The following is a 144,179-nucleotide window of genomic DNA, read 5'->3' on the forward strand; positions in this document are numbered from 1 at the left end:
CATCTCCCCAGCGCCCTCCGCGGCCTCTCCCCACCGCCCTCCGCGGCCTCTCCCCACCGTCCTCCGCGGCCTCGCCCCACCGTCTCCCCAGCGCCCTCCGCGGCCTCTCCCCACCGCCCTCCGCGGCCTCTCCCCACCGCGGCCTCTCCCCACCGTCTCCCCAGCGCCCTCCGCGGCCTCTCCCCACCGTCCTCCGCAGCCTCTCCCCACCGTCTCCCCAGCGCCCTCCGCAGCCTCTCCCCACCGCCCTCCGCAGCCTCTCCCCACCGTCTCCCCAGCACCCTCCGCGGCCTCTCCCCACCGTCCTCCGCAGCCTCTCCCCACCGTCTCCCCAGCGGCCTCGCCCCCACCATCTCCCCAGCGCCCTCCGCGGCCTCTCCCCACCATCCTCCGCGGCCTCTCCCCACCGTCCTCCGCGGCCTCGCCCCACCGTCTCCCCAGCGCCCTCCGCGGCCTCTCCCCACCGCCCTCCGCGGCCTCTCCCCACCGCCCTCCGCGGCCTCTCCCCACCGTCCTCCGCGGCCTCTCCCCACCGCCCTCCGCGGCCTCTCCCCACCGCCCTCCGCGGCCTCTCCCCACCGTCTCCCCAGCGGCCTCTCCCCACCGTCCTCCGCAGCCTCTCCCCACCGTCTCCCCAGCGCCCTCCGCGGCCTCTCCCCACCGTCCTCCGCAGCCTCTCCCCACCGTCTCCCCAGCGCCCTCCGCGGCCTCTCCCCACCGCCCTCCGCGGCCTCTCCCCACCGTCCTCCGCGGCCTCTCCCCACCGTCCTCCGCGGCCTCGCCCCACCGTCTCCCCACCGCCCTCCGCGGCCTCTCCCCACCGCCCTCCGCGGCCTCTCCCCACCGTCCTCCGCAGCCTCTCCCCACCGTCTCCCCAGCGCCCTCCGCGGCCTCTCCCCACCGTCCTCCGCAGCCTCTCCCCACCGTCTCCCCACCGCCCTCCGCGGCCTCTCCCCACCGTCTCCCCAGCGGCCTCTCCCCACCGTCCTCCGCAGCCTCTCCCCAGCGCCCTCCGCGGCCTCTCCCCACCGTCCTCCGCAGCCTCTCCCCACCGTCTCCCCAGCGCCCTCCGCGGCCTCTCCCCACCGTCCTCCGCAGCCTCTCCCCACCGTCTCCCCACCGCCCTCCGCGGCCTCTCCCCACCGCCCTCCGCGGCCTCTCCCCACCGTCCTCCGCGGCCTCTCCCCACCGTCCTCCGCGGCCTCTCCCCAGCGCCCTCCGCGGCCTCTCCCCACCGTCCTCCGCAGCCTCTCCCCACCGTCTCCCCAGCGCCCTCCGCGGCCTCTCCCCACCGTCCTCCGCAGCCTCTCCCCACCGTCTCCCCAGCGCCCTCCGCGGCCTCTCCCCACCGTCCTCCGCAGCCTCTCCCCACCGTCTCCCCAGCGCCCTCCGCGGCCTCTCCCCACCGTCTCCCCAGCGGCCTCTCGCCACCGTCCTCCGCGGCCTCCCCCCACCGTCTCCCCAGCGCCCTCCGCGGCCTCTCCCCACCGCCCTCCGCGGCCTACCCCCACCGTCTCCCCAGCGGCCTCGCCCCCCATGTGAAGACTTAGGTGGCACTGGCACAATGGCTCTTTTTCTCCCCTATGAGGGGTCGGTGCATGAGGTGATGAGGGACATAAACCCCAACATGGCGCAGACGAGACCGATCATCCAGGATTAATCACAGAGATTGATCCGCGGCGGCCGTCAGCACCGGTACCGGAGCCCGGACATGGAGGCTCCGTCACCGCCGCACCGGGAAGACAGGAGCGCGCACAGTGAGCCGGGAACGGGGCGGGTCCCCGGTGACGTCGGCACCGCCGCCTTGTAGCCATAGTAACCTGCAGTCATAGAAACAGTACACGCGGCGGATCCGGAGATGTGTCCCTGACTGCTGCCTGCCCGGCATGGCGGAGTCCCCGGTGCTCGGGAGCGCGTCCTCCCCTCCTCCATTACCGGCAGAAGAGAGGAATGTGGCGGGAGATGCGCGGAGGATGCGGAGGATCATCACTGAGGACTACGGCTGGTCCCTGGCCACCATCCCTGCGCTCAGCGACCTCTGCCTGCAGCACATCGTCCACAACTTCCAGCGTGAGTCTGTGGGTGACGCCGTCCGTGGGCGACTCGTCTCGGTGCTATCCGTGGGCGACTCGTCTCGGTGCTATCCGTGGGCGACTCGTAGCGGTGCTGTCCGTGGGCGACTCGTCTCGGTGCTATCCGTGGGCGACTCGTAGCGGTGCTGTCCGTGGGCGACTCGTAGCTGTGCCGTCCGTGGGCGACTCGTAGCTGTGCCGTCCGTGGGCGACTCGTAGCTGTGCCGTCCGTGGGCGACTCGTCTCGGTGCTATCCGTGGGCGACTCGTAGCGGTGCTGTCCGTGGGCGACTCGTCTCGGTGCTGTCCGTGGGCGACTCGTAGCAGTGCTGTCCGTGGGCGACTCGTCTCGGTGCTGTCCGTGGGCGACTCGTCTCGGTGCTGTCCGTGGGCGACTCGTCTCGGTGCTGTCCGTGGGCGACTCGTAGCGGTGCTGTCCGTGGGCGACTCGTCTCGGTGCTGTCCGTGGGCGACTCGTCTCGGTGCTGTCCGTGGGCGACTCGTCTCGGTGCTATCCGTGGGCGACTCGTAGCGGTGCTATCCGTGGGCGACTCGTCTCGGTGCTGTCCGTGGGCGACTCGTAGCGGTGCTGTCCGTGGGCGACTCGTAGCGGTGCTGTCCATGGGCGACTCATAGCGGTGCTGTCCGTGGGCGACTCGTAGCTGTGCTATCTGTGGGCGACTCGTCTCGGTGCTGTCCGTGAGCGACTCGTAGCTGTGCTATCCGTGGGCGACTCGTCTCGGTGCTGTCCATGGGTGACTCGTAGCGGTGCTGTCCGTGGGCGACTCGTAGCGGTGCTGTCCATGGGCGACTCGTAGCGGTGCTGTCCGTGGGCGACTCGTAGCTGTGCTGTCCGTGGGCGACTCGTAGCGGTGCTGTCCGTGGGTGACTCGTCTCGGTGCTGTCCGTCGGCGACTCGTAGCGGTGCTGTCCGTGGGCGACTCGTCTCGGTGCTATCCGTGGGCGACTTGTAGCTGTGCTATCCGTGGGCGACTCGTCTCGGTGCTGTCCGTGGGCGACTCGTAGCGGTGCTGTCCGTGGGCGACTCGTAGCGGTGCCGTCCGTGGGCGACTCGTAGCGGTGCTGTCCGTGGGCGACTCGTAGCGGTGCTGTCCGTGGGCGACTCGTAGCTGTGCTATCCGTGGGCGACTCGTCTCGGTGCTGTCCGTGAGCGACTCGTAGCTGTGCTATCCGTGGGCGACTCGTCTCGGTGCTGTCCGTGGGCGACTCGTAGCGGTGCTGTCCGTGGGCGACTCGTAGCGGTGCTGTCCGTGGGCGACTGCTCACTGTTTCGTCCGTGGCAACTCGTCGGTTTTCCATCCGTGGGGGGCTCATAGCTGTGCCGTCCGTGGGGGGCTCATAGCTGTGCCGTCCGTGGGCGACTCATAGCTGTTCTCTGTAGGTGACTGCTCGCTGGTCCGTCCGTGGGCGACTCGTCACTTTCCATCCGTGGGCGACTCGTCACAGTGCCGTCCGCTTTCTGATTCGACGCATCATGGCGCCGTCTGCGGGTGCGCCTCACAGTTTCCTGCAGGAATTCGGTTCTGTCTTCTGGGCCTTCTCCAGCTCGGTGCTGGCATCAGATGGGTGGTGACCGGCTGCACCATGTGGTCGGTCCTCACTATATACAGACCTGGGCCTTCTCCAGCTCGGTGCTGGCATCAGATGGGTGGTGACCGGCTGCACCATGTGGTCGGTCCTCACTATATACAGACCTGGCCTTCTCCAGCTCGGTGCTGGCATCAGATGGGTGGTGACCGGCTGCACCATGTGGTCGGTCCTCACTATATACAGACCTGGCCTTCTCCAGCTCGGTGCTGGCATCAGATGGGTGGTGACCGGCTGCACCATGTGGTCAGTCCTCACTATATACAGACCTGGCCTTCTCCAGCTCGGTGCTGGCATCAGATGTGTGGTGACCGGCTGCACCATGTGGTCAGTCCTCACTATATACAGACCTGGCCTTCTCCAGCTCGGTGCTGGCATCAGATGGGTGGTGACCAGCTGCACCATGTGGTCGGTCCTCACTATATACAGACCTGGGCCTTCTCCAGCTCGGTGCTGACATCACAAGGGTGGTGACTGGCTGCACCATGTGGTCGGTCCTCACTATATACAGACCTGGCCTTCTCCAGCTCGGTGCTGGCATCAGATGGGTGGTGACCGGCTGCACCATGTGGTCGGTCCTCACTATATACAGACCTGGCCTTCTCCAGCTCGGTGCTGGCATCAGATGGGTGGTGACCGGCTGCACCATGTGGTCGGTCCTCACTATATACAGACCTGGCCTTCTCCAGCTCGGTGCTGGCATCAGATGGGTGGTGACCGGCTGCACCATGTGGTCAGTCCTCACTATATACAGACCTGGCCTTCTCCAGCTCGGTGCTGGCATCAGATGTGTGGTGACCGGCTGCACCATGTGGTCAGTCCTCACTATATACAGACCTGGCCTTCTCCAGCTCGGTGCTGGCATCAGATGGGTGGTGACCAGCTGCACCATGTGGTCGGTCCTCACTATATACAGACCTGGGCCTTCTCCAGCTCGGTGCTGACATCACAAGGGTGGTGACTGGCTGCACCATGTGGTCGGTCCTCACTATAGATGGGTGGTGACCGGCTGCACCATGTGGTCGGTCCTCACTATATACAGACCTGGCCTTCTCCAGCTCGGTGCTGGCATCAGATGTGTGGTGACTGGCTGCACCATGTGGTTGGTCCTCGTTATATACAGACCTGGGCCTTCTCCAGCTCGGTGCTGGCATCAGATGTGTGGTGACCGGCTGCACCATGTGGTTGGTCCTCGTTATATACAGACCTGAGCCTTCTTCAGCTCGGTGCTGGCATCAGATGGTTGGTGACTGGCTGCACCATGTGGTCGGTCCTCACTATATACAGACCTGGGCCTTCTCCAGCTCGGTGCTGACATCACAAGGGTGGTGACCGGCTGCACCATGTGGTCAGTCCTCACTATATACAGACCTGGGCCTTCTCCAGCTCGGTGCTGACATCAGATGTGTGGTGACCGGCTGCACCATGTGGTCAGTCCTCACTATATACAGACCTGGGCCTTCTCCAGCTCGGTGCTGGCATCAGATGGGTGGTGACTGGCTGCACCATGTGGTCGGTCCTCACTATATACAGACCTGGGCCTTCTCCAGCTCGGTGCTGGCATCAGATGGGTGGTGACCGGCTGCACCATGTGGTCGGTCCTCACTATATACAGACCTGGGCCTTCTCCAGCTCGGTGCTGGCATCACAAGGGTGGTGACCGGCTGCACCATGTGGTCAGTCCTCACTATATACAGACCTGGGCCTTCTCCAGCTCGGTGCTGACATCAGATGTGTGGTGACCGGCTGCACCATGTGGTCAGTCCTCACTATATACAGACCTGGGCCTTCTCCAGCTCGGTGCTGGCATCAGATGGGTGGTGACTGGCTGCACCATGTGGTCGGTCCTCACTATATACAGACCTGGGCCTTCTCCAGCTCGGTGCTGACATCACAAGGGTGGTGACCGGCTGCACCATGTGGTCAGTCCTCACTATATACAGACCTGGGCCTTCTCCAGCTCGGTGCTGGCATCAGATGTGTGGTGACCGGCTGCACCATGTGGTCGGTCCTCGTTATATACAGACCTGGGCCTTCTCCAGCTCGGTGCTGGCATCAGATGGGTGGTGACCAGCTGCACCATGTGGTCAGTCCTCACTATATACAGACCTGGGCCTTCTCCAGCTCGGTGCTGACATCACAAGGGTGGTGACCGGCTGCACCATGTGGTCAGTCCTCACTATATACAGACCTGGCCTTCTCCAGCTCGGTGCTGGCATCAGATGTGTGGTGACCGGCTGCACCATGTGGTTGGTCCTCGTTATATACAGACCTGGCCTTCTTCAGCTCGGTGCTGGCATCAGATGGGTGGTGACCGGCTGCACCATGTGGTCGGTCCTCACTATATACAGACCTGGGCCTTCTCCAGCTCGGTGCTGACATCAGATGTGTGGTGACCGGCTGCACCATGTGGTCGGTCCTCACTATATACAGACCTGGGCCTTCTCCAGCTCGGTGCTGGCATCAGATGTGTGGTGACTGGCTGCACCATGTGGTCAGTCCTCACTATATACAGACCTGGGCCTTCTCCAGCTCGGTGCTGGCATCAGATGTGTGGTGACTGGCTGCACCATGTGGTCAGTCCTCGTTATATACAGACCTGGGCCTTCTCCAGCTCGGTGCTGGCATCAGATGTGTGGTGACTGGCTGCACCATGTGGTCAGTCCTCACTATATACAGACCTGGGCCTTCTCCAGCTCGGTGCTGGTATCACATGGGTGGTGACCGGCTGCACCATGTGGTCGGTCCTCACTATATACAGACCTGGGCCTTCTCCAGCTCGGTGCTGGCATCAGATGTGTGGTGACCGGCTGCACCATGTAGTCGGTCCTCACTATATACAGACCTGGGCCTTCTCCAGCTCGGTGCTGGCATCAGATGTGTGGTGACCGGCTGCACCATGTGGTTGGTCCTCACTATATACAGACCTGGGCCTTCTCTAGCTCGGTGCTGGCATCAGATGTGTGGTGACCGGCTGCACCATGTGGTCAGTCCTCACTATATACAGACCTGGGCCTTCTCCAGCTCGGTGCTGACATCACAAGGGTGGTGACCGGCTGCACCATGTGGTTGGTCCTCACTATATACAGACCTGGGCCTTCTCTAGCTCGGTGCTGGCATCAGATGTGTGGTGACCGGCTGCACCATGTGGTCAGTCCTCACTATATACAGACCTGGCCTTCTCCAGCTCGGTGCTGACATCAGATGTGTGGTGACTGGCTGCACCATGTGGTCGGTCCTCACTATATACAGACCTGGGCCTTCTCTAGCTCGGTGCTGGCATCACAAGGGTGGTGACCGGCTGCACCATGTGGTCAGTCCTCACTATATACAGACCTGAGCCTTCTCCAGCTCGGTGCTGGCATCAGATGTGTGGTGACCGGCTGCACCATGTGGTCAGTCCTCACTATATACAGACCTGGGCCTTCTCCAGCTCGGTGCTGGCATCAGATGGGTGGTGACCGGCTGCACCATGTGGTCAGTCCTCACTATATACAGACCTGGCCTTCTCCAGCTCGGTGCTGACATCAGATGTGTGGTGACCGGCTGCACCATGTGGTCAGTCCTCACTATATACAGACCTGGGCCTTCTCCAGCTCGGTGCTGGCATCAGATGTGTGGTGACCGGCTGCACCATGTGGTCGGTCCTCACTATATACAGACCTGGGCCTTCTCCAGCTCGGTGCTGGCATCAGATGTGTGGTGACTGGCTGCACTATGTGGTCGGTCCTCGTTAAATACAGACCTGGGCCTTCTCCAGCTCGGTGCTGGCATCAGATGGGTGGTGACCGGCTGCACCATGTAGTCAGTCCTCACTATATACAGACCTGGGCCTTCTCCAGCTCGGTGCTGGTATCACATGGGTGGTGACCGGCTGCACCATGTGGTCGGTCCTCACTATATACAGACCTGGGCCTTCTCCAGCTCGGTGCTGGCATCAGATGTGTGGTGACCGGCTGCACCATGTGGTTGGTCCTCGTTATATACAGACCTGAGCCTTCTCCAGCTCGGTGCTGGCATCAGATGGGTGGTGACCGGCTGCACCATGTGGTCAGTCCTCACTATATACAGACCTGAGCCTTCTCCAGCTCGGTGCTGGCATCAGATGGGTGGTGACCGGCTGCACCATGTAGTCAGTCCTCACTATATACAGACCTGGGCCTTCTCCAGCTCGGTGCTGGCATCAGATGTGTGGTGACCGGCTGCACCATGTGGTCAGTCCTCACTATATACAGACCTGAGCCTTCTCCAGCTCGGTGCTGGCATCAGATGTGTGGTGACCGGCTGCACCATGTGGTCGGTCCTCACTATATACAGACCTGGGCCTTCTCCAGCTCGGTGCTGGCATCAGATGGGTGGTGACCGGCTGCACCATATGGTCAGTCCTCACTATATACAGACCTGGGCCTTCTCCAGCTCGGTGCTGGCATCAGATGGGTGGTGACTGGCTGCACCATGTGGTCGGTCCTCACTATATACAGACCTGGGCCTTCTCCAGCTCGGTGCTGGCATCACAAGGGTGGTGACCGGCTGCACCATGTGGTCAGTCCTCACTATATACAGACCTGGGCCTTCTCCAGCTCGGTGCTGGCATCAGATGGGTGGTGACCGGCTGCACCATGTGGTCAGTCCTCACTATATACAGACCTGGGCCTTCTCCAGCTCGGTGCTGGCATCAGATGGGTGGTGACTGGCTGCACCATGTGGTCGGTCCTCACTATATACAGACCTGAGCCTTCTCCAGCTCGGTGCTGGCATCAGATGTGTGGTGACCGGCTGCACCATGTGGTCGGTCCTCACTATATACAGACCTGGGCCTTCTCCAGCTCGGTGCTGGCATCAGATGGGTGGTGACCGGCTGCACCATGTGGTCAGTCCTCACTATATACAGACCTGGCCTTCTCCAGCTCGGTGCTGACATCAGATGTGTGGTGACCGGCTGCACCATGTGGTCAGTCCTCACTATATACAGACCTGGGCCTTCTCCAGCTCGGTGCTGGCATCAGATGTGTGGTGACCGGCTGCACCATGTGGTCGGTCCTCACTATATACAGACCTGGGCCTTCTCCAGCTCGGTGCTGGCATCAGATGTGTGGTGACTGGCTGCACTATGTGGTCGGTCCTCGTTAAATACAGACCTGGGCCTTCTCCAGCTCGGTGCTGGCATCAGATGGGTGGTGACCGGCTGCACCATGTAGTCAGTCCTCACTATATACAGACCTGGGCCTTCTCCAGCTCGGTGCTGGTATCACATGGGTGGTGACCGGCTGCACCATGTGGTCGGTCCTCACTATATACAGACCTGGGCCTTCTCCAGCTCGGTGCTGGCATCAGATGTGTGGTGACCGGCTGCACCATGTGGTTGGTCCTCGTTATATACAGACCTGAGCCTTCTCCAGCTCGGTGCTGGCATCAGATGGGTGGTGACCGGCTGCACCATGTGGTCAGTCCTCACTATATACAGACCTGAGCCTTCTCCAGCTCGGTGCTGGCATCAGATGGGTGGTGACCGGCTGCACCATGTAGTCAGTCCTCACTATATACAGACCTGGGCCTTCTCCAGCTCGGTGCTGGCATCAGATGTGTGGTGACCGGCTGCACCATGTGGTCAGTCCTCACTATATACAGACCTGAGCCTTCTCCAGCTCGGTGCTGGCATCAGATGTGTGGTGACCGGCTGCACCATGTGGTCGGTCCTCACTATATACAGACCTGGGCCTTCTCCAGCTCGGTGCTGGCATCAGATGGGTGGTGACCGGCTGCACCATATGGTCAGTCCTCACTATATACAGACCTGGGCCTTCTCCAGCTCGGTGCTGGCATCAGATGGGTGGTGACTGGCTGCACCATGTGGTCGGTCCTCACTATATACAGACCTGGGCCTTCTCCAGCTCGGTGCTGGCATCACAAGGGTGGTGACCGGCTGCACCATGTGGTCAGTCCTCACTATATACAGACCTGGGCCTTCTCCAGCTCGGTGCTGGCATCAGATGGGTGGTGACCGGCTGCACCATGTGGTCAGTCCTCACTATATACAGACCTGGGCCTTCTCCAGCTCGGTGCTGGCATCAGATGTGTGGTGACCGGCTGCACCATGTGGTCGGTCCTCACTATATACAGACCTGGGCCTTCTCCAGCTCGGTGCTGACATCAGATGTGTGGTGACCGGCTGCACCATGTGGTCGGTCCTCACTATATACAGACCTGGGCCTTCTCCAGCTCGGTGCTGGCATCAGATGTGTGGTGACCGGCTGCACCATGTGGTCGGTCCTCACTATATACAGACCTGGGCCTTCTCCAGCTCGGTGCTGGCATCAGATGGGTGGTGACCGGCTGCACCATGTAGTCGGTCCTCACTATATACAGACCTGGCCTTCTCCAGCTCGGTGCTGGCATCACAAGGGTGGTGACCGGCTGCACCATGTGGTCAGTCCTCACTATATACAGACCTGAGCCTTCTCCAGCTCGGTGCTGGTATCACATGGGTGGTGACCGGCTGCACCATGTGGTCAGTCCTCACTATATACAGACCTGGCCTTCTCCAGCTCGGTGCTGACATCAGATGTGTGGTGACCGGCTGCACCATGTGGTCAGTCCTCACTATATACAGACCTGGGCCTTCTCCAGCTCGGTGCTGGCATCAGATGTGTGGTGACCGGCTGCACCATGTGGTCGGTCCTCACTATATACAGACCTGGGCCTTCTCCAGCTCGGTGCTGGCATCAGATGGGTGGTGACCGGCTGCACCATGTGGTCGGTCCTCACTATATACAGACCTGGGCCTTCTCCAGCTCGGTGCTGGCATCAGATGTGTGGTGACCGGCTGCACCATGTGGTTGGTCCTCGTTATATACAGACCTGGCCTTCTCTAGCTCGGTGCTGGCATCAGATGTGTGGTGACCGGCTGCACCATGTGGTCAGTCCTCACTATATACAGACCTGGGCCTTCTCCAGCTCGGTGCTGGCATCAGATGGGTGGTGACCGGCTGCACCATGTAGTCAGTCCTCACTATATACAGACCTGGCCTTCTCCAGCTCGGTGCTGGCATCACAAGGGTGGTGACCGGCTGCACCATGTGGTCGGTCCTCACTATATACAGACCTGGGCCTTCTCCAGCTCGGTGCTGGCATCAGATGTGTGGTGACCGGCTGCACCATGTGGTTGGTCCTCGTTATATACAGACCTGAGCCTTCTCCAGCTCGGTGCTGGCATCAGATGGGTGGTGACCGGCTGCACCATGTGGTCAGTCCTCACTATATACAGACCTGGGCCTTCTCCAGCTCGGTGCTGGCATCAGATGGGTGGTGACCGGCTGCACCATGTAGTCAGTCCTCACTATATACAGACCTGGGCCTTCTCCAGCTCGGTGCTGGCATCAGATGTGTGGTGACTGGCTGCACCATGTGGTCGGTCCTCACTATATACAGACCTGAGCCTTCTCCAGCTCGGTGCTGGCATCAGATGGGTGGTGACCGGCTGCACCATGTGGTCAGTCCTCACTATATACAGACCTGGGCCTTCTCCAGCTCGGTGCTGACATCACAAGGGTGGTGACCGGCTGCACCATGTAGTTGGTCCTCACTATGTACAGACCTGGGCCTTCTCCAGCTCGGTGCTGGCATCAGATGGGTGGTGACCGGCTGCACCATGTGGTCGGTCCTCACTATATACAGACCTGGCCTTCTCCAGCTCGGTGCTGGCATCAGATGTGTGGTGACCGGCTGCACCATGTGGTCAGTCCTCACTATGTACAGACCTGGGCCTTCTCCAGCTCGGTGCTGGCATCACAAGGGTGGTGACCGGCTGCACCATGTGGTCAGTCCTCACTATATACAGACCTGGGCCTTCTCCAGCTCGGTGCTGGCATCAGATGGGTGGTGACCGGCTGCACCATGTGGTCAGTCCTCACTATATACAGACCTGGGCCTTCTCCAGCTCGGTGCTGGCATCAGATGTGTGGTGACCGGCTGCACCATGTGGTTGGTCCTCGTTATATACAGACCTGAGCCTTCTCCAGCTCGGTGCTGGCATCAGATGGGTGGTGACCGGCTGCACCATATGGTCAGTCCTCACTATATACAGACCTGGGCCTTCTCCAGCTCGGTGCTGGCATCAGATGGGTGGTGACTGGCTGCACCATGTGGTCGGTCCTCACTATATACAGACCTGGGCCTTCTCCAGCTCGGTGCTGGCATCAGATGTGTGGTGACCGGCTGCACCATGTGGTCAGTCCTCACTATATACAGACCTGAGCCTTCTCCAGCTCGGTGCTGGCATCAGATGTGTGGTGACCGGCTGCACCATGTGGTTGGTCCTCACTATATACAGACCTGGGCCTTCTCCAGCTCGGTGCTGGCATCAGATGTGTGGTGACCGGCTGCACCATGTGGTCGGTCCTCACTATATACAGACCTGGGCCTTCTCCAGCTCGGTGCTGACATCACAAGGGTGGTGACCGGCTGCACCATGTGGTCAGTCCTCACTATATACAGACCTGGGCCTTCTCCAGCTCGGTGCTGGCATCAGATGTGTGGTGACCGGCTGCACCATGTGGTCAGTCCTCACTATATACAGACCTGGGCCTTCTCCAGCTCGGTGCTGGCATCACAAGGGTGGTGACCGGCTGCACCATGTGGTCAGTCCTCACTATATACAGACCTGGGCCTTCTCCAGCTCGGTGCTGGCATCAGATGTGTGGTGACCGGCTGCACCATGTGGTCGGTCCTCACTATATACAGACCTGGGCCTTCTCCAGCTCGGTGCTGGCATCAGATGGGTGGTGACCGGCTGCACCATATGGTCAGTCCTCACTATATACAGACCTGGGCCTTCTCCAGCTCGGTGCTGGCATCAGATGGGTGGTGACTGGCTGCACCATGTGGTCGGTCCTCACTATATACAGACCTGAGCCTTCTCCAGCTCGGTGCTGGCATCAGATGTGTGGTGACCGGCTGCACCATGTGGTCGGTCCTCACTATATACAGACCTGGGCCTTCTCCAGCTCGGTGCTGGCATCAGATGGGTGGTGACCGGCTGCACCATGTGGTCGGTCCTCACTATATACAGACCTGGGCCTTCTCCAGCTCGGTGCTGGCATCAGATGGGTGGTGACTGGCTGCACCATGTGGTCGGTCCTCACTATATACAGACCTGGGCCTTCTCCAGCTCGGTGCTGGCATCACAAGGGTGGTGACCGGCTGCACCATGTGGTCAGTCCTCACTATATACAGACCTGGGCCTTCTCCAGCTCGGTGCTGGCATCAGATGGGTGGTGACCGGCTGCACCATGTGGTCAGTCCTCACTATATACAGACCTGGGCCTTCTCCAGCTCGGTGCTGGCATCAGATGGGTGGTGACTGGCTGCACCATGTGGTCGGTCCTCACTATATACAGACCTGAGCCTTCTCCAGCTCGGTGCTGGCATCAGATGTGTGGTGACCGGCTGCACCATGTGGTCGGTCCTCACTATATACAGACCTGGGCCTTCTCCAGCTCGGTGCTGGCATCAGATGTGTGGTGACCGGCTGCACCATGTGGTCGGTCCTCACTATATACAGACCTGGGCCTTCTCCAGCTCGGTGCTGGCATCAGATGGGTGGTGACCGGCTGCACCATGTAGTCGGTCCTCACTATATACAGACCTGGGCCTTCTCCAGCTCGGTGCTGACATCACAAGGGTGGTGACTGGCTGCACCATGTGGTCAGTCCTCACTATATACAGACCTGGGCCTTCTCCAGCTCGGTGCTGGCATCAGATGTGTGGTGACCGGCTGCACCATGTGGTCGGTCCTCACTATATACAGACCTGGGCCTTCTCCAGCTCGGTGCTGGCATCACAAGGGTGGTGACCGGCTGCACCATGTGGTCAGTCCTCACTATATACAGACCTGAGCCTTCTCCAGCTCGGTGCTGGTATCACATGGGTGGTGACCGGCTGCACCATGTGGTCAGTCCTCACTATATACAGACCTGGCCTTCTCCAGCTCGGTGCTGACATCAGATGTGTGGTGACCGGCTGCACCATGTGGTCGGTCCTCCCTATATACAGACCTGGGCCTTCTCCAGCTCGGTGCTGGCATCAGATGTGTGGTGACCGGCTGCACCATGTGGTTGGTCCTCACTATATTCAGACCTGGGCCTTCTCCAGCTCGGTGCTGGCATCAGATGTGTGGTGACCGGCTGCACCATGTGGTCGGTCCTCACTATATACAGACCTGGGCCTTCTCCAGCTCGGTGCTGGCATCAGATGGGTGGTGACCGGCTGCACCATGTGGTCGGTCCTCACTATATACAGACCTGGGCCTTCTCCAGCTCGGTGCTGGCATCAGATGGGTGGTGACCGGCTGCACCATGTGGTTGGTCCTCGTTATATACAGACCTGGCCTTCTCTAGCTCGGTGCTGGCATCAGATGTGTGGTGACCGGCTGCACCATGTGGTCAGTCCTCACTATATACAGACCTGGGCCTTCTCCAGCTCGGTGCTGGCATCAGATGGGTGGTGACCGGCTGCACCATGTAGTCAGTCCTCACTATATACAGACCTGGCCTTCTCCAGCTCGGTGCTGGCATCACAAGGGTGGTGACCGGCTGCACCATGTGGTCGGTCCTCACTATATACAGACCTGGCCTTCTCCAGCTCGGTGCTGGCATCAGATGTGTGGTGACCGGCTGCACCATGTGGTCGGTCCTCGTTATATACAGACCTGGGCCTTCTCCAGCTCGGTGCTGGCATCAGATGTGTGGTGACCGGCTGCACCATGTGGTCAGTCCTCACTATATACAGACCTGGCCTTCTCCAGCTCGGTGCTGGCATCACAAGGGTGGTGACCGGCTGCACCATGTGGTCGGTCCTCACTATCTACAGACCTGGGCCTTCTCCAGCTCGGTGCTGGCATCAGATGTGTGGTGACCGGCTGCACCATGTGGTTGGTCCTCGTTATATACAGACCTGAGCCTTCTCCAGCTCGGTGCTGGCATCAGATGGGTGGTGACCGGCTGCACCATGTGGTCAGTCCTCACTATATACAGACCTGGGCCTTCTCCAGCTCGGTGCTGGCATCAGATGTGTGGTGACCGGCTGCACCATGTGGTCGGTCCTCACTATATACAGACCTGAGCCTTCTCCAGCTCGGTGCTGGCATCAGATGGGTGGTGACCGGCTGCACCATGTGGTCGGTCCTCACTATATACAGACCTGGCCTTCTCCAGCTCGGTGCTGGCATCAGATGGGTGGTGACCGGCTGCACCATGTGGTCAGTCCTCACTATATACAGACCTGGGCCTTCTCCAGCTCGGTGCTGACATCAGATGGGTGGTGACTGGCTGCACCATGTGGTCAGTCCTCACTATATACTGACCTGGCCTTCTCTAGCTCGGTGCTGGCATCAGATGTGTGGTGACCGGCTGCACCATGTGGTCAGTCCTCACTATATACAGACCTGAGCCTTCTCTAGCTCGGTGCTGGCATCAGATGTGTGGTGACCGGCTGCACCATGTAGTTGGTCCTCACTATGTACAGACCTGGGCCTTCTCCAGCTCGGTGCTGGCATCAGATGGGTGGTGACCGGCTGCACCATGTAGTCAGTCCTCACTATGTACAGACCTGGGCCTTCTCCAGCTCGGTGCTGGCATCACAAGGGTGGTGACCGGCTGCACCATGTGGTCAGTCCTCACTATATACAGACCTGGGCCTTCTCCAGCTCGGTGCTGGCATCAGATGGGTGGTGACCGGCTGCACCATGTGGTCAGTCCTCACTATATACAGACCTGGGCCTTCTCCAGCTCGGTGCTGGCATCAGATGTGTGGTGACCGGCTGCACCATGTGGTTGGTCCTCGTTATATACAGACCTGAGCCTTCTCCAGCTCGGTGCTGGCATCAGATGGGTGGTGACCGGCTGCACCATATGGTCAGTCCTCACTATATACAGACCTGGGCCTTCTCCAGCTCGGTGCTGGCATCAGATGGGTGGTGACTGGCTGCACCATGTGGTCGGTCCTCACTATATACAGACCTGGGCCTTCTCCAGCTCGGTGCTGGCATCAGATGTGTGGTGACCAGCTGCACCATGTGGTCAGTCCTCACTATATACAGACCTGAGCCTTCTCCAGCTCGGTGCTGGCATCAGATGTGTGGTGACCGGCTGCACCATGTGGTCGGTCCTCACTATATACAGACCTGAGCCTTCTCCAGCTCGGTGCTGGCATCAGATGGGTGGTGACCGGCTGCACCATGTGGTTGGTCCTCACTATATACAGACCTGGGCCTTCTCCAGCTCGGTGCTGGCATCAGATGTGTGGTGACCGGCTGCACCATGTGGTTGGTCCTCACTATATACAGACCTGGGCCTTCTCCAGCTCGGTTCTGGCATCAGATGTGTGGTGACCGGCTGCACCATGTGGTCGGTCCTCACTATATACAGACCTGGGCCTTCTCCAGCTCGGTGCTGACATCACAAGGGTGGTGACCGGCTGCACCATGTGGTCAGTCCTCACTATATACAGACCTGGGCCTTCTCCAGCTCGGTGCTGGCATCAGATGTGTGGTGACCGGCTGCACCATGTGGTCAGTCCTCACTATATACAGACCTGGGCCTTCTCCAGCTCGGTGCTGGCATCACAAGGGTGGTGACCGGCTGCACCATGTGGTCAGTCCTCACTATATACAGACCTGGGCCTTCTCCAGCTCGGTGCTGACATCACAAGGGTGGTGACCGGCTGCACCATGTAGTTGGTCCTCACTATGTACAGACCTGGGCCTTCTCCAGCTCGGTGCTGGCATCAGATGGGTGGTGACCGGCTGCACCATGTGGTCGGTCCTCACTATGTACAGACCTGGGCCTTCTCCAGCTCGGTGCTGGCATCAGATGGGTGGTGACCGGCTGCACCATGTGGTCGGTCCTCACTATATACAGACCTGGGCCTTCTCCAGCTCGGTGCTGGCATCAGATGGGTGGTGACCGGCTGCACCATGTGGTCGGTCCTCACTATATACAGACCTGGGCCTTCTCCAGCTCGGTGCTGGCATCAGATGGGTGGTGACTGGCTGCACCATGTGGTCGGTGCTCACTATGTACAGACCTGGGCCTTCTCCAGCTCGGTGCTGGCATCAGATGGGTGGTGACCGGCTGCACCATGTGGTCGGTCCTCACTATATACAGACCTGGGCCTTCTCCAGCTCGGTGCTGGCATCAGATGGGTGGTGACCGGCTGCACCATGTAGTTGGTCCTCACTATGTACAGACCTGGGCCTTCTCCAGCTCGGTGCTGGCATCAGATGGGTGGTGACCGGCTGCACCATGTGGTCGGTCCTCACTATATACAGACCTGGGCCTTCTCCAGCTCGGTGCTGGCATCAGATGGGTGGTGACCGGCTGCACCATGTGGTCAGTCCTCACTATATACAGACCTGGGCCTTCTCTAGCTCGGTGCTGGCATCACAAGGGTGGTGACCGGCTGCACCATGTGGTCAGTCCTCACTATATACAGACCTGGCCTTCTCCAGCTCGGTGCTGACATCACAAGGGTGGTGACCGGCTGCACCATGTGGTTGGTCCTCACTATATACAGACCTGGGCCTTCTCCAGCTCGGTGCTGGCATCAGATGTGTGGTGACCGGCTGCACCATGTGGTTGGTCCTCACTATATACAGACCTGGGCCTTCTCTAGCTCGGTGCTGGCATCACAAGGGTGGTGACCGGCTGCACCATGTGGTCAGTCCTCACTATATACAGACCTGGCCTTCTCTAGCTCGGTGCTGGCATCAGATGTGTGGTGACCGGCTGCACCATGTGGTCAGTCCTCACTATATACAGACCTGGGCCTTCTCCAGCTCGGTGCTGGCATCAGATGGGTGGTGACCGGCTGCACCATGTGGTCAGTCCTCACTATATACAGACCTGGGCCTTCTCCAGCTCGGTGCTGACATCACAAGGGTGGTGACTGGCTGCACCATGTGGTCGGTCCTCACTATATACAGACCTGGGCCTTCTCCAGCTCGGTGCTGGCATCAGATGTGTGGTGACCGGCTGCACCATGTAGTCGGTCCTCACTATATACAGACCTGGGCCTTCTCTAGCTCGGTGCTGGCATCAGATGGGTGGTGACCGGCTGCACCATGTGGTCGGTCCTCACTATATACAGACCTGGGCCTTCTCCAGCTCGGTGCTGGCATCAGATGGGTGGTGACCGGCTGCACCATGTGGTCGGTCCTCACTATATACAGACCTGGGCCTTCTCCAGCTCGGTGCTGGCATCAGATGGGTGGTGACCGGCTGCACCATGTGGTCGGTCCTCACTATATACAGACCTGGGCCTTCTCTAGCTCGGTGCTGGCATCAGATGGGTGGTGACCGGCTGCACCATGTGGTCGGTCCTCACTATATACAGACCTGGGCCTTCTCTAGCTCGGTGCTGGCATCAGATGTGTGGTGACCGGCTGCACCATGTGGTCGGTCCTCACTATATACAGACCTGGGCCTTCTCTAGCTCGGTGCTGGCATCAGATGGGTGGTGACCGGCTGCACCATGTGGTCGGTCCTCACTATATACAGACCTGGGCCTTCTCTAGCTCGGTGCTGGCATCAGATGGGTGGTGACCGGCTGCACCATGTGGTCGGTCCTCACTATATACAGACCTGGGCCTTCTCCAGCTCGGTGCTGGCATCAGATGGGTGGTGACCGGCTGCACCATGTGGTCGGTCCTCACTATATACAGACCTGGGCCTTCTCTAGCTCGGTGCTGGCATCAGATGGGTGGTGACCGGCTGCACCATGTGGTCGGTCCTCACTATATACAGACCTGGGCCTTCTCCAGCTCGGTGCTGACATCACAAGGGTGGTGACCGGCTGCACCATGTAGTTGGTCCTCACTATGTACAGACCTGGGCCTTCTCCAGCTCGGTGCTGGCATCAGGTGGGTGGTGACCGGCTGCACCATGTGGTCAGTCCTCACTATATACAGACCTGGGCCTTCTCCAGCTCGGTGCTGGCATCAGATGGGTGGTGACCGGCTGCACCATGTGGTCGGTCCTCACTATATACAGACCTGGGCCTTCTCCAGCTCGGTGCTGGCATCAGATGGGTGGTGACCGGCTGCACCATGTGGTCGGTCCTCACTATATACAGACCTGGGCCTTCTCCAGCTCGGTGCTGACATCACAAGGGTGGTGACCGGCTGCACCATGTGGTCGGTCCTCACTATATACAGACCTGGGCCTTCTCCAGCTCGGTGCTGGCATCAGGTGGGTGGTGACCGGCTGCACCATGTAGTCGGTCCTCACTATGTACAGACCTGGGCCTTCTCCAGCTCGGTGCTGGCATCAGATGTGTGGTGACTGGCTGCACCATGTGGTTGGTCCTCGTTATATACAGACCTGGGCCTTCTCTAGCTCGGTGCTGGCATCAGATGTGTGGTGACCGGCTGCACCATGTGGTCAGTCTTCACTATATACAGACCTGAGCCTTCTCCAGCTCGGTGCTGGCATCAGATGTGTGGTGACTGGCTGCACCATGTGGTCGGTCCTCACTATATACAGACCTGGCCTTCTCCAGCTCGGTGCTGGCATCAGATGTGTGGTGACCGGCTGCACCATGTGGTCAGTCCTCACTATATACAGACCTGGCCTTCTCTAGCTTGGTGCTGGCATCAGATGTGTGGTGACCGGCTGCACCATGTGGTCAGTCCTCACTATATACAGACCTGGGCCTTCTCCAGCTCGGTGCTGGCCTCAGATGGGTGGTGACCGGCTGCACCATGTGGTCGGTCCTCACTATATACAGACCTGGGCCTTCTCCAGCTCGGTGCTGGCATCAGATGGGTGGTGACCGGCTGCACCATGTGGTCAGTCCTCACTATATACAGACCTGGGCCTTCTCTAGCTCGGTGCTGGCATCACAAGGGTGGTGACCGGCTGCACCATGTGGTCGGTCCTCCCTATATACAGACCTGACCTTCTCCAGCTCGGTGCTGGCATCAGATGGGTGGTGACCGGCTGCACCATGTGGTCGGTCCTCACTATGTACAGACCTGGGCCTTCTCTAGCTCGGTGCTGGCATCACAAGGGTGGTGATGGATCGGGCATTATGTGAGGGTGTATATCTTGTGTCCTCTCCATTCAGTCTTATGGGGAGACCTGCAATCATCTGTTGGGCTGATTACACCGGGTCGCGCGCTGCTTATGGGATCTTGTAACGTGCAGGACATACTCCTCATCCACACCTCAATTTGCTATTTTCTCGGTGATCACTTTTTACCAATGCCTCTCATTCTTCTGACTGACAGATAATCCTCTTCTGGAGAAGCTTCTTCCCAAGCACAGATCCAAGGTCTTGGAGCAACTTTCCACCTCGCTGCCCCTACCGGTGACCACCAATCTGATCAGCTGTGAGGACTACTGGAGGCGTTGCTGCTCGGAGCGGTGGCAAACCTGTGACATCTCCCACTACGGCTTCAGCTGGAAGAGACTGTTCTTTGAGAGACACCTGGAAAACCTAATTGAGCTCTTCATTCCAGACCTGACGGACACTGGGCCCATGTGTGGCACTGCAGAACTCAGCAAGAACTACATCAGAAGGCTGGAGATCCAGCAACTGCTGCCCCCGGTGAAGGTGGAGATGAGGAAGGAGGACGAGGCTGACAATGTCTCTGACTCTGGCAGTGATGTCGGTGGGGACTTGCCATCCATGGACCACTTCGACCTGAACCTGATTGCTGGTTCGCTGTGTGACCTGGAGGAGCTGCACCTTGTGTACGGGGTTACAGGTTGTGGCATGAACTTTGAGTGGAACCTTTTTAGGTTCACCGATCGGGACTGTGAGGCTCTTGCCAATTGTCTCAAGACATTCAAGAAGCTGAAGGTAACGTGTGAAGGAACAGCTCATCTCATGCCCGCTGCTTGTACTAAACACATGTTGTTGAAGAGACTGTCTGCAGCCAATCATCTGTGAGCCCCAAGTGTAGAAGACGTGTGTGCTGCCCTGATAGTCTGTTACAATGTACCAGTGCAGCGCACAGGTTGTTCAGCACACAGAGGATTGCCTGCACTGAACACCAATCCCCAGCTGTAGGAATTACTTCGGACAGGACAGGTTTTCATCCTCCACATGTAGCCATAGGTTCAGAGCTTCCCGTTATACAACCACTGCTAATCCACCACAACCCAGCAGGGCGGTGCTCCACCCTTACCCGCAGCCCAGACCCCATACAGTTTAGATTTTGGCATTCTGATGACATGAATGTTGTATTTGGAGGTCCTGTGTGAGACCCTGGGGGCTGTCAGGGCACTGAAGGCTACAAGGTTTCATAGATTTCTAACTTCATTTGTCCTCTCTTCAAAGGTCTTCCGGCTCCACAGGAGTAGGGTGGATGACGGCAAGGTTCGCGTTCTGATTAGAAGTTTACTCAACCACCCATCCCTGGTTCACCTCAACCTCTCCCACAACCAGATCTCGGACAGAGGGGCCCGCGCCATCGGGAAGCTGCTGAACCAAAGCCAACTCCAAACTCTGAACCTGTGCAACAATGACATCCGTCCACATGGGGCACAGGCCATCGCTCACGCCCTGACCAAAAACAGCATCCTGCAGATCCTGGACCTACGCCTCAACCACATCGGGGATGAAGGGGGGCAGGCGCTGTGCAACGCTCTGCTGCAGAACAACAGTCTGCACACACTTCACATTGGGAGCAATGAGCTGTCGGAGCCCACGGCCACCGTCCTTGCACAGGTCCTCTCCCAAAATTCAGCTTTAAAGAGCGTGAACATCTCCTGCAACCACATCGGCCTGGTATGCTACCGATCACCCAGCTGTCATTTCTCCGAATCACATTTGTTAGAAATTTTACCCTGAATCGTTAACCACAAGTTATTAATCTTATTGCTGAATAATTATGTATGTTTGTTATGAAGTAAAAGTGCGCCTGACTAATAGGATCAATCTCCCCGCAATGCTGAATCTAATGGCTCCTGGTCATGTGATCGTATTGTCATGTGATTCGCCTCCTCCCTGGTCATGTGTTCTTATTGTCATGTGATTCGCCTCCTCCCTGGTCATGTGTTCTTATTGTCATGTGATTCGCCTCCTCCCTGGTCATGTGTTCTTATTGTCATGTGATTCGCCTCCTCCCTGTTCATGTGATGCTTTGTGCCCACAGGGTGGCGGGAAGCAGCTCTTGGAGCGACTGTCTGAGAACGAAACGCTGGTCATGTGATGGTATTGTCATGTGATCTTATTGCCATGTGATCCCCCTCCCTGGTCATGTGATTGTATTGTCATATGATCCACCTTTTCCCTAGTCATGTGGTCGGCCTCCTCCCTGGTCATGTGGTCTTATTGTCATGTGATCTGCCTCCTCCCTGGTTATGTGATCGTATTGTCATGTGACCCGCATCCTCACTGGTCATGTGATCATATTGTCAGGTGATCTGCTTCCTATCTGATCATGTGGTCTTACTATTGTAATGTGATCTGCCTTGTCCCTGATCATGTGGTCTTATTGTCATGTGATCTGCCTCCTCCTTGATCATGTGGTTTTATTGTCATGTGATGCACCTCATCCCTGGTCATGTGGTCTTATTGTCACATGATGCATCTCCTCCCTGATCATGTGGTCTTATTGTCATGTGATCTGCCTTGTCCCTGATCATGTGGTCTTATTGTCACATGATGCCCCTCCTCCCTGGTCATGTGGTCTTATTGTCATGTGATCTGCCTCCTACCTAGTCATGTGGTCTTATTGTCACATGATGCCCCTCCTCCCCGGTCATGTGGTCTTATTGTAACGTGATGCACCTCCTCCCTGGTCATGTGGTCTTATTGTAACATGATGTGCCTCCTCCCTGGTCATATGGTGTTATTGTCACGTGATGCACCTTCTCCCTGGTTATGTTATTGTATTGCCATGTGACCCGTCTCTTTCCTGGTCATGTGATCGTATTGTCATGTGATCTTCTTCCTCACTGGTCATGTGGTCTTATTGTTGTGTGACGCAACTCCTCCCTGATCATGTGGTCTTATTGTGATGAACCACCTCCCTGGTCATGTGATCCTTTGTGTCCACAGGATGGCGGGAAGCAGCTCCTGGAGGGATTGTCTGAAAACAAGACACTGTTGTCCTTCGATCTGCGGCTGACGGACGTGAGTCAGGAGAGCGAGTTCTACATGATTCAGATTTTGCGGGATAATCAGGAGCGTGGCCGGGTTCAGGTTCAGCAGAAGCGGCTGTCCACATCGGGGCCGGATCGGTAAGATGGAGGTGACTCCGGATGCCGCTTCGTCTATTCAATAAACATTGTTTTCCTCTATTTGTCACTTTATGGTGTGATCTGCTGATCCCTGGGCCAAGGCAGGTGATGGGAGCACAGGCGGGTGATGGGAGCACATGCGGGTGATGGGGAGTACCGGTGGGTGATGGGGAGTACCGGTGGGTGATGGGGAGCACAGGCAGGTGATGGGAGCACATGCGGGTGATGGGGAGTACCGGTGGGTGATGGGGAGTACCGGTGGGTGATGGGGAGCACAGGCAGGTGATGGGAGCACATGCGGGTGATGGGGAGGACCGGCGGGTGATGGGAGCACAGGCGGGTGATGGGGAGCACAGGCGGGTGATGGGGAGCACAGGCGGGTGATGGGGAGCACAGGCGGGTGATGGGAGCACAGGCGGGTGATGGGGAGCACCGGCGGGTGATGGGTGCACAGGCGGGTGATGGGGAGCACCGGCGGGTGATGGGGAGCACCGGCGGGTGATGGGGTGCACAGGCGGGTGATGGGGAGCACAGGCGGGTGATGGGGAGCACAGGCGGGTGATGGGGAGCACAGGCGGGTGATGGGAGCACAGGCGGGTGATGGGGAGCACAGGCGGGTGATGGGTGCACAGGCGGGTGATGGGGAGTACCGGCGGGTGATGGGGAGCACCGGCGGGTGATGGGGAGCACAGGCGGGTGATGGGGAGCACAGGCGGGTGATGGGGAGCACAGGCGGGTGATGGGAGCACAGGCGGGTGATGGGGAGCACCGGCGGATGATGGGGAGTACCGGCGGGTGATGGGGAGCACCGGCGGGTGATGGGGTGCATAGGCGGGTGATGGGAGCACAGGCGGGTGATGGGGAGCACCGGCGGGTGATGGGGAGCACCGGCGGGTGATGGGAGCATCGGGCTTTCTCTATGGTGTAGATACCCACATCCACCAGTAGGTGGCAGTCTCCAGCCTTCATGGCATGTTGCTTTGTGGCAGGTGCTGTTAGTCGTGTGACCGCCATGCTGCGCTGGGGACGGATGGAAATCATGCGTCACCGGACTCAGACAGGATATCCTAATTCTTGAGTGTTAGAGATGGTCCGGAGGGCAGCGTGACGGTGACTACATTAGAGGAGCTGCCACGTCCGGGCCATAATGAATGTGACACCAGAGGCCGACATGAAAGTGTCCGTGATTCGTCTGTGACTTTATTACACAGATGTCATTTACAATCTTCAATATTGCAGCCAAAAGGCAACATTGTGATAAAAGCTATATACATATATATATATATATACCTCATAGTCATCAGATACGTAACAAAAGACATTAAAAAAATCTCCACAAAACATAGTGTAAAAGGTGATGTGCAGCCCCTGGAGTGAGCCCACGTCATAGGGCCACGTCATCCTGGGGGAGTGATAATGACATTATTGCCATGAAGGCCGGGGATGCCGTCACGCCGTACGGGGCAGGAGCACGCTGGATACGCAGCGAGGAAACACTTCTGGTCTGACTGTAACATAAAGTGTCATCACTACACAGAATGTCTGATTCTGCTGCACCCGAAAGACTTCTGATGGGGGCATCGAAGGGGAACCCAAAAACCGCAGCTAAAGCCTGAGTTAGGATTGTACCCTAATGTCTGCCCCACGGGGAGAAAGAAAAGTTGGCATGTGTGCGACTGATGGGTAACTTACTGTGCCCGGAGGTTGGGGGGCTCCTTCCCTCCCGCACATGACCGCCTGGGAACAAAACATGAATATTACCGCCTGTGACTGCCGCATGTCCTCCCCTGAATATTACCGCCTGTGACTGCCGCATGTCCACCCCTGAATATTACCGCCTGTGACTGCCGCATGTCCTCCCCTGAATATTACCGCCTGTGACTGCCGCATGTCCACCCCTGAATATTACCGCCTGTGACTGCCGCATGTCCATCCCCTGAATATTACCGCCTGTGACTGCCGCATGTCCACCCCTGAATATTACCGCCTGTGACTGCCGCATGTCCTCCCCTGAATATTACTGCCTGTGACTGCCGCATGTCCACCCCTGAATATTACCGCCTGTGACTGCCGCATGTCCACCCCTGAATATTACCGCCTGTGACTGCCGCATGTCCTCCCCTGAATATTACCGCCTGTGACTGCCGCATGTCCACCCCTGAATATTACCGCCTGTGACTGCCGCATGTCCATCCCCTGAATATTACTGCCTGTGACTGCCGCATGTCCACCCCTGAATATTACCGCCTGTGACTGCCGCATGTCCTCCCCTGAATATTACCGCCTGTGACTGCCGCATGTCCACCCCTGAATATTACCGCCTGTGACTGCCACATGTCCACCCCTGAATATTACCGCCTGTGACTGCCGCATGTCCACCCCCTAAATATTGCCGCCTGCGATTGCCAGAAGTCCCTTCCCTGAATATTACCGCCTGCAACTGCCATATGTCCACCTCCCTGAATATTACCACCTGCAACTGCCGCATGTCCATCCCCTGAATATTACCGCCTGTGACTGCCGCATGTCCATCCCCTGAATATTACCGCCTGCACATTACCTGTTCTGGGGTACAGGAGGTAATATTACAGCTTCTCATACAATCACCGGGCCGGCGCTGGGGTAGTCCGCCACGCTGATATGACTAAATCCTCCTCAAAAATTCTGTGTGGAATGAGTCTTCTGCTTTCTGCTCCTCACTACAGCCGGGTGCTCATACTGCCATTCCTGTGGTCGGTGGCAGTCTCCTGCGGCTACGCGGGCTATGGAGACTGTCCCCTGCTGTTACAGTGCCTGTCCCCTGCGGCTATGGTGGCTGTCCCCTGCGGCTACGGTGGCGGTTTCCTGCGGCTATGATGCCTGTCCTCTGCGGCTATGATGCCTGTCCTCTGCGGCTATGATGCCTGTCCCCTGCGGCTATGGTGGCGGTCTCCTGCGGCTAGGGTGGCGGTCTCCTGCGGCTACGGTGGCGGTCTCCTGCGGCTACGGTGGCGGTCTCCTGCGGCTAGGTTAGCGGTCTCCTGCGGCTATGATGCCTGTCCTCTGCGGCTATGATGCCTGTCCTCTGCGGCTATGATGCCTGTCCTCTGCGGCTACGGTGGCGGTCTCCTGCGGCTACGGTGGCGGTCTCCTGCGGCTAGGTTAGCGGTCTCCTGCGGCTATGATGCCTGTCCTCTGCGGCTATGATGCCTGTCCTCTGCGGCTATGATGCCTGTCCTCTGCGGCTATGATGCCTGTCCTCTGCGGCTATGATGCCTGTCCTCTGCGGCTACGTTAGCTGTCTCCTGCGGCTATGGTGGCTGTCCCCTGCGGCTAGGTTAGTGGTCTCCTGCGGCTATGATGCCTGTCCTCTGCGGCTATGATGCCTGTCCTCTCCGGCTATGATGCCTGTCCTCTGCGGCTATGGTGGCGGTCTCCTGCGGCTACGGTGGCGGTCTCCTGCGGCTACGGTGGCGGTCTCCTGCGGCTAGGTTAGCGGTCTCCTGCGGCTATGATGCCTGTCCTCTGTGGCTATGATGCCTGTCCTCTGCGGCTATGATGCCTGTCCTCTGCGGCTACGGTGGCGGTCTCCTGCGGCTAGGTTAGCAGTCTCCTGCGGCTATGATGCCTGTCCTCTGCGGCTATGATGCCTGTCCTCTGCGGCTATGATGCCTGTCCTCTGCGGCTATGATGCCTGTCCTCTGCGGCTATGATGCCTGTCCCCTGCGGCTATGATGCCTGTCCTCTGCGGCTATGATGCCTGTCCTCTGCGGCTATGATGCCTGTCCTCTGCGGCTATGATGCCTGTCCCCTGCGGCTATGATGCCTGTCCCCTGCAGCTACGGTGGCGGTCTCCTGCGGCTATGATGCCTGTCCTCTGCGGCTACGTTAGCGGTCTCCTGCGGCTATGATGCCTGTCCTCTGCGGCTACGTTAGCGGTCTCCTGCGGCTATGATGCCTGTCCTCTGCGGCTATGATGCCTGTCCCCTGCGGCTATGATGCCTGTCCCCTGCGGCTATGATGCCTGTCCTCTGCGGCTATGATGCCTGTCCTCTGCGGCTATGATGCCTGTCCTCTGCGGCTACGTTAGCGGTCTCCTGCGGCTATGATGCCTGTCCTCTGCGGCTACGTTAGCGGTCTCCTGCGGCTATGATGCCTGTCCTCTGCGCCTACGTTAGCGGTCTCCTGCGGCTATGATGCCTGTCCTCTGCGGCTATGATGCCTGTCCTCTGCGGCTACGTTAGCGGTCTCCTGCGGCTATGATGCCTGTCCTCTGCGGCTATGATGCCTGTCCTCTGCGGCTATGATGCCTGTCCCCTGCGGCTATGGTGGCGGTCTCCTGCGGCTACAGAGGTGGTCTTTCATTGACATTCCTGATAAATGAGGTATTATCCTCCATGTTGGAGGGTTGTGAAGAGATTGTTCTTGTAGCCTCGGAGCCAATCTGCCTATATACAAAACCCACAGACACGTATAGGAACAGAAGTGGGGAAGTGTGTGGCACATGGAGGTTCCGCCTGAACCTGACACCCTCTGTCTTCCGATATGTCCCAATTGTGTACATGACCCCTGAGACCGTCGGTCAGTAAAATGACTTCCTCAAAGGGAGTGTCAGCAGGGAACGACGGCCTGGACCCAGCACAGGCGCTCGGTGCATCAGGGCGGGGCCAGACATCTCCGTGCACCTGCTCGTTCTGTCTCTATCTCCACCTCCTCTGGCTCTATAACACCAGAGCTGTCAATCACAGAACAGGAGGGCGGAGATAGAGGGAGAACGAGCAGGTGGGAAGGTGCGTGGAGATGTCTGGCCCCGCCCCGATGCACCGGGCGCCTGTGCTGGGCTCGGGCCGACATTCCCTGCTGACACTCACACAAACCAAACTCCTGTGATGGGCGAGAGAATGTAATAATATGTACTAGTAAAAAGGTGCACTGCCATTAGTATACGTCACATCACCGAGGGCGACGTATACTGACAATAGATGGAGACATGGAGCTGTGCACATAGATCCCATAACCAATATCATTTCTATACAGCCAATAACTAAATGTAATATGTGTGTCCAAATACAACCCTGGGGGTGCACCATGTACTAAACCCGTGAGCGAGAAGAGCCCACACGTATCGCCGCTCCACAAGCTTCATCAGGGGATAACGGACACCGCTGCTGAAGCTGAATGGAAATGGTATTTGTATTATTATGGGATATATGTGATTGCTCTGAGTGACTTTCTTGCCATTTGTGATATATACGTTTGGTTTTGTTGTTCTTTATGAATTATTGATGCACGCTGATGTTTGCGGTCACTTTGGACAATCTCCTTGTTTCTATGCAGTCAGTGATGGAGGAGATTTATCATTGGTGTTACTCGTGGTTTGCTGCTTTACGAATAAACATACCGCCATGTCTTCAGCTGTGCACATGGACACGTGTATTGTCTTATTCTTCTGTTTATTGAATATCATAACACGGGACTGTTGGGGGACTGTCATAACATGGGCCTGTCAGGGGCTGTCATAACATAGGACCTTCGGAGGCTTTCACAACACGGGACTGTTGGGGACCGTAACTACACAAGACTGTCGGAGACTGTAATACACAGGACTGTCGGGGCCATCATAACACAGGACTATTGGGGGCGATCATAACATGGGACTGTCGGGGACCATAATTACATGGGACTGTTGGGGGCCGTCATAACACGGGACTGTCAGGGACCATCATTACACAGGACTGTTGGAGACCATAATTACACGGGACTGTTGGGGGCCATCATAACACGGGATTATCTGGAGCTGTCATAGCATGGGACTGTCATAACACAGGACTGTCGGGGACTGTAATACACAGGACTGTCGGGGCTGTCAACACAGGACCGTCATAACACGGGATTGTCATAACACGGGACTGTCGGGGCTGTCAACACAGGACCGTCATAACACGGGATTGTCATAACACGGGACTGTAATACACAGGGCTGTCATAACACGGGACTGTCGGGGACTGTAATACACAGGACTGTCGGGGACTGTCATAACACAGGACTGTCGGGGCTGTCAACACAGGACTGTCATAACACGGGATTGTCATAACACGGGACTGTAATACACGGGGCTGTCATAACACGGGACTGTCGGGGACTGTCAAACGTGGCACTGTCATAACACGGGAATGTCGAGTGTTGTCACAACATGGGACTTTCGGGGCCATCATAACACAAGAATCTATAAATATAGGTGGGCATCATCAAAAGGCAATACATAAACGGGATCGCCCAAGTGCATATCCAATAAATAACATTACGTACAGAAGAAAAAAAATAATCTATGCACAAAAACAGGGGATCACCAATTAATACATATTATGTGGAGAGCCAAAAAAAGGGAATTAAAAACACTGAAAAGGAATCCAAAACATTGGACTGCTCAGACTGATCCAAAATGTACCAGGTAATAAACAGAATCCTAACAGCCAAATGATAATAATATTGTGAATCGATATAATATTCAAAATTCATGTACAATAGATTCTCCACACATGATCCCCAGTCATGATATCATTCCTCAGCCTTAGCAGTGCCAACAATGCAGTTTTATCATTTCCACATAAAAATATGATTAATAAAACAGTCAGATAAGCAAATAAGTAAAACCAAATAAAGATATATGCTGATGGCACAATATAAACGGGCTGAATATCATCATTTCTATTGCTGCCATTTTCCCAGGTTCTTTTTCCTTATCATGGCTCTTTGATTTCTGTTTATATACCCTATTGTGTTAGGATTATGATTATTACCATGTATATTTTTGGATCAATCTGGGCATTCCAATGTTTTAGATGCCTTTTAAGTGTTTTGGATTTTCTTTTTTTTTTTTTTTCTAAAAATGTATTAATAATTGGTGATCCCGTTTGTGTGCATATATTCTTCTTTTCTTCCAGTATGTAGGGCCATCATAACACGGGACTGTCATAACACGGAACTGTCGGGGGCCGTCATAACACGGGACTGTCGGGGGCCGTCATAACACGGGACTGTCGGGGGCCGTTGTAACACGGGAATGGCTGTGACCTCACTATTTCTGTGACTCCTGGATGACGCTCTAGGCTCGGGCTACACATGGAATAAAAGTCATAGAACAATCAGCGGTTTTGACTTTCCTTTCTGGAGAAAAGCTTTGTCCAGTAAGTGCGGATCCCCAACGTCCTGACACTGAGGGATAGTGATCCGAGGATTCCCTGACTGCAGCTTCCCAGCGGATCACTGCCGGGCCTGGAGGCCGTGTGTGCAGGATCTCCTGATGTGGTCGGTGGAGGTCCAGGAGGGTCCTGGCTTATGAGGTATGATATTCTTATAGTATTGCACCCAGCGTCCCCCCATATGCAGAGGAGCAGTCTCCTGTCTCACCGCCGACCATCCGCACTGAGCGGGACATAATCTGCCCATATAACATACGTGTGGGCTGACGTGTACGACCCTGAGGAATCCTGCTGTGCAGCCTCGGGATCATGCCTCATACATGTCCACGTGTTCCTAGCGTGTGATATATCCAGAATTCTGGAAGTGACATGCAGTAAAGCTTAGAGATGAGAATTATACTGGTGTATATACAACCTGAAGTTCTTCATGCTGAATATACGTAGAGCCGGTGCGTCCTCCATACATCGAGGGGACAGAAATATTCAATGCATTTTATGTTTGGGGGTACTATAAAAGTAAGGAAAGTGAGAGTGACGAGTCCATGGTGATCCCCCATGGTGACCTCACCTGCGCCAGGCCTGCATGGTCCTCCAACCTTACAGTGATATGTATAGTTCACTTTTCTCTCCCTTACAAGCAGTCCTTGGCATTACAGCCCCGCAGTGTGACCAGCAAGAAACGTGACCCCAGTGGGAGATGATCTGACGATGAATGGAGAATGCACATGGGTGCATGGACTATTGCCACATGGGTGCATGGACTATTGCCTGTTTGCTACGAAATGAAATACTTGTTCTGGTCCAGTGACACCCCAGGCTGGATGAAGTTACTGGATTCTCCAGTATTTTGGTCACATCTGTGAGTTTTTGCTGCCCGGTCCTATTTGGACATTGTACAGGGCCACTATGGCTCAATCCACATTAGGTCTCGACATAAAAGTCCTCGTGCCTCAGCTTGTCCATGTCATAGTAGTAAAATCCAGGAGCTGAAGGCTGTAAATCTTGTCTACTGATTTGTCTCCGGCATGTGCTTCCTTAAAGCCCTGATGGTGTTTCTGAGGTTTCATCTGTGTCGTATTTTTGCATGGTACTGGGCCCTCCATGATCATTGTATAAAACATCACTGCCGTGGTGGCGACATAAAGTATCCAGGATGCTGGAGCATAGTAACAAGTCTATCACAGTGACGTTTCTACACAAGAGCCATTGCGGTGGAGACGTCGGTGGTCATGGTTTGTACAGCCTTCGTTACGATGGACAATGAGGATGGGGAAGTAGAGGGCATCTTGATATGGAGGAGGTTCCTCCTCTTCCTGCACTGTCACCTGGCTGGACAGCCGCGTCTGTTCTGTGGGACATCCCTGCTCATTGAGGCTTTCACTACGGCTCTGCCACAGACAACTCCGCCGGGATCCATATAAACGTCCCAGAGAGAAGCGACTGCTGCTGAAAGGGATCCTGGGACTGCCATTGCAGATGCTGAGGGCACTACGGGAAAAGATGGAGGAACTGCTCATGGTACGATGGCATCGCTCACAGTTCTGGCGATACCCACGGGTGTACCGGCAGGAAGTGTATCCTGAAGAAATGCCTACTAGATCCATCAGAACAGCCTCCGAGTAGCTGGGCACCAGTTGTTGGTTGGACCGTATATGCCACTCTAGCTCTGTACTGTCAATGGTGTTCACACGAGGCATTCTCCGGCATATGGTCCGATCATCTGCCACTGGTGTTACTGGTGTGAAGTCAAAACCAAACAGCTTCTCCACATGATAATGAACACATGAGGTGCGGTACTCATTAAGGACCCTTAATGGCCATGACAGTGTTAGGAGAGCTGCCACCCAGAAGACGTAGTGGGACACATACCATGGAAGGTTATCTGGATCGGAAAAAGCAACCATGTATTCTTTGAAATCCACATTTTTTAGGTGCATGCCTTCTCGAGCCTCCATGTAGTCATCCAGTCCCTCATTCTCTGTGAAGAACCGAGCCCTCTGCGTCAAGTACGAATTCTCAGACTCCACATTTGCAAAACTGAAGCATTTGGTAAACCTGAGCCGAGTGACTGGATAGCTGTCCAGGTCAGTCAAGTCTTTGGAAACGTCCTTCACTCCACAGTTGTTGTAGTCAAACTCTGATTCGGCCACATGAGTGTTGACGCGCTCGTGGTAGACTTGAGTAGTCGTGTACGCGTCTCCATTGCGATAACGTGTCACCTGACGGGTCCTGCGCACATAGTGATAGCTGATTGCCTTCCACCAGATACATGGTGTCGCCTGCTGCATCCTCTGCACTCGTTCCTGTACACTCTCCACATCCACCTTATACTGCAGCTCGTTGCGTGTATAACAGTGCCAGCACTCCACCAAGTAGACCACATATAGCATAACAAGGAAAGCCAAAGGGATGTAGATGTAGCCATTGGAGCAAGGACTGTCGTGATACATCATGGAGTTGCCTTTATAGGCGCTGTCGAACGTCAGGCGAGTGACCTTGGTAACGTGGCACCAGGTCATAGCACCCATGCAGCCATAAATGAGGAGAGACAACAGGAGGCATTTCCAGTGGGATTCACGACACAGGGACTTGCTGAGCGACTGCTTCACTGGTCTCTGCTGCAAAATAAGGAGACAAGAAATAATCAGAAATCATTTTGGTAAAATGTATCCAATTCCCACACCATACTGGTCAGTTATTCCTCCCGAGACTCTCGTCATCTCTAGGGGCGCCATCAATGGCCCTGCATGTCACGACAGACATGGTCTTTATCTTTTAGACTATGACTACTTGGCCAAATACAGTTGTGCTCAAAAGTTTACATACCCCAGTAGAATTTTTTCTTTCTTGGCCTTTTTTCAGAGAGAGAAAACACAGTAGTCTGACAATAAATGTCTTCACCCAACCACTAACCATGAGTGGAAAAAAAGTTTTGGTGTTATCATTCATATTCTCTGAAAAAAAGGCCAAGAAAGCAAAAATTCTACCGGGGTATGTAAACTTTTGAGCACAACTGTAATTATCACTTTACACCAACCTAGAGAATGTCAGACCCTGAAGTGACCCCATAACATTAGAGGATTGTCTAGAACTAGGGCTTTGGTCAGATTCAGCAGTAATATCATGTAAAATCTTTATGATGATATCAGAAGGTTCCCATGTGGCACTGGCACCTCAAGCCGGCAGACTTCAGTGGATAGTCCACAAGGAGGCATTTTACAATACGATCATAGTTAACCATCAGATCACGAAGCCAAATAACCATACCACGCCACTAATCGTGAGAGACACGGTCATCTCCGATTGTGTAACGTGAACTGACCATCGTTCACGGCATTAAGGAACAAGCGTTTGACATTGCACAACTATTGAGTGAGCCACCATCATTTATTTGCCGATTGTACAATGAACGAGTGCTGGAGAGATTGCTTTGTCATCCGCCCTATTTATATTACACAATTATCGTGTAGGATGAGTCCTAAGCGTTCACATCGTGGCAATCATAACCTCATCTGCATCTGATGCCCCTGACCTGATTAAGACCTGCAATCGGAAGAAATAGATGGGAGGTTTCAGCTGACGACTGCAGCCGGGTAGAATTCCTCCAACGTCCTGTCTCCAGAACTCAAGGGCATGAGGTTGTTCCAGGAGAGCGGACCGAACTCTATGTGGCTATATACTGACTGTCCCATTCATCTGCACACAATCTGCGCATGTGACTGTAACTTATGTCTGGCCGGTGACTAAATGTGTTTTATCTACATGTTGTTCTTGCTGATAGTTTACACTTCAGTTATACGTTCTCAGCACTGAAAATGCAACACCAAGACAAAATGTCTCCATCGGGGACGTCATTGGTCGGTGATTACACAGGAGCTGCTGGCAGCGGATCCTGATGATTTATACAATCAGCGGCAGAACCTTCCTCAGACGACCATTAATAACTCAGTGACAGCAGCCGAGGCCAGAAGTGTCCGAGATTTCTGCTCGAGGCTCAGACTCCAAACTGCCAAACTGGAGAAATTGGTATGTTTCCATATTTCATCATTTACAGATCAGTGACATCTCGATCTTGTGATCGCCATCATTCCACCACTTAAACCTAATTCCTCCATCCCTACAAGTCTTCCTTCATGAGTTGTATGCAGTCTACTGCACAAATAAGAAAAACTTGGAGACAACCACTGATGGCCACCATTACAGTGCAAAGAAATCAGCCAGTACAATGGAACAACACAAAGTAAGTGTGTCTGCGGCAGTGGCTAACGTACAAAGAAAAAAAGTACAAAAGATATGGTGGCACATACCAACACCAAGACATGCAGACACTGTGCATGGGGAGGACTTCACTTCTCTGTCTACGATGCGCCCAGGTCCTTATTGTGATCAGATTGTGTAAGCCCATCTACATCAGCCAGTACAGTGTCCATCAGCCGGCCCTGGTCTCCATCCCAGAAATCCTGCGTGTCACAGTATATGAGGCTCTGCCACCAGAAGCATTACCAGACATATGAATGGGAATTGCCCGGGATGTCATTCCTTAATACAAGCTCTTAGTTGTGGGGGCGGCTTTGCCCCATGTCTCCCTGTCCTTGCCTTACATACATCATGGTGAGACCTCACCAGACAGGAAGGACATGTCTAACTGACCCACGTGAAATTCCTTAATTGCGCTGCTTAACCGCAGCTTTAATCTCACAAGTAATCCCACAAATGGTTTAGGATTAACTGAGGAAGTGATCCGCTGCGATTCACACCCAGATATTTAGCTGCTGGCAGGGATCGGAGCGTTGAGGCCTGGATGATGCGGGGTTAAGGGCCGGTTTACAAACATGTTCATAATGCATCCAATGTATAACATCTGGCACCATCGTTCTCCCTTATATAACATCTGGCCCCATAACCCCCCGTGTATAACATCTGAGCCCATAACCCCCTGTGTATAACATCTGGCCCCATAACCCCCCTGTGTATAACATCTGGCCCCATAGCCCCCCTGTGTATAACATCTGGCCCCATCACCCCTGTGTATAACATCTGGCCCCATCGCCGCCCGTGTATAACATCTGACCCCATAACCCCCCTGTGTATAACATCAGGCCCCATAACCCCCTCGTGTATAACATCTGACCCAATAACCCCCATGTGTATAACATCTGGCCCCATAGCCCCCCTGTGTATAACATCTGGCCCCATAACCCCCATGTATATAACATCTGGCCCCATAACCCCCATGTATATAACATCTGGCCCCATAACCCCCTGTGTATAACATCTGGCCCCATAACCCCCCCTGTGTATAACATCTGGCCCCATCACCCTCTGTGTATAACATCTGGCCCCATAACCCCCTCGTCTATAACATCTGACCCCATAACCCCCTGTGTATAACATCTGGCCCCATAACCCCCCTGTGTATAACATCTGGCCCCATAACCCCCCGTGTATAACATCTGACCCCATAACCCCTGTGTATAACATCTGGCCCCATCACCCCTGTGTATAACACCTGGCCCCATCACCCCCTCTATAACATCTGGCCCCATCACCCCGCTGTGTATAACATCTGGCCCCATCGCCCCCCTGTGTATAACATCTGGCCCCATCACCCCCTGTGTATAACATCTGGCCCCATCACCCCCTGTGTATAACATCTGGCCCCATCACCCCCCTCTGTATAACATCTGGCCCCATCGCCCCCCTGTGTATAACATCTGTCCCCCTCTGTATAACATCTGTCCCCATCACCCCCACGTGTATAACATCTGGGCCCATCACCCCCCCCCCCCCGTGTATAACATCTGGCCCCATCACCCCCTGTGTATAACTGTATATCATCTGGCCCCATCTCCCCCCTTGTGTATAACATCTGGCCCCATCACCCCCGTGTATAACATCTGGCCCCAACGCCCCCTTGCGTATAACTTAGGGACCCATCGCCCCCTGTGTATAACACTAAGGAAATGCATGAGCACAAAACATTGTGGACAATTTTAACCTCAGCTTTGAGGAAAGAGGTTGGGGAAGACCCTTATCTGTTACCCATTACTGTGCCTCGTGCACAATGTCCATACAGACATGGAGGGGGAGAACACGAGCGGCCGCACAGAGCCCCATACAGACATGGAGGGGAGAACATGAGTGGCCGCACAGAGCCCCATACAGACATGGAGGAGAAAACATGAGCGGCCGCACAGAGCCCCATACAGACATCGAGGAGAGAACATGAGCGGCCGCACAGAGCCCCATACAGACATCGAGGAGAGGACATGAGCGGCCGCACAGAGCTCCATACAGACATGGAGGAGAGAACATGAGCGGCCGCAGAGCCCCATACAGACATGGAGGGGAGAACATGAGCGGCCGCACAGAGCCCCATACAGACATGGAGGAGAGAACATGAGCGGCCGCACAGAGCCCCATACAGACAGAGGAGAGAACATGAGCGGCCGCACAGAGCCCCATACAGACATGGAGGAGAGAACATGAGCAGCCACACAGAGCCCCATACAGACATGGAGGACAGAACATGAGCGGCCGCACAGAGCCCCATACAAACATGGAGGAGGGAGAACATGAGAGGCTGCACAGAGCCCCATACAGACATGGAGGGGAGAACATGAGCGGCCGCACAGAGCCCCATACAGACATGGAGGAGAGAACATGAGCGGTCGCACAGAGCCCCATACAGACATGGAGGGGGAGAACATGAGCGACCACACAAAGCCCCATACAGACATGGAGGGGAGAACATGAGCGGCCGCACAGAGCGCCATACAGACATGGAGGAGAGAACATGAGCGACCGCACAGAGCCCCATACAGACATGGAGGAGAGAACATGAGCGGCCGCACAGAGCCCCATACAGACATGGAGGAGAGAACATGAGCGGTCGCACAGAGCCCCATACAGACATGGAGGGGGAGAACATGAGAGACCACACAAAGCCCCATACAGACATGGAGGGGAGAACATGAGCGGCCGCACAGAGCCCCATACAGACATGGAGGAGAGAACATGAGCGACCGCACAGAGCCCCATACAGACATGGAGGAGAGAACATGAGCGGCGGCACAGAGCCCCATACAGACATGGAGGGGAGAACATGAGCGGCCGCACAGAGCCCCATACAGACATGGAGGAGAGAACATGAGCGGCCGCACAGAGCCCCATACAGACATGGAGGACAGAACATGAGCGGCCGCACAGAGCCCCATACAGACATGGAGGGGAGAACATGAGCGGCCGCACAGAGCCCCATACAGACATGGAGGAGAGAACATGAGCGGCTGCACAGAGCCCCATACAGACATAGAGGAGAGAACATGACCGGCCGCACAGAGCCCCATACAGACATGGAGGAGAGAGAACATGAGCGGCCGCACAGAGCCCCATACAGACATGGAGGAGAGAATATGAGCGGCCGCACAGAGCCCCATACAGACATGGAGGAGAGAGAACATGAGCGGCCGCACAGAGCCCCATACAGACATGGAGGAGAGAACATGAGTGGCTGCACAGAGCCCCATACAGACATAGAGGAGAGAACATGAGCGGCCGCACAGAGCCCCATACAGACATGGAGGAGAGAACATGAGCGGCTGCACAGAGCCCCATACAGACATAGAGGAGAGAACATGAGCGGCCGTACAGAGCCCCATACAGACATGGAGGAGAGAGAACATGAGCGGCCGCACAGAGCCCCATACAGACATGGAGGAGAGAATATGAGCGGCCGCACAGAGCCCCATACAGACATGGAGGGGAGAACATGAGCGGCCGCACAGAGCCCCAAACAGACATGGAGGAGAGAACATGAGCGGCCGCACAGAGCCCCATACACACATGGAGGGGAGAACATGAGCGGCTGCACAGAGCCCCATACAGACATGGAGAAGAGAACATGAGCGGCCGCACAGAGCCCCAAACAGACATGGAGGAGAGAACATGAGCGGCCGCACAGAGCCCCATACACACATGGAGGGGAGAACATGAGCGGCCGCACAGAGCCTCATACAGACATGGAGAAGAGAACATGAGCGGCCGAACAGAGCCCCATACAGACATGGAGGGGAGAACATGAGTGGCCGCACAGAGCCCCAAACAGACATGGAGGAGAGAACATGAGCGGCCGAACAGAGCCCCATACACACATGGAGGGGAGAACATGAGCGGCTGCACAGAGCCCCATACAGACATGGAGAAGAGAACATGAGCGGCCGAACAGAGCCCCATACAGACATGGAGGGGAGAACATGAGTGGCCGCACAGAGCCCCAAACAGACATGGAGGAGAGAACATGAGCGGCCGCACAGAGCCCCATACACACATGGAGGAGAGAATATGAGCGGCCGCACAGAGCCCCATACAGACATGGAGGAGGAGAACATGAGCGGCCGCACAGAGCCCCATACAGACATGGAGGAGGAGAACATGAGCGGCCGCACAGAGCCCCATACAGACATGGAGGAGGGAGAACATGAGCGGCCGCACAGAGCCCCATACAGACATGGAGGGGAGAACATGAGCGGCCGCACAGAGCCCCATACAGACATGGAGGAGAGAACATGAGCGGCCGCACAGAGCCCCATACAGACATGGAGGAGGGAGAACATGAGCGGCCGCACAGAGCCCCATACAGACATGGAGGGGAGAACATGAGCGGCCGCACAGAGCCCCATACAGACATGGAGGACAGAACATGAGCGGCCGAACAGAGCCCCATACAGACATGGAGGAGAGAACATGAGCGGCCGCACAGAGACCCATACAGACATGGAGGGGAGAACATGAGCGGCCGCACAGAGCCCCATACACACATGGAGGAGGGAGAACATGAGCGGCCGCACAGAGCCCCATACAGACATGGAGGGGAGAACATGAGCGGCCGCACAGAGCCCCATACAGACATGGAGGACAGAACATGAGCGGCCGAACAGAGCCCCATACAGACATGGAGGAGAGAACATGAGCGGCCGCACAGAGCTCCATACAGACATGGAGGGGAGAACATGAGCGGCCGCACAGAGCCCCATACAGACATGGAGGGGAGGACATGAGCGGCCGAACAGAGCTCCATACAGACATGGAGGAGGAGAACATGAGCGGCCGCACAGAGCCCCATACAGACATGGAGGAGGAGAACATGAGCGGTCGCACAGAGCCCCATACAGACATGGAGGAGGGAGAACATGAGCGGCCGCACAGAGCCCCATACAGACATGGAGGGGAGAACATGAGCGGCCGCACAGAGCCCCATACAGACATGGAGGAGAGAACATGAGCGGCCGCACAGAGCCCCATACAGACATGGAGGAGAGAACATGAGCGGCCGCACAGAGCCCCATACAGACATGGAGGAGAGAACATGAGCGGCTGCACAGAGCCCCATACAGACATGGAGGACAGAACATGAGCGGCCGCACAGAGCCCCATACAGACATGGAGGAGAGAACATGAGCGGCTGCACAGAGCCCCATACAGACATGGAGGACAGAACATGAGCGGCCGCACAGAGCCCAATACAAACATGGAGGAGGGAGAACATGAGAGGCTGCACAGAGCCCCATACAGACATGGAGGGGAGAACATGAGCGGCCGCACAGAGCCCCATATAGACATGGAGGAGAGAACATGAGCAGCCGCACAGAGCCCCATACAGACATGGAGGAGAGAACATGAGCAGCCACACAGAGCCCCATACAGACATGGAGGACAGAACATGAGCGGCCGCACAGAGCCCCATACAAACATGGAGGAGGGAGAACATGAGAGGCTGCACAGAGCCCCATACAGACATGGAGGGGAGAACATGAGCGGCCGCACAGAGCCCCATACAGACATGGAGGAGAGAACATGAGCGGTCGCACAGAGCCCCATACAGACATGGAGGGGGAGAACATGAGCGACCACACAAAGCCCCATACAGACATGGAGGGGAGAACATGAGCGGCCGCACAGAGCGCCATACAGACATGGAGGAGAGAACATGAGCGACCGCACAGAGCCCCATACAAACATGGAGGAGGGAGAACATGAGAGGCTGCACAGAGCCCCATACAGACATGGAGGGGAGAACATGAGCGGCCGCACAGAGCCCCATACAGACATGGAGGAGAGAACATGAGCGGTCGCACAGAGCCCCATACAGACATGGAGGGGGAGAACATGAGCGACCACACAAAGCCCCATACAGACATGGAGGGGAGAACATGAGCGGCCGCACAGAGCGCCATACAGACATGGAGGAGAGAACATGAGCGACCGCACAGAGCCCCATACAGACATGGAGGACAGAACATGAGCGGCCGAACAGAGCTCCATACAGACATGGAGGGGAGGACATGAGCGGCCGAACAGAGCTCCATACAGACATGGAGGAGAGAACATGAGCGGCCGCACAGAGCCCCATACAGACATGGAGGAGAGAACATGAGCGGCCGCACAGAGCCCCATACATAGAGCCCCATACAGACATGGAGGAGGAGAACATGAGCGGCCGCACAGAGCCCCATACAGACATGGAGGGGAGAACATGAGCGGCCGCACAGAGCCCCGTACAGACATGGAGGAGAGAACATGATCGGCCGCACAGAGCCCCATACAGACATGGAGGAGAGAACATGAGCGGCCGCACAGAACCCCATACAGACATGGAGGAGAGAACATGAGCGGCCGCACAGAGCCCCATACAGACATGGAGGAGAGAACATGAGCGGCCGCACAGAGCCCCATACAGACATGGAGGAGGGAGAACATGAGCGGCCGCACAGAGCCCCATACAGACATGGAGGGGAGAACATGAGCGGCCGCACAGAGCCCCATACAGACATGGAGGACAGAACATGAGCGGCCGCACAGAGCCCCATACAAACATGGAGGAGGGAGAACATGAGCGGCCGCACAGAGCCCCATACAGACATGGAGGGGGAGAACATGAGCGGCCGCACAGAGCCCCATGCAGACATGGAGGAGAGAACATGAGCGGCCACACAGAGCCCCATACAGACATGGAGTAGAGAACATGAGCAGCCACACAGAGCCCCATACAGACATAGAGGGGAGAACATGAGCATCCGCACAGAGCCCCATACAAACATGGAGGAGGGAGAACATGGGAGGCCGCACAGAGCCCCATACAGACATGGAGGAGAGAACATGAGCAGCCACACAGAGCCCCATACAGACATGGAGGAGAGAACATGAGCGGCCGCACAGAGCCCCATACAGACATGGAGGAGAGAACATGAGCGACCACACAGAGCCCCATACAGACATGGAGGAGAGAACATGAGCGGCCGCACAGAGCCCCATACAGACATGGAGGAGAGAACATGAGCAGCCGCACAGAGCTCCATACAGACAAGGAGGAGAGAACATGAGCGGCCGCACAGAGCCCCATACAGACATGGAGAAGAGAACATGAGCGGCCGCACAGAGCCCCATACAGACATGGAGGAGAGAACATGAGCGGCCACACAGAGCCCCATACAGACATGGAGGAGAGAACATGAGCGGCCGCACAGAGCTCCATACAGACATGGAGGAGAGAACATGAGCGGACGCACAGAGCCCCATACAGACATGGAGGAGAGAACATGAGTGGCCGCACAGAGCCCCATACACACATGGAGGAGAGAACATGAGTGGCCGCACAGAGCCCCATACAGACATGGAGGGGAGAACATGAGCGGCCGCACAGAGCCCCATACAGACATGGAGGGGAGAACATGAGCGGCTGCACAGAGCCCCATACAGACATGGAGGAGAGAACATGAGCGGACGCACAGAGCCCCATACAGACATGGAGGAGAGAACATGAGTGGCCGCACAGAGCCCCATACAGACATGGAGGGGAGAACATGAGCGACCGCACAGAGCCCCATACAGACATGGAGGAGAGAGAACATGAGCTGCCGCACAGAGCCCCATACAGACATGGAGGGGAGAACATGAGCGGCCGCACAGAGCCCCATACAGACATGGAGGAGAGAACATGAGCGGCCGCACAGAGCCCCATACAGACATGGAGGAGAGAACATGAGCGGCCACACAGAGCCCCATACAGACATGGAGGAGAGAACATGAGCGGCCGCACAGAGCCTCATACAGACATGGAGGAGAGAACATGAGCGGCCGCACAGAGCCCCATACAGACATGGAGGAGAGAACATGAGCGGCCACACAGAGCCCCATACACACATGGAGGAGAGAACATGAGTGGCCGCACAGAGCTCCATACAGACATGGAGGGGAGAACATGAGCGGCCGCACAGAGCCCCATACAGACATGGAGGGGAGAACATGAGCGGCCGCACAGAGCCCCATACAGACATGGAGGAGGGAGAACATGAGCGGCCGCACAGAGCCCCATACAGACATGGAGGGGAGAACATGAGCGGCCGCACAGAGCCCCATACAGACATGGAGGAGAGAACATGAGCGGCCGCACAGAGCCCCATACAGACATGGAGGAGGGAGAACATGAGCGGCCGCACAGAGCCCCATACAGACATGGAGGGGAGAACATGAGCGGCCGCACAGAGCCCCATACAGACATGGAGGACAGAACATGAGCGGCCGAACAGAGCCCCATACAGACATGGAGGAGAGAACATGAGCGGCCGCACAGAGACCCATACAGACATGGAGGGGAGAACATGAGCGGCCGCACAGAGCCCCATACACACATGGAGGAGGGAGAACATGAGCGGCCGCACAGAGCCCCATACAGACATGGAGGGGAGAACATGAGCGGCCGCACAGAGCCCCATACAGACATGGAGGACAGAACATGAGCGGCCGAACAGAGCCCCATACAGACATGGAGGAGAGAACATGAGCGGCCGCACAGAGCTCCATACAGACATGGAGGGGAGAACATGAGCGGCCGCACAGAGCCCCATACAGACATGGAGGGGAGGACATGAGCGGCCGAACAGAGCTCCATACAGACATGGAGGAGGAGAACATGAGCGGCAGCACAGAGCCCCATACAGACATGGAGGAGGAGAACATGAGCGGTCGCACAGAGCCCCATACAGACATGGAGGAGGGAGAACATGAGCGGCCGCACAGAGCCCCATACAGACATGGAGGGGAGAACATGAGCGGCCGCACAGAGCCCCATACAGACATGGAGGAGAGAACATGAGCGGCCGCACAGAGCCCCATACAGACATGGAGGAGAGAACATGAGCGGCCGCACAGAGCCCCATACAGACATGGAGGAGAGAACATGAGCGGCTGCACAGAGCCCCATACAGACATGGAGGACAGAACATGAGCGGCCGCACAGAGCCCCATACAGACATGGAGGAGAGAACATGAGCGGCTGCACAGAGCCCCATACAGACATGGAGGACAGAACATGAGCGGCCGCACAGAGCCCAATACAAACATGGAGGAGGGAGAACATGAGAGGCTGCACAGAGCCCCATACAGACATGGAGGGGAGAACATGAGCGGCCGCACAGAGCCCCATATAGACATGGAGGAGAGAACATGAGCAGCCGCACAGAGCCCCATACAGACATGGAGGAGAGAACATGAGCAGCCACACAGAGCCCCATACAGACATGGAGGACAGAACATGAGCGGCCGCACAGAGCCCCATACAAACATGGAGGAGGGAGAACATGAGAGGCTGCACAGAGCCCCATACAGACATGGAGGGGAGAACATGAGCGGCCGCACAGAGCCCCATACAGACATGGAGGAGAGAACATGAGCGGTCGCACAGAGCCCCATACAGACATGGAGGGGGAGAACATGAGCGACCACACAAAGCCCCATACAGACATGGAGGGGAGAACATGAGCGGCCGCACAGAGCGCCATACAGACATGGAGGAGAGAACATGAGCGACCGCACAGAGCCCCATACAAACATGGAGGAGGGAGAACATGAGAGGCTGCACAGAGCCCCATACAGACATGGAGGGGAGAACATGAGCGGCCGCACAGAGCCCCATACAGACATGGAGGAGAGAACATGAGCGGTCGCACAGAGCCCCATACAGACATGGAGGGGGAGAACATGAGCGACCACACAAAGCCCCATACAGACATGGAGGGGAGAACATGAGCGGCCGCACAGAGCGCCATACAGACATGGAGGAGAGAACATGAGCGACCGCACAGAGCCCCATACAGACATGGAGGACAGAACATGAGCGGCCGAATAGAGCTCCATACAGACATGGAGGGGAGGACATGAGCGGCCGAACAGAGCTCCATACAGACATGGAGGAGAGAACATGAGCGGCCGCACAGAGCCCCATACATAGAGCCCCATACAGACATGGAGGAGGAGAACATGAGCGGCCGCACAGAGCCCCATACAGACATGGAGGGGAGAACATGAGCGGCCGCACAGAGCCCCGTACAGACATGGAGGAGAGAACATGAGCGGCCGCACAGAGCCCCATACAGACATGGAGGAGAGAACATGAGCGGCCGCACAGAACCCCATACAGACATGGAGGAGAGAACATGAGCGGCCGCACAGAGCCCCATACAGACATGGAGGAGAGAACATGAGCGGCCGCACAGAGCCCCATACAGACATGGAGGGGAGAACATGAGCGGCCGCACAGAGCCCCATACAGACATGGAGGACAGAACATGAGCGGCCGCACAGAGCCCCATACAAACATGGAGGAGGGAGAACATGAGCGGCCGCACAGAGCCCCATACAGACATGGAGGGGGAGAACATGAGCGGCCGCACAGAGCCCCATGCAGACATGGAGGAGAGAACATGAGCGGCCACACAGAGCCCCATACAGACATGGAGTAGAGAACATGAGCAGCCACACAGAGCCCCATACAGACATAGAGGGGAGAACATGAGCATCCGCACAGAGCCCCATACAAACATGGAGGAGGGAGAACATGGGAGGCCGCACAGAGCCCCATACAGACATGGAGGAGAGAACATGAGCAGCCACACAGAGCCCCATACAGACATGGAGGAGAGAACATGAGCGGCCGCACAGAGCCCCATACAGACATGGAGGAGAGAACATGAGCGACCACACAGAGCCCCATACAGACATGGAGGAGAGAACATGAGCGGCCGCACAGAGCCCCATACAGACATGGAGGAGAGAACATGAGCAGCCGCACAGAGCTCCATACAGACAAGGAGGAGAGAACATGAGCGGCCGCACAGAGCCCCATACAGACATGGAGAAGAGAACATGAGCGGCCGCACAGAGCCCCATACAGACATGGAGGAGAGAACATGAGCGGCCACACAGAGCCCCATACAGACATGGAGGAGAGAACATGAGCGGCCGCACAGAGCTCCATACAGACATGGAGGAGAGAACATGAGCGGACGCACAGAGCCCCATACAGACATGGAGGAGAGAACATGAGTGGCCGCACAGAGCCCCATACACACATGGAGGAGAGAACATGAGTGGCCGCACAGAGCCCCATACAGACATGGAGGGGAGAACATGAGCGGCCGCACAGAGCCCCATACAGACATGGAGGGGAGAACATGAGCGGCTGCACAGAGCCCCATACAGACATGGAGGAGAGAACATGAGTGGCCGCACAGAGCTCCATACAGACATGGAGGGGAGAACATGAGCGGCCGCACAGAGCCCCATACAGACATGGAGGAGAGAACATGAGCGGCCGCACAGAGCTCCATACAGACATGGAGGAGAGAACATGAGCGGACGCACAGAGCCCCATACAGACATGGAGGGGAGAACATGAGCGACCGCACAGAGCCCCATACAGACATGGAGGAGAGAGAACATGAGCTGCCGCACAGAGCCCCATACAGACATGGAGGGGAGAACATGAGCGGCCGCACAGAGCCCCATACAGACATGGAGGAGAGAACATGGGAGGCCGCACAGAGCCCCATACAGACATGGAGGAGAGAACATGAGCAGCCACACAGAGCCCCATACAGACATGGAGGAGAGAACATGAGCGGCCGCACAGAGCCCCATACAGACATGGAGGAGAGAACATGAGCGACCACACAGAGCCCCATACAGACATGGAGGAGAGAACATGAGCGGCCGCACAGAGCCCCATACAGACATGGAGGAGAGAACATGAGCAGCCGCACAGAGCTCCATACAGACAAGGAGGAGAGAACATGAGCGGCCGCACAGAGCCCCATACAGACATGGAGAAGAGAACATGAGCGGCCGCACAGAGCCCCATACAGACATGGAGGAGAGAACATGAGCGGCCACACAGAGCCCCATACAGACATGGAGGAGAGAACATGAGCGGCCGCACAGAGCTCCATACAGACATGGAGGAGAGAACATGAGCGGACGCACAGAGCCCCATACAGACATGGAGGAGAGAACATGAGTGGCCGCACAGAGCCCCATACACACATGGAGGAGAGAACATGAGTGGCCGCACAGAGCCCCATACAGACATGGAGGAGAGAGAACATGAGCTGCCGCACAGAGCCCCATACAGACATGGAGGGGAGAACATGAGCGGCCGCACAGAGCCCCATACAGACATGGAGGAGAGAACATGAGCGGCCGCACAGAGCCCCATACAGACATGGAGGAGAGAACATGAGCGGCCACACAGAGCCCCATACAGACATGGAGGAGAGAACATGAGCGGCCGCACAGAGCCTCATACAGACATGGAGGAGAGAACATGAGCGGCCGCACAGAGCCCCATACAGACATGGAGGAGAGAACATGAGCGGCCACACAGAGCCCCATACACACATGGAGGAGAGAACATGAGTGGCCGCACAGAGCTCCATACAGACATGGAGGGGAGAACATGAGCGGCCGCACAGAGCCCCATACAGACATGGAGGGGAGAACATGAGCGGCCGCACAGAGCCCCATACAGACATGGAGGGGAGAACATGAGCGGCCGCACAGAGCCCCATACAGACATGGAGGAGGGGAGGACATGAGCGGCCGCACAGAGCCCCATACAGACATGGAGGGGAGAACATGAGCGGCCGCACAGAGCCCCATACAGACATGGAGGAGAGTGTTATGGAACAGCAACATAGAACTAGAATAGAAAGGGGAAAACTGACCCTGCACTGGGACTAGGCTGATACCCTACGATGGAGTGGGCGACCCATTCCTTGCGAATAGACTCACCGACGATCCTAGGTTAATCTCAGCGAAGACCTATAGATAGGGGGAAGGAGGTCCCTGAAAGATCTAAGGACTGGGTATAAAAACAGGTCACCTCCTAATAGAAAACACAGAGACACCTGCAGAAACCAACTGAAAACAGAAACTAAGGAGAGCAGAGCCAGAGATCCTAGAACGGCACAATAACAAACACAGAAGGCTATCAAAGCACCTAGCCAGAACTCTAGCGGATTAACATTGTTGTCCAGCAAGGAATGAGAGGCAGATGCTGGGTAATAAAGGGTGATACAATCACCTGACCTAAGACAACCCAGCACCAGGGGAAAAAGACCAGCAGCCAGAAAACCACAACAAGATGGCGGATGGTCAAGAAAACAAAACAGATTCTAACAGCACCTCCCCTTTTACGAGGATCCTCCGGATCCTCTTGGCCGAGTCTTATTCGGAAATCTCCTGCGAAAAACCTTAATCAGCCTTGAGGCCGAGACTTCCTCAGCTGTCACCCAGGAATTATCCTCGGGACCGAAACCCTTCCAGGACACGAGATACTGCAATCTTCCTCTGTGCCACCTGGAATCTAAAATGCGTGAAATCTCAAACTCGACGTCATCATCAACTGGAGGAACAGTCGGCATCGCCTCCTTATCTGGTGTGTCAACTATCTTCAGTAAAGATACATGAAAAACAATTAATTCTCCAGTACGAGGGGATGTCTAATCTCACCGCTACTGAGTTGACAACCTGAACCACTTTGAAGGGTCCTACAAACTTAGGCCCCAGTTTTTTAGAAGGGATCTTCAAACACAGATTCCTAGAGGACAACCAAACCATGTCCCCAACTGCAAACAATGCCTCCATTCTTTTCTTGACAAAATATTTCTTTGACCACCTATTTGCCTCTTTCAGATTATGGCGTACATTGGTCCAAACCCTGTCCAAATTTCCAGAAAAACTCTCCTCCTCAGGCACCGCTGCCCCAATCTTTGAAAATGGACCGAAAGATGGATGCCTCCCTGTACAGCAAAAAAAGGAGAACACCCAGCCGAGGAAGACGTATGATTATTAGGAGCAAAGTCAGCTAGTGGTAGATATTCCGACCACATTTCCTGATTGTCTGTTGTCTGCTACAAAACATCTCAAAAACTGCTCGACATCCTGGTTCTTCTTTTCAGTCTGTCCATTGGACTCAGGATGATAACTCTACGAAAATGACAAATGAACCTTTAATCTGTCACAAAAAGCAACAAACTGTGGTCCTCAATCGGAGACAATGTCCGTGGGAACACCATGGAGCCTGACAATCTCTTTCACAAATGCCTTAGCTAGAGTCTTGGCGCAGGGTAGTTTATTGAACGGGACCAGATGACATATCTTACTAAACCGGTCCACAACAACCCAGATGACAGAAAAACCCTCAGAGACCGGCAGATCGGTGATAAAATCCATAGCAAGATGTGACCATGGAGAACTAGGAACCTCCAAAGGGCACAGCAACCCTGCAGCCGGGGCATGTGAGGTCTTCGACCTAGCGCACACAGTACACTGACGCACCCACTTGATGATTTCTCTTTGCCACCCTGGCCACCAGAAACTTCGACCGATCGACTTTCTAGTTTCCGAAATCCCTGGAAGACCCGCTAACCGAGACTCATGACATTCAGCAAACAAAGCTCTCCGCAAGGCTCTAGGCACAAATAATTTACCATACGGAGTGTTAGTTGGTGCAGCATTCTGGGTCTCTAGGATGCTACTCTCCAACTCAGAACCCAATGCTGCCACCACCACCACTCCCTGCAAAATACATTCCTCCTTCTCAGTATTAACTGTTAGAGAGAAACTACGAGACAAAGCATCCGCTTTAACATTCTTCGTCCCAGGGATATATGTCACAGAGAAATGAAATCGGGCAAAAAACAGTGCCCACCTAGCTTGACTGGCATTCAAACGTTTAGCAGCATCCAGATATATCAGATTTTTATGATCAGTAAAAACCTTTATCAGATGTCTAACCCCCTCCAAAAAATGTCGCCAATGCTCAAACGCAAGTTTAATAGCCAGCAACCCTCTGTTCCAAACATCGTATTTGAGCTCAGTCTCCGAAAAATTTTTAGAAAAGAAAGCACAGGGATGCACCCCATCCTCTCCCTCTTGGGACAGAACTGCCCCCACCCCTACTGAAGAGACATCAACCTCTACCAGAAATGGCTTGGTCTCATCTGTCTGGATCAAAACAGCAGAGCTAAACCTCTCCTTGAGATGCTCAAAAGCCTTAACAGCCTCAGAGGACCATTGAACAGTATTAGAACCCTTCTTGGTGAGATCAGTTATAGGTTTAGCGATCACATTAAAATTCTTTATGAATTTTCTGTAATAATTAGCAAACCCTAAAAATCTCTGAAGCGACTTCAAACATTCAGGCCTAGGCCACTCCAGCACTGCCTGAACCTTCACCGGGTCCATCTCAAACCCATCACTGGAGGCAAGGTACCCAAAAAAACTAATTTTCTGTACTGCAAACTCGCACTTCTCCAGTTTAGCAAAGAGTGAGTTTTCGCTCAAAATCTGTAGAACTTCGCGGACTCTTTGCTAATACGACTCCAGATCAGGTGAATAGATCAAAATATCATCCAAATAAACAACAACACTCCTACCGATCAATGACCTCAGAATGTCAATGAAATTATGAAAAAACGTAGGCGCATTAGTAAGGCCAAAAGGCATCACCAGACAATCAAAATGACCTTCCGGGGTAATATAGGCTGTCTTCCATTCATCGCCCTCCTTCACCCACAGCAAATGATATACTCCACGAAGGTCAATCTTAGAGAACCACTTTGCTCCGGTTACTTGGTTTAACAAATCGGGAATCAGCGGCAACAGGTAAGGATTGCGCACAGTGATCTTATTAATCTCCCGAAAATTCAGACACGGCCTAAGGCCCCCATCCTTCTTTTTGACAAAAAAGAATCCTACAGCCACAGGGGACTTAGAGGGTCTTATATGACCTGCAGCTAAACTAGTCTGTAGGTATTCCTTTAAGGCCTGCCTCTCGGGAATAGTCAGATTAAATAAACGACTCTTAGGAAGTGTGGCACCTGGGAGGAACTCAATAGCACAGTTGTAATCTCTATGAGGTGGTAGAGCTTGCGACTAGTGATGAGCGAATATACTCATTACTCGAGATTTCCCGAGCACGCTCGGGTGTCCTCTGAGTATTTTTTAGTGCTTGGAGTTTTAGTTTTTTCTTGCCGCAGCTGAATGATTTACATCTGTTAGCAGCATAAGTACATGTGGGGATTCCCTAGGAACCAGGCAACCCCCACATGTACTTATGCTGGCTAACAGATGTAAATCATTCAGCTGCGGTGCTAAAGACTAACTCTCCGAGCACTAAAAAATACTCGGAGGTCACCCGAGCGTGCTCGAGAAATCTCAAGTAACGAGTATATTCGCTCATCACTACTTGCGACTCAACCTCCGAAAATACCCTCCAGAAATCCTGAATGGCTTCAGGTAGCTCCTTCATCACAACAGCAGCAATGTGAACATTACAACAATTACCATAACACTCCTGACCCCACGACCTTATAGTACTAGACGACCAGTCCAGCAAAGGATTGTGCATTGTTAACCAGGGTAAACCCAGGATGACTGGGCAAGGTAATTTAGCAAGGACAAACAAGCCTATACACTCCTGATGTTCCATATTCACAATAAGTGGGAACCCGGTAAGCTTTCGAGAAATACACCCATGTTCCAGAGGAGTGTTATCAATAGCCACAACAGAAATAGGAGATGACAATGGTTCAGAATCAAAATTATATTTGTCTAGGAATTGTTGATCAATCAAATTAAGTGCAGAACCACAATCCACCATTACCTGAAAATCAATGGAATGACCATGGTATGTGGTATTACCAGAGAAAAAAACTCCTGCGGACCATAAAAACGCAATAAGAACTGGAGTGTTACTCCTACTGACCTTTTTTTTTTCTTTCCTTATGCAAACCTCACATTGCTTAATAAAATGGTCAGCCTTACCACAATACAAGCATAGCCCTTCAGAAAACCTCTTCTCCCTCTCCTGGGAACGAGAGGACATCACCCCAAGTTGCATCGGTTCCCCGCTGTAGACGGGGCTCTCCTGAGAGACGGGGTTCAGCATTAAAAGAGCCTTCTCTTCATTAATTCTGTCTGCTCCTCAATCTTCTATCAACACGGATAGCTAACTGCATAGCAGTTTCCAAAGTATCAGGTGCAGGATATGCAATGAGCAAATCTTTAACTTTTTCACTCAAACCTGCTAAAAACTGACTCTTGAGCGCTGGGTTATTCCACCTTACCTCTGCGGACCATCGTCTGAACTGGGTGCCATACCTCTCAGCATCAACAGAACCCTGTTTAAGCCGTCTGAGCTCTGCCTCAGCTGATATGACCCGATCAGGATCATCATATAACAACCCCATAGCAGTAAAAAATGCTTCTACTGATGTCAAACAAGGATCATCAGGATGTAATGAAAATGCCCAGATTTGGGGTTCATTTCGCAATAAAGACATAATAATCCCCACACGCTGTAATTCACTCCCTGAGGATCTGGGTCTAAGCCGAAAATATAGTAAACATGCATTTTTAAACGTAAAAAAAATCCTGCCGTTTACCAGAAAAAACTCAGGTAATCCTACCTTAGGTTCTTCAGAGCGTGCTCCAGAGTAATTACTCATGTGCTGTTGCAGGTCACCTAGGGCTGGACAAACTGATACGGAACTGCAACACAGGACTCGGGTAGAAGGGGGAAAACTGACCCTGCACTGAGACTAGGCTGATACCCTACGATGGAGTGGGCGACCCATTCCTTGCGAATAGACCCACTGATGATCCTAGGTGAATCTCAGCGAAGACCTATAGATAGGCCCTTCTCATGTACAGCACCATGGAATTAATGGTGCTATATAAATAAACAATAATAATAATAATAATAATAATAATAGGGGGAAGGAGGTCCCTGAAAGATCTAAGGACTGGGTATAAAAAACAGGTCACCTCCTAATAGAAAACACAGAGACGGCTGCAGAAACCAACTGAAAATAGAAACTAGAGATAGCAGAACCAGAGATCCCAGAACTGCACAATATCAAATACAGAAAGCTATCAAAGCACCTAGCCAGAACTCTAGCGGATTAACACTGTTGTCCAGCAAGGACTGGGAGGCAGATGCTGGGTAATAAAGGGTGATACAATCACCTGACCTAAGGCAACCCAGCACCAGGGGAAAAAGACCAGCAGCCAGAAAACCACAACAAGATGGCGGATGGTCAAAAACAAAACAGATTCTAACAAGAGAGAACATGAGCGGCCGCACAGAGCCCCATACAGACATGGAGGGGAGAACATGAGCGGCAGCACAGAGCCCCATACAGACATGGAGGAGAGAACATGAGCGGCCGCACAGAGCCCCATACAGACATGGAGGAGAGAACATGAGCGGCCGCACAGAGCCCCATACAGACATGGAGGAGAGAACATGAGCGGCTGCACAGAACCCCATACAGACATGGAGGAGAGAACATGAGCGGCCGCACAGAGCCCCATACAGACATGGAGGAGAGAGAACATGAGCGGCCGCACAGAGCCCCATACAGACATGGAGGAGAGAACATGAGCGGCCGCACAGAGCCCCATACAGACATGGAGGAGAGAACATGAGCGGCAGCACAGAGCCCCATACAGACATGGAGGAGAGAACATGAGCGGCCGCACAGAGCCCCATACAGACATGGAGGAGAGAACATGAGCGGCCGCACAGAGCCCCATACAGACATGGAGGAGAGAACATGAGCGGCTGCACAGAACCCCATACAGACATGGAGGAGAGAACATGAGCGGCCGCACAGAGCCCCATACAGACATGGAGGAGAGAGAACATGAGCGGCCGCACAGAGCCCCATACAGACATGGAGGAGAGAACATGAGTGGCCGCACAGAACCCCATACAGACATGGAGGAGAGAACATGAGTGGCCGCACAGAGCCCCATACAGACATGGAGGGGAGAACATGAGCGGCAGCACAGAGCCCCATACAGACATGGAGGAGAGAACATGAGCGGCCGCACAGAGCCCCATACAGACATGGAGGAGAGAACATGAGCGGCCGCACAGAGCCCCATACAGACATGGAGGAGAGAACATGAGCGGCTGCACAGAACCCCATACAGACATGGAGGAGAGAACATGAGCGGCCGCACAGAGCCCCATACAGACATGGAGGAGAGAGAACATGAGCGGCCGCACAGAGCCCCATACAGACATGGAGGAGAGAACATGAGCGGCCGCACAGAGCCCCATACAGACATGGAGGAGAGAACATGAGCGGCCGCACAGAGCCCCATACAGACATAGAGGGGGAGAACATGATCGGCCGCACAGAGCCCCATATAGACATGGAGGAGAGAACATGAGCGGCCGCACAGAGCCCCATACAGACATGGAGGAGAGAACATGAGCGGCCGCACAGAGCCCCATACAGACATAGAGGGGGAGAACATGATCGGCCGCACAGAGCCCCATACAGACATGGAGGAGAGAACATGAGCGGCCGCACAGAGCCCCATACAGACATGGAGGGGAGAACATGAGCGGCCGCACAGAGCCCCATACAGACATGGAGGAGAGAACATGAGCGGCCGCACAGAGCCCCATACAGACATGGAGGGGAGAACATGAGCGGCCGCACAGAGCCCCATACAGACATGGAGGAGAGAACATGAGCGGCTGCACAGAGCCCCATACAGACATGGAGAAGAGAACATGAGCGGCCGCACAGAGCCCCATACAGACATGGAGGAGAGAACATGAGCGGCCGCACAGAGCCCCATACAGACATGGAGGAGAGAACATGAGCGGCCGCACAGAGCCCCATACAGGCATGGAGGAGAGAGAACATGAGCGGCCGCACAGAGCCCCATACAGACATGGAGGAGAGAACATGAGCGGCCGCACAGAGCCCCATACAGACATGTAGGAGAGAACATGAGCGGCCGCACAGAGCCCCATACAGACATAGAGGGGGAGAACATGATCGGCCGCACAGAGCCCCATATAGACATGGAGGAGAGAACATGAGCGGCCGCACAGAGCCCCATACAGACATGGAGGAGAGAACATGAGCGGCCGCACAGAGCCCCATACAGACATGGAGGGGAGAACATGAGCGGCCGCACAGAGCCCCATACAGACATGGAGGAGAGAACATGAGCGGCCGCACAGAGCCCCATACAGACATGGAGGGGAGAACATGAGCGGCCGCACAGAGCCCCATACAGACATGGAGGAGAGAACATGAGCGGCTGCACAGAGCCCCATACAGACATGGAGAAGAGAACATGAGCGGCCGCACAGAGCCCCATACAGACATGGAGGAGAGAACATGAGCGGCCGCACAGAGCCCCATACAGACATGGAGGAGAGAACATGAGCGGCCGCACAGAGCCCCATACACACATGGAGGAGAGAACATGAGTGGCCGCACAGAGCTCCATACAGACATGGAGGGGAGAACATGAGCGGCCGCACAGAGCCCCATACAGACATGGAGGGGAGAACATGAGCGGCCGCACAGAGCCCCATACAGACATGGAGGAGAGAACATGAGCGGCCGCACAGAGCCCCATACAGACATGTAGGAGAGAACATGAGTGGCCGCACAGAACCCCATACAGACATGGAGGGGAGAACATGAGCAGCCGCACAGAGCCCCATACAGACATGGAGAAGAGAACATGAGCGGCCGCACAGAGCCCCATACAGACATGGAGGGGAGAACATGAGCGGACGCACAGAGCCTCATACAGACATGGAGGAGAGAACATGAGCGGCTGCACAGAGCCCAATATAGACATGGAGGAGAGAACATGAGCGGCCGCACAGAGCCCCATACAGACATGGAGGGATAACATGAGCGGACGCACAGAGCCTCATACAGACATGGAGGAGAGAACATGAGCGGCTGCACAGAGCCCCATATAGACATGGAGGAGAGAACATGAGCGGCTGCACAGAGCCCCATATAGACATGGAGGAGAGAACATGAGCGGCCGCACAGAGCCCCATACAGACATGGAGGAGAGAACATGAGCGGCCGCACAGAGCCCCATACAGACATGGAGGGATAACATGAGCGGACGCACAGAGCCTCATACAGACATGGAGGAGAGAACATGAGCGGCCGCACAGAGCCCCATACAGACATGGAGGGGAGAACATGAGCGGCCGCACAGAGCCCCATACAGACATGGAGGAGAGAACATGAGCGGCCGCACAGAGCCCCATACAGACATGGAGGAGAGAACATGAGCGGCCGCACAGAGCCCCATACAGACATGGAGGGGAGAACATGAGCGGCCCCACAGAGCCCCATACAGACATGTAGGAGAGAACATGAGTGGCCGCACAGAACCCCATACAGACATGGAGGGGAGAGAACATGAGCAGCCGCACAGAGCCCCATACAGACATGGAGAAGAGAACATGAGCGGTCGCACAGAGCCCCATACAGACATGGAGGAGAGAACATGAGCAGCCGCACAGAGCCCCATACAGATATGTAGGAGAGAACATGAGTGGCCGCACAGAACCCCATACAGACATGGAGGAGAGAACATGAGTGGCCGCACAGAGCCCCATACAGACATGGAGGGGAGAACATGAGCAGCCGCACAGAGCCCCATACAGATATGTAGGAGAGAACATGAGTGGCCGCACAGAACCCCATACAGACATGGAGGAGAGAACATGAGTGGCCGCACAGAGCCCCATACAGACATGGAGAGGAGAATATGAGCGGCCGCACAGAGCCCCATACAGACATGGAGGAGGGAGAACATGAGCAGCCGCACAGAGCCCCATACAGACATGGAGAAGAGAACATGAGCGGCCGCACAGAGCCTCATACAGACATGGAGGAGAGAACATGAGCGGCCGCACAGAGCCCCATACAGACATGGAGGAGAGAACATGAGCGGCCGCACAGAGCCCCATACAGACAAGGAGGGGAGAACATGAGCGGCCGCACAGAGCCCCATACAGACATGGAGGAGAGAACATGAGCGGCTGCACAGAGCCCCATACAGACATAGAGGAGAGAACATGAGCAGCCGCACAGAGCCCCATACAGACATGGAGGAGGAGAACATGAGCAGCCGCACAGAGCCCCATACAGACATGGAGGGGAGAACATGAGCGGCCGCACAGAGCCCCATACAGACATGGAGAAGAGAACATGAGCGGCCACACAGAGCCCCATACAGACATGGAGGAGAGAACATGAGTGGCCGCACAGAGCCTCATACAGACATGGAGGAGAGAACATGAGCGGCCGCACAGAGCCCCATACAGACATGTAGGAGAGAACATGAGCGACCGCACAGAACCCCATACAGACATGGAGGGAGAACATGAGCGGCCACACAGAACCCCATACAGACATGGAGGGGAGAGAACATGAGCAGCCGCACAGAGCCCCATACAGACATGGAGGGGAGAACATGAGCGGCCGCACAGAGCCCCATACAGACATGGAGGACAGAACATGAGCGGCCGCACAGAGCCCCATACAGACATGGAGAAGAGAACATGAGCGGCCGCACAGAGCCCCATACAGACATGGAGGAGAGAACATGAGCGGCCGCACAGAGCCTCATACAGACATGGAGGAGAGAACATGAGCGGCCGCACAGAGCCCCATACAGACATGGAGGAGAGAACATGAGCGGCCGCACAGAGCCCCATACAGACAAGGAGGGGAGAACATGAGCGGCCGCACAGAGCCCCATACAGACATGGAGAAGAGAACATGAGCGGCCGCACAGAGCCCCATACAGACATGGAGGAGAGAACATGAGCGGCCGCACAGAGCCCCATACAGACATGGAGGAGAGAACATGAGCGGCCGCACAGAGCCCCATACAGACAAGGAGGGGAGAACATGAGCGGCCGCACAGAGCCCCATACAGACATGGAGGAGAGAACATGAGCGGCTGCACAGAGCCCCATACAGACATAGAGGAGAGAACATGAGCAGCCGCACAGAGCCCCATACAGACATGGAGGAGGAGAACATGAGCAGCCGCACAGAGCCCCATACAGACATGGAGGGGAGAACATGAGCGGCCGCACAGAGCCCCATACAGACATGGAGAAGAGAACATGAGCGGCCACACAGAGCCTCATACAGACATGGAGGAGAGAACATGAGCGGCCGCACAGAGCCCCATACAGACATGTAGGAGAGAACATGAGCGACCGCACAGAACCCCATACAGACATGGAGGGAGAACATGAGCGGCCACACAGAGCCCCATACAGACATGGAGGACAGAACATGAGCGGCCGCACAGAGCCCCATACAGACATGGAGGAGAGAACATGAGCGACCGCACAGAGCCCCATACAGACATGGAGGGGAGAGAACATGAGCGGCCACACAGAGCTCCATACAGACATGGAGGAGAGAACATGAGCGGCCGCAAAGAACCCCATACAGACATGGAGGAGAGAACATGAGCGGCCGCACAGAGCCCCATACAGACATGGAGGAGAAAACATGAGCGGCCGCACAGAGCCCCATACAGACATGGAGGGAGAACATGAGCGGCCACACAGAGCCCCATACAGACATGGAGGGGAGAGAACATGAGCGGCCACACAGAGCTCCATACAGACATGGAGGAGAGAACATGAGCGACCGCACAGAACCCCATACAGACATGGAGGACAGAACATGAGCGGCCGCACAGAGCTCCATACAGACATGGAGGGAAGAGAACATGAGCGGCCACACAGAGCTCCATACAGACATAGAGGAGAGAACATGAGCAGCCGCACAGAGCCCCATACAGACATGGAGGAGGAGAACATGAGCAGCCGCACAGAGCCCCATACAGACATGGAGGGGAGAACATGAGCGGCCGCACAGAGCCCCATACAGACATGGAGAAGAGAACATGAGCGGCCACACAGAGCCTCATACAGACATGGAGGAGAGAACATGAGCGGCCGCACAGAGCCCCATACAGACATGTAGGAGAGAACATGAGCGACCGCACAGAACCCCATACAGACATGGAGGGAGAACATGAGCGGCCACACAGAGCCCCATACAGACATGGAGGACAGAACATGAGCGGCCGCACAGAGCCCCATACAGACATGGAGGAGAGAACATGAGCGACCGCACAGAGCCCCATACAGACATGGAGGGGAGAGAACATGAGCGGCCACACAGAGCTCCATACAGACATGGAGGAGAGAACATGAGCGGCCGCAAAGAACCCCATACAGACATGGAGGAGAGAACATGAGCGGCCGCACAGAGCCCCATACAGACATGGAGGAGAAAACATGAGCGGCCGCACAGAGCCCCATACAGACATGGAGGGAGAACATGAGCGGCCACACAGAGCCCCATACAGACATGGAGGGGAGAGAACATGAGCGGCCACACAGAGCTCCATACAGACATGGAGGAGAGAACATGAGCGGCCGCAAAGAACCCCATACAGACATGGAGGAGAGAACATGAGCGGCCGCACAGAGCCCCATACAGACATGGAGGAGAAAACATGAGCGGCCGCACAGAGCCCCATACAGACATGGAGGGAGAACATGAGCGGCCACACAGAGCTCCATACAGACATGGAGGAGAGAACATGAGCGGCCGCACAGAGCCCCATACAGACATGGAGGAGGGAGAACATGAGGGGCCGCACAGAGCCCCATACAGACATGGAGGACAGAACATGAGCGGCCGCACAGAGCTCCATACAGACATGGAGGGAAGAGAACATGAGCGGCCACACAGAGCTCCATACAGACATGGAGGAGAGAACATGAGCGGCTGCACAGAACCCCTTACAGACATGGAGGGGAGAACATGAGCGGCCGCACAGAACCCCATACAGACATGGAGGAGAGAACATGAGCAGTCGCACAGAGCCCCATACAGACATGGAGGAGAGAACATGAGCGGCTGCACAGAGCCCCATACAGAGGCACAGGAGAGGTCCACCTTTATCACACCCTTCGGACTGTACGAGTCCACGGTCATGCCCTTCGGCATGAAGAATGCTCCTGCCACTTTCCAGCGGATGGTCAACCTCCTGCTTCAGGGACTGGAGAAGTACGCAGTGGCGTACTTGGATGACATTGCCATCTTCAGTCCCTCCTGGGACCTCTCGAGGAGGTGCTCAGGCGAATCCACCGAGCAGGACTGACTATCAAGCCCGGGAAGTGCCAAATGGGCATGAGGGAGGTCCACTACCTGGGGCACCGGGTAGGCGGAGGCACCCTGAAGCCAGAGCCTGAAAAAGTGGGCGCGATCGTGAACTGGCCCACTCCTGGGACCAAGAAACAGGTGATGTCCTTCCTGGGCACTGCAGGGTACTATAGGCGCTTTGTGCAGCACTATAGTAGCCTGGCAAAACCTTTGACGGACCTCACCAGGAAGAAGCTACCCCACATCGTCAACTGGACAGATGGCTGTGAGGGGGCCTTCCAGGCGTTGAAAACTGCACTGTGCAACGCCCCTATGTTGAAAGCAGTCGACAGCAGTCGACCATTCTTGGTACAGACCGACGCCAGCGAGTTTGGCCTTGGTGCTGTGCTCAGCCAGGTTGACTCGGAGGACCAAGAGCACCCCGTGTTGTACCTGAGCCGGAAACTTTTGCCAAGAGAAGTGGCCTACTCCACCATAGAGAAGGAGCCTACTCCACCATCGAGAAGGAGTGCCTGGCCATAGTCTGGGCCCTGCAGCGCTTGCAGCCCTACTTGTACGTTCGCACCTTCACTGTGGTGACCGACCACGACCCTCTGCGCTGGCTAAACGCCATGTGTGGAACCAACGGCAGGTTGCTGCGCTGGAGCCTTGCCCTTCAGCAATTTGACTTCACCATTAAACACAAAGCGGGCAAAGAGCATGGGAATGCAGATGGACTGTCCCGCCAGGGTGAACTTACTGAGGTGCGCATGGAGGCATACCGTGGGGTTCTACCTCCCTAGCACACACATAAAGGGGGAGGTGTCACGATATGGTATGAAATATCATATAAGTAGTTTCTCTTGCTAGCAAGCTGTGGGCTAAAAAAGCCCCCCTTCCCTTTCACTCAGCCAAGACCTGCCTTGCCAATGTACATGGGGGAAGAGCGTTTTATTGCCTAAAGGAATTTTTACAACCAGGTTAGAATCTTCCTCCAGCAAGAACTGGATTCTAAGTCTCTAGAACACATGGAAGTTCTTTGTTTTGTTTTTGTAAGATATTACGCAAACCGTTTACGTTAAGAACACGAGAATATATATTCTTAATCCCCCTCAATGGATCTACCCATCCCTCGAAACACGAGCGTCTAACTCCATCTAGTAAAGAAGTAGGGATTTATCTGTAAATATGTATCCCAGATAGGACATATTTGATCTCATTAGAATGCCCACGTTAATCCGAGATGAATGCTGGGTGTGATATGACGATGATATGTTTTGCAGCGGAGTTATAGAAATTAGATATAGGTTAGGGAAAAGTTAGTTAACTGAAGAAGTAGGAGGGACGAGGTGATCCAACCCCTTTCTGGGATGTTACAGGCTCCAGCTATAACTGTCTGCCCAGATCCCCAGCTCATTCTTCTTGTCTTTTCCTGGAGAGCCCTGAGCACGTCCAATGAGCTGGGACGTATGGTTGCCTGCAATGCAATGAACTGAGAATACGTGAGTGTTATCTTTTCTCCTTTAATCCCCTTTATGTTATAATTACCTTGTACATATTTGCAATTGTCTCATTTGTAACATCTTTGTAAAATATTTTGATAAAGCACTGCCTACATTTTGTGGGGTATATTATTTCATGCCAGTTCTTTCTCCATGCTCTAAAAACGTACTCTAAGTCTTCCTGAAGGGAATTTACGCTACTGTTTTGGGTTAGCTTCGGACCCGTTTAATCGGAGCTGGTGGCAGCGATACCGTGCAGGCTTTTGGGTGATGTTGTAGCGACTGCGGCGTTAATAATTATTGTTCCTGCCTGAGTGGGAGTAGTTATCGTGTCGCTGCAGCGTGCCCAATAGCCCGTACATAGCAGGCAGCCTTTCTGGCGACTATTTACCCTAGGTGCAGTACCTAATCTGACCTGCGGGTAAAGGGGGCGCCAGAGAGCTGCAAGTGTTAAGTGGAACTGTAAGCGGGATACATAAATACCTGCAGTTCATGGTATATTGAAGAGCAGTGGGATACCTAGAATAAGCCCCTGCTGTAAACTAAGAGGTCAATAGCCTTGTGTGTGTTTTTTTATCACATTGTGGCAGTGGAGGGATAACTAAGATAAGCCCCCTGCACATGTGATAGCCGTCTGTTGGCCTAAAGTCACCCCGATCTGTGACGTAGGGGTGACGGTCACGGTGTGGATCCCTGACACATTGGTGGAAGCGGCTAAGGGATCGTGACACCGGCCAGCGCGCTGCTGAGGTGAGAGCAGAAGACACGCCCACAGTGTGCAGTGTGGGCGTGTCTACAATACAGCGATGGCCGCCCAGCATTTGTACACATTAAAGTACAATGTCACACTAGCCGTCTTCTAGGCAGCAAAGGCCCGGGCGTCCCGCAACTGCTGCAGAGAGACCGGCCTGCAACTGTTCTGGGGGGACCAGTCTGGGGGCACTTTCCCCTCTGCCAAACGACCCAGCCCTCCCCTGGTCGTGACATCACTGAGTGGGCGGAGCTATGGAGTGCACTCCTACTTTCTCATAGGGACTCAGACTTATGGAACATTCATATCCACCATAGCTCCAGGATGCAACCTCGTATAGCGATGACGGAATTACCATTGATCTTGTTTTGCGACTAGCATTCTCTTAAGACCAAACATGACCTGGCTAGGCACCGCAAGTAAGCAGTAATTTGTTCCTCGGATACCAAGGGTACAGGAAATTGGAGAATGCACTGGGTGATGGCCCGGCCGATGCTCTTACCAAATATATAACTTTCATATCTCTGTCACTAATTGGGGTCAAGTTTTGCCTTACTATTAAGTCTGTAAATGAACAAAAGAGCACATGGTTTCAGATAAACGACTGGTTTTCTGCACACTCCTGCATTCGAGAGGGAGGGGGGACAGAGTCCCACACTGGAGTTTCAAGTTACAACTGTATTCAGGGGGGAGGGAGTTGCCTGGAGGCCAAGAGAGAAGAAAAGCTTTCTAGGCAGAGTGAAGAGGGGGAGGGAGGTCGGAAAAGCCCACAGTGTGTGTCTGTGCTCAGCTTTAATGGACATAGCAGAGCTCATTGTGCGTGATCATAGACAATCAAATATATCATGTTCCTGACAGACTCCTTCCATCACTTCTCCTTCTTGATACTGTAATTCCAATACTGAAAGAGTCTCCACACCCCGTGAACTTTACCACATTACAGCAACAAACATAAATGTATCTTATTGGAATTTTCTGTGACACAAAGTAATGAGAAAATGTACTAATTATTGTAAAAATATAAAGATGACAATTGTGCCATGCATTAGTATTCAGCCCCGAGTCAGTTCACTTTCTCTGCAGTCTTTTGGGGTCTGTCTCTCCTCCTTTCTCTGCTGTCTTTTGGGGTCTGTCTCTCCACCTTTCTCTGCAGTCTTTTGGGGTCTGTGTCTCCACCTTTCTCTGCTGTCTTTTGGGTTCTGTCTCTCCTCCTTTCTCTGCAGTCTTTTGGGATCTGTCTCTCCCACCTTTCTCTGCAGTCTTTTAGGGTCTGTCTCTCCCACCTTTCTCTGCAGTCTTTTGGGGTCTGTCTCTCCTCCTTTCTCTCCAGTCTTTTGGGGTCTGTCTCTCCTCCTTTCTCTGCAGTCTTTCGGGGTCTGTCTCTCCCAGCTTTCTCTGCAGTCTTTTGGGGTCTGTCTCTCCACCTTTCTGTGCAGTCTTTTGGGGTCTGTCTCTCCACCTTTCTCTCCAGTCTTTTGGGGTCTGTCTCTCCTCCTTTCTCTGCAGTCTTTTGGGGTCTGTCTCTCCACCTTTCTCTGCAGTCTTTTGGGGTCTGTCTCTCCTTTCTCTGCAGTCTTTTGGGGTCTGTCTCTCCACCTTTCTCTGCAGTCTTTGAGGTATCTCTTTAGGGTCTGTCTCTCTCCTTTCTCTGCAGTCTTTTGGGGTCTGTCTCTCCTCCTTTCCCTGCAGTCTTTTGGGGTCTGTCGCTCTCTCCTTTCTCTGCAGTCTTTTGGGGTCTGTCTCTCCTCCTTTCCCTGCAGTCTTTTGGGGTCTGTCTCTCTCTCCTTTCTCTGCAGTCTTTTGGGGTCTGTCTCTCCTCCTTTCTCTGCAGTCTTTTGGGGTCTGTCTCTCCACCTGTCTCTGCAGCCTTTTGGGGTCTGTCTCTCCACCTTTCTCTCCAGTCTTTTGGGGTTCTGCTGGAAAATGAACCTATGCCCCGGTCTCAGGTATTCTGCAACCTCTAACAGGTTTTCCTCCATTATTGTCTTGTATTTAGCTCAATCCATCTTCCCATCACCTTTGAGAAGCTTCTCTGCCTCTGCGGCAGAAAAGCCTCCCCACAGCAGGATGCTGCAACCACCATGTGTGACGGATGCTGCTCCCGTCATATGTGATGGTGGGGATGGTGTTTCCAGGGTGATGTGCAATGTTAGTTTTCCACCACATAGCGTTTTGAATTTAACACAAAATGTTCTCCTTTGGTGTCTTCTGACCAGAGCCCTGTCCTCCATATGCTTGCTGTGTCTCCTACATGTGACTTCCTATGGCTTCCACCATGTGTTTCTTCTTGCCACTGTTCCATAAAAGGCAGATTTGTGGAGTGAACAACTAGTAGTTGTCCTGTGGACAGATTCTCCCCCTGAGCTGTGCATCTCTGCAGCTCCTCCAGTGACCATCGGCCTCTCGGCTGCTTCTCTCATTAGTGCTCTCCTTGCTTGGGATGTCAGGTTAGGTAGATGGCCGTGTCTTGGAAGGTTTGCAGTTGTGCCATACTCCCTCCATTCTTGGATGATGGATTGATGCTCTGTGAGATGGTCAGATCTTGGGCTATTTTTTAAAACCTAACCCTGATTTCCTCCTCTCCTCCACTTTATCCCTGACCTTCACAGGGTGTGAAGACTTTTTCTAGGTCCTGTATATAAGAGGCTGTGCACATAAGGTTTTCTATGAGTGCTAATGTATTTATGGTGATGTATATAGGGTGTACTTAGTTGTCATCTATACAGTCACATGACGGCGTCTTACTGTGCTCAGGGCTGTGACTTTGTGGGGTCAGATCAATGTCTCGGTGGTCACCACCTGGACATGTCTCCAGGAGGGTCCCACCTAGTCATCTTATCATAGACAGTGTGAGGACGAGCCCAGTCTTGTGACCGTGCGGAACCCTGATACATGTGTGACATGGCATCAAGGACGTATCTGGTCCCGGCGGCCTACGCTGCAGGTCCTCGACCCTCCGGTGGTCTCGCTCTTACTAGAGGCCAGAAGCGTATTAGACCCGCTGGAGTGCCTTGTGGTCACAGCAGGTCACCTGTGAGTCATAAGGCAAAGTAAAAGTAAGTTTGGACCTGGTCAAGCTATGTGGCCAAGGCATTGTTCAGGAAAACCCGTTATGGGCTTTTATTTTTGAAATGGACTACAGGAAGGTAGTGGGGTTGGTCTGTTTTCTCCAGGTTGAGTCTTATAAGTGGTCCATGGCCACAGATTCCAGTTTAGAAAAAAAACTGCAGTATAGGGTTTGGGTGTGTCAGTTTGGAGTTTGCAACTTGCGGAGCAGTCGACTATGCAGAAGCTCAGCCTGTGTGAGTTAACACAGACCCAGGAGAGCAAACTCCTGGCACCCCACAGCATGATACGGTGGTGCAGTCGCCCTCGGCAACCGGACGCATTTATGGACTGTATTGTTTCCCTGCTGCGATCCAGAGGATACCGTATGCTGTACACCATATGAGTTTGGACATTAAACAAGTTTTGCTGTAAACTTTTATTGTGGTCACTGTCTGTCACACTGAACCAACCCCGATGCACTACAGTTGGTGGAGAATCGGGGCAGTGTGAATTGAGGCATACCCCAATGCCAGCTGCATGTCTGTCATTAGGCCTGCCACACTGCAACCCAGCCCTGTGGACAAAATGGAGGAAATCCTAAGGCAGCTGGTCCTCAAGCAGCCCTGCATGAGGCACCTTCAGCGCCGACCCCGTAACGTTGCGAGGCCCAAGACAAGGTCCGCTCCGCTTTGAGGAAACTGAGTCCGGAAGACTTTCTGTCTATGAGCGCACGGCAGAGCGGGGGAACCTGCCAACGTCCCAGTGGGCCAAAGTGGTGGCTCCATTCCTGAGGGGTGACGCGCTAAAGGCCTACTTTGTTCACAGTTGGGAGGACACCCAGGACTACACCAAGCTAAAAGGTGAGATCCTTGGCCGACTGGGAATTAATACCTATGTGAGAGCCCAACAGGGGTTTTCATGGACTTTTGTGGAGGCGCAGCCTGCCCGGTCTCAGGTTTATGACTTGCCGCAGCTTGGGAAAATGTGGCTCCAACCTGAGACTTTGACTCTGGCCCAGATGGCAGAGAGGGTGGTGGTTGACCGGCTGGTGAGGGTTCTGCCAGCAGCCATACAGCGTTGGGTGGGACAAGGGGACCCGGGCACTCTGGACCAGGTGGTGGGACTGATTGAGCGGTACATGGCCACTCAGGACTTTATACGGGACACGGCTCCATTACGGCTGTCACGTCGGGCCCAACCAACCCAGGAACCTGAGAAAAATCCACGTCCCTCTACTGGGGCCACTCGGGATCGAGCCCGTACCAAGGGGGTATCCCGAAGGGAGAGTGACAGCACACCTGTGTCCCCTAAAGGTACCGTCACACTGAGCAACTTTCCAACGAGAACGACAGTGATCCGTGACGTTCCAGCGATTTACATATGATCTCGTTGTGTTTGACATGCAGCAGTGATCAGGATCCTGCTGTTACATCGCTGGTCGGAGCTAGAAGTCCAGAACTTTATTTCGTCGCTGGATCACCCGCTGTCATCGCTGGATCGGTGTGTGTGACACCGATCCAGCGATGTGTTCGCTTGTAACCAGGGTAAACATCGGGTTACTAAGCGCAGGGCCACGCGTAGTAACCCGATGTTTACCCTGGTTACCATTGTAAATGTAAAAAAAAAAAAACCAGTACATACTTACATTCCGGTGTCTGTCACGTCCCTCGCCGTCAGCTTCCCGCACTGACTGTGAGCGCCGGTGACGTCACCGCTGTGCTGTGCTTTACGGCCGGCACTGACACAGTCAGTGCGGGAAGCTGACGGCGAGGGACGTGACAGACACCGGAATGTAAGTATGTACTGTTTTTTTTTTTACATTTACAATGGTAACCAGGGTAAACATCGGGTTACTAAGCGCGGCCCTGCGCTTAGTAACCCGATGTTTACCCTGGTTACCCGGGGACTTCGGCATCGTTGGTCGCTGGAGAGAGCTGTCTGTGTGATAGCTCTCCAGCGACCACACAACGACTTACCAACGATCACGGCCAGGTCGTATCGCTGGTCGTGATCGTTGGTAAATCGTTTAGTGTAACAGTACCTTAAGTCGGCCCCAAGGTCAAGAGTTATCAAGTGTTGGTGGTGCCAGAGCCCCAGAAATGTGGCTGCCAACTGTCCCCTGATAGCTGAACCCATGGACTGCGGGTATACTCACTGTGTGTCTATGTTTGCTTAGTCAGTCTGCACTGCCACTACAGGCACTGCCGGTACCGAACCCCAGCTGTGCAAGGTACTTGTTAATGGGTACCAAATGGACGCTCTCTTGGACTCTGGGAGCTAACTGACTCTGGTCCGTGGGTTCCTTGTTGCTGGTGACAACCCCAGTGGACAGAAGGTGGGGGTGGTATGCATACATGGGGAACTCCAAGAGTACCCGACCGCGGAGGTTAAGTTTTCAACCCCGTGTGGAGATAAGACATGTGGTGGGCATAGTAAATACTCTTCCATATGGGACTGCCTTGGGAAGACACTTACCCCTGTTCTGGTCCCTGTGGGAGACCAGGGTTAACCCTCCCAGGATAAATGGTATTCCGGACGCTGAACCTGAAGATCCCGAGTCAGGGATACCTGCCATAGAGGTTGCCAACTTAGGGACACAGTGTAACCCCGATAGGTTTCCCCTAGAGGTATTAGAAGGAGAGGTCGAGGAGACCCCACCCATCCCCGAAGTGGAAGTGTCCCCTGGTAAGTTCGGGACAGCTCAGCTCCAGGATCCCACTCTGACCTAGGCACAGGAAAGAGTAATCAAGGTAAATGAGGTGGCTCACCAACCAGTTGCAGAGACGGTGTTCCCACGTATGGGAGTTATTAAACAGGGTTGATAAAATCCGGGATGAGGTGGTTGAACAACTGGTAGTGCCTCACACCCACATGCTGGGAGGGCATTTGGGGGTCAAAAAGACGCAGGAGCGCATACTGCCGCGTTGTTTTTTTTTGGCCTGGGGTCTACGCTGAGGTCCAGAGGTACTGTGATACGTGTCCATAGTGCCAACTAACCTCACCCACCATGAACTACTGGAGTCCATTAGTGTCTCTGCCCATTATAGAGGTACCTTTGAGCGGATTATGATGGATCTGGTAGGGCCAATAGTAAAATCCGCCCAGGGTCACCAACACATATTAGTAGTTGTAGCCAGTACCTGGAGGCCATTCCACTTCGGCACACCTCGGCTAAGCTTATCGCCCGGGAGTTGTTTACCATGTTCTGTCGCCTTGGGCTACCGAAGGAGATCCTCATTGATCAGGGGATTCCTTTCATGTCCAAGGTGAGGAAGGAACGCGCAGGCTCCTTAAAACAGTTATGCACGTCAGTGTATCACCCTCAGACCAATGGACTAGTCAAGCATTTCAACAAAACCCTCAAATCCATGTTGAAGAAGGTAGTCTCCAAGAATGGAAGGGATAGGGACATGTTGTTGCCCTACTTGATGTTCGCCATTCGCGACGTGCCGCAGGCTTCCACGGGATTTTCACCCTTTGAGCTACTGTGTGGCAGGCATCCTAGGGGTCTGGTGGATGTAGCCAAAGACACGTGAGAGCAGGAACCTACGCCACATAAGAGTGTCATTGAGCACGCGGCCAACATGCAGGACCGAATTTCAGCGGTCATGCCTATTGTAAAAGCATTTGGTGGATGCTCAGGCAGTGCAGGGCAGCGTATATAACAAAAAGGCCACGGTCCGCTCCTTTTAAGCAGGAGATTGGGTGTTGGTTTTGGTGCCCACTGCTGAAAGCAAGCTTATTGCCAAGTGGTAAGGGCCGTATGAATTCGGAAAAAAGTGGGGGAAGTAAACCACCAAGTTTACCAGTCCCGGAGAAGGAAACCCGAACAGTTGTATCCCGTTAATGTGTTAAAAGCGTGGAATGACCAGTAGTGTACTGTATACTTACGGAGGTGACTCCCAATGTGTCATCTAGGGACACTCCGATGTCGGTCCAGATGGAGGGCGAGGGAGAGGTAAAGATAGGAGACACCCTTTCGAAACTGCAGCGGTGCGGAAATTGGTACATAAGAATACAGATGTATTCCCGGGATTACCCAGTTGTACCTCTGTCATCCAGCATGACATTGTCACCTAACCTCACGTAAGGGTACAAATGAAACTGTACCGTGTGCCCGAGGCCCGCAGATAAGCCATTGCGAGTGAGGTGAAACAAATGCTCCAGCTGGGAGTAATCGAGGAATCCCAGAGTGGCTGGGCTAGACCAATTGCGCTAATCCCAAAGCCGGATGGATCATTACTATTCTGTAGTGACTTCCACAAATTAAATGAGGTGTTGAAGTTCGGCCTGTACCCAATGCCCCAGGTGGACGAGCTGATCGAGCGACTGGGTCAGGCCCAGTACTTTACCATGCTCGATCCTCTTACGGAGTGGGCAACGGAAAAGACCGCCTTCATAACACCGGAGGGTCTTTACCACTATGTCGTCTTGCCCTTTGGACAACATGGATCCCCATATCCAAAAATGAAAAAGACAGGGCCTCACACGTTGGTGAAATAAATCACGCTTTATTCTGCCTTCTGTGGCGACGTTTCAATCCCAAAGATCTTTATCAAGCAAGATCTTTGGGATCGAAACGTCTCCACAGAAAGCAGAATAAAGCGTGATTTATTTCACCAATGTGTGAGGGGCTGTCTTTTTCATTTTTGGATATTGGACTTTATGCTAAGAGGGACTCCTTAGCTGAGACGTGCGCATCCTGTATGGGTAATGCTGACCCTGTTTTCCCCATGAGGTGCTGTGTTCTAATATCTAAGTTACGTATTACATGGAGCCCCAGTGACATTCCAGAGGCTGATGGACATAGCGCTGGAACCCCATCGGGAGTATGTGTCAGCGAACTTGGATGACATCATCATCGTTAGTACTGACTGGCAGCTCCACTTGTCCCAGCTGCAAGCAGTAGTGTGAAGGAAGAAATTAAGAAAGAATCTCCATTTTGTGCTTTTCGACTCCATTTTGTTGTTTTGATATAAATTTTGTTAGTAGGCTAAAGTTTACAGCTGTTATGAGACCTTGATTGTTGCAATCTAAACAGAATATGAGACTGAGGGTGTATTGTTCTACAAGACTTTAACGCACAGATTGTTCCTGCATTCTTATAGGCTAAGAACTGTGTCCAGAATATATGAAAAATCATGCAAAGTTTATTATAAATACAAAAAACAACAAAGATCCTGGAAAAAATGGGGAACACGTGGCAGCATATAACATGGAAGCAAGGGGCAGGGTGGTGAACATTGCATGTACGCAAAGTACGTATTGCCAAATAAAGTGCATCAAGCTAACTGTGTACAGAGACCCATACTGACAATACATATATAACAATTATTCAAGGTTGTAAACATGCCATATGGAAGCGGTAATGTGAACATACCAGCACATGCAGGACACCACGCTGACCCCAAAGCACCCCGACGTGCGTTTCGGTACGATCCTTCTTCAGGGGACGCCCCCCCCCGATCAGAGGAAAGAAGCAAATCCCTGGGACTCATTAAGACCGTGGGGGGACATTGTGCCCAGGATGGTAATCCATCTACACTCTTTCTGGGCAAGTAGACGTTTAATGTCCCCACCACGGATCCCCAGTTGGATGTGCTGAATACCCCTGACCATAAAGGACCTCGGATCGCTCTGATGGAAACACTTCAAATGCCTGGGTATTGTTTTTAACAGAGTTAAATCAGTGACTGAGGCTGATGCAAGTATATCACGCACATGCTCACGAGTGCGTGTTTTTAATTGTCGTGATGTCAAGCCTATATATATTTTTTGACAGCCACATGTGGCATAATAGATCACCTGTGTAGTCGTACAGGTGATGTATTGCCTAATACTAAAGTTCCGCGTCCCATCAGATGAGGTGAAGACAGTCGTTCTCAAAATATTTTTGCATGCTATACATCTACCACAGGGAAAGCAGCCCTGTGGGGGCCCTCGCGAGTTGAATGGACTTTCAATATAGGGGACATCATGGCTGTTAACCAGCATGTCACCCAAATTTTGGCTCCTTCTAGCCGTCATGAGTGGGTCTCTAGGTAGATGTTTTGATAGGATAGGATCCGTCTGAAGGACATTCCAGTGACGTCTAAGGCAGGTACGGACTGGGACTAAAATTCAGCCCTTGCATTTGCAGTCGCACAGGCCCATGTTGTCCCGTTTCCAAGAAACAGATGGGGATATATTAACATTATCGTGGATGGAGGAAAGCAAGATTTACTACAAGACCAATATTTCTAATGATACCCGTGGCCTGTTGGGGTAAGTGACGGAGTCAGCGACTTTGTGCTCCATCACAACTGTATGGGAGTCTTCAGAACACTGATTCTGCTAACAACGTAGCAGACAAGACAGCCCATGACCAGACAGGCCCTTCTGGCATTTACCCGAATTGCCCAATGGCCAGTCCGGCCCTGGTCTAAGGCTATCCCTCATCTGCATCCACTGACCATTGTATGTAGATATAAATCTAACTTGATCATCGCCTTTCTTATTTTTTGGCTGCAGCAGAGTAGAACGGTTACTTTTTTAGCCCGTTGGTATCCCCGTTTGATACAGCGTTCGCTGTATCCGCGCATCCGAAATCTATCACAGAGGTCCGTCGCCTGAGTCTCTGTAGCTGAGTAGCTGTACTGCGACATAGTTTCCTGCCTTTTTCACCCTATGAGTCAGCTGTATATATATGAATGCAGCACTGACCATTATTCCATAGCAGGCATATTCTACTTTATTTGACTAAACCCATTTAGTGCAGCAGGTGATACCGCTACTCACTAGTTTTTTGGAATTCTGTCATGTACCCTACAGTGTTACTTTTTCCTGATTGCTCTGTTGTTTATATGTATGTGTATTTATTACACTGTTTTTATTTGTATGTATTCACATTTTGATATTTAATAAAGTTATTGACTAATTGTCTACCTATCAGCATTAGACTCTTTTGCCCTCCTTTTTTCTACTACTTGTTTGAGTCGTTTTTGCTTCTTATTATGCAATTTAGCATATATATGCGACTATACGCATGGTAATGATACCATATTAACATGTCTTTGGGGCTATTTTTCAAATTTATAATAAACTTTGCATGATTTTTCATATATTTTGGACAATGTCACTAGTTTTATTTAGTGGTTTCGTCTTCAGTAAGTACAGTTATATGAAAAAGTTTGGGCACCCCTATTAATCTTAAGCTTAATGTTTTATAAAAATTGTTTTTTTTGCAACAGCTATTTCAGTTTCATATATCTAATAACTGTTGGACACAGTAATGTTTCTGCCTTGAAATGAGGTTTATTGTACTAACAGGAAATGTGCAATCTGCATTCAAACTAAATTTGACAGGTGCATAAGTGTGGGCACTGTCACGATCCCTTAGCCGCTTCCACCAATATGTCAAGGATCCACACCGTGACCGTCACCCCTACGTCACGGATTGGGGTGACTTTAGACCAACAGACGGCTATCACATGTGCAGGGGGCTTATCTTAGTTATCCCTCCACTGCCACAATGTGATAAAAAAACACACACAAGGCTAGGGACCTCTTAGTTTACAGCAGGGGCTTATTTTAGGTATCCCACTGCTGTTCAATATACCACGAACTGCAGGGACTTATGTATCCCGCTTACAGTTCCACTTAACCCTTGCAGCTCTCTGGCGCCCCCCTTTACCCGCAGGTCAGATTAGGTACTGCACCTAGGGTAATTAGTCGCCAGAAAGGCTGCCTGCTATGTACGGGCTATTGGGCACGCTGCAGCGATGCGATAACTACTCCCACTCAGGCAGGAACAATAATTATTAACGCCGCAGTCGCTACAACATCACCCAAAAGCCTGCACGGTATCGCTGCCACCAGCTTCGATTAAACGGGTCCGAAGCTAACCCAAAACAGTAGCGTAATTCCCTTCAAGAGACAGGGTACGTTTTTAGAGCATGGAGAATTAACTGGTATTAATATTATACCCCGTAAAAATTAGGCAGTGCTTTATCAAAAATATTTTATAAAGATGTTACAAATGAGACAATTGCAAATATGTACAAGGTAATTATAACATAAAGAGGATTAAAGGAGAAAAGATAACACTCACATGTTCTTAGTTCATATCAGTTCAGGCAAACACCATGCTGGTGGGCGGAGCTCCCAAAAATCCCAATGCATGAGGTACAGCTCTTCAGATCAGACTCACATGTTCTTCCAGCAACAGACTGACTGCTGGAGTCCGGCCAAAACAGTTATAGCCCAGCTTGGTGACATCACCAGAAAGGACTGGCTATCCCAGACCCTCCTACCTTTTCCATCTAAGTGTAAGCTAAATTTTCTAAGACTTGTAATTCCGCTACCGAACATGTCATAGTCCTAACAAAACCAGCATTCATCTCGGATTATCGTGGGCTTTCTAATGAGATCAAATATGTCCTATTATTTACAGAGCAATCCCTACTTCTTCACCAGATGGAGTTAGAAACTCGTCTTTAGAGTGATGGATAGCTCCACCGAGGGGAAGTAATAATATATATTGTCGTGTTCTTAACTTAAATGGTTTGCCTAATATCTTACAAAAACCAAACAAAGAACTTTCATGGATTCTAGAAGTTTCTAGTCCAGTTATAGCTGGACAAGAGCTTACATGGCAGGAAATGCCGGTCGTAAATACCTTGGCTCTCATAAAACCCCCACACTCTCTGAGAAGGAAAGCTAAATCCTGAAGTAATGGGAAGGGGGGGTTTTGAGCCCAGTGTCTGCCATGTGTTCTTGGGGACCATGGTCAGAAGTGCAAAAATCCCTCAGCTGGTGCTAACAGGCAGAGAAACTACTACTTATATTATACATTTTCCTCACAGGCACCCTTATCATTTTCTTGTTTTAAATACTCCTACCTACTTTTTACTGACTTACTAAAGCACTTTTTTTGGTTTTGTAACCTCATTGAGCTTTGAACTTCATAGCTAGGTGTATGCAATCATGAGAAAAGCTACTTAAAGTGGCCACTTGCAAGTTGTTCTCCTGTTTTAATCTCCTCTGAAGAGTGGCATCATGGGCTCCTCAAAACAACTGTCAAATGATCTGAAAACAAAGATTATTCAACATAGTTGTTCAGGGGAAGGATACAAAAAGCTGTCCCAGAGGTTTAACCTGTCAATTTCCACTGTGAGGCTCATAGTAAGGAAATGGAAGAACACAGGTACAGTTCTTGTTAAGGCCAGAAGTGGCAGGCCAAGAAAAACATCAGAAAGCAGGGAAGAAGAATGGTGAGATCAGTCAAGGACAATCCTCAGACCACCTCCAGAGAGCTGCAGCATCAACTTGCTGCAGATGGTGTCACTGTGCATCGGTCAACTATACAACGCACTGTGCACAAGGAGAAGCTCTATGGGAGAGTGATGTGAAAGAAGCCGTTTCTGCAAGAACAGAGTCGGCTGAGGTATGCAAAAGCACATTTGGAGAAGCCAATTTCTTTTTGGAAGAAGGTCCTGTGGACTCATGAAACCAAGATTGAGTTGTTTGGTAATACAAAAAGGCGTTATGCATGGTGGCAAAAAAACACAGTGCGTTGTATAGTTGACCGATGCACAGTGACACCATCTGCAGCAAGTTGATGCTGCAGCTCTCTGGAGGTGGCCTGAGGATTGTCCTTGACTGATCTCACCATTCTTCTTCTCTGTCTTTCTGATGTTTTTCTTGGCCTGCCACTTCTGGCCTTAACAAGAACTGTACCTGTGTTCTTCCATTTCCTTACTATGCTCCTCACAGTGGAAATTGACAGGTTAAATCTCTGAGACAGCTTTTTGTATCCTTCCCCTGAACAACTATGTTGAATAATCTTTGTTTTCAGATCATCTGACAGTTGTTTTGAGGAGCCCATGATGCCACTCTTCAGTGGAGATTCAAACAGGAGGACAACTTGTAAGTGGCCACTTTAAGTAGCTTTTCTCATGATTGCATACACCTGGCTATGAAGTTCAAAGCTCAATGAGGTTACAAAACCAAAAAAAGTGCTTTAGTAAGTCAGTAAAAAGTAGGTAGGAGTATTTAAAACAAGAAAATGATAAGGGTGCCCATACTTATGCACCTGTCAAATTTTTGTTTGAATGCAGATTGCACATTTTCTGTTAATACAATAAACCTCATTTCAAGGCAGAAACATTACTGTGTCCAACAGTTATTAGATATATGAAACTGAAATAGCTGTTGCAAAAAAAAACAATTTTTATAAAACATTAAGCTTAAGATTAATAGGGGTGCCCAAACTTTTTCATATAACTGTATTAGTGTGTCCCACACATATCCATTTCAGGCTTTGTACATTGATGTTTTCCTATAGGAATATGACTATATTTGTACTTTTGCCTGTTGTGTTTGCCTTATTTTCAACCCCCATCACGGCCTGACCACCACAAACCGCCAGAAACTGAAGCACAACGCTCTGATTCATGAAGAAGTTTTTGCCAAAAAGTGATTTTTTTTTGCACAACTTGTACTTGCATAAAAAAATCTGATCTTTCTCACTTTGACACCAGTCTCAGACAAGTGGGTGGAGCTTAGTGCGGCCAACAAAGTCATCGTGATGTACGCCATGTGGCGAGAATTAGCCACAGATGTTCTGGACTGGAGGACACGGCGGCCAATGATTGGAGCCAAATCTTCTCTGCTCCACAGCTGACGTAGATCAGTCCTTCAGATGCACGGTGACATCAGACGTGTGCGCCCACTTCTCAAGACAATGGCAGCATTGGTACTGTGTAGTAGCATGGTGACGGATGTGTGTAGTAGCGGGGTGGTGGTTGTGTGTAGTAGCGAGGTGGTGGTTGTGTACAGTAGTATGATTGAAGTTGTGTGTAATATTAGTAGTAAATTCATGGTTGTGTGTAGTAGCGGGGTGGTGGTTGTGTGTAGTAGCGGGGTGGTGGTTGTGTGTAGTAGCGAGGTGGTGGTTGTGTGTAGTAGCGAGGTGGTGGTTGTGTGTAGTAGCGGGGTGGTGGTTGTGTACAGTAGTATGATTGCAGTTGTGTGTAATATTAGTAGTAAAGTGATGGTTGTGTGTAGTAGCGGGGTGGTGGTTGTGTGTAGTAGCGGGGTGGTGGTTGTGTACAGTAGTATGATTGAAGTTGTGTGTAATATTAGTAGTAAAGTGATGGTTGTAGTAGAGGAGCGATGGTTGTGTGTATTAGGGTGGTTGTGTGTAGTAGTAGAGTGATGGTTGTGTGTATTAGGGTGGTTGTGTGTAGTAGTAGAGTGATGGTTGTGTGTAGTAGTAGAGTGATGGTTTTGTGTAGTAGTAGGGTGGTAGTTGTGTGCAGTAGAGGGGTGGTGGTTGTGTGTAGTAGCGAGGTGGTGGTTGTGTGTAGTAGTGGAGTGTTAGTTGTGTGCAATAGTGTGATTGTAGTTTTGTGTAGTGGTGGTTGTATGTAGTAGTGGGGTGGTTATTGTGTACAGTAGTGTGATTGCAATTGTGTGTAGTGGTGGTTATGTGTACTAGTAGAGCGATGGTTGTGTACAGTAATGTGATTGTAGTTGTGTATAGTTGTGGTTGTGTGTAGTGGTGGTTGTGTGTAGTGGTGAGGAGTGGTTGTGTACAGTAGTGTTATTGTACTTGTGTGTAGAAGTGGAGTGGTGGCTGTGTACAGTAGTGGGGAGGTGGTTGTGTGTAGTAGTGGGGTGGTGGTTGTGTACAGTAGTGTGATTGTAGTTGTGTGTAATATTAGTAGTAAAGTGATGGTTGTTTGTAGTAGTGGAGCGATGGTTGTGTGTAGTAGGGTGGTTGTGTGTAGTAGAGGGGTGATGGTTGTGTGTAGTAGTAGGGTGGTAGTTGTGTGCAGTAGAGGGGTGATGGTTGTGTGTAGTAGCAAGGTGGTGGTTGTGTGTAGTAGCGGGGTGATGGTTGTGTGTAGTAGTGGGGTGCTGGTTGTGTGTAGTAATGGGATGACGGTTGTGTGTAATAGTGGGGTGGTGGTTGTGTGTAGTAGTGGAGTGTTAGTTGTGTGCAGTAGTGTGATTGTAGTAGTGTGTAGTGGTGGTTGTGTGTAGTAGTGGAGTAGCAGTTGTGTGTAGTGGTGGGGGGTGGATGTGTACAGTAGTGTGATTGTACTTGTGTGTAAAAGTGGAGTGGTGGTTGTGTACAGTAGTGGGGTGGTGGTTGTGTGTAGAAGTGGAGTGGTGGTTTTGTGTAGTAGTGGGGTGGTGGTTGTGTGTAGTAGTGGGGTGGTGGCTGTCAGTAGTAGCGGGGTGGCGGTTGTGTTTAGTAGCAAGGTGATGGATGTGTGTAGTAGCGGGGTGGTGGTTGTGTACAGTAGTGTGATTGTAGGTGTGTGTAATAGTAGTAGTAAAGTGGTGGTTGTGTGTAGTAGTGTGGTGATGGTTGTGTTTATAGTGGGGTGGTGGTTGTGTGTAGTATTGGGGTGGTAGTTGTGTGTAGTAGTGTGATTGTAGTTGTGTGTAGTGGCGGTTGTGTGTAGTAGTGCGGTGGCAGTTGTGTGTAGTAGCAGTGCAGCGGATTTGTGTCATACTGGGGTGGCGGTTGTGTGTAGTAGCAGGGTAGTGGATTCGTGTAGCAGGGTGGCGGTTTTGTGTAGTAGTGGGGTGGTGGTTGTGTGTAGTAGCGGGGAGGCGGATGTGTGTAGTAGCAGGGTAGCGGATTCATGTAATAGTGGGGTAGCGGTTGTGTGTAGTAGTGCGGTGGTGGTTGTGTGTAGTAGCAGTGTAGCGGATTCATGTAGCAGGGTGGCGGTTTTGTGTAGTAGTGGGGTGGTGGTTGAGTGTAGCAGTGGGGTTTGCGGATGTGTGTAGTAGCGGGGTGGCGGTTGTGTGTAGTTTCTGGGTGGCGGTTGTATGTACTAGTGGGTGGCGGTTGTGTGTAGTAAAGGGGTTGAAGTTGTGTGTAGTAGCGGAGTGGCGGTTGTGTGTAGTAGCAGGGTAGCGAATTTGTGTAGTAGCGGGGTAGCGGATTCATGTAGTAGTGGAGTGGCAGTTGTGTGTAGTAGAAGGGTAGCGGATTCATGTAGCAGCGGGGTGGCGGTTGTGTGTAGTAGAGTGGTTGCGGTTGTGTGTAGTAGCAGTGTAGCGGATTCGTGTCATAGTGGGGTGGTGGTTTCGTGTAGCGGGGTGGCAGTTGTGCATAGTAGCAGGGTAGTGGATTCGTGTAGCGGGGTGGCTGTTGTGTGTAGTAGCGGGGTAGAGGATTCGTGTAGTAGCGGGGTAGCGGTTGTGTGTAGTAGTGGGGTGGCGGTTGTGTGTAGTAGCGGGGTGGCGGATGTGTGTAGTAGCGGGGTAGCGGATTCGTGTAGTAGCAGGTTGGCGGTTGTGTGTAGTAGCAGGGTAGCAGATTCGTGTAGCGGGGTGGTGGTTGTGTGTAGTAGTGGGGTAGCGGTTGTGTGTAGTAGTGGGGTGGAGGTTGTGTGTAGTAGCGGGGTAGCGGATGAGTGTAGTAGCGGGGTAGCGGATTCGTGTTGCAGTGGGGTGGCAGTTGTGTGCAGTAGCAGGGTAGCGGATTCGTGTAGCGGGGTGGTGGTTGTGTGTAGTAGTGGGGTAGCGGTTGTGTGTAGTAGTGGGGTGGAGGTTGTGTGTAGTAGCGGGGTAGCGGATTCGTGTTGCAGTGGGGTGGCAGTTGTGTGCAGTAGCAGGGTAGCAGATTCGTGTAGCGTGGTGGCGGTTGTGTGTAGTAGTGGGGTGGAGGTTGTGTGTAGTAGCGGGGTAGCGGATGAGTGTAGTAGCATGGTGGCGGTTGTGTGTAGTAGCGGGGTTGAAGTTGTGTGTAGTAGCGGGGTTGAAGTTGTGTGTAGTAGTGGAGTGGTGGTTGTGTGTAGTAGCAGGGTAGCGGATTTGTGTAGTAGCGGGGTAGCGGATTCGTGTAATAGTGGGGTGGCGGTTGTGTGTAGTAGCAGGGTAGCGGATTCGTGTAGTAGCGGGGTGGCGGTTGTGTGTAGTAGTGCAGTGGCGGTTGTGTGTAGTAGCAGTGTAGCGGATTTGTGTCGTAGTGGGGTGGCGGTTGTGTGTAGTAGCAGGGTAACGGCTTCGTGTAGCGGGGTGGCGGTTTTGTGTAGTAGTGGGGTGGTGGTTGTGTGTAGTAGCGAGGTGGCGGATGTGTGTAGTAGCGGGGTAGCAGATTCGTGTATTAGCAGGGTGGCGGTTGTGTGTAGTAGCAGGGTAGCGGATTCGTGTCGTAGTGGGGTGGCAGTTGTGTGTAGAAGTGGGGTAGCGGATTCGTGTAGTAGCGGGGTAGCAGTTGTATGTAGTAGTGGGGTGTCGGATGTGTGTAGTAACGGGGTAGCGGATTCATGTAGTAGCATGGTGGTGGTTGTGTGTAGCAGCGGGGTAGCGGATTTGTGTAGTAGTGGGGTGGCGGTTGTGTGTAGTAGCGGGGTGGCGGATGTGTGTAGTAGCGGGGCGGCGGTTGTGTGTAGTAGCGGGGTAGCGGATTCATGTAGTAGCGGGCTGGCGGTTGTGTGTAGTAGTGAGGTGGTGGTTGTGTGTAGTAGCGGGGTGGCGGTTGTGTGCAGTAGCAGGGTAGCGGATTCATGTAGTAGCGGAGTGGCGGTTGTGTGTAGTAGCGGGGTGGCGGATGTGTGTAGTAGCAGGGTTGCGGTTGTGTGTAGTAGTGGGGTGGCGGTTGTGTGTAGTAGTGTGGTGGCGGTTGTGTGTAGTAGTGGGGTGGCAGTTGTGTGTAGTAGCGGGGTGGCGGTTGTGTGTAGCAGCGGAGTGGCGGAAGTGTGTAGTAGTGGGGTAGCGGATTCGTGTAGTAGCAGGGTGGCGGTTGTGTGTAGTAGTGGGGTGGTGGTTGTGTGTAGTAGCGGGGTGGTGGTTGTGTGTAGTAGTAGGGTGGTGGTTTTGTGTAGTAGTGGGGTGGCGGTTGTGTGTAGTAGCGGGGTGGCAGTTGTGTGTAGTGGTGGGGTGGCGAATGTGTGTAGTAGTGGGGTGGCGGTTGTGTGTAGTAGCAGGGTAGCGGATTCATGTATTAGCGGGGTGGCGGTTGTGTGTAGTAGTGGGGTGGCGGTTGGATGTACTAGGGGGCAGTTGTGTGTAGTAGCGGGGTGGCGGTTGTGTGTAGTAGTGGGGTGGCAATTTTGTGTAGTAGCGGGGTAGCAGATTCGTGTAGTAGCGGGGTGGCGGTTGTGTGTAGTAGCGGGGTGGTGTTTTTTTGTAGTAGCGGGGTGGCGGTTGTGTGTAGTAGCGGGGTGGTGGTTGTGTGTAGTAGCAGGGTAGCGGATTCATGTATTAGCGGGGTGGCGGTTGTGTGTAGTAGTGGGGTGGCGGTTGGATGTACTAGGGGGCAGTTGTGTGTAGTAGCGGGGTGGCGGTTGTGTGTAGTAGTGGGGTGGCGATTTTGTGTAGTAGCGGGGTAGCAGATTCGTGTAGTAGCGGGGTGGCGGTTGTGTGTAGTAGCGGGGTGGCGTTTTTTTGTAGTAGCGGGGTGGCGGTTGTGTGTAGTAGCGGGGTGGTGGTTGTGTGTAGTAGTAGGGTAGCGGATTCATGTAGTAGCGGGGTGGCGGTTGTGTGTACAGTAGTAGCGGGGTGGCGGTTGTGTGTAGTAGCGGGGTGGTGGTTGTGTGTAGTAGTAGGGTAGCGGATTTGTGTAGTAGCGGGGTGGCGGTTGTGTGTAGTAGCGGGGTGACGGTTGTGTGTAGTAGCGGGGTGGCGGTTGTGTGTAGTAGCGGGGTGGTGGTTGTGTGTAGTAGCAGGGTAGCGGATTCATGTAGTAGCGGGGTGGCGATTGTGTGTAGTAGCGGGGTGGTGGTTGTGTGTAGTAGTGGGGTGGTGGTTTTGTGTAGTAGCGGGGTGGCGGTTGTGTGTAGTAGTGGGGTGGCGGTTGTGTGTAGTAGGGGGGCAGTTGTGTGTAGTAGCGGGGTGGCGGTTGTGTGTAGAAGTAGGGTAGTGGATTCGTGTAGTAGCGGGGTGGCGGTTGTGTGTAGTAACGGGGTGGTGGTTGTGTGTAGTAGCGGATTCGTGTGGTAGCGGGGTGGCGGTTGTGTGTAGTAGTGGGGTGGAGGTTGTGTGTAGTAGCGGGGTGGTGGTTGTGTGTAGTAGTAGGGTAGCGGATTCATGTAGTAGCGGGGTGGCGGTTGTGTGTACAGTAGTAGCGGGGTGGCGGTTGTGTGTAGTAGCGGGGTGGTGGTTGTGTGTAGTAGTAGGGTAGCGGATTCGTGTAGTAGCGGGGTGGCAGTTGTGTGTAGTAGCGGGGTGACGGTTGTGTGTAGTAGCGGGGTGGTGGTTGTGTGTAGTAGCGGGGTGGTGGTTGTGTGTAGTAGCAGGGTAGCGGATTCATGTAGTAGCGGGGTGGCGGTTGTGTGTAGTAGCGGGGTGGTGGTTGTGTGTAGTAGTGGGGTGGTGGTTTTGTGTAGTAGCGGGGTGGCGGTTGTGTGTAGTAGTGGGGTGGCGGTTGTGTGTAGTAGGGGGGCAGTTGTGTGTAGTAGCGGGGTGGCGGTTGTGTTTAGAAGTAGGGTAGCGGATTCGTGTAGTAGCGGGGTGGCGGTTGTGTGTAGTAACGGGGTGGTGGTTGTGTGTAGTAGCGGGGTAGCGGATTCGTGTGGTAGCGGGGTAGCGGATTCGTGTAGTAGCAGGGTGGCGGTTGTGTGTAGTAGCGGGGTGGCGGTTGTGTGTAGTAGGGGGGCAGTTGTGTGTAGTAGTGGGGTGGAGGTTGTGTGTAGTAGCGGGGTAGCGGATGTGTGTAGTAGCATGGCGGCGGTTGCGTGTAGTAGCGGGGTTGAAGTTGTGTGTAGTAGCGGGGTGGTGGTTGTGTATTTTCGCCTTATGTTGGGGAGACAGGGATGTATCTGAACCTCAGGGCCACAATCTACTCACCAGTTCTCGTACAGCGTCGGTGCTCTCCTGCGGTACGGACCCCGTGCTGCTCTCGCTGGCCGCTGATGCCGGTGGCGACATGGCCAAGGTCTGTAGGAAAGTGCCAGGTCCAAGGCCCAATCCAGGAGGATGGAGTGTAGATCCAGCTGTGACCCAGTCATACCCTCACCCTGCTCCGCAGGGAGCCCCCACACATCCGGGGCTTGTGGCCACTGTGAGGGTCCATGTCACATCTCTGGTGCAGGGCTGCACAATGCCGACTGTTTACACATGTGCACGGGTGCGGGACACACCTGACACACATGTACACACAACACACAGGGTGGACATCACACACACACATGGGACACACACAGGACACACAGACACACACGGAGCAGAGCGGTGCAGGGGCAGGAGGGAGGGGGCAGGGGCAGGAGGGATGGCAGGGAAGGATGCTGCAGGAGCCGGAGGATGGGAGAGATTCCCAGGGAAGATGGGAGGGAGGCAGAGGAGGAGGAGGAAGAGGAGGAGGAAGAGGAGGAGGAGAGGGGAGCGCAGCTCAGCACAGCTGGAGGAATCACTGCTGACCTTGAAAGAGTGCACTCCTCCATCACTGACCGTCTCATCTCTCCATCACCGACGGTCTCATCTCTCCATCACTGACGGTCTCATCTCTCCATCACCAACGGTCTCATCTCTCCATCACTGACGGTCTCATCTCTCCATCACCGACGGTCTCATCTCTCCATCACTGACGGTCTCATCTCTCCATCACCAACGGTCTCATCTCTCCATCACTGACGGTCTCATCTCTCCATCACCAACGGTCTCATCTCTCCATCACTGACGTTGTCTCCATCACTGACGGTCTCATCTCTCCATCACCGACGGTCTCATCTCTCCATCACTGACGGTCTCATCTCTCCATCACCAACGGTCTCATCTCTCCATCACTGACGGTCTCATCTCTCCATCACTGACGGTCTCATCTCTCCATCACTGACGGTCTCATCTCTCCATCACTGACGGTCTCATCTCTCCATCACTGACGGTCTCATCTCTCCATCACTGACGGTCTCATCTCTCCATCACTGACGGTCTCATCTCTCCATCACCAACGGTCCCATCTCTCCATCACCAACGGTCTCATCTCTCCATCATCGACGGTCTCATCTCTCCATCACTGACTGCCTCATCTCTCCATCACCGACGGTCTCATCTCTCCATCACTGACAGTCTCATCTCTCCATCACTGACGGTCTCATCTCTCCATCACTGACTGCCTCATCTCTCCATCACCGACGGTCTCATCTCTCCATCACTGACTGTCTCATCTCTCCATCATTGATGGTCTCATCTCTCCATCACTGACGGTCTCATCTCTCCATCACTAATGGTCTCATCTCTCCATCACCGACGGTCTCATCTCTCCATCACCGACGGTCTCATCTCTCCATCACTGACTGTCTCATCTCTCCATCACTGACGGTCTCATCTCTCCATCACTGACGGTCTAATTTCTCCATTTCTGACGGTCTCATCTCTCCATCACTAACTGTTTCTCCTTCACCGACAGTCTCATCTCTCCATCTCTGTCTCATCTCTCATCACTGACTGTCTCATCTCTCCATCACCGATGGTCTCATCTCTCCATTACCGACGGTCTCATCTCTCCATCACTAACTACCTTCTCCTTCACCGACAGTCTCATCTCTCCATCTCTGACAGTCTCATCTCTCCATCTCTAACAGTCTCATCTCTCCATCACCAACTGTCTCATCTCTCCATCACTGACGGTCTCATCTCTCCATCACCGACGGTCTCATCTCTCCATCACTGACGCTCTCATCTCTCCATCACTGACGGTCTCGTATCTCCATTACCGACGGTCTCATCTCTCCATCTCTGACGGTCTCATCATGTCTCTGTCACTGACAGTCTTATGTTTCTCCATCACTGACGATCTCATCTCTCCATCTCTGACGGTCTCATCTCTCCATCACTGACAGTCTCATTTCTCCATCTCTGATGGTCTCATCTCTCCATCACCGATGGTCTCATTTCTCCATCACCAACGGTCTCAGCTCTCCATCACTAACTGTTTCTCCTTCACCGACAGTCTCATCTCTCCATCTCTGACTGTTTCATCTCTCATCACTGACTGTCTCATCTCTCCATCACCGACGGTCTCATCTCTCTATCACTGACTGTCTCATCTCTCCATCACTGTTTCTACTTCACCGACAGTCTCATCTCTCCATCTCTGACTGTCTCATCTCTCCATGACGGACAGTCTCATCTCTCCATCACTGACGGTCTCATCTCTCCATCACTGTTTCTCCTTCACCGATGGTCTCATTTCTCCATCTCTGATGGTCTCATGTCTCCAACACCGACGGTCTCATCTCTCCATCACCGAAGGTCTCATCTCTACATCACTGACTGTCTCATCTCTCCATCACCGACAGTCTCATCTCTCCATCACCGACGGTCTCATCTCTCCATCACCGACGGTCTCATCTCTCCATTACCAATGGTCTCATCTCTCCATCACGACTGTCTCATCTCTCCATTACTGATGGTCTCATTTCTCCATCTCTGACGTTCTCATTATGTTTCCGTCACTGACGGTCTCATCTCTCCATCTCTGATGGTCTAATTTCACCATCTGATGGTCTGATCTCTCCATCACTGTCTCATCTCTCCATCACTGACTGTCTTATCTCTCCATCACTGATGGTCTCATTTCTCCATCTCTGACTGTCTCATCTCTAAATCTCTGGCTGTCTCATCATCTCTCCATCACTGACTGTCTCATCTCTCCATCCCATCTCTGACAGTCTCATTTCTCCATCACTGACTGTCTCGTTTCTCCATCTCTGATGGTCACATCTCTCCATCTCTGACGGTCTCACCTCTCCATCACTGATGGTTTCATTTCTCCATCTCTGATGGTCTCATCATGTCTCCGTCACTGACGGTCTCATCTCTCCATCTCTGATGGTCTCATTTCTCCACCTGACGGTCTCATCTCTCCATCACTGACTGTCTCATCTCTCCATCACTGATGGTCTCATTTCTCCATCTCTGACTGTCTCATCTCTCCATCTCTGACTGTCTCATCTCTCCATCACGGATGGTCTCATCTCTCCATCACCGACGGTCTCATCTCTCCATCACTGTTTCTCCTTCACCGACGGTCTCATCTCTCCATTTCTGACGGTCTCATCTCTCCAACACCGACGGTCTCATCTCTCCATCACCGAAGGTCTCATCTCTACATCACTGTCTCATCTCTCCATCACCGACAGTCTCATCTCTCCATTACCAATGGTCTCATCTCTCCATCACCGACTGTCTCAACTCTCCATCACTGACGGTCTCATTTCTCCATCTCTGACGTTCTCATCATGTCTCCGTCACTGACGGTCTCCTCTCTTCATCTCTGACGGTCTAATTTCTCCATCTGATGGTCTGATCTCTCCATCACTGTCTCATCTCTCCATCACTGACTGTCTCATCTCTCCATCACTGATGGTCTCGTTTCTCCATCTCTGACTGTCTCATCTCTCCATCTCTGACTGTCTCATCATCTCTCCATCACTGACTGTCTCATCTCTCCATCCCATCTCTGACAGTCTCATCTCTCCATCACTGACTGTCTCGTTTCTCCATCTGTTCTTCAGGCCATCATTCACAGGTCAGGGGGAAGGTGGGATGCGGTCAACTCTCATTGTTCAAGTCTTGAATCAATTTATATAGTGTATTCTTCAATGTTTGCAGGTCAACAAACTACATGGCCTGGTACAATGTATAATCAACATATTAGCAAACATCAATTGTTCAATTACCCAGTGTCCCTGTCCTCCAAGGATAGCAACACAATAATCAATTCAACAGTCATTGTTTAGACTCATATGAACAAAGGCCTATGTTTCTTGACCCACAGAAGAAAAACACATCAACTCAAGAGTCAACTTTTAGGCTCATACGACCAATTGCCTATGTCTCTTGACCCACGGAATAAAAATACATCTGGCCTAGTTAAGTATAAATGCTGGATCGTCACATTCCTCTCCCGATCTTAATTATAAATTAAGAATAGAACAATTCCTCAGGCTCCTTCTCCTGCTTGAGGCTCCGGGTCCCAATGCGACCAACAACTCCTTTATTTGGGCTGCTTGGGATTGGGTATTTCATTCCAGACTGCCATTGGATCCTTGATTTGGAAGGCAGGTCAATTCCTCTTGGTCAATCTCATCATCCTCCATGATATTCCGGGTATCACAAAGGACCAATTCCTGTATCAAATCCGACCAAGTGTCGGTGGCCCTGTATTCAATCAGTTGAAGCTGGCACAACTTCATGTAGCTGCCGTTTCCTGTTGAGGCTCTATATCCACTTCGGTCCTCTTCTCAAGGCCGAGCTGGTGAGGTTGCACAGGGTGGCGTCCGAAACCTGCTGTGTATCCCTCATCTATGGTTTGCTCAGACTGTCTTCCTCCCTGGTTGTGGAGCCCTTGGACGGTGTTTATGAACACCAGTCCCCTGCAGCTATCCCGAATCCACTGGTCTGAGTAGTATCCTGCTGCTGCCATCAAATGTGGAGACATGGGAGGTCAAGTGGGTTCACTTGTCCGCTTGCCCCGCTATCTTGAGAAAGACCACTTGGACCAAGGCTTATCCCACTGAAGACCCGCACTCCTTCCTCATGGGCAGAATACTAAGACAACACATGGTGCAGGTAAAACAGTGTAGCCATACCTTACTGAACCATCAATACACAATAATATAGAACAGTCCCAGCAAGTACATAAGATGGTGCGAATTACAGTCTCACACTTTGGTTGGCTCACAGGTATTAGAGCTGCTGCAACTTCGAGGCTTCCCCGGCCAATTACTCCAACCCGTGGTACTCTGCTTTTGGTGGGCCCACAGAGAGGAGGTAACAACAAGTTAGGAAGCGGACAGTCGATTGAGGTATTTGGCCAGGTGACCAGATTGTCACAACCTGAGTTCTCTGAACGTTGCCATGGGGCCAGGTGACCGGACGGTCCCAACCTGGCTTCTACGAACATCTCCATGGGGCCGGCGTCAGCACCCGGCGCACCCGGGCAAGTGCTGGGGCCCTGGCGAGACGGGGGGGCTCATTGACAGTACGACACTGAGGCTCCTGGGGGGCCCCCGCAGCCAGACTACATACCCTGTCCCCTGTAATACACACAACTCCCAGGCCTCGGAGCACATCCCCGGCAGCAGGCGACACAGAGCTCTGGGAGTTTCGCAGCTGCTGGAGAGCTATGACGGGTCGCCATTGATTAGCAGTCTCACCATTTATACGCAGAGTGACTTCCGGTTTGTGTCATCACTTCCGGGTGAGAGTGAGGACGTGCTCATAATCCTAAGAGCTCAGAGCGGTCCATCTTGCCCTGGGAATCATCATCGTCCAGCACCTAGCGGTGTGCGGGGTCCGACCGTCCAGTGCCCGGAGAATGAGCCACTCGTCGCCAAGCAGAAAGACAAGCAGCAGTGCAGCACCTGTGTCTGTCCGTGACAGGGAAAGTGAAGCAGTCTTCCTTCCTGGAGCAAAGGCAGACCTACAGTATGGCATCTGAGTGAGTGAGTGAGTGATGCTGGGACATGTAGACTACTGTCTGTATATACTACAATACATGGCTGTGTTATATACTACGTGGGCTGTGCTATATGTAGTACGATGGCTGTGCTATATACTACATGGGCTGTTATATACTACGTGGGCTGTGTTATATACTACGTGGGCTGTTATATACTACATGGCAGGCTGTGCTATATACTACGTGGCTGTGCTATATACTACGTGGGCTGTTATATACTGCGTGACTGTGCTATATACTGCTTGGCTGTGCTATATACTATGTGGCTGTGCTATATACTACATGGCTGTGCTATATACTACATGGGCTGTTATATACTACGTGGGGTGCTATATACTACGTGGGCTGTTATATACTACGTGGCAGGCTGTGCTATATACTACGTGGCTGTGCTATATACTCTGTGGCTGTGCTATATGCTACGTGGGCTGTACTGTATACTACATGGGCTGTTATATACTACGTGGGCTGTTATATACTACATGGCAGGCTGTGTATATACTACGTGGCAGGCTGTGCTATATACTACATGGCTGTGCTATATACTACATGGGTTGTCATATACTACGTGGGCTGCTATATACTATGTGGGCTGCTATATACTACGTGGGCTGTGCTATATACTACGTGGCTGTGCTATATACTACATGGGTTGTTATATACTACGTGGGCTGCTATATACTACGTGGGCTGTGCTATATACTACGTGGCTGTGCTATATACTATGTGGATGTGCTATATACTACATGGGTTGTTATATACTACGTGGGCTGCTATATACTACGTGGGCTGTGCTATATACTACGTGAGCTGTTAATCTGGCATTGTACTATACCTATATTTCTCTGCTGTATCTGTGGATCATGAATCGTGGTTTGTGTTAAAGATTGGGGGGCCCACTGAGACTCTTTCAACCCGGGGCCCTCAAAAACCTGTAGCCGGCCCTGGGCCTGATAACCAGGAATTGAAGCTCGTGGCAGATAATTTGCATATTCCTGGTACACTCTGGGAAGAGCGAATAGTCGCCCTGAGTCTGAAGATTTTTGGTTGTAGTTGGATGAAACAGCTTAAAGGAAATTGTCAAACCGTGAGCCTGACGGAGCGTGAATCTTTATGGTGATTCCACAGAAATTCCTTTGGTTCCACATGGAGATGGAGACTACTCATATGGTGGGCTGCAATGTGTGCTATATGTTTACAGACTCGCCAGAGGAAAAGACAAATTATACATGCCAGAAATGCATCTTGTGACTCTGTTAGAGGAAAAGGTGCAAAGTCTTCGGGAGAGAATATCTGCACTGAAACTCATCACAGAAGATGAGGATTTCCTGACAGAACAGAAAAATCTGGTCACAATGTTCCAAGAGAAGAACTCAGTGTTCCTGCAGAAGATAATGACAGTATAGAAATAACTATTCAGAATGTTCCAAGAGAAGCAGCTTTCAATGTACCTGCAGAAGAAGAGAAATGGAAGCATGTGACCCAAAGAAGCTGGACAATGAGGAGGCCATCAGCACTAGTGATGAGCGAGTGTACTCGTTGCTCTGGTTTTCCGGAGCACGCTCGGGTGACCTCCGAGTATTTGTGACTGCTCGGAGATTTAGTTTTCATCGGGGCAGCTGAATGATTTACAGCTATTAGCCAGTTCGATTACATGTGGGGATTCCCTAGCAATCAGGCAACCCCCACATGTACTCAGGCTGGCTAATAGCTGTAAATCATTCAGCTGCCGTGATGAAAACGAAATCTCCGAGCAGTCATAAATACTCAGAGGTCACCCGAGCGTTCTCCGGAAAACCCAAGCAACGAGTACACTCGCTCATCACTAGTCAGCACCCATACCGCTGAAGAACCAGGCTCTCATGCAGAATAACTATGAGGATGTACATCAAAAAGTGCTTTGCTCACAAAGAACACCCCAGTAAGAAATCAGAAGCCTCTTGAAGGGAGAAAAAGAAGCGCTGTGGTGAAGAAGAAACGGAGAGTGTTGGTCGCGGAGGATTCACTACTAAGAGGAAGAGAAGCCGCTATCTATCGACCAGACATTACTTCACGAGAAGTGTGCAGTCTTCCAGATGTCCAAATTAAAGATGTATCTGATAGGTTATCAAGACTCTTCAGTGCTACAGACGACTACTGAGGTCTATTAATACATGTAGGAACAAATGATACATCAAGAAAAGACCCAGAGACTATATGCAGAGGCTTTGAAGACTTAGGCTGGAAAGTGAAAGAACTGGGAGCGCAGATCGTCTTCCTGTCCATCCTCCCAGTGCATGGATATGGACCAAGGAGATCGAACAGGATTCTACAGGTAAAGAACTGACTACGTCAATGGTGCCGTGAGCAATGTTTTTTTTTTTTTTCCATGGAATGAATTACCTGTATGATGGACTCCTTGAGAGAAATGGGTTGCAGTAAGATATTCAGTGTCCTGGACAGTTTCCTTGCTAAATCAGATACTAGTAGTGTTGTTCCTGATGTCTCCAACCCAAGTTCCTGAATTGCTTATGCTGTGATCTCCTGATTGAGCACTCTACTTAAACCTGGCAATGCAATTTCTTCATTGCGAGATTATTGAGCTCCCAGGCTCTAGTCAACCTTCTTCCCACCTGCTGCTTATCCTCAAGATCCTACTGCTCTGTGTACCGACCTCTGGCTATATCCTGACTACGCTACCTGCTTATCCTCCCAACTACACTGCTGCTCCGTATACCGGCATCTGGCTATATCCTGACTAGGTTACCAGCTTATCCTCCTAACTACACTGCTGCTCCCTGTACCGACCTCTGGCTATATCCTGACTAATATTCCTGCTTATCCTCCCAACTACATTGCTGCTCCGTGTACCGACCTCTGGCTATATCCTGACTACGCTACCTGCTTATCCTCCCAACTACACTGCTGCTCCGTATACCGGCATCTGGCTATATCCTGACTAGGTTACCAGCTTATCCTCCCAACTACACTGCTGCTCCCTGTACCGACCTCTGGCTATATCCTGACTAATATTCCTGCTTATCCTCCCAACTACATTGCTGCTCCGTGTACCGACCTCTGGCTATATCCTGACTAATATTCCTGCTTATCCTCCCAACTACACTGCTGCTCCGTGTACCTTCCTCTGGCTATATCCTGATTATGATTCCTGCTTATCCTCCCAACTACACTGCTGCTCCGTGTACCGACCTCTGGCTATATCCTGATTATGATTCCTGCTTATCCTCCCAACTACACTGCTGCTCCATGTACCGACCTCTGGCTATATCCTGACTACGATACCTGCTTATCCTCCCAACTACACTGCTGCTATGTGTACCGACCTCTGGCTATATCCTGACTACGATACCTGCTTATCCTCCCAACTACACTGCTGCTCCATGTACCGACCTCTGGCTATATCCTGACTACGATACCTGCTTATCCTCCCAACTACACTGCTGCTCCATGTACCGACCTCTGGCTATATCCTGATTATGATTCCTGCTTATCCTCCCAACTACACTGCTGCTCCGTGTACCGACCTCTGGCTATATCCTGACTACGATACCTGCTTATTCTCCCAACTGTACTGCTGCTCCGTGTACAGACCTCTGGCTATATCCTGATTATGATTCCTGCTTATCCTCCCAACTACACTGAAGCTCCGTGTACTGACCTCAGGCTATATCCTGACGATTCCTGCTTATCCTACCAACTACACTGCTGCTCTGTGTACCGACCTCTGGCTATATCCTGACTACGATACCTGCTTATCCTCCCAACTATACTGCTGCTCCATGTACCGACCTCTGGCTATATCCTGACTACGATACCTGCTTATCCTCCCAACTACACTGCTGCTCCATGTACCGACCTCTGGCTATATCCTGACTACGATACCTGCTTATCCTCCCAACTATACTGCTGCTCTGTGTACCGACCTCTGGCTTTATCATGACTTTGATTCCTGCTTATCCTCCTAACTACACTGAAGCTCCGTGTACCGACCTCTGGCTATATCCTGACTATGATTCCTGCTTATCCTACCAACTACACTGCTGCTATGTGTACCGACCTCTGGCTATATCCTGACTACGATACCTGCTTATCCTCCCAACTACACTGCTGCTCCGTGTACCGACCTCTGGCTATATCCTGACTACGATACCTGCTTATCCTCCCAACTACACTGCTGCTCTGTGTACTGACCTCAGGCTATATCCTGATGATACCTGCTTATCCTACCAACTACACTGCTGCTCTGTGTACCGACCTCTGGCTATATCCTGACTACGTTACCTGCTTATTCTCCCAACTGTACTGCTGCTCCGTGTACAGACCTCTGGCTATATCCTGATTATGATTCCTGCTTATCCTCCCAACTACACTGAAGCTCCGTGTACTGACCTCAGGCTATATCCTGACGATTCCTGCTTATCCTACCAACTACACTGCTGCTCTGTGTACTGACCTCAGGCTATATCCTGACGATACCTGCTTATCCTACCAACTACACTGCTGCTCCCTGTACCGACCTCTGGCTATATCCTGAATACGTTACCTGCTTATTCTCCCAACTGTACTGCTGCTCCGTGTACAGACCTCTGGCTATATCCTGATTATGATTCCTGCTTATCCTCCCAACTACACTGAAGCTCCGTGTACTGACCTCAGGCTATATCCTGACGATTCCTGCTTATCCTACCAACTACACTGCTGCTCTGTGTACCGACCTCTGGCTATATCCTGAATACCTTACCTGCTTATCCTCCCAACTGTACTGCTGCTCCGTGTACCGACCTCTGGCTATATCCTGACTACGATTTCTGCTTATCCTCCCAACTACACTGCTGCTCCGTGTACCAACCTCTGGCTATATCCTGACGATTCCTGCTTATGCTCCTAACTACACTGCTGCTCCGTGTACCAACCTCTGGCTATATCCTGAATACCTTACCTGCTTATCCTCCCAACTGTACTGCTGCTCCGTGTACCGACCTCTGGCTATATCCTGACTACGATTTCTGCTTATCCTCCCAACTACACTGCTGCTCCGTGTACCAACCTCTGGCTATATCCTGACGATTCCTGCTTATGCTCCTAACTACACTGCTGCTCCGTGTACCAACCTCTGGCTATATCCTGACGATTCCTGCTTATGCTCCTAACTACACTGCTGCTCTGTGTACCGACCTCTGGCTTTATCATGACTTTGATTCCTGCTTATCCTCCTAACTACACTGCTGCTCCGTGTACCGACCTCTGGCTATATCCTGACTACGATTCCTACTTATCCTCCCAACTACACTGCTGCTCCGTGTACCGACCTCAGGCTATATCCTGACTATGATACCTGCTTATCCTCCCAACTACACTGCTCCTCCGTGTACTGACCTCAGGCTATATCCTGACTACGATTCCTGCTTATCCTCCCAACTACACTGCTGCTCCATGTACTGACCTCTGGCTATATCGTAACTACGATTCCTGCTTATCCTCCCAACTACACTGCTGCTCTGTGTACTGACCTCTGGCTATATCCTGACAAGGATTCCTGCTTTTCCTCCCAACTACACTGCTGCTCCGTGTACGACTTCTGGCTATATCCTGACTACGATTCCTGCTTATCCTCCCAATTACACTGCTGCTCCGTGTACCGACCTCAGGCTATATCCTGACTACGTTACCTGCTTTTCCTCCCAACTACACTGCTGCTCCGTGTACCGACCTCTGGCTATTTCCTGACTACGATTCCTGCTTATCCTCACAACTACACTGCTGCTCCGTGTACCGACATCTGGCATTATCGTGACTACGATTCCTACTTATCTTCCCAACTACACTGCTGCTCCATGTACCGACCTCAGGCTATTTCCTGACTACGTTACCTGCTTATCCTCCCAACTACACTTCTGCTCCGTGTACTGACATCTGGCGTTATCGTGACTACGATTCCTACTTATCCTCCCAACTACACTGCTGCTCCGTGTACCGACATCTGGCGTTATTCTGACTACGTTACCTGCTTATCCTCCCAACTATACTACTGCTCCATGTACCGACCTCAGGCTATATCCTATGATTCCTGCTTATCCTCCCAACTATCCTGCTGCTCCATGTACTGACCTCAGGCCATATCCTGACTATGTTTCCTGCTTATCCTCCCAACTACACTGCTGCTCTGTGTACCGACCTCTCGCTATATCGTGACTACGATTCCTGCTTATTCTCCCAACTACACTGTTGCTCCATGTACCGACCTCAGGCTATATCCTGACTACGCTACCTGCTTATCCTCCCAACTACACTGCTGCTCCGTGTACCGACCTCTGGCTATATCCTGACTACGATACCTGCTTATCCTCCCAACTACACTGCTGCTCTGTGTACTGACCTCAGGCTATATCCTGATGATACCTGCTTATCCTACCAACTACACTGCTGCTCTGTGTACCGACCTCTGGCTATATCCTGACTACGTTACCTGCTTATTCTCCCAACTGTACTGCTGCTCCGTGTACAGACCTCTGGCTATATCCTGATTATGATTCCTGCTTATCCTCCCAACTACACTGCTGCTCTGTGTACCGACCTCTCGCTATATCGTGACTACGATTCCTGCTTATTCTCCCAACTACACTGCTGCTCTGTGTACCGACCTCTCGCTATATCGTGACTACGATTCCTGCTTATTCTCCCAACTACACTGTTGCTCCATGTACCGACCTCAGGCTATATCCTGACTATGCTACCTGCAGGTGCTGCCCCAACTCAGGCTAGTCCATAACAGAATAATTATGCACACAAATGGCGTCTGTTGTAGCCCAAATGAGGCAACAAGTCTCTGAACTTTAACATTTTGGTGCTACATACCAAGAAAAATTTTCTAAGTTGCAAACACAGGTGTTGGGTTAGCAAAAGGAAATTATTGAGTTGCAGAGGCAACTTCTGGATTTGGGCAACTAAGGCTCGAAATCAAATGCATGCATGTCGCTGCCTGCAAAGTTCAGTGGGATCGTTATCATTACCGTGGGTTCCTAAATCAATGTCGTATCTATTTCCAGATGCATCCTTCTCCGTTTACCAGTGATAGGAAAAAGGTCCTTTTCATCATTAATCTCCTGACCTATGAGGCTCTTGGCTCTTCCAGTCTCATTAACAACTTAGTTTCCTTCATCGCAGCTATGGACCAAGTGTTTGACGACCCAAATCGTTGTGCTACAGTTGAAACCAAATTGCATAACCTACGTCAAGGGCTGTGCTCTGTAGCTGAATATACCTCCGAATTCCGCCGCTGGGTGGCAGACACTACATGGAATTTGGCTGCCCAGAGGAGTCAATTTCACCGAGGATTATCAGAGCTAATAAAATATGAACTTGCAAGAGATGAGACCCCCTGCTAATTTGGAGGACTTTATTCAACTATGCATCCGAATTGATCAGAGACTCATGGAACAAAGAAAGGAAAGGCAGCGAGTGTTTGGAAACACCCCTAACTACTCTTTTACTCTATCAGCATTAAAACACCAACAGGAAATGGAAAGAGTTCCTGAACTTATGCAAATCGATGTATTTCGTAAACCTCTCTGCAGTAGAGAAGGAGAGGTGACATACAGGGAATCTATGACTCTATTGTGTGGGCTCTGGACATTTTGCCATTAATTGTCCTAATAAAAGGACCATAGCCTTCAAAAATGCCAAAACTGCAAGTAATTTAGACTTTCTGAACGACCAGACCATCACGTCCGTAATGCAGGGTAAAGGCAAAGAGCAATCATCATCATCTCATTTTATCGTTCCCATACAGGTCATAATTGGGAGCCAAAAAATAAAATGCTCTGCCATGTTAGATTCTGGAGCAGGAGGGAATTTCATGGACTTACAATTCACACTTAATAATAACATTGCAAGTAGGACTAAATCCATGCCCATCGATATGGAAACTGTGGATAGATCACCTTTATCGTCTGGACCTGTTACCCACTAGACAATTGAACTGGAAATCTGTGTGGAGCAAACTGATCATGAAGCGGTTAGTTTTCATCTTATTTCATCTCCAAAATGTCCAGTTATTCTAGGAATTCCCTGGTTTTCAATCCATAACCTGTCTATCAACTGGGCATTGAGGACCATTACCTTTCCTCTGAGTACTGTTACATGATAATGTATCTGTTCTCAAACAAATTAAAGTATCCTAGATTTCTCATCAGTGATGATAAACTACCACCTCAGTACCAGCAGTTCAGTGAGGTCTGCAGTAAGAAGAAAGACGATCAACTGCCTCCTCATCGTCCTTACGACTGTCCCATTGAATTGCTTCCTGGAGCGTCCAGTTTGGGCAAATTCATAATCTTTCTGAGCCAGAATTGAAAGTACTAAAGGAATACCTAGACTAAAACTTAGGCCGGAGACACACTGGTGCGAGATACGGCCGAGTCTCGCTGGTTAAAAGCAAGCTGTGGCACCGGCACTCCGGAGCGGAGCGTGCAGCTGCATAGCAATACATGGAGCCGCACGCTCCGCTCCAGAGTGCCGGTGCCACAGCTTGCTTTTAACCAGCGAGACTCGGCCGTATCTCGCACCAGTGTGTCTCCGGCCTTAGAGAAAGGCTTCATCGAGCCTTCTTCTTCTCCAGCTGAAGCACCCTTATTTTTTGTAGAAAAGAAGGACTCAACCCTGCGGCCATGTATTGAATATAGAGAAATCAATAAAATTACCATTAAGAATCGCTACCCACTCCCCCTAATTCCGGAGCTGCTGGAGAGACTGTGTTCTGCCAGACTTTTTACCAAATTCGATCTAAGAGGGGTTTATAATCTCATACCAATCCGCCCAGGAGATGAATGGAAAACTGCCTTTAGAACTAGATATGGACATTTTGAATACCTGGTTATGCCTTTTGGCCTTAGCATCACCCCCGCCACCTTTCAGCACTTCATTAATGATGTTTTCCGAGATTTCTTTGATCGATTTGTTGTTTCTCGATGACATTCTTATATTTTCAGACTCCTTGGAGGAGCATTGCAGTCATGTCCAGTCAGTCCTGGAAAGTCTACTAGAAAACCATCTCTACATCAAACTCAGAAAAGTGAATTCGAACAAACCAGAACTTCTGGGATATATCATCTCCCCAGAAGGTCTAAGCCTGAATCCCAGTAGGATCAGAGTGGTAGTTGACTGGCCTACCCCAAGAAATGTAAAAGATGTTCAGCGCTTTATAGGATTCACAAATTTCTACAGAAGGTGTCATGTCCCCGTAGAGACAGAGGAAGGTGTCGTGTCCCCGTAGAGACAGAGGAAGATGTCGTGTCCCCGTAGAGACAGAGGAAGGTGTCATGTCCCCGTAGAGACAGAGGAAGGTGTCGTGTCCCCGTAGAGACAGAGGAAGGTGTCGTGTCCCAGTAGAGACAGAGGAAGGTGTCGTGTCCCCTTAGGGATAGAGGAAGGTGTCGTGTCCCCTTAGGGATAGAGGAAGGTGTAGTGTCCCTGTAGGGATGGAGGAAGGTGTCGTGTCCCTGTAGAGATAGAGGAAGGTGTTGTGTCCCCGTAGAGATAGAGGAAGGTGTCGTGTCCCAGTAGGGATAGAGGAAGGTGTCGTATCCCCGTAGGAATAGAGGAAGGTGTTGTGTCCCCATAGGGATAGAGGAAGGTGTTGTGTCCCCGTAGAGATAGAGGAAGGTGTTGTGTCCCCTTAGGGATAGAGAAATGTGTCGTGACCATGTAGGGACAGAGGAAGGTGTCGTGTCCCCGTAGGGATAGAGGAAGGTGTCGTGTCCCCGTAAAGATAGAGGAAGGTGTCATGTCCCCGTAGGGATAGAGGAAGGTGTCTTGTCCCTGCAGGTTAGAGAAAGGTATTGTGTCCCTGTAGGGATGGAGGAAGGTGTCTGTTCCCGTAGGGACAGAGGAAGGTGTCATGTTCCCGTAGAGATAGAGTAAGGTGTCGTGTCCCTGTAGGGATAGAGGAAGGTGTCGTGTACTCGTAGGGATGGAGGAAGGTGTCATGTCCCCGTAGAGATAGAGTAAGGTGTCGTGTCCCTGTAGGGATAGAGGAAGGTGTCGTGTCCCCGTAGGGATGGAGGAAGGTGTCGTGTCCCCGTAGGGATGGAGGAAGGTGTCGTATCCTCGTAAGGATGGAGGAAGGTGTCGTGTCCCCATAGGGATAGAGGAAGGTGTCGTGTCCCCGTAGGGATGGAGGTAGGTGTCGTGTCAAAGCAGGGATGGAAGAAGGTGTCGTGTCCCCGTAGGGATGGAGGAAGGTGTCGTGTCCCCGTAGGGATGGAGGAAGGTGTCGTGTCCCCGTAGGGATAGAGGAAGGTGTCGTGTCCCGTAGGGATGGAGGAAGGTGTCGTCTCCCCGTAGGGATGGAGGAAGGTGTCGTGTTCCCATAGGGATAGAGGAAGGTGTCGTGTCCCCGTAGGGATAGAGGAAGGTGTTGTGTCCCCGTGGGGATGGAGGAAGGTGTCGTGTCCCCGTAGGGATAGAGGAAGGTGTCGTGTTCCCATAGGGATAGAGGAAGGTGTCGTGTCCCTGTAGGGATAGAGGAAGGTGTTGTGTCCCTGTAGGGATAGAGGAAGGTGTTGTGTCCCCGTAGGGATGGAGGAAGGTGTTGTGTCCCTGTAGGGATAGAGGAAGGTGTCGTGTCCCCGTAGGGATGGAGGAAGGTGTCGTGTCCCTGTAGGGATGGAGGAAGGTGTCGTGTCCCCGTAGGGATAGAGGAAGGTGTCGTGTCCCGTAGGGATAGAGGAAGGTGTCGTGTCCCCGTAGGGATGGAGGAAGGTGTTGTGTCCCCGTAGGGATGGAGGAAGGTGTCGTGTTCCCGTAGGGATGGAGGAAGGTGTTGTGTTCCAGTAGAGCTAGAGGAAGGTGTCGTGTCCCCGTAGGGATAGAGGAAGGTGTTGTGTCCCCGAAGGGATGGAGGAAGGTGTCGTGTTCCCGTAGGGATGGAGGAAGGTGTTGTGTCCCTGTAGGGATAGAGGAAGGTGTTGTGTCCCTGTAGGGATAGAGGAAGGTGTTGTGTCCCCGTAGGGATGGAGGAAGGTGTTGTGTCCCTGTAGGGATAGAGGAAGGTGTTGTGTTCCCGTAGAGCTAGAGGAAGGTGTCGTGTCCCCGTAGGGATGGAGGAAGGTGTTGTGTCCCCGTAGGGATGGAGGAAGGTGTCGTGTTCCCGTAGGGATGGAGGAAGGTGTTGTGTCCCCGTAGGGATGGAGGAAGGTGTTGTGTCCCCGTAGGGATAGAGGAAGGTGTTGTGTTCCCGTAGAGCTAGAGGAAGGTGTCGTGTCCCCGTAGGGATGGAGGAAGGTGTTGTGTCCCCGTAGGGATGGAGGAAGGTGTCGTGTTCCCGTAGGGATGGAGGAAGGTGTTGTGTTCCAGTAGAGCTAGAGGAAGGTGTCGTGTCCCCGTAGGGATGGAGGAAGGTGTTGTGTCCCCGTAGGGATGGAGGAAGGTGTCGTGTTCCCGTAGGGATGGAGGAAGGTGTCGTGTTCCCGTAGGGATGGAGGAAGGTGTTGTGTTCCAGTAGAGCTAGAGGAAGGTGTCGTGTTCCCGTAGGGATGGAGGAAGGTGTCGTGTCCCCGTAGGGATGGAGGAAGGTGTTGTGTCCCCGTAGGGATGGAGGAAGGTGTCGTGTTCCCGTAGGGATGGAGGAAGGTGTCGTGTCCCCGTAGGGATGGAGGAAGGAGTCGTGTCTCCGTAGGGATAGAGGAAGGTGTCGTGTCCCTGTAGGGATAGAGGAAGCTTCTGAATCTTGTTTGTCGGAGATAGATCATCCTCGCAGGACAGAAGTGCTTTGTCATTTCCTGTACCTGCTACAGCCAGCAGAGGGCAGCATCACTCTCCTGCAGACACAACATAGGGGAAAAGTATGGTGGTATAACAAGGAGCTTCCAGATACAAGGATGGTCCGCACCAATAGTGACTGCAGCTCTGGAGGTGACTGGAGGATAAGACACATGTAACAGCAGAATAGTGAGTGCAGCTCTGGAGGTGACTGGAGGATAAGACACATGTAACAGCAGAATAGTGAGTGCAGCTCTGGAGGTGACTGGAGGATAAGACACATGTAACAGCAGAATAGTGAGTGCAGCTCTGGAGGTGTAGTGTTGGGTTATAGGGTGGAGAGTTTAGCTCATGTCTTGTACACTAATATATTGTAAATCTGTTGTTGTTATTGGAATCACAGTTTCCCGTCTACACCTTCAGCAAAGTCCTCCAAAATGAGTCACAGGAGAGAAGACAAGATTAATATAAGCCGAAAATACTGACAGAGCAGCGCTCCTCTTGTCCTGTGTATATACACTGCACAGTACCACTCCTCCTGTATATATACACTGCACAGTACCACTCCTCCTGTATATATACACTGCACAGTACCACTCCTCCTGTATATATACACTGCACAGTACCACTCCTCCTGTATATATACACTGCACAGTACCACTCCTCCTGTATATATACACTGCACAGTACCACTCCTCCTGTATATATACACTGCACAGTACCACTCCTCCTGTATATATACACTGCACAGTACCACTCCTCCTGTATATATACACTGCACAGTACCACTCCTCCTGTATATATACACTGCACAGTACCACTCCTCCTGTATATATATACACTGCACAGTACCACTCCTCCTGTATATATCCACTGCACAGTACCACTCCTCCTGTATATATACACTGCACAGTACCACTCCTCCTGTATATATACACTGCACAGTACCACTCCTCCTGTATATATACACTGCACAGTACCACTCCTCCTGTATATATACACTGCACAGTACCACTCCTCCTGTATATATACACTGCACAGTACCACTCCTCCTGTATATATACACTGCACAGTACCACTCCTCCTGTATATATACACTGCACAGTACCACTCCTCCTGTATATATACACTGCACAGTACCACTCCTCCTGTATATATACACTGCACAGTACCACTCCTCCTGTATATATACACTGCACAGCACCACTCCTCTTGTATATATACACTGCACAGTACCACTCCTCCTGTATATATACACTGCACAGTACCACTCCTCCTGTATATATACACTGCACAGTACCACTCCTCCTGTATATATACACTGCACAGTACCACTCCTCCTGTATATATATACACTGCACAGTACCACTCCTCCTGTATATATACACTGCACAGTACCACTCCTCCTGTATATATACACTGCACAGTACCGCTCCTCCTGTATATATACACTGCACAGCACCGCTCCTCTTGTATATATACACTGCACAGTACCACTCCTCCTGTATATATACACTGCACAGTACCACTCCTCCTGTATATATACACTGCACAGTACCACTCCTCCTGTATATATACACTGCACAGTACCACTCCTCCTGTATATATACACTGCACAGTACCACTCCTCCTGTATATATACACTGCACAGTACCACTCCTCCTGTATATATATACACTGCACAGTACCACTCCTCCTGTATATATCCACTGCACAGTACCACTCCTCCTGTATATATACACTGCACAGTACCACTCCTCCTGTATATATACACTGCACAGTACCACTCCTCCTGTATATATACACTGCACAGTACCACTCCTCCTGTATATATACACTGCACAGTACCACTCCTCCTGTATATATACACTGCACAGTACCACTCCTCCTGTATATATACACTGCACAGTACCACTCCTCCTGTATATATACACTGCACAGTACCACTCCTCCTGTATATATACACTGCACAGTACCACTCCTCCTGTATATATATACTGCACAGTACCACTCCTCCTGTATACATACACTGCACAGTACCACTCCTCCTGTCCTGTATATATACACTGCACAGTACCACTCCTCCTGTATATATACACTGCACAGCACCACTCCTCCTGTATATATACACTGCACAGTACCACTCCTCCTGTATATATACACTGCACAGTACCACTCCTCCTGTATATATACACTGCACAGTACCACTCCTCCTGTATATATACACTGCACAGTACCACTCCTCCTGTATATATACACTGCACAGTACCACTCCTCCTGTATATATACACTGCACAGTACCACTCCTCCTGTATATATACACTGCACAGTACCACTCCTCCTGTATATATACACTGCACAGCACCACTCCTCTTGTATATATACACTGCACAGTACCACTCCTCCTGTATATATACACTGCACAGTACCACTCCTCCTGTATATATACACTGCACAGTACCACTCCTCCTGTATATATACACTGCACAGTACCACTCCTCCTGTATATACACCCGCACAGTACCACTCCTCCTGTATATATACACTGCACAGTACCACTCCTCCTGTATATATACACTACACAGTACCACTCCTCCTGTATATATACACTGCACAGCACCACTCCTCTTGTATATATACACTGCACAGTACCACTCCTCCTGTATATATACACTGCACAGTACCACTCCTCCTGTATATATACTGCACAGTACCGCTCCTCCTGTATATATACACTGCACAGTACCGCTCCTCCTGTATATATACACTGCACAGTACCACTCCTCCTGTATATATACACTGCACAGTACCACTCCCCCTGTATATATACACTGCACAGTACCACTCCTCCTGTATATATACACTGCACAGTACCACTCCTCCTGTATATATACACTGCACAGTACCACTCCTCCTGTATATATACACTGCACAGTACCACTCCTCCTGTATATATATACACTGCACAGTACCACTCCTCCTGTCCTGTATATATACACTGCACAGTACCACTCCTCCTGTATATATACACTGCACAGTACCACTCCTCCTGTATATATACTGCACAGTACCACTCCTCCTGTATATATACACTGCACAGTACCACTCCTCCTGTATATATACACTGCACAGTACCACTCCTCCTGTATATATACACTGCACAGCACCACTCCTCCTGTATATATACACTGCACAGCACCACTCCTCCTGTATATATACACTGCACAGTACCACTCCTCCTGTATATATACACTGCACAGTACCACTCCTCCTGTATATATACACTGCACAGCACCACTCCTCTTGTATATATACACTGCACAGTACCACTCCTCCTGTATATATACACTGCACAGTACCACTCCTCCTGTATATATACTGCACAGTACCACTCCTCCTGTATATATACACTGCACAGTACCACTCCTCCTGTATATATACACTGCACAGTACCACTCCTCCTGTATATATATACACTGCACAGTACCACTCCTCCTGTCCTGTATATATACACTGCACAGTACCACTCCTCCTGTATATATACACTGCACAGTACCACTCCTCCTGTATATATACACTGCACAGTACCACTCCTCCTGTATATATACACTGCACAGTACCACTCCTCCTGTATATATACACTGCACAGTACCACTCCTCCTGTATATATACACTGCACAGCACCACTCCTCCTGTATATATACACTGCACAGTACCACTCCTCCTGTATATATACACTGCACAGTACCACTCCTCCTGTATATATACACTGCACAGTACCACTCCTCCTGTATATATACACTGCACAGTACCACTCCTCCTGTATATATACACTGCACAGTACCACTCCTCCTGTATATATACACTGCACAGTACCACTCCTCCTGTATATATACACTGCACAGTACCACTTCTCCTGTCCTGTATATATACACTACACAGTACCACTCCTCCTGTATATATACACTGCACAGTACCACTCCTCCTGTATATATACACTGCACAGTACAGCTCCTCCTGTATATATACACTGCACAGTAACACTCCTCCTGTGTATATACACTGCACAGTACCACTCCTCCTGTATATATACACTGCACAGTACCACTCCTCCTGTATATATACACTGCACAGTACCACTCCTCCTGTATATATATACACTGCACAGTACCACTCCTCCTGTATATATACACTGCACAGTACCACTCCTCCTGTATATATACACTGCACAGTACCACTCCTCCTGTATATATACACTGCACAGTACCACTCCTGTATATATACTGCACAGTACCACTCCTCCTGTATATATACACTGCACAGTACCACTCCTCCTGTATATATACACTGCACAGTACCACTCCCCTGTATATATACACTGCACAGTACCACTCCTCCTGTATATATACACTGCACAGTACCACTCCTCCTGTATATATACACTGCACAGTACCACTCCTCCTGTATATATACACCGCACAGTACCACTCCTCCTGTATATATACACTGCACAGTACCACTCCTCCTGTATATATACACTGCACAGTACCACTCCTCCTGTATATATACACTGCACAGTACAGCTCCTCCTGTATATATACACTGCACAGTACCAGTCCTCCTGTATATATACACTGCACAGTACCACTCCTCCTGTATATATACACTGCACAGTACCACTGCTCCTGTATATATACACTGCACAGTACCGCTCCTCCTGTATATATACACTGCACAGTACCACTCCTCCTGTATATATACACTGCACAGTACCACTCCTCCTGTATATACACCCGCACAGTACCACTCCTCCTGTATATATACACTGCACAGTACCACTGCTCCTGTATATATACACTGCACAGTACCACTGCTCCTGTATATATACACTGCACAGTACCGCTCCTCCTGTATATATACACTGCACAGTACCACTCCTCCTGTATATATACACTGCACAGTACCACTCCTCCTGTATATATACACTGCACAGTACCACTCCTCCTGTATATATACACTGCACAGTACCACTCCTCCTGTATATATACACTGCACAGTACCACTCCTCCTGTATATATACACTGCACAGTACCACTCCTCCTGTATATATACACTGCACAGTACCACTCCTCCTGTATATATACACTGCACAGTACCACTCCTCCTGTATATATACACTGCACAGCACCACTCCTCCTGTATATATACACTGCACAGTACCACTCCTCCTGTATATATACACTGCACAGTACCACTCCTCCTGTATATATACACTGCACAGTACCCCTCCTCCTGTATATATACACTGCACAGTACCACTCCTCCTGTATATATACACTGCACAGTACCACTCCTCCTGTATATATACACTGCACAGTACCACTCCTCCTGTATATATACACTGCACAGCACCACTCCTCCTGTATATATACACTGCACAGTACCGCTCCTCCTGTATATATACACTGCACAGTACAGCTCCTCCTGTATATATACACTGCACAGTACCACTCCCCCCTGTATATATACACTGCACAGTACCGCTCCTCCTGTATATATACACTGCACAGTACCGCTCCTCCTGTATATATACACTGCACAGTACCACTCCTCCTGTATATATACACTGCACAGTACCGCTCCTCCTGTATATATACACTGCACAGTACCACTCCTCCTGTATATATACACTGCACAGTACCGCTCCTCCTGTATATATACACTGCACAGTACCACTCCTCCTGTATATATACACTGCACAGTACAGCTCCTCCTGTATATATACACTGCACAGTAACACTCCTCCTGTCCTGTATATATACACTGCACAGCACCACTCCTCCTGTATATATACACTGCACAGTACCACTCCTCCTGTATATATACACTGCACAGTACAGCTCCTCCTGTATATATACACTGCACAGTACCAGTCCTCCTGTATATATACACTGCACAGCACCACTCCTCCTGTATATATACACTGCACAGTACCACTCCTCCTGTATATATACACTGCACAGTACCACTCCTCCTGTATATATACACTGCACAGTAACACTCCTCCTGTCCTGTATATATACACTGCACAGTACCACTCCTCCTGTATATATATACACTGCACAGTACCACTCCTCCTGTATATATACACTGCACAGTACCACTCCTCCTGTATATACACCCGCACAGTACCACTCCTCCTGTATATATACACTGCACAGTACCACTCCTCCTGTATATATACACTGCACAGTACCACTCCTCCTGTATATATACACTGCACATTACCACTCCTCCTGTATATATACACTGCACAGTACCACTCCTCCTGTATACATACACTGCACAGTACCACTCCTCCTGTATATATACACTGCACAGTACCACTCCTCCTGTATATATACACTGCACAGTACAACTCCTCCTGTATATATACACTGCACAGTACCACTCCTCCTGTATATATACACTGCACAGTACCACTCCTCCTGTATATATACACTGCACATTACCACTCCTCCTGTATATATACACTGCACAGTACCACTCCTCCTGTATACATACACTGCACAGTACCACTCCTCCTGTATATATACACTGCACAGTACCACTCCTCCTGTATACATACACTGCACAGTACAACTCCTCCTGTATATATACACTGCACAGTACCACTCCTCCTGTATATATACACTGCACAGTACCACTCCTCCTGTATATATACACTGCACAGCACCACTCCTCCTGTATATATACACTGCACAGTACCACTCCTCCTGTATATATACACTGCACAGTACCACTCCTCCTGTATATATACACTGCACAGTACCACTCCTCCTGTATATATACACTGCACAGTACCCCTCCTCCTGTATATATACACTGCACAGTACCGCTCCTCCTGTATATATACACTGCACAGTACCGCTCCTCCTGTATATATACAATGCACAGTACCACTCCTCCTGTATATATACACTGCACAGTACCACTCCTCCTGTATATATACACTGCACAGTACCACTCCTCCTGTATATATACACTGCACAGTACCGCTCCTCCTGTATATATACACTGCACAGTACCACTCCTCCTGTATATATACAATGCACAGTACCACTCCTCCTGTATATATACACTGCACAGTACCACTCCTCCTGTATATATACACTGCACAGTACCGCTCCTCCTGTATATATATACACTGCACAGTACCACTCCTCCTGTATATATACACTGCACAGTACCACTCCTCCTGTATATATACACTGCACAGTACCACTCCTCCTGTATATATACACTGCACAGTACCACTCCTCCTGTCCTGTATATATACACTGCACAGCACCACTCCTCCTGTATATATACACTGCACAGTACCACGCCTCCTGTATATATACACTGCACAGTACCACTCCTCCTGTATATATACACTGCACAGTACCACTCCTCCTGTATATATATACACTGCACAGTACCACTCCTCCTGTATATATACACTGCACAGTACCACTCCTCCTGTATATATACACTGCACAGTACCACTCCTCCTGTATATATACACTGCACAGTACCACGCCTCCTGTATATATACACTGCACAGTACCACTCCTCCTGTATATATACACTGCACAGTACCACTCCTCCTGTATATATATACACTGCACAGTACCACTCCTCCTGTATATATACACTGCACAGTACCCCTCCTCCTGTATATATACACTGCACAGTACCCCTCCTCCTGTATATATACACTGCACAGTACCACTCCTCCTGTATATATACACTGCACAGTACCACTCCTCCTGTATATATATATACTGCACAGTACCACTCCTCCTGTATATATACACTGCACAGTACCCCTCCTCCTGTATATATACACTGCACAGTACCGCTCCTCCTGTATATATACACTGCACAGTACCGCTCCTCCTGTATATATACAATGCACAGTACCACTCCTCCTGTATATATACACTGCACAGTACCACTCCTCCTGTCCTGTATATATACACTGCACAGCACCACTCCTCCTGTATATATACACTGCACAGTACCACGCCTCCTGTATATATACACTGCACAGTACCACTCCTCCTGTATATATACACTGCACAGTACCACTCCTCCTGTATATATATACACTGCACAGTACCACTCCTCCTGTATATATACACTGCACAGTACCACTCCTCCTGTATATATACACTGCACAGTACCACTCCTCCTGTATATATACACTGCACAGTACCACGCCTCCTGTATATATACACTGCACAGTACCACTCCTCCTGTATATATACACTGCACAGTACCACTCCTCCTGTATATATATACACTGCACAGTACCACTCCTCCTGTATATATACACTGCACAGTACCGCTCCTCCTGTATATATACACTGCACAGTACTACTCCTCCTGTATATATACACTGCACAGTACCGCTCCTCCTGTATATATACACTGCACAGTACTACTCCTCCTGTATATATACACTGCACAGTACCACTCCTCCTGTATATATACACCGCACAGTACTACTCCTCCTGTATATATACACTGCACAGTACCACTCCTCCTGTATATATACACCGCACAGTACCACTCCTCCTGTATATATACACTGCACAGTACCACTCCTCCTGTATATATACACCGCACAGTACCACTCCTCCTGTATATATACACTGCACAGTACCACTCCTCCTGTATATATACACTGCACAGTACCACTCCTCCTGTATATATACACTGCACAGTACCACTCCTCCTGTATATATACACTGCACAGTACCCCTCCTCCTGTATATATACACTGCACAGTACCGCTCCTCCTGTATATATACACTGCACAGTACCGCTCCTCCTGTATATATACAATGCACAGTACCACTCCTCCTGTATATATACACTGCACAGTACCACTCCTCCTGTCCTGTATATATAAACGGCACAGTACCACTCCTCCTGTATATATACACCGCACAGTACCACTCCTCCTGTATATATACACTGCACAGTACCGCTCCTCCTGTATATATACACTGCACAGTACCCCTCCTCCTGTATATATACACTGCACAGTACCACTCCTCCTGTATATATACACCGCACAGTACCACTCCTCCTGTATATATACACTGCACAGTACCACTCCTCCTGTATATATACACTGCACAGTACCCCTCCTCCTGTATATATACACTGCACAGTACCACTCCTCCTGTATATATACACCGCACAGTACCACTCCTCCTGTATATATACACTGCACAGTACCACTCCTCCTGTATATATACACTGCACAGTACCACTCCTCCTGTATATATACACTGCACAGTACCACTCCTCCTGTATATATACACTGCACAGTACCCCTCCTCCTGTATATATACACTGCACAGTACCGCTCCTCCTGTATATATACACTGCACAGTACCGCTCCTCCTGTATATATACACTGCACAGTACCCCTCCTCCTGTATATATACACTGCACAGTACCGCTCCTCCTGTATATATACACTGCACAGTACCACTCCTCCTGTATATATACACTGCACAGTACCACTCCTGTATATATACACTGCACAGTACCGCTCCTCCTGTATATATACACTGCACAGTACCACTCCTCCTGTCCTGTATATATAAACGGCACAGTACCACTCCTCCTGTATATATACACCGCACAGTACCACTCCTCCTGTATATATACACTGCACAGTACCACTCCTCCTGTATATATACACCGCACAGTACCACTCCTCCTGTATATATACACTGCACAGTACCACTCCTCCTGTATATATACACTGCACAGTACCACTCCTCCTGTATATATACACTGCACAGTACCACTCCTCCTGTATATATACACTGCACAGTACCGCTCCTCCTGTATATATACACTGCACAGTACCGCTCCTCCTGTATATATACAATGCACAGTACCACTCCTCCTGTATATATACACTGCACAGTACCACTCCTCCTGTCCTGTATATATAAACGGCACAGTACCACTCCTCCTGTATATATACACTGCACAGTACCACTCCTCCTGTATATATACACTGCACAGTACCGCTCCTCCTGTATATATACACTGCACAGTACCACTCCTCCTGTATATATACAATGCACAGTACCAATCCACCTGTATATATACACTGCACAGTACCACTCCTCCTGTATATATACACTGCACAGTACCGCTCCTCCTGTATATATATACACTGCACAGTACCACTCCTCCTGTATATATACACTGCACAGTACCGCTCCTCCTGTATATATATACACTGCACAGTACCACTCCTCCTGTATATATACACTGCACAGTACCACTCCTCCTGTATATATGCACTGCACAGTACCGCTCCTCCTGTATATATATACACTGCACAGTACCACTCCTCCTGTATATATACACTGCACAGTACCACTCCTCCTGTATATATACACTGCACAGTACCACTCCTCCTGTATATATACACTGCACAGTACCGCTCCTCCTGTATATATATACACTGCACAGTACCACTCCTCCTGTATATATACACTGCACAGTACCACTCCTCCTGTATATATACACTGCACAGTACCACTCCTCCTGTATATATACACTGCACAGTACCGCTCCTCCTGTATATATACACTGCACAGTACCACTCCTCCTGTATATATACACTGCACAGTACCGCTCCTCCTGTATATATATACACTGCACAGTACCACTCCTCCTGTATATATACACTGCACAGTACCACTCCTCCTGTATATATACACTGCACAGTACCACTCCCCTGTATATATACACTGCACAGTACCACTCCTCCTGTATATATACACTGCACAGTACCACTCCTCCTGTATATATACACTGCACAGTACCACTCCTCCTGTATATATACACCGCACAGTACCACTCCTCCTGTATATATACACTGCACAGTACCACTCCTCCTGTATATATACACTGCACAGTACCACTCCTCCTGTATATATACACTGCACAGTACAGCTCCTCCTGTATATATACACTGCACAGTACCAGTCCTCCTGTATATATACACTGCACAGTACCACTCCTCCTGTATATATACACTGCACAGTACCACTGCTCCTGTATATATACACTGCACAGTACCGCTCCTCCTGTATATATACACTGCACAGTACCACTCCTCCTGTATATATACACTGCACAGTACCACTCCTCCTGTATATACACCCGCACAGTACCACTCCTCCTGTATATATACACTGCACAGTACCACTGCTCCTGTATATATACACTGCACAGTACCGCTCCTCCTGTATATATACACTGCACAGTACCACTCCTCCTGTATATATACACTGCACAGTACCACTCCTCCTGTATATATACACTGCACAGTACCACTCCTCCTGTATATATACACTGCACAGTACCACTCCTCCTGTATATATACACTGCACAGTACCACTCCTCCTGTATATATACACTGCACAGTACCACTCCTCCTGTATATATACACTGCACAGTACCACTCCTCCTGTATATATACACTGCACAGTACCACTCCTCCTGTATATATACACTGCACAGTACCACTCCTCCTGTATATATACACTGCACAGCACCACTCCTCCTGTATATATACACTGCACAGTACCACTCCTCCTGTATATATACACTGCACAGTACCACTCCTCCTGTATATATACACTGCACAGTACCCCTCCTCCTGTATATATACACTGCACAGTACCACTCCTCCTGTATATATACACTGCACAGTACCACTCCTCCTGTATATATACACTGCACAGTACCACTCCTCCTGTATATATACACTGCACAGCACCACTCCTCCTGTATATATACACTGCACAGTACCGCTCCTCCTGTATATATACACTGCACAGTACAGCTCCTCCTGTATATATACACTGCACAGTACCACTCCCCCCTGTATATATACACTGCACAGTACCGCTCCTCCTGTATATATACACTGCACAGTACCGCTCCTCCTGTATATATACACTGCACAGTACCACTCCTCCTGTATATATACACTGCACAGTACCGCTCCTCCTGTATATATACACTGCACAGTACCACTCCTCCTGTATATATACACTGCACAGTACCGCTCCTCCTGTATATATACACTGCACAGTACCACTCCTCCTGTATATATACACTGCACAGTACAGCTCCTCCTGTATATATACACTGCACAGTAACACTCCTCCTGTCCTGTATATATACACTGCACAGCACCACTCCTCCTGTATATATACACTGCACAGTACCACTCCTCCTGTATATATACACTGCACAGTACAGCTCCTCCTGTATATATACACTGCACAGTACCAGTCCTCCTGTATATATACACTGCACAGCACCACTCCTCCTGTATATATACACTGCACAGTACCACTCCTCCTGTATATATACACTGCACAGTACCACTCCTCCTGTATATATACACTGCACAGTAACACTCCTCCTGTCCTGTATATATACACTGCACAGTACCACTCCTCCTGTATATATATACACTGCACAGTACCACTCCTCCTGTATATATACACTGCACAGTACCACTCCTCCTGTATATACACCCGCACAGTACCACTCCTCCTGTATATATACACTGCACAGTACCACTCCTCCTGTATATATACACTGCACAGTACCACTCCTCCTGTATATATACACTGCACATTACCACTCCTCCTGTATATATACACTGCACAGTACCACTCCTCCTGTATACATACACTGCACAGTACCACTCCTCCTGTATATATACACTGCACAGTACCACTCCTCCTGTATATATACACTGCACAGTACAACTCCTCCTGTATATATACACTGCACAGTACCACTCCTCCTGTATATATACACTGCACAGTACCACTCCTCCTGTATATATACACTGCACATTACCACTCCTCCTGTATATATACACTGCACAGTACCACTCCTCCTGTATACATACACTGCACAGTACCACTCCTCCTGTATATATACACTGCACAGTACCACTCCTCCTGTATACATACACTGCACAGTACAACTCCTCCTGTATATATACACTGCACAGTACCACTCCTCCTGTATATATACACTGCACAGTACCACTCCTCCTGTATATATACACTGCACAGCACCACTCCTCCTGTATATATACACTGCACAGTACCACTCCTCCTGTATATATACACTGCACAGTACCACTCCTCCTGTATATATACACTGCACAGTACCACTCCTCCTGTATATATACACTGCACAGTACCCCTCCTCCTGTATATATACACTGCACAGTACCGCTCCTCCTGTATATATACACTGCACAGTACCGCTCCTCCTGTATATATACAATGCACAGTACCACTCCTCCTGTATATATACACTGCACAGTACCACTCCTCCTGTATATATACACTGCACAGTACCACTCCTCCTGTATATATACACTGCACAGTACCGCTCCTCCTGTATATATACACTGCACAGTACCACTCCTCCTGTATATATACAATGCACAGTACCACTCCTCCTGTATATATACACTGCACAGTACCACTCCTCCTGTATATATACACTGCACAGTACCGCTCCTCCTGTATATATATACACTGCACAGTACCACTCCTCCTGTATATATACACTGCACAGTACCACTCCTCCTGTATATATACACTGCACAGTACCACTCCTCCTGTATATATACACTGCACAGTACCACTCCTCCTGTCCTGTATATATACACTGCACAGCACCACTCCTCCTGTATATATACACTGCACAGTACCACGCCTCCTGTATATATACACTGCACAGTACCACTCCTCCTGTATATATACACTGCACAGTACCACTCCTCCTGTATATATATACACTGCACAGTACCACTCCTCCTGTATATATACACTGCACAGTACCACTCCTCCTGTATATATACACTGCACAGTACCACTCCTCCTGTATATATACACTGCACAGTACCACGCCTCCTGTATATATACACTGCACAGTACCACTCCTCCTGTATATATACACTGCACAGTACCACTCCTCCTGTATATATATATACACTGCACAGTACCACTCCTCCTGTATATATACACTGCACAGTACCCCTCCTCCTGTATATATACACTGCACAGTACCCCTCCTCCTGTATATATACACTGCACAGTACCACTCCTCCTGTATATATACACTGCACAGTACCACTCCTCCTGTATATATATATACTGCACAGTACCACTCCTCCTGTATATATACACTGCACAGTACCCCTCCTCCTGTATATATACACTGCACAGTACCGCTCCTCCTGTATATATACACTGCACAGTACCGCTCCTCCTGTATATATACAATGCACAGTACCACTCCTCCTGTATATATACACTGCACAGTACCACTCCTCCTGTCCTGTATATATACACTGCACAGCACCACTCCTCCTGTATATATACACTGCACAGTACCACGCCTCCTGTATATATACACTGCACAGTACCACTCCTCCTGTATATATACACTGCACAGTACCACTCCTCCTGTATATATATACACTGCACAGTACCACTCCTCCTGTATATATACACTGCACAGTACCACTCCTCCTGTATATATACACTGCACAGTACCACTCCTCCTGTATATATACACTGCACAGTACCACGCCTCCTGTATATATACACTGCACAGTACCACTCCTCCTGTATATATACACTGCACAGTACCACTCCTCCTGTATATATATATACACTGCACAGTACCACTCCTCCTGTATATATACACTGCACAGTACCGCTCCTCCTGTATATATACACTGCACAGTACTACTCCTCCTGTATATATACACTGCACAGTACCGCTCCTCCTGTATATATACACTGCACAGTACTACTCCTCCTGTATATATACACTGCACAGTACCACTCCTCCTGTATATATACACCGCACAGTACTACTCCTCCTGTATATATACACTGCACAGTACCACTCCTCCTGTATATATACACCGCACAGTACCACTCCTCCTGTATATATACACTGCACAGTACCACTCCTCCTGTATATATACACCGCACAGTACCACTCCTCCTGTATATATACACTGCACAGTACCACTCCTCCTGTATATATACACTGCACAGTACCACTCCTCCTGTATATATACACTGCACAGTACCACTCCTCCTGTATATATACACTGCACAGTACCCCTCCTCCTGTATATATACACTGCACAGTACCGCTCCTCCTGTATATATACACTGCACAGTACCGCTCCTCCTGTATATATACAATGCACAGTACCACTCCTCCTGTATATATACACTGCACAGTACCACTCCTCCTGTCCTGTATATATAAACGGCACAGTACCACTCCTCCTGTATATATACACCGCACAGTACCACTCCTCCTGTATATATACACTGCACAGTACCGCTCCTCCTGTATATATACACTGCACAGTACCCCTCCTCCTGTATATATACACTGCACAGTACCACTCCTCCTGTATATATACACCGCACAGTACCACTCCTCCTGTATATATACACTGCACAGTACCACTCCTCCTGTATATATACACTGCACAGTACCCCTCCTCCTGTATATATACACTGCACAGTACCACTCCTCTTGTATATATACACTGCACAGTACCCCTCCTCCTGTATATATACACTGCACAGTACCGCTCCTCCTGTATATATACACTGCACAGTACCGCTCCTCCTGTATATATACACTGCACAGTACCGCTCCTCCTGTATATATATACACTGCACAGTACCACTCCTCCTGTATATATACACTGCACAGTACCACTCCTCCTGTATATATACACTGCACAGTACCACTCCTCCTGTATATATACACTGCACAGTACCCCTCCTCCTGTATATATACACTGCACAGTACCACTCCTCCTGTATATATACACTGCACAGTACCGCTCCTCCTGTATATATATACACTGCACAGTACCACTCCTCCTGTATATATACACTGCACAGTACCACTCCTCCTGTATATATACACTGCACAGTACCACTCCTCCTGTATATATACACTGCACAGTACCCCTCCTCCTGTATATATACACTGCACAGTACCGCTCCTCCTGTATATATACACTGCACAGTACCGCTCCTCCTGTATATATACACTGCACAGTACCCCTCCTCCTGTATATATACACTGCACAGTACCGCTCCTCCTGTATATATACACTGCACAGTACCACTCCTCCTGTATATATACACTGCACAGTACCACTCCTGTATATATACACTGCACAGTACCGCTCCTCCTGTATATATACACTGCACAGTACCACTCCTCCTGTCCTGTATATATAAACGGCACAGTACCACTCCTCCTGTATATATACACCGCACAGTACCACTCCTCCTGTATATATACACTGCACAGTACCACTCCTCCTGTATATATACACCGCACAGTACCACTCCTCCTGTATATATACACTGCACAGTACCACTCCTCCTGTATATATACACTGCACAGTACCACTCCTCCTGTATATATACACTGCACAGTACCACTCCTCCTGTATATATACACTGCACAGTACCGCTCCTCCTGTATATATACACTGCACAGTACCGCTCCTCCTGTATATATACAATGCACAGTACCACTCCTCCTGTATATATACACTGCACAGTACCACTCCTCCTGTCCTGTATATATAAACGGCACAGTACCACTCCTCCTGTATATATACACTGCACAGTACCACTCCTCCTGTATATATACACTGCACAGTACCGCTCCTCCTGTATATATACACTGCACAGTACCACTCCTCCTGTATATATACAATGCACAGTACCAATCCACCTGTATATATACACTGCACAGTACCACTCCTCCTGTATATATACACTGCACAGTACCGCTCCTCCTGTATATATATACACTGCACAGTACCACTCCTCCTGTATATATACACTGCACAGTACCGCTCCTCCTGTATATATATACACTGCACAGTACCACTCCTCCTGTATATATACACTGCACAGTACCACTCCTCCTGTATATATGCACTGCACAGTACCGCTCCTCCTGTATATATATACACTGCACAGTACCACTCCTCCTGTATATATACACTGCACAGTACCACTCCTCCTGTATATATACACTGCACAGTACCACTCCTCCTGTATATATACACTGCACAGTACCGCTCCTCCTGTATATATATACACTGCACAGTACCACTCCTCCTGTATATATACACTGCACAGTACCACTCCTCCTGTATATATACACTGCACAGTACCACTCCTCCTGTATATATACACTGCACAGTACCGCTCCTCCTGTATATATACACTGCACAGTACCACTCCTCCTGTATATATACACTGCACAGTACCGCTCCTCCTGTATATATACACTGCACAGTACCACTCCTCCTGTATATATACACTGCACAGTACCACTCCACCTGTATATATACACTGCACAGTACCACTCCTCCTGTATATATACACTGCACAGTACCACTCCTCCTGTATATATACACTGCACAGTACCACTCCACCTGTATATATACACTGCACAGTACCACTCCTCCTGTATATATACACTGCACAGTACCGCTCCTCCTGTATATATATACACTGCACAGTACCACTCCTCCTGTATATATACACTGCACAGTACCACTCCTCCTGTATATATATACACTGCACAGTACCACTCCTCCTGTATATATACACTGCACAGTACCACTCCTCCTGTATATATGCACTGCACAGTACCGCTCCTCCTGTATATACACTGCACAGTACCACTCCTCCTGTATATATACACTGCACAGTACCGCTCCTCCTGTATATATATACACTGCACAGTACCACTCCTCCTGTATATATACAATGCACAGTACCACTCCACCTGTATATATACACTGCACAGTACCACTCCTCCTGTATATATACACTGCACAGTACCGCTCCTCCTGTATATATATACACTGCACAGTACCACTCCTCCTGTATATATACACTGCACAGTACCACTCCTCCTGTATATATACACTGCACAGTACCACTCCTCCTGTATATATACACCGCACAGTACCACTCCTCCTGTATATATACACTGCACAGTACCACTCCTCCTGTATATATACACTGCACAGTACCCCTCCTCCTGTATATATACACTGCACAGTACCACTCCTCTTGTATATATACACTGCACAGTACCACTCCTCCTGTATATATACACTGCACAGTACCACTCCTCCTGTATATATACACCGCACAGTACCACTCCTCCTGTATATATACACTGCACAGTACCACTCCTCCTGTATATATACACTGCACAGTACCACTCCTCCTGTATATATACACTGCACAGTACAGCTCCTCCTGTATATATACACTGCACAGTACCAGTCCTCCTGTATATATACACTGCACAGTACCACTCCTCCTGTATATATACACTGCACAGTACCACTGCTCCTGTATATATACACTGCACAGTACCGCTCCTCCTGTATATATACACTGCACAGTACCACTCCTCCTGTATATATACACTGCACAGTACCACTCCTCCTGTATATACACCCGCACAGTACCACTCCTCCTGTATATATACACTGCACAGTACCACTGCTCCTGTATATATACACTGCACAGTACCGCTCCTCCTGTATATATACACTGCACAGTACCACTCCTCCTGTATATATACACTGCACAGTACCACTCCTCCTGTATATATACACTGCACAGTACCACTCCTCCTGTATATATACACTGCACAGTACCACTCCTCCTGTATATATACACTGCACAGTACCACTCCTCCTGTATATATACACTGCACAGTACCACTCCTCCTGTATATATACACTGCACAGTACCACTCCTCCTGTATATATACACTGCACAGTACCACTCCTCCTGTATATATACACTGCACAGTACCACTCCTCCTGTATATATACACTGCACAGCACCACTCCTCCTGTATATATACACTGCACAGTACCACTCCTCCTGTATATATACACTGCACAGTACCACTCCTCCTGTATATATACACTGCACAGTACCCCTCCTCCTGTATATATACACTGCACAGTACCACTCCTCCTGTATATATACACTGCACAGTACCACTCCTCCTGTATATATACACTGCACAGTACCACTCCTCCTGTATATATACACTGCACAGCACCACTCCTCCTGTATATATACACTGCACAGTACCGCTCCTCCTGTATATATACACTGCACAGTACAGCTCCTCCTGTATATATACACTGCACAGTACCACTCCCCCTGTATATATACACTGCACAGTACCGCTCCTCCTGTATATATACACTGCACAGTACCGCTCCTCCTGTATATATACACTGCACAGTACCACTCCTCCTGTATATATACACTGCACAGTACCGCTCCTCCTGTATATATACACTGCACAGTACCACTCCTCCTGTATATATACACTGCACAGTACCGCTCCTCCTGTATATATACACTGCACAGTACCACTCCTCCTGTATATATACACTGCACAGTACAGCTCCTCCTGTATATATACACTGCACAGTAACACTCCTCCTGTCCTGTATATATACACTGCACAGCACCACTCCTCCTGTATATATACACTGCACAGTACCACTCCTCCTGTATATATACACTGCACAGTACAGCTCCTCCTGTATATATACACTGCACAGTACCAGTCCTCCTGTATATATACACTGCACAGCACCACTCCTCCTGTATATATACACTGCACAGTACCACTCCTCCTGTATATATACACTGCACAGTACCACTCCTCCTGTATATATACACTGCACAGTAACACTCCTCCTGTCCTGTATATATACACTGCACAGTACCACTCCTCCTGTATATATATACACTGCACAGTACCACTCCTCCTGTATATATACACTGCACAGTACCACTCCTCCTGTATATACACCCGCACAGTACCACTCCTCCTGTATATATACACTGCACAGTACCACTCCTCCTGTATATATACACTGCACAGTACCACTCCTCCTGTATATATACACTGCACATTACCACTCCTCCTGTATATATACACTGCACAGTACCACTCCTCCTGTATACATACACTGCACAGTACCACTCCTCCTGTATATATACACTGCACAGTACCACTCCTCCTGTATATATACACTGCACAGTACAACTCCTCCTGTATATATACACTGCACAGTACCACTCCTCCTGTATATATACACTGCACAGTACCACTCCTCCTGTATATATACACTGCACATTACCACTCCTCCTGTATATATACACTGCACAGTACCACTCCTCCTGTATACATACACTGCACAGTACCACTCCTCCTGTATATATACACTGCACAGTACCACTCCTCCTGTATACATACACTGCACAGTACAACTCCTCCTGTATATATACACTGCACAGTACCACTCCTCCTGTATATATACACTGCACAGTACCACTCCTCCTGTATATATACACTGCACAGCACCACTCCTCCTGTATATATACACTGCACAGTACCACTCCTCCTGTATATATACACTGCACAGTACCACTCCTCCTGTATATATACACTGCACAGTACCACTCCTCCTGTATATATACACTGCACAGTACCCCTCCTCCTGTATATATACACTGCACAGTACCGCTCCTCCTGTATATATACACTGCACAGTACCGCTCCTCCTGTATATATACAATGCACAGTACCACTCCTCCTGTATATATACACTGCACAGTACCACTCCTCCTGTATATATACACTGCACAGTACCACTCCTCCTGTATATATACACTGCACAGTACCGCTCCTCCTGTATATATACACTGCACAGTACCACTCCTCCTGTATATATACAATGCACAGTACCACTCCTCCTGTATATATACACTGCACAGTACCACTCCTCCTGTATATATACACTGCACAGTACCGCTCCTCCTGTATATATATACACTGCACAGTACCACTCCTCCTGTATATATACACTGCACAGTACCACTCCTCCTGTATATATACACTGCACAGTACCACTCCTCCTGTATATATACACTGCACAGTACCACTCCTCCTGTCCTGTATATATACACTGCACAGCACCACTCCTCCTGTATATATACACTGCACAGTACCACGCCTCCTGTATATATACACTGCACAGTACCACTCCTCCTGTATATATACACTGCACAGTACCACTCCTCCTGTATATATATACACTGCACAGTACCACTCCTCCTGTATATATACACTGCACAGTACCACTCCTCCTGTATATATACACTGCACAGTACCACTCCTCCTGTATATATACACTGCACAGTACCACGCCTCCTGTATATATACACTGCACAGTACCACTCCTCCTGTATATATACACTGCACAGTACCACTCCTCCTGTATATATATATACACTGCACAGTACCACTCCTCCTGTATATATACACTGCACAGTACCCCTCCTCCTGTATATATACACTGCACAGTACCCCTCCTCCTGTATATATACACTGCACAGTACCACTCCTCCTGTATATATACACTGCACAGTACCACTCCTCCTGTATATATATATACTGCACAGTACCACTCCTCCTGTATATATACACTGCACAGTACCCCTCCTCCTGTATATATACACTGCACAGTACCGCTCCTCCTGTATATATACACTGCACAGTACCGCTCCTCCTGTATATATACAATGCACAGTACCACTCCTCCTGTATATATACACTGCACAGTACCACTCCTCCTGTCCTGTATATATACACTGCACAGCACCACTCCTCCTGTATATATACACTGCACAGTACCACGCCTCCTGTATATATACACTGCACAGTACCACTCCTCCTGTATATATACACTGCACAGTACCACTCCTCCTGTATATATATACACTGCACAGTACCACTCCTCCTGTATATATACACTGCACAGTACCACTCCTCCTGTATATATACACTGCACAGTACCACTCCTCCTGTATATATACACTGCACAGTACCACGCCTCCTGTATATATACACTGCACAGTACCACTCCTCCTGTATATATACACTGCACAGTACCACTCCTCCTGTATATATATATACACTGCACAGTACCACTCCTCCTGTATATATACACTGCACAGTACCGCTCCTCCTGTATATATACACTGCACAGTACTACTCCTCCTGTATATATACACTGCACAGTACCGCTCCTCCTGTATATATACACTGCACAGTACTACTCCTCCTGTATATATACACTGCACAGTACCACTCCTCCTGTATATATACACCGCACAGTACTACTCCTCCTGTATATATACACTGCACAGTACCACTCCTCCTGTATATATACACCGCACAGTACCACTCCTCCTGTATATATACACTGCACAGTACCACTCCTCCTGTATATATACACCGCACAGTACCACTCCTCCTGTATATATACACTGCACAGTACCACTCCTCCTGTATATATACACTGCACAGTACCACTCCTCCTGTATATATACACTGCACAGTACCACTCCTCCTGTATATATACACTGCACAGTACCCCTCCTCCTGTATATATACACTGCACAGTACCGCTCCTCCTGTATATATACACTGCACAGTACCGCTCCTCCTGTATATATACAATGCACAGTACCACTCCTCCTGTATATATACACTGCACAGTACCACTCCTCCTGTCCTGTATATATAAACGGCACAGTACCACTCCTCCTGTATATATACACCGCACAGTACCACTCCTCCTGTATATATACACTGCACAGTACCGCTCCTCCTGTATATATACACTGCACAGTACCCCTCCTCCTGTATATATACACTGCACAGTACCACTCCTCCTGTATATATACACCGCACAGTACCACTCCTCCTGTATATATACACTGCACAGTACCACTCCTCCTGTATATATACACTGCACAGTACCCCTCCTCCTGTATATATACACTGCACAGTACCACTCCTCTTGTATATATACACTGCACAGTACCCCTCCTCCTGTATATATACACTGCACAGTACCGCTCCTCCTGTATATATACACTGCACAGTACCGCTCCTCCTGTATATATACACTGCACAGTACCGCTCCTCCTGTATATATATACACTGCACAGTACCACTCCTCCTGTATATATACACTGCACAGTACCACTCCTCCTGTATATATACACTGCACAGTACCACTCCTCCTGTATATATACACTGCACAGTACCCCTCCTCCTGTATATATACACTGCACAGTACCACTCCTCCTGTATATATACACTGCACAGTACCGCTCCTCCTGTATATATATACACTGCACAGTACCACTCCTCCTGTATATATACACTGCACAGTACCACTCCTCCTGTATATATACACTGCACAGTACCACTCCTCCTGTATATATACACTGCACAGTACCCCTCCTCCTGTATATATACACTGCACAGTACCGCTCCTCCTGTATATATACACTGCACAGTACCGCTCCTCCTGTATATATACACTGCACAGTACCCCTCCTCCTGTATATATACACTGCACAGTACCGCTCCTCCTGTATATATACACTGCACAGTACCACTCCTCCTGTATATATACACTGCACAGTACCACTCCTGTATATATACACTGCACAGTACCGCTCCTCCTGTATATATACACTGCACAGTACCACTCCTCCTGTCCTGTATATATAAACGGCACAGTACCACTCCTCCTGTATATATACACCGCACAGTACCACTCCTCCTGTATATATACACTGCACAGTACCACTCCTCCTGTATATATACACCGCACAGTACCACTCCTCCTGTATATATACACTGCACAGTACCACTCCTCCTGTATATATACACTGCACAGTACCACTCCTCCTGTATATATACACTGCACAGTACCACTCCTCCTGTATATATACACTGCACAGTACCGCTCCTCCTGTATATATACACTGCACAGTACCGCTCCTCCTGTATATATACAATGCACAGTACCACTCCTCCTGTATATATACACTGCACAGTACCACTCCTCCTGTCCTGTATATATAAACGGCACAGTACCACTCCTCCTGTATATATACACTGCACAGTACCACTCCTCCTGTATATATACACTGCACAGTACCGCTCCTCCTGTATATATACACTGCACAGTACCACTCCTCCTGTATATATACAATGCACAGTACCAATCCACCTGTATATATACACTGCACAGTACCACTCCTCCTGTATATATACACTGCACAGTACCGCTCCTCCTGTATATATATACACTGCACAGTACCACTCCTCCTGTATATATACACTGCACAGTACCGCTCCTCCTGTATATATATACACTGCACAGTACCACTCCTCCTGTATATATACACTGCACAGTACCACTCCTCCTGTATATATGCACTGCACAGTACCGCTCCTCCTGTATATATATACACTGCACAGTACCACTCCTCCTGTATATATACACTGCACAGTACCACTCCTCCTGTATATATACACTGCACAGTACCACTCCTCCTGTATATATACACTGCACAGTACCGCTCCTCCTGTATATATATACACTGCACAGTACCACTCCTCCTGTATATATACACTGCACAGTACCACTCCTCCTGTATATATACACTGCACAGTACCACTCCTCCTGTATATATACACTGCACAGTACCGCTCCTCCTGTATATATACACTGCACAGTACCACTCCTCCTGTATATATACACTGCACAGTACCGCTCCTCCTGTATATATACACTGCACAGTACCACTCCTCCTGTATATATACACTGCACAGTACCACTCCACCTGTATATATACACTGCACAGTACCACTCCTCCTGTATATATACACTGCACAGTACCACTCCTCCTGTATATATACACTGCACAGTACCACTCCACCTGTATATATACACTGCACAGTACCACTCCTCCTGTATATATACACTGCACAGTACCGCTCCTCCTGTATATATATACACTGCACAGTACCACTCCTCCTGTATATATACACTGCACAGTACCACTCCTCCTGTATATATATACACTGCACAGTACCACTCCTCCTGTATATATACACTGCACAGTACCACTCCTCCTGTATATATGCACTGCACAGTACCGCTCCTCCTGTATATACACTGCACAGTACCACTCCTCCTGTATATATACACTGCACAGTACCGCTCCTCCTGTATATATATACACTGCACAGTACCACTCCTCCTGTATATATACAATGCACAGTACCACTCCACCTGTATATATACACTGCACAGTACCACTCCTCCTGTATATATACACTGCACAGTACCGCTCCTCCTGTATATATATACACTGCACAGTACCACTCCTCCTGTATATATACACTGCACAGTACCACTCCTCCTGTATATATACACTGCACAGTACCACTCCTCCTGTATATATACACTGCACAGTACCACTCCTCCTGTATATATGCACTGCACAGTACCGCTCCTCCTGTATATACAGTTAGGTCCATATATATTTGGACAGAGACAACATTTTTCTCATTTTGGTTATAGACATTATCACAATTTAATTTTAAACAAAACAATTCAGATGCAGTTGAAGTTCAGACTTTCAGCTTTCATTTGAGGGTATCCATATTAAAATTGGATGAAGAGTTTAGGAGTTTCAGCTCCTTAACCTGTGCCACCCTGTTTTTTAAAGGGACCAAAAGTAATTGGACAATTGACTCCAAGGCTATTTCATGGACAGGTGTGGGCAATCCCTTCATTATGTCATTCTCAACTAAGCAGATAAAAGGCCTGGAGATGATTTGAGATGTGGTGCTTGCATTTGGAAGGTTTTGCTGTGAAGTAAACATGCGGTAAAGGAGCTCTCCATGAAGGTGAAACAAGCCATCCTTAAGCTGTGAAAACAGAGAAAAAACCCATCCGAGAAATTGCTACAATATTAGGAGTGGCAAAATGTACAGTTTGGAACATCCTGAGAAGGAAAGAAAGCACTGGTGAACTCATCAATGCAAAAAGACCTGGGCGCCCACGGAAGACAACAGTGGTGGATGATCGCAGAATAATCTCCATGGTGAAGAGAAACCTCTTCACAACAGCCAACCAAGTGACCAACACTCTCCAGGAGGTCGGCGCATCAATATCCAAATCTACCATAAAGAGAAGACTGCATGAAAGTAACTACAGAGGGTTCACTGCACGGTGCAGCCACTCATAAGCATCAAGAATAAAAAGGCTAAAAACATCTAAAAAAGCCAGCACAGTTCTGGAAGAACATTCTTTGGACAGATGAAACCAAGATCAACCTCTACAAGAATGATGGAAAGAGAAAAGTATGGCGAAGGCGTGGTACAGCTCATGATCCAAAGCATACCACATCATCTGTAACCACGGCGGAGGCAGTGTGATGGCTTGGGCATGCATGGCTGCCAGTGGCACTGGGTCACTAGTGTTTATTGATGATGTGACACAGGACAGAAGCAGCCGAATGAATTCTGAGGTATTCAGAGCCGCCATACTGTGTGCTCAGATCCAGCCAAATGCAGCAAAACTGATTGGTCGTCGTTTCATACTACAGATGGACAATGACCCAAAACATGAAGCCAAAGTAACCCAGGAGTTTATTAAAGCAATGAAGTGGAATATTCTGGAATGGCCAAGTCAGTCACCTGATCTCAACCCAATTGAGCAGCATTTCACTTGTTAAAGACTAAACTTCAGACAGAAAGGCCACAAACAAACAGCAACTGAAAACCACTGCAGTGAAGGCCTGGAGAGCATCAAAAAGGAGGAAACACAGCGTCTGGTGATGGCCATGAGTTCAAGACTTCAGGCAGCCATTGCCAACAAAGGGTTTTCAACCAAGCACTAGAAATGAACATTTTATTTAAAATTATTGAATCTGTCCAATTACTTTTGGTCCCTTTAAAAACAGGGTGGCACATGTTAAGGAGCTGAAACTCCTAAACCCTTCATCCAATTTTAATGTGGATACCCTCAAATGAAAGCTGAAAGTCTGAACTTCAACTGCATCTGAAGTGTTTTGTTTAAAATTCATTGTGGTAATGTCTATAACCAAAATGAGAAAAATGTTGTCTCTGTCCAAATATATATGGACCTAACTGTATATACACTGCACAGTACCACTCCTCCTGTATATATACACTGCACAGTACCACTCCTCCTGTATATATACACTGCACAGTACCGCTCCTCCTGTATATATACACTGCACAGCACCACTCCTCCTGTATATATACACTGCACAGCACCACTCCTCCTGTATATATACACTGCACAGTACCACTCCTCCTGTATATATACACTGCACAGTACCACTCCTCCTGTATATATACACTGCACAGCACCACTCCTCCTGTATATATACACTGCACAGTACTACTCCTCCTGTATATATACACTGCACAGTACCACTCCTCCTGTATATATACACTGCACAGTACCGCTCCTCCTGTATATATATACACTGCACAGTACCACTCCTCCTGTATATATACACTGCACAGTACCGCTCCTCCTGTATATATACACTGCACAGTACCGCTCCTCCTGTATATATATACACTGCACAGTACCACTCCTCCTGTATATATACACTGCACAGTACCGCTCCTCCTGTATATATACACTGCACAGTACCACTCCTCCTGTATATATACAATGCACAGTACCACTCCACCTGTATATATACACTGCACAGTACCACTCCTCCTGTATATATACACTGCACAGTACCGCTCCTCCTGTATATATTACACTGCACAGTACCACTCCTCCTGTGTATATACACTGCACAGTACCACTCCTCCTGTATATATACACTGCACAGTACCACTCCTCCTGTATATATACACTGCACAGTACCACTCCTCCTGTATATATACACTGCACAGTACCGCTCCTCCTGTATATATATACACTGCACAGTACCACTCCTCCTGTATATATACACTGCACAGTACCGCTCCTCCTGTATATATATACACTGCACAGTACCACTCCTCCTGTATATATACACTGCACAGTACCACTCCTCCTGTATATATACACTGCACAGTACCACTCCTCCTGTATATATACACTGCACAGTACCGCTCCTCCTGAATATATATACACTGCACAGTACCACTCCTCCTGTATATATACACTGCACAGTACCGCTCCTCCTGTATATATATACACTGCACAGTACCACTCCTCCTGTATATATACACTGCACAGTACCACTCCTCCTGTATATATGCACTGCACAGTACCGCTCCTCCTGTATATATATACACTGCACAGTACCACTCCTCCTGTATATATACACTGCACAGTACCACTCCTCCTGTATATATACACTGCACAGTACCACTCCTCCTGTATATATACACTGCACAGTACCGCTCCTCCTGTATATATATACACTGCACAGTACCACTCCTCCTGTATATATACACTGCACAGTACCGCTCCTCCTGTATATATACACTGCACAGTACCACTCCTCCTGTATATATACAATGCACAGTACCACTCCACCTGTATATATACACTGCACAGTACCACTCCTCCTGTATATATACACTGCACAGTACCGCTCCTCCTGTATATATATACACTGCACAGTACCACTCCTCCTGTATATATACACTGCACAGTACCACTCCTCCTGTCCTGTATATATACACTGCACAGTACCACTCCTCCTGTATATATACACTGCACAGTACCACTCCTCCTGTATATATACACTGCACAGTACCACTCCTCCTGTATATATACACTGCACAGTACCACTCCTCCTGTCCTGTATATATACACTGCACAGTACCACTCCTCCTGTATATATACACTGCACAGTACCACTCCTCCTGTATATATACACTGCACAGTACCACTCCTCCTGTATATATACACTGCACAGTACCACTCCTCCTGTATATATACACTGCACAGTACCATTCCTCCTGTATATATATACACTGCACAGTACCACTCCTCCTGTATATATACACTGCACAGTACCACTCCTCCTGTATATATACACTGCACAGTACCATTCCTCCTGTATATATATACACTGCACAGTACCACTCCTCCTGTATATATACACTGCACAGTACCACTCCTCCTGTATATATACACTGCACAGTACCGCTCCTCCTGTATATATATACACTGCACAGTACCACTCCTCCTGTATATATACACTGCACAGTACCACTCCTCCTGTATATATACTCTGCACAGTACCGCTCCTCCTGTCCTGTATATATACACTGCACAGTACCGCTCCTCCTGTATATATATACACTGCACAGTACCACTCCTCCTGTATATATATACACTGCACAGTACCACTCCTCCTGTATATATACACTGCACAGTACCACTCCTCCTGTATATATACACTGCACAGTACCGCTCCTCCTGTATATATATACACTGCACAGCACCACTCCTCCTGTATATATACACTGCACAGTACCACTCCTCCTGTGTATATACACATAACGGTGGAAGTGGTACTGTGCGATCTGACGTCTTTTCTCCATCTATGACATCTTACCATCCAGGGAAGTTGTGGCCCTTTGTATCTGGGATTTGTTTGGAGGAGCCGAGGTGAGAGGTGTTTCCTACCGCCTCCTCTGCCGGCTCTTCCACAGCTCAGCCACTTCCTATTTCTCAGGGAAGTCTGGATCCATGTTTATTTTGGGCACTGTTGGAGAAGTAGAGCAGCATTCTCCTCCACAGGAGGTAAAGTCACCAGAACAAAGAGGCGGATGCATATCCAGACTGAGACCTGTCCTGAGTCCGGATGCTGTGCGGTTCACCAGTGGATTACGCTCCTCTAGAAGCACCAGATAATAATCCCACTATGCTGACATAAGGAACAGGACTTAAAGGAGAACTGTCAATGGTTTCCCACAACAGAGAGGAGCCAGAAGACCACAGCGTCTTGTTTCCCTACTCCTGCACTGGTTAGAAGCACTTCACCTTATTAAACATTGTAAATTTATTTTAGCAGTGCACGGGTTAATCTCCTCAGTTGAGAGCTCCTGGAAGCTTTCCTGCATTAAGGCTCTCAGCTGTTCCGTTAGCCACTCCCATCTCCTATGTAATCCGGGCCCTGGCTAGCACTCATTGTCAGAGGGCTGGAGGTCCTTGTTGGTTATTATTGGAGAAGGCATTTGGTGGATCTATCTATGACTGTTTGGTTTTGCTTGTGTGTAAATTCCCCTACTTGTCCTACTTTTTGTTTTACCCCATCGTCCACGCCCCTGCGCATTGCTCTATTGTCTGAGTATATTTGTATGTTTGCTATTTTCCTATATCCCTGTTTGTTACCATGCTCGTCAGGTGTTTTACGGTGCACTCCTGCTCCGCTCTTCCCTGTATGGGGGAAGGGTACAGACTGAGGGCAGATTGAGGAGGTAAGGCAAGTTACGTGGTCATGGCGTCTTCACCATCAGAAGTAATCCAGGGAACAGGGTGAGCTAAGGCGCCCCTAGTGAGTCGCCCACTAGGGCAGTGGGGATACTCGGTACTGGGTCCGGTCACAATTAAAGGGGTGGTGACAGTGGCCCTGGGTGCCCAAGTAAAAGGGACGGTCTTTAAAGGGGTTGGGGAAATAATGAAAGTTTGTGATGCCACCTGTGGTTCTCGGTCAGAGGTGACCGACGCTGTTTAAAGGGGTCCTCTGGGGGCGATGGTGCTGCAGCAAAGATGGTGTCACTTCACAAAGGTGAAGCGGGGTCACCAGGGCTCCCGGTGTGTTTGGCAGGGATGGTGAATGCCGGCAAATAAATGGAGGACACAGGGTTGCAGTCTTTACCTGGTTTACTGATGTTGAACAGCCTCAGTCCAGGGGAGCGGCAACAGGTGTCAATGGAGTTCAGGCAGCCTCAAGACAAGAGGAAATACCTTTGCCAGGTCTGTTTGGGAGTCTTCCACTTTGCACTGATTACTAGTCCCTAGCTGACTGTGGTGTCCTGACAAGGTCCTCGGTTACTCTCTGTCCTGGGACAGTTCCTGCATGGTAGGCAACTTGAGCCGTCTCTTTGGGGTCTCTATACACGGTGACTCCGGGCTCTGGATGCTGCTGTACCTCAGGTGTAATCTGGGCAAGTTCCTTTCAGTTTCCTGCCCTCCGGTTCTGCCATGGGACTTGTAGTTCCTTGCGACCATGACCTGGTTCTTGCGCTCTAGCTTAGAGGGGCCCAATCACAGTCCTCCTCTAGCTCTTAAGTTCCTCTGTGCTCCTTCACTGTCTGCTACCAACTGAACTAACACCTCCTCCAGACCAGGATGTGTATAGGGAGGTTCCCCTTAAACCGGGTTTAAGAGCTCCCCCTTCTGGTCTGGAGTCAGAAAGTGTTGCATGAAAGATTACCTGCCAAAGGGATCCCACTTGTCTCCAGACATGGCATCACCCTCCCCGAGAGGAAGGCAGCACCTCTGTGGTACCCGGACTCCTGGGGTGCCACACTAGCATTACGGACAGGGAAGGAGCCCCTGTTTCCGGGATGCCCAACATCAAAGTTGTGATATTAGCGCTGACCGAAACCATTTTCTGATCCATTATGGATCCTATCATTGCTCTGACAGGGCAACTGTAGCAGCTCAGCCTGGAAATGGGAGATCTGTTGTTTTGCAGCTCCCTAACACATCAGGTTTGGGGACCATGACTACCAGGCAAACCGTAGTGGAGCCCAAGGTCGCTTTGCCTGACAGGTTCTCTGGGGGTGAGACAAGTTTGTTGCTTTCAGGGAGGCCTGTAAACTGTACTTCAGGTTATGTCTTTGTTCCTCAGGAACCGATGGAAGGCTGGGGTCATGGAAAACCTGGTCTGAGTCATCGGAGGAACCTATGCAGTTGGGGGAGGCGACACGTTCTGGAAAGTAGTCTGTTGTGATTTTGCTTTTGCTCCCTCTAGTGGTCATTAGTGATTTGACTCTGGAGCGTCTGTCTTTTCCTATTTCTTCACCTGGGCCGTTAGTTCAGGGGCGTTGCTATTTAAGCTCCGTGGACCTTCAGTTCAATGCCTGGCATCGTTGAAATCAGAGCTAATCTGTTGTGCTCTTGTCCTTTGATCCGGGTTCCTGTATTTCAAGCTAAGTCTGCTTCCTTGCTTTTTGCTTTGGTTTTGTTTTGTATTTTTGTCCAGCTTGTTCCAATCTGTATCCTGACCTTTGCTGGAAGCTCTAGGGGGCTGGTGTTCTCCCCCCGGACCGTTAGACGGTTCGGGGGTTCTTGAATCTCCAGCGTGGATTTTTATAGGGTTTTTGTTGACCAGATAAGTTATCTTGCTTTATTCTGCTATTAGTAAGCGGGCCTCTCTTTGCTGAACCTGGTTCATTTCTGTGTTTGTCATTTCCTCTTACCTCACCGTTATTATTTGTGGGGGGCTTGTATCTTGCTTTGGGGTCCCTTTCTCTGGAGGCAAGAGAGGTCTTTGTTTTCTTCTCCTAGGGGTAGTTAGATTCTCCGGCTGGCGCGAGTCATCTAGCGATCACCGTAGGCATGATCCCCGGCTACTTCTAGTGTTGGCGTTAGGAGTAGCTATTTGGTCAACCCAGTTACCACAGCCCTATGAGCTGGATTTTTGTATCTTGCAGACTTACACGTTCCTCTGAGACCCTGTCCACTGGGGTCATAACAGTATGCCAGGCCAGTATTAAATGTTTAATGCATTGCAGAAGTGGGATTATAAGAAAGAAAATTTTGAGGTTTTTTTTTCCCTCTCTCATTTTTTTTTTTTTTTTCTTTTCCCCTTTACCTCAGAGTGGCTTAAGCTTGCTGCAGACATGAATGTCCAGACCTTGATTACAAGTGTGGACCAGCTTGCCGCTCGTGTGCAGGGTATACAAGATTATGTTACCAGAAATCCTAGGTCTGAACCCAAGATTCCGATTCCTGAACTGTTTTCAGGAGACCGATTTAAGTTTAGGAATTTCAGGAATAATTGTAAATTGTTTTTGTCCCTGAAACCTTGTTCGTCTGGAGACTCTGCTGAACAAGTAAAAATTGTTATTTCATTCTTACGGGGTGACCCTCAAGATTGGGCTTTTTCGCTGGCGCCAGGAGATCCGGCATTGGCTGATATTGATGCGTTTTTTCTGGCGCTCGGTTTACTTTATGAGGAGCCCAATCTTGAGATTCAGGCAGAGAAAGCCTTGCTGGCTATGTCCCAGGGCCAGAACGAGGCTGAGGTGTATTGCCAAAAATTTCGGAAATGGTCCGTGCTGACACATTGGAACGAGTGTGCATTGGCTGCAAATTTTAGAAATGGCCTTTCTGAAGCCATTAAGAATGTTATGGTGGGTTTTCCCATTCCCACAAGTCTGAATGATACCATGTCCCTGGCTATTCAAATTGACCGGCGGTTGCGGGAGCGCAAAACCGCAAATTCCCTCATGGTGTTGTCTGAACAGACACCTAATTCGGTGCAATGTGATAGAAAAACCGCAAATTCCCTCATGGTGTTGTCTGAACAGACACCTGATTTGATGCAATGTGATAGAATCCTGACTAGAAATGAGAGGAAAATTCATAGACGCCGGAATGGCTTGTGCTACTACTGTGGTGATTCTACACATGTTATCTCAGCATGCTCTAAACGTATAGCTAAGGTTGTTAGTCCTGTCACCGTTGGTAATTTGCATCCTAAATTTATTCTGTCTGTAACTTTGATTTGCTCACTGTCATCGTATCCTGTCATGGCGTTTGTAGATTCAGGTGCTGCCCTGAGTCTTATGGATCTCTCATTTGCTAAGCGCTGTGGTTTTATTCTTGAACCATTAGAAAATCCTATTCCTCTTAGGGGCATTGATGCTACGCCATTGGCAGAAAATAAGCCGCAGTATTGGACACAGGTTACCATGTGCATGACTCCTGAACACCGCGAGGTGATACGTTTCCTGGTTTTACATAAAATGCATGATTTTGTTGTTTTGGGGCTGCCATGGTTACAGACCCATAATCCAGTCCTGGACTGGAAGGCTATGTCAGTGTCTAGTTGGGGCTGTCTTGGTATTCATGAGGATTCCCTGCCTGTGTCTATTGCTTCTTCTACGCCTTCGGAAGTTCCGGAGTATTTGTCTGATTATCAGGATGTCTTTAGCGAGTCCAGGTCCAGTGCATTGCCTCCTCATAGGGACTGTGACTGTGCTATAGATTTGATTCCAGGCAGTAAGTTTCCTAAGGGAAGACTGTTTAATCTGTCGGTACCTGAACATACCGCGATGCGTTCATATATCAAGGAGTCTCTGGAGAAAGGACACATCCGTCCGTCTTCTTCCCCTCTTGGTGCGGGATTCTTTTTTGTGGCTAAAAAGGACGGATCTTTGAGACCTTGTATTGATTATCGGCTTTTAAATAAGATCACTGTCAAATTTCAGTATCCTTTGCCGCTGTTGTCTGACTTGTTTGCCCGGATTAAGGGTGCCAAGTGGTTTACCAAGATAGACCTTCGTGGTGCGTACAACCTTGTGCGCATTAGGCAAGGGGATGAATGGAAAACCGCATTCAATACGCCCGAAGGTCATTTTGAGTACTTGGTGATGCCTTTTGGGCTCTCTAATGCCCCTTCAGTTTTTCAGTCCTTTATGCATGACATTTTCCGGAACTATCTGGATAAATTTTTGATCGTTTATCTGGATGATATTCTGTTTTTTTCTGATAATTGGGACTCGCATGTGGAGCAGGTCAGGATGGTCTTTAAAATTTTGCGTGAAAATTCTTTGTTTGTCAAGGGCTCAAAGTGTCTCTTTGGTGTACAGAAGGTTCCCTTTTTGGGGTTCATTTTTTCCCCTTCTGCTGTGGAGATGGACCCAGTCAAGGTCCGAGCTATTCTTGATTGGACTCAGCCCTCGTCAGTTAAGAGTCTTCAGAAGTTCTTGGGTTTTGCTAACTTCTACCGTCGTTTTATCGCTAACTTTTCTAGCATTGTGAAACCTTTGACGGATATGACCAAGAAGGGCTCTGATGTTGCTAACTGGGCTCCTGCTGCCGTGGAGGCTTTCCAGGAGTTGAAACGTCGATTTACTTCGGCGCCTGTTTTGTGCCAGCCTGATGTCTCGCTTCCCTTTCAAGTTGAGGTGGATGCTTCAGAGATTGGAGCAGGGGCCGTTTTGTCGCAGAGAGGCCCTGGTTGCTCTGTTATGAGACCTTGCGCCTTTTTCTCTAGGAAGTTTTCGCCTGCGGAGCGAAATTATGATGTGGGCAATCGGGAGTTGTTGGCCATGAAATGGGCATTTGAGGAGTGGCGTCATTGGCTCGAGGGTGCTAAGCATCGTGTGGTGGTCTTAACTGATCACAAAAATCTGATGTATCTCGAGTCTGCTAAACGCCTGAATCCTAGACAGGCCCGCTGGTCATTGTTTTTCTCCCGTTTTGACTTTGTTGTCTCGTATTTACCAGGTTCAAAGAATGTGAAGGCCGATGCTCTTTCCAGGAGCTTTGTGCCTGATGCTCCTGGAGTCGCTGAACCTGTTGGTATTCTTAAGGATGGTATTATCTTGTCAGCTATTTCTCCAGATCTGCGACGTGTGTTGCAGAGATTTCAGACTGATAGGCCTGATTCTTGTCCTCCTGACAGACTGTTTGTGCCTGATAAGTGGACCAGCAGAGTCATTTCCGAGGTTCATTCCTCGGTGTTGGCAGGTCACCCAGGAATTTTTGGCACCAGAGATCTGGTGGCCAGATCCTTTTGGTGGCCTTCCTTGTCTAGGGATGTGCGGTCATTTGTACAGTCCTGTGGGACTTGTGCTCGAGCTAAGCCTTGCTGTTCTCGTGCCAGCGGGTTGCTCTTGCCCTTGCCTGTCCCTAAGAGACCTTGGACACATATCTCCATGGATTTCATTTCTGATCTTCCGGTGTCTCAAGGCATGTCTGTTATCTGGGTTATATGTGATCGCTTCTCCAAGATGGTCCATTTGGTTCCTTTGCCTAAGCTGCCTTCCTCTTCCGATCTGGTTCCTGTGTTTTTCCAGAACGTGGTTCGTTTGCACGGCATACCTGAGAATATTGTGTCAGACAGAGGTTCCCAGTTCGTTTCCAGATTCTGGCGATCCTTTTGTGGTAGGATGGGCATTGACTTGTCGTTTTCGTCTGCTTTCCATCCTCAGACTAATGGACAGACGGAGCGAACTAATCAGACTTTGGAGGCTTATTTGAGGTGTTTTGTCTCTGCTGATCAGGACGATTGGGTGACATTCTTGCCGTTGGCTGAGTTTGCCCTTAATAATCGGGCTAGTTCTGCCACCTTGGTTTCGCCTTTTTTCTGCAACTCTGGTTTCCACCCTCGTTTTTCTTCGGGTCATGTGGAACCTTCTGACTGCCCTGGGGTGGATTCTGTGGTGGATAGGTTGCAGCGGATCTGGAATCTTGTGGTGGACAACTTGAAGTTGTCACAGGAAAGGGCTCAGCGCTTTGCCAACCGCCGCCGCGGTGTGGGTCCCCGACTACGTGTTGGGGATTTGGTGTGGCTTTCTTCCCGCTTTGTTCCTATGAAGGTTTCCTCTCCCAAATTTAAACCTCGTTTTATTGGTCCTTACAGGATATTGGAAATTCTTAATCCTGTATCCTTTCGCCTGGATCTTCCTGTGTCGTTTGCTATCCACAACGTGTTTCATAGGTCCTTGTTGCGGCGGTACGTTGTGCCTGTGGTTCCTTCTGCTGAGCCTCCTGCTCCGGTGTTGGTTGAGGGCGAGTTGGAGTACGTGGTGGAGAAGATCTTGGATTCTCGTCTCTCCAGGCGGAGGCTTCAGTACCTGGTCAAGTGGAAGGGCTATGGTCAGGAGGATAATTCCTGGGTGGTCGCCTCTGATGTTCATGCGGCCGATTTAGTTCGTGCCTTTCACGCCGCTCATCCTGATCGCCCTGGTGGTCGTGGTGAGGGTTCGGTGACCCCTCACTAAGGGGGGGGTACTGTTGTGATTTTGCTTTTGCTCCCTCTAGTGGTCATTAGTGATTTGACTCTGGAGCGTCTGTCTTTTCCTATTTCCTCACCTGGGCCGTTAGTTCAGGGGCGTTGCTATTTAAGCTCCGTGGACCTTCAGTTCAATGCCTGGCATCGTTGAAATCAGAGCTAATCTGTTGTGCTCTTGTCCTTTGATCCGGGTTCCTGTATTTCAAGCTAAGTCTGCTTCCTTGCTTTTTGCTTTGGTTTTGTATTTTTGTCCAGCTTGTTCCAATCTGTATCCTGACCTTTGCTGGAAGCTCTAGGGGGCTGGTGTTCTCCCCCCGGACCGTTAGACGGTTCGGGGGTTCTTGAATCTCCAGCGTGGATTTTTATAGGGTTTTTGTTGACCAGATAAGTTATCTTGCTTTATTCTGCTATTAGTAAGCTGGCCTCTCTTTGCTGAACCTGGTTCATTTCTGTGTTTGTCATTTCCTCTTACCTCACCGTTATTATTTGTGGGGGGCTTGTATCTTGCTTTGGGGTCCCTTTCTCTGGAGGCAAGAGAGGTCTTTGTTTTCTTCTCCTAGGGGTAGTTAGATTCTCCGGCTGGCGCGAGTCATCTAGCGATCACCGTAGGCATGATCCCCGGCTACTTCTAGTGTTGGCGTTAGGAGTAGCTATTTGGTCAACCCAGTTACCACTGCCCTATGAGCTGGATTTTTGTATCTCGCAGACTTACACATTCCTCTGAGACCCTGTCCACTGGGGTCATAACAGTAGTCTGTTCGACGCAAAGGGGAGTGTGTTTTTACTGTGGTTGAAAGGGCCATTTTGTGGGCATGTGTCCTTCTTGATCTCACTGTAAACAGCTGCCGGAAAACTAAGGCGCCCGGGTTGCGGGGAGGTTAGCAACCCGAGTGTACTCATCACCTCCGTGGGTAGGACACAATTTTTTCTGCCAGCCGAGATTCATCTGGAAGAAAATAAGGTGGTTATTTTGGCCTTTCTGGACAGTGGGGCTAGGTTTATCCAGGTCCGAGGCCTCAAACTACATACACTGCCCAGACCCACACCCACAATCACCATTGACTTCACTCACATATAACAAAGGAATCCACTGGGGTGTGAAGGTAGGGAAATAAACAAAAGCAGAGAAGGATAAGGAATTACCACCCATACAAACCAAGCAACAGTCACAGATAACTCCTTCAACTCTCCTCCTATGAACTCCTCTCCCTCCATTAACCATGCAGCAAATGCTAGCTCTGACAAGGATTAGTAACAAAGCCCAGATTATACAGGGAAAAGGAGTGCCTAACCGAGCTCAGCTGTGAGCACATTAATCTCCAACATGGCCGATTAACCCCTGTTCTGCCTGTAGAAATAAACATTTAAAATGAAGGAGAAGTGCTTCTTTTCAGCGTCAGAGTAGGATCAATCAGACGCTGCGGTCTTTTGGCTCCACACTGTCGCGGTAACCCTGTGACACTCACTCTGCACAACCCTGTGGTAGATTGGCAGACTCAGGAGGTGGTGAAGTGGAGTGAGCATTGTCAAGGACACTTCTTGGGCACCCGGCTTGCTAGGCTGGATACACAGTCTGTGCCTACTTGATCAAGACCTATAATAGGTTGAAACGTTGCATCCACGGCGGAATAAAACATCTTTAATTTTTTCACCTGGACTGGACGCTGTTCTCAATTTTCTTGATTGCTGTGCCTAAATTCCTGTCTGACTTTGGGGAAGTGTTCTCGGAGCAGGGGTGCCAAGAACTTCCTCTCCATCGTCTTTATGACTGCACCATTAATCTTGTTCCTGATGCCAAGCTGCCGAAGAGCAGACTGTATAACATCTCTGGTCCAGAGAGAAAGGCCATGAAGGACTATATCACGGAAAGTTTGGTAAAGGGTCATATCAGACCATCCTCATCCCCCATTGCTGCAGGGTTTTTCTTTGAAAAGAAGAAAGATGGAGGGTTATGCCCCTGCCTAGATTTCCGCGAACTCAATCAGATCACAGTCCGGGATCCGTATCCGCTCCCTCTCATCCTCCCTCTCATCCCGGACCTCTTTAATCATATTGTAGGAGCAAAATGGTTTTCAAAACTGGACCTCAGGGGGGCGTATAATCTCTTTTGTATTAACGAGGGCGATGAGTGGAAAACAGCTTTCAATACTCCTGAGGGGCACTATGAGAACCTGGTGATGCTATTTGGGTTGATGAACACGCCCGCCATGTTTCAGCACTTTGTAAATTACATCTTTAGTCACCTGGTAGGTAGATTTGTTATCTATCTTGATGGCATATTAATTCATTCACCTGACTTTGAGTCACATCAGGTACATGTCAGGCAGGTCTTACAAATACTTAGAGACAATAAACTATTTGTCAAACCAGAGAAATGTATGTTCTCGGTTGAGGAGATCCCTTTTCTAGGATATGTGTTATCGTCCACTGGTTTCGCATGGATCCGGTAAAAGTCCAGGCGGTACTGGATTGGGATCGTCCTGAGGATTTGAAGGTTTTTGGGCTTCGCCAACTACTATCGTAAGTTCATCAAAAACTTTTCATATCTGACAGAGATATCTTGGAAGGGGATGGACTTTTCCAATTGGTCCAGTCTGGTAAGCCAGCCATTTGATACCTTGAAGGAGTATTTTGCATCTGCGCCGATCCTCATACCGCCTGACGTCACTCAGCCTTTTATTGTTGAAGTTCACGAGTCTGAAGTGGGGAAAAAAGAAAAAAAAGGTTTGGTACCGTGTTAGCCAGTTTTAAAAAGAATGCTTTAATTGGGAAAAACAATATACGGTAATCTTGTAGTTATGATACCTTTAAATGGCTAACAAAAATAAAAACAATGTTACACGCCAGCTTTCGAGACATTTAGGTCTCTTCCTCAAGCATGTTAGAACAAAATTTCTGAAGGAGCACAAATATATGCACATAAAATACAAACAAGAGAACAGAGGCATGGCACAATAAATGGACATTTACTATGAATAAAGGCTGCTATTTGCAGCCTGCCGACTATCCTCTATTCGCAGTCTGCCAACTGTTCTCTTTTCGCAGCCTGCAGACTATCCTCTATTCTCAGCATGCCGACTGTCATTTTCAGCATGCCGACTGTCCTCTATTTGCAGCATACAGACTGTCCTTTATTCTCAGCATGCCGCCCATCAATTTGCAGCCTGCCGACTATCCTCTAGTTGCAGCCTGCTGACTATCCTCTATTCGCAGCCTGCCGACTATCCTCTATTCGCAGCCTGCCAACTATCCTCTATTCGCAGCATGCCGACTGTCCTCTATTTGCATCATACAGACAGTCCTGTATTCTCAGCATGCTGACCATCTCTATTTGCAGTGGGCTGACTGTCCTCTATTTGCAGCCTGCTGACTGGGTCAGCACTATTCTTTCCTTTATCTGTGATGCTGGAATGAAGGACACGTGTTAAACATAAAAAGAGGTGATATGCCGCTATGAGACAGAGAAAGCCAGAGATTCAGCCAAGATTTCCAAAGGACCAGAGACAGGACAGCAGCCAATACATCATGGCTCCATCACGATGGAAACAGATTCATTATTTCATTACTCTACTGGATGCTGGCCTAGTGGACTTCTGCCCCGGTTGGAAGAATACAGATCTGCTCCATTGACCATCAATGAACTATGGTTGTTGGGAGAAAGCAAGGATTGGGACCTTCCAGTCGCCTGGCTCCATGGAGATGTTTGGAGAAGCCAGGTTTTGACCCTCCGGTCACCTGGCCACATATCTTAATGAACTGTCATCTTCCTAAGCTTGTCGTTACCTCCTCTCTGTGCATGCCATAGGTTGGGGTAGATGGCCCTGGAAGCTCTGAAGTAACATCTGCCATTATCCCGGCAAGTCAGCGGAAGGGTGAGACTCTGTAACGAGCACCAGCTTGGGTACTGTGCTGGGACTGTTCTACATGTTGTCTCCCTTTTTGTTGTTCAGTAAAGTATTGCCACACTGTGTTACCCTCACCCTGTGTTGTCTTAGTGTTATGACCACGGTAAAAGGAGAGCGGATGTTTGGTGGGATAATCTCTGGTTCATGCGGTTTTGGCTAGCGGACCTGGGTGCCCACCGATTCCCTGTGTCTCCACAGTACCGTGTTGGCTATTGTGAAGAAACCAGATTATATCTTAATTACCCAGATGACTAGTTTTAGCAAACCAAGCAGAATATGCTGTTATTTATACTTTTGCTTGTGCAAGCCTGTGATAGTGATTTTGTAAGCTGATAGTTCATATAACATAGTGTGTTCTTATCCTTGATGACTAGTGATGTTTTGCTGATATGCTTAATTTAATTATGCATTGTGTTATGGAGCCAGTTTGTTGACTCTGAAAGCAGAGAGGGAAAAACTATGCAAATAGAGTAAATAATCAAGTAATTCTACTTGATCCCATCACCATTGTCCCCTTATCTGCGATGCTGGACTGAAGGACACTGGGTATATCTAAAAATAGGTTACATGCCTCTGCATAAAGAGACTCAGAGACAGAGAGACTGGGAGAGACAGCCATAGATTCTACCAAGACATATACTGTATATCCAAAGGACCAGAGACAGGACATCAGCCAATATCATGGCACCATCATGTGGGACATGGATCTATCATTCTACAGGAAACAACCTAGGGGTTTTCGGCTCAGGTTGGAAGAAAACAGATCTGATCCATTGACCATCGCTGGACCATGGATACGATTGGAGAAAGCCAGGATTGGGATCCGCTTGTCGCCTGGCTCCATGGAGGTGTTTAGATAAGCCAGATTGTGACTCTCCTGTCAACTGACCTTGTACCTGAATGGACTCAATGGACCGTCATCTTCCTACGCTTGTCATTACCTCCTCTCTGTGTGTGTACCACAGGTGGGGTCATTATCCCGGCTGGTCAGCGCAAGGGTGAGACTCTAATGTGCACCATCTTGGCTACTGTGCTGGGACTGTTCTATGTGTTATCTGCCTGTTTGTGGTACAATAAAGCATTGTCACACTGTTACCCTCACCCTGTGTTGTCTGGGTAGTGTTACCCACACGGTAAGGGGAGAGCGGGCGTCCAGCAGGACGGTCCCTGGTCCATGCGGTGCCGGCTAGCAGACCCCAGGTGCCCGCTGACCCCCGTGTCTCCACAGCTATCCTTTCCCTTATCAGTGCTGGCTATGCTCTTCTCTTAATACACAATTTTGCAATCATTGAAGGATAAGAACAGAGCACCAATGAAGGAGGGTCTACAGATTCAGGGAATCTGAGAGGGTCACAGAGTCGTGTCCCACCTTACAACGTTACGCCCCAGTGATCAGTGCAGGGTGCTGGCTCGGTATCATTGCTGGTCCCGTCCATTCCTTTTCAGTGCACTGTTGATATTTCCTGCCCAGCTTTCATTTCTCACATTTCTTGGCTTCATACTCCGTCAGATTTTGGGTTTTTGCCTTTGGAAACTTGTAATTATTGGAGTCCGCTCTCCCAGTAGAGCCATTATAAAAGCCGCATCCCCTCCCCCGCCCGCACACATTATAATCTATTCCTGCCGGATCTCTGGCCGCAGCTGAAGCTCTGGAGCCTCCTGGGATCGCAGTCAGAATTCCCGGGACTTTTCTGGTTCCCCATTATTTCTGGTTGCTGTTTCCCCCAGATCAGTTTGGATAAGTTAGGGGGTCACCCAGATGTTCTGTGGGAGTTCGGTGGTCCCTACGACCCGACAAAGATACCATCAGATCATAGACACAGGCAGGGTGTGTATTGTGGGTGTATATTACGGGGGGGTATTTGAGGCGTGCGGGGGTGTATTGCTGTGTATTCCAGGTATGCAGCGGAATATTGCGGGGGTATTTTGGGCGTGCTGGGGTGTATTCCGGGTGTATATTGCAGGGGTGTTCCGGGTGTCCACAGTAATATTGCGGGGGTATTTCGGTCGTGCAGAGGAATATTGCAGAGTTATTTCGGGCGTGGGGGGGGGGGTGTATTCCGGGGGTGTATATCGAGCATGCAGGGATGTATTGTGGGTGTATATTGCGGGTGTATTCCGAATATTTATTGCGGGCGTGCGGTGATGTATTGCGTGGGTATTCTGGGTGAACATTGCAGGTGTTTATTGCAGGGGTATTTTGGGAATGCAGGGGTGTATTCAGAGTGTGCAGAGGAATATTGCAGGTGTGCGGTAGTGTATTATGGGGTAATCTGGGTGTGTATTGCGGGGGTATTCTGAGTATATAATGCGGGGGTATTCCGGACGTGCAGGGGTGTATTGCTGGTGTATAGAGTAGTATTGCGGGGGTATTTCGGGCATGCAGGGATGTAATGCGGGTGTATTCTGGGTGTACAGAGGAATATTGCAGGGGTATTTTGGGCGTGCGGGGTTGTATTGTGGGTGTGTGTGTTGCGTGTGTGGGGGTGTACTGCGGGGGTATTTTGGTTGTGCAGGGGTTATCGCAGGTGTATTCCAGGTGCGTATTGCGGGGGTATTCCAGGTGTGCAGAGGAATATTGCAGAGATATTTCGGGCGTGGGGGGGTGTATTGCGAATATGTACTGCGGGCATGCGGTGATGTATTGCGGGTGTATTCTGGGTGTACAGAGGAATATTGCAGGGGTATTTTGGGCGTGCGGGGTTGTATTGTGGGTGTGTGTGTTGCGTGTGTGGGGGTGTACTGCGGGGGTATTTTGGTTGTGCAGGGGTTATCGCAGGTGTATTCCAGGTGCGTATTGCGGGGGTATTCCAGGTGTGCAGAGGAATATTGCAGAGATATTTCGGGCGTGGGGGGGTGTATTTCGGGCATGCAGGGATGTATTGTGGGTGTATTGCGAATATGTACTGCGGGCATGCGGTGATGTATTGCGTGGGTATTCTGGGTGTGCATTGCAAATGTATATTGCGGGGGTATTTTGGGAATGCAGGGGTGTATTCATGGTGTGCAGAGGAATATTGTGGGGGTATTGTGGGGTGTATTCCGGGTGTGTGGGGTTGCATTGCAGGGGTGTGTATTGCACGTGTGTGGGGGTGTATTGCGGGTGTGTAATGCAGGGGTGTGTGGGGTGTATTCCGGGTGTGTGGGGTTGCATTGCAGGGGTGTGTATTGCCGGAGTTTATTGCGGGTGTGTAAGGGTGTATTGCGGTTGTGTATTGCAGGGGTGCATTGCGGGTGTGCGGAGGTGTCTAGTGGGTGCATAATGCGGGGGGTGTTTTGCAGGGGTGCATTGTGGGTGTGTACTGTGGGGGTGTATTGCAGGTGCATCCTTTGCGGTTCTGTCATTGCCCGCTGATCACGTTGCTCCACTGCTGGCGGCTGATCGGGGTCTGGCACTTGTGGTGCCACCGCTCCTCGTCTTCTGAGTGGCTCCGCTCCTCGTCCTCTGGGTGCCGCCGCTACTCGTCCTCTGGGTGCTGCCGCTCCTTGTCCTCTGTGTGCTGCCGCTCCTCGTCCTCGGTGTGCCCATGCTCCTCGTTCTCGGTGTGCCTCCACTCCTCGTTCTCGGTGTGCCTCCACTCCTCGCCCTCGGTGTGCCTCCACTCCTCGTCCTCTGGGTGCCCATGCTCCTCGTCCTCTGGGTGCTCGCGCTCCTCGTCCTCAGTGTGCCCGTGCTCCTCGCCCTTGGTGTGCCGCTGCTCCTCGTCCTCGGGGTGGCGCCGCTCCTTGTCCTTGGTGTGCCCGCACTCTTCGTCCTCTGGGTCCCGCTGCTCCTCGTCCTCTGGGTGGCTCCGCTCCTCGCCCTTGGTGTGCCACCGCACCTCGTCCTCTGGGTGGCTCCGCTCCTCTATCTCTGGGTGGGTCCGCTCCTCGCCCTCAGTGTGCCCGCGCTCCTCGTCCTCTGGGTCCCACTGCTCCTCGTCCTCTGGGTGGCTCCGCTCCTCGCCCTCGGTATGCCAACACTCTTCGTCCTCTGGGTGGCTCCGCTCCTCGCCCTGGGTGTGCCACCGCTTTTCGTCCTCTGGGTGGCTCCGCTCCTCTATCTCTGGGTGGCTCTGCTCCTCGTCCTCAGTGTGTCCGCGCTCCTCGTCCTGTGTGCCGCCGCTCCTCGTCCTCTGGGTGGCTCTGCTCCGCGCCCTCAGTGTGCCACCGCTCCTCGTCCTCTGGGTGGCTCCGCTCCTCTATCTCTGGGTGGCTCCGCTCCTCGCCCTCGGTGTGCCCGCGCTCCTCGTCCT

At 50.8% G+C, this 144,179-nt stretch overlaps 2 protein-coding genes across 6 annotated transcripts; one reads left to right on the plus strand and one right to left on the minus strand.

Moving 5' to 3' along the window:
- The first annotated feature begins 1,528 nt into the window (after positions 1–1,528).
- DRC5 (dynein regulatory complex subunit 5) lies at positions 1,529–22,983 on the plus strand. 2 transcript variants are annotated; one of them, XM_077281939.1, is made up of 5 exons: positions 1,579–2,070; positions 19,962–20,536; positions 21,017–21,466; positions 21,834–21,892; positions 22,742–22,878. In XM_077281939.1, the coding sequence occupies exons 1-4, from the start codon at positions 1,887–1,889 to the stop codon at positions 21,888–21,890; spliced, it is 1,266 nt and encodes a 421-aa protein (XP_077138054.1). In that variant the 5' UTR covers positions 1,579–1,886; the 3' UTR covers positions 21,891–21,892; positions 22,742–22,878. The 2 variants fall into 2 exon arrangements, with proteins under 2 accessions (XP_077138053.1, XP_077138054.1); XM_077281938.1 differs by lacking the exon at positions 21,834–21,892 and having other exon boundaries at positions 1,529–2,070; positions 22,742–22,983.
- Positions 22,984–24,095: 1,112 nt separating this feature from the next.
- On the minus strand, positions 24,096–82,245 carry TMEM151B (transmembrane protein 151B). 4 transcript variants are annotated; one of them, XR_013220981.1, is made up of 3 exons: positions 81,572–82,047; positions 25,397–32,722; positions 24,096–25,357 (listed from the first exon to the last, which is right to left on the minus strand). XR_013220981.1 is itself a non-coding variant. In XM_077281941.1 (2 exons), exon 2 carries the CDS (start codon positions 32,630–32,632, stop codon positions 31,283–31,285), a length of 1,350 nt encoding a protein of 449 aa, XP_077138056.1. In that variant the 5' UTR covers positions 32,633–32,722; positions 82,142–82,245; the 3' UTR covers positions 24,096–31,282. The 4 variants fall into 4 exon arrangements, 2 of the variants coding, with proteins under 2 accessions (XP_077138056.1, XP_077138055.1); XR_013220980.1 differs by having other exon boundaries at positions 24,096–25,319; positions 25,358–32,722; XM_077281941.1 differs by lacking the exon at positions 81,572–82,047 and adding an exon at positions 82,142–82,245 and having other exon boundaries at positions 24,096–32,722.
- Positions 82,246–144,179: the final 61,934 nt, after the last annotated feature.

This window comes from Ranitomeya variabilis, chromosome 2 (assembly GCF_051348905.1).
Source record: "Ranitomeya variabilis isolate aRanVar5 chromosome 2, aRanVar5.hap1, whole genome shotgun sequence".
NCBI lineage: Eukaryota > Metazoa > Chordata > Amphibia > Anura > Dendrobatidae > Ranitomeya > Ranitomeya variabilis.

Excerpts from the sequence above, each read along its gene's own strand:
- DRC5 (XM_077281938.1), top strand. The coding sequence starts at position 1,887 with ATGGCGGAGTCCCCGGTGCTCGGGAGCGCGTCCTCCCCTCCTCCATTA. Across the intron at positions 20,537-21,016 it reads AGACATTCAAGAAGCTGAAG|GTCTTCCGGCTCCACAGGAG; the intron begins GTAACGTGTGAA and ends CTCTCTTCAAAG. Across the intron at positions 21,467-22,741 it reads CCTGCAACCACATCGGCCTG|GATGGCGGGAAGCAGCTCCT; the intron begins GTATGCTACCGA and ends TTGTGTCCACAG.
- TMEM151B (XM_077281940.1), bottom strand. The coding sequence starts at position 81,652 with ATGTCGCCACCGGCATCAGCGGCCAGCGAGAGCAGCACGGGGTCCGTA. Across the intron at positions 32,723-81,571 it reads CCGACGCTGTACGAGAACTG|CAGAGACCAGTGAAGCAGTC; the intron begins GTGAGTAGATTG and ends CTTATTTTGCAG.